This window comes from Lycium barbarum, chromosome 5 (genome assembly GCF_019175385.1).
Source record: "Lycium barbarum isolate Lr01 chromosome 5, ASM1917538v2, whole genome shotgun sequence".
In the NCBI taxonomy this organism is placed as follows: Eukaryota; Viridiplantae; Streptophyta; class Magnoliopsida; order Solanales; family Solanaceae; genus Lycium; species Lycium barbarum.
Window position 1 is genome coordinate 49,874,314 of NC_083341.1, and position 144,179 is coordinate 50,018,492.

Consider the following 144,179-nt stretch of genomic DNA (forward strand, 5'->3'; position numbering starts at 1 on the left):
CAGTAGCTGGATATCATCGAGGGGAGCAAATGCACCCCCTCCGGTTTGGCAGGAGTTCACTGAGGCGTTCCTGCGACATTTCCTACCGCCAGAGGTTCGACGGGCTCGAGCCGATATGTTCTTGAACCTGAGACAGGGAAATATAAGCGTTCGAGAATACAACCTCCGTTTTAATTCATTAGCCAGGTATGCCCCAGCCATGATAGCTGATAGGGGAGATCATGTGCACCGATTTGTGAGTGGGCTAGGGCCACATTTGGTTAAAGAATGTTTGACGGCTTCACTCCAGGACGGGATGACTATTACCCGCATCCAGGCCCACGCCCAAAATCTGGAAGAACAGTACCAGTCACGGAGAGAGGAGCGTTATTCAGATAGGGGTCCCAGAAAAAGGGGCAGATCTTCTGGGGCTAGAAGTGAGTATAGAGGGGGGCAGGCACAAGAGCAGTCATAGAAGATTTGACCGCTCCGCCTATTCGGGACCAGATCAGGGTACTAGAGCTTCAGGATCCCAGTACAGAGCTGATTTTAGCAGGACGGGGCTGCCCCCACCACGATGTGCTCGGTGTGGCAGGCCCCACTCTGGGCAGTGCTACCTAGACACCGGTGGTTGTTTTGCCTGTGGTCGAACTGACCATTTTGTACGTGACTGCCCACTAAAGGATGAAGGAGGCTGAACTCAGCCAGCCGGATCAGCAATCGGTTCATCGTCGACCGTGCGCCCTCGTGGACAGACTTCCCAGGCTCCAGCGGGCCGCGACCGAGGTAGAGGAGGGGCACCTAGTTCAGCCGGTCCTCCGCACCGCTTATATGCACTGACAGGACGACAGGACCCTGAACCTTCCGCCGACGCGGCCACAGGTACACTGCCGGCATCTTTTCTATAATATATGGATGTTAAATTGAACTGGATTTTACTTTCTCTTGCACCGTCCCGTGTGTTGCGGAACATATAAGAAATTCGGGAAAATTTAGAATAAGGGTAGCCGTGCACACAAGAAAAAGTGTGAATAGTAGTGACCACGAAGGCTAAAATAGTCATTAAAAGAGAAATATGTGCTATGAGCGCGTTCGAACATTGCCGAGACCCCAACTTGCCCCATATTATGTGATATAGGTAGTACGGGGAAGCGGAGGTAAAAATACTAACACCGAGACACTGAAATGCATTAAAGTTTCAAGGTTAAGCGTGCTCAGGTGGGAGTAATTCCATGATGGGTGACCCCCTGGGAAATATCCTGAAAATTTCGTAAATACGGAAATAAGAGACGAGTGTAAAAGTAGGTAGCCCAGAGTAAATTGGGGTGTGGAAAGTGGTTAGAAACCCCGTACGAGTCATATAGGCCGAGACGGACTAAACCAACAAAAAAAGGGAAGTCATGACAACAGAAAGCTTTGAGGATGACGGAGAAAAGTACAGGTGTCACAGGGTGAGACCGATATTGAGTCCACACTAGCTAAGGCAAGAAATACCTGATATGACGATATACGGGAACATGTCTAGTGAGAGGAGAGACGCAGCGGACGCCACGAAGAAGGAATTTCAACCGTAAAGATCGTAAAAAGGGCAACCTAAGCTTCTAAGATGAATATGCTAAGCGACATGAGGTATTTACAAAGGAGACCTCCCCGAAATATTATACTACGCTATGAGGCAAGTTTAACATTCGAGGACGAATGTTCTAAAAGGGGGGGGAGGATGTTATATCCCGCATTTTATGCAATCGGATAATTGAAAACAATCGCGGGAAAACAACAAGCAAGGAAATATTTTATTTTGTTTGGCACATGAGTTGCTTATGAAAAGTCTAGAAGTGGAAATATGGAGAACGTCGAAGGGCAAATTTGGATGTTGGAAAAATTGTTTCCATAAATTACAAGAACTAGCTAAGAATATAATTGGGCTTGAAATTTTTTTTTAAAAATATAGGCCCAACCGGCCATGGCATGGGCTAGGCCCATGTGGGAATTTAATTTTCAAGAATAAAAGATGACAAAGTCATCTTTATCACATAATATTCAAGAAGTTTCAAGAAATTGAAAGAACAAGAAAGAGAAGGAGGAAAGTTGAAGGCCATTTCGGCCAAGGGTAAACCAACAAGAAAAGTTGACAAAAATTCCTTCAAAAATCAATTTCTACTAATTAGAGGGTCCTTAACTGTCACGACCCAACCCCGTAGGCCGTGACTAGTGCCCGATCTGGGCATCCAAGCACACCTATCAAATGTTATCTCAAATATTTATTAAATGCATTCAAGTATGTAGCAGACGCTGACAAGGATATATTTCAATTTTTGATAATTTCCAGAAAAATTTCGGCAGAGTTTCCTTTGTTTTACGGACTATCCAATATAACCCTGCACACAAAAATACCAACAGGGGCCACACAGGGCCAACAAGGTAACATTTAAACATATGCGGACTAGCCGCGGCGGCGAATGGGATCGCCCACACACAACATATACACATATTCATACAGAAAAACCCCAACCCACAAACATGTCCACAGACCTCTAAACAGACCGACAGAATCATATGACGGGACAGGGCCCCGCCGTACCCCAGATAAACATATGTACAGAATATACAACAGCAAAAGATGTATACCAAAACTATAAGCTCCGGATCAAGGGGAGCAATTCCCAAGTAGCGGAACAGGTATCCTAAGCTGGCGGCGTATCAAAAGGTGCGTCTGTACCTGCGGGCATGTAGCGCAGCCCCCGAAGAACAGGGGGTCAGTACGAAAAATGTACCGAGTATGTAAAGCGGAAATGTAACAAATATAATCATAATCCAAACCCGAGATACAAAATAAAGTGGATAGAGTCGAACCCGAATCTGAATCAGAAATACAGAGTATAAATATATACAGAGTACCGGGTATAACAGACAGAGCCGTAATCTGAATCAGAGGTACAGAGTATGGCTGACCGGATCGTAACACGGATTAGGAGTACAGAGTATGGCTGACAAGGTCATAATATGAGTCAGAAGTACAAAGCGTGACTGACTAAGTCATAACCCGAAGCAGACGTACAATAGTAAAGCAGACAGAATCAGTATCCGAATCAGACTTTCAGAAGTGCAACAGACAGAGTCATAGTCCCGATCAGATATACAGATGTGTACCAGACAGAATCATGCATGCAGAGTCATAAGAATATACAGATACAAATAGCATATATATTAGATCCCGGCCCTCTAACGAGGGACGCGGTAACAGAACCCGGCCCTCTTAGTACGGGACGCGGTGGACAGACAGATCAGATCATATGCCATCCTGGCCGCCATCCCCATACTATCACATCATCAAATCATATACACATGTAAACAGAACCCGGCCCGCACACCGAGGGACGCGGTGAACAATGCAGTGGAATATGCACGAATAACAGAACCTGGCCCGGGCGCAGTGAAGGAAGCATTGAGACATCCACGAACAGATTAATGAGAGACCATACACATACCTATCATTATACAGACTCAATGAAACGGAAGTAAACCAAACGGTGGGTCAAATCAGAGTAATCGGACATTGTTCATAAAATACGCATATATGTCATTTGGGATGGCACGACAGACAACATCGGAATAAAATGTCCAGAACTGCTCCAGACGTCAAAATATATTATAAGACTCATAACTATAGTCATAACACTGGTCATATGGCAGACAGACTAACAATAAAAAATTACCTAAGATTTCCGGACAGAAATGAGCTATTTTGAGTCGTACAGAGAGTGTCAGAATTTTTGTGGGCCCACCTTGGCCGAGCTGAGGTGGCGTACGTAAATTATGGATTATAGGTCTTATGGAGTCACCCATGAGAGTTTTAGGGCATTCCGACTTCGTTTGTGAAAGTTGCATACATATTAGTTACTTTAACGACAAATTACAAGAAACTAGTTCAATCTTACTGAACGAAATGGAGCCAATTTCAATCTCGGATTTCGAAGGACAGAGTCGTATTTAAGACTCCCGTTCGAGCCTATCATACTTAGAACATGCCAAAAAATGAAGGGGAAGACTTTGCATACCTTGGCTGCGCCTTATGCTCGCTCAAATTTAATTCCCGTTTCGCCCAAAATCTACAAATGGTCATTTTTACCAATTGTAAGTTATAGTTTCTAAGAGTTCAACTTAAGGGCATATTTATCTACCGAAATTTCGGCAGCATTTCCCCTAAACATAAAACGTCCCCGAGACTTAGCTCGGCCTCATATAACAACAACAACAACCCAACAATCCAACAACATCAACAATTATCATAAAACGCACTTTATCACAAATAGTCCTCTTTATACATAAAACAACACTTTCCATTCCAACTTCATCATATCAAGCTAATATCATTATTCACATATTCATTCACTAACTCGAGATTATTCAAACGTATTCCAATAACATTCCGAACAATATTCACGAATTCAAGTATTTCCACTAACTCCATATTCCATCCGAACTTCAACAAATGCAACAACATTACCAACTCACATTGTTTTCTTCCAAATTCATTAACGACAACCATTATCCATATCTAGAATCTTACTTCCATAATTACATAAAAATCATACAAAAATCACATAATTTCCCATAATAACATACAACCCTTTTTAACACCAACCTAGCTTATTAAACCTTTATTTACATCACAAAGGTCACAACGACATAACTAACCAACTAAATGAAATTTTATCCAACACTTTCTACCACCACCATGGCACACGGCCATGCACCACCACACACACACACACACGACTTCACACACATATCACAACTCCACAATTCTCATCAAATTCCAATCATTACAACATACATACTTATTCTATAACATAAAAGAGTAGATTTCTTACCTTTCTTCCAACTTCAATCTTCCGCAAACGTCGCTCTCTCGCTAAACCAATTATATCACGTCGGAGAGCATCTTGAGCTTACTATAAATACAAGAAGAACAAGATTTTTGGACCAAAGATTGATGAACTAATTTTTTTTTCTCCCCTTTTTTGTTCTTGGCCGAAACCCTTGCCTTTTGCTCTCAATTCTTTTTTTTTTTTTTTTTTGTTTCTTGAATTCTCTAGAAATGAACAAGTTGGCCCCTTTATTTAATATCCCATTATTTAATAAACATGGGCTTGGGCTCTTGGCTCTACATGGCCGGCCACCCCTCAAAAAAAATTTGGGCCTCATTTGTTTTCTTTCCATTTTTTTTTGGCTCAACCCGGTTGGTCACGAGTTTGGCCTAGCCCACTGACCTTTCGACCTTAAAACGTTCATATCTACTTGTACCGATGTCACCTATAGGCCCACGACCTACCGTTGGAAAGCTATTTCAATTATCTACAACTTTTATTTCTGGGCGTTTTCCCAAATTCCAAACTTATACTGCCGATTGTTCCCCTCCAAGTTAGGTCATCCGGAAACGTCTTCTTAAAAATATCCGTTTGGAGGGCTTTCACTTTGATTTGGCCCCAGGGCCCTTCACGAGTTGTGTTTAACTTTACATATGCGATTCACATAACTTGTCACATGTCCCAAAAAAACATCTTGACGTGTGGGCCCCACCTCAACTTACAAATAATCTGACGTTCAAAAATACAGGATATAACATTAACAAGGTGGAGTTGTTGTTGAAGCAAGAAAAATTCCTAATCATACAAGTTGCCAAGTTGTAGTCAAGTGAGAGGTTGAAGAAGAAAGGTGAGTTTTAATCTTGTTTTATGTGTTATGAATGGTTTATATGTGTAGTATGCTAAAATGGATGAAATTCATGAAGGAAAGGAATATAGTATGTGGCCGTGCATGTGCATATATGTGTAAGAAACATGTTTCAATTATTTTGTCTAGTGTTTGGTTGTTATTGTTGTGAATGTTATGTGAAAAATGGAAGTTGAATGATTTTGGAGAGATTGTAGTTGTGAAGGCATGATGAAGTCGTGTGTGTGCATGGTGTATGTGACCGTGTATATTGGTGAATTATGAACGGATAGTGAGTAAGTTTTATTTAGCATGTTGGTCGTTGTGTTGTGGAGATTATATTACAAATGGAAGCCTAATGAGCTTAGTGGAATAGTAGTAATTGGAAGCTTATTTTGGAAGGTTATGTGAATTGAATGCTATGTTCTTGCATGTATGAAATGTAATGATATTAGAATGGTGTTGTTGGAATATGTTATAAGATTGTTATTGTGTTCATTGGAGTCCGAAGGTTTTGAAGAAAGTAGTAAATCGATATCATGTATCTTGAATCAAATATGTGAATCGCTAGTGTGGTTGTTGAATTTATATTGATAGTTTGGCCGGGTTTGAATTCCCGGATTGTGATTGATGAGAATTTGACTAAGTTGAATGTCGAGGATGGTATATTTACAGAGGAAGTGCTGCCGAAATTTCGGTAGCCAAGTATTACCTTAAGATTTCAACCCTAAGTACCCTAATAAGAGTTTTGGTAAATATGACCAATTTGCAGATTTTGACGAGATTGCAACGTGAAGTTGGAGTAGCAAAAGGAGCGGAAAGAGGTATGTAAGGCTTCACCCTTCTTTCTATGGCATGTGTTAGATGTAATAAGTCGGGTACGAGCCTCGGGGACAACCCTAGTCCCCGGAATCCGCACCTAAAGTTTTCCACTTTTTGTTCAATAGAATTGAACTAGAAAGTGTGCAAATGATGGAAAGACCTCTTAAACCCTTAGAACTTGCATAAGTGGGACCAGATTACCCTAGAACCCTCACAAGTAATGACATGACACGTAACATATGTAAATCATATACGCCACCCCATCCGGCCCGAGGTGGGCCCGTTACTCTCAGATTTTCCTTACAGTCTTGCTTGACTTACTTGAAGTGAATCCAAAGGGAACCTTTGATCCCGATTTCGTTACCAAATGATAAGTACTATGACTCCTCTAACGAGGGCACTTCCATGACGATAATGATACCAATGATGTTAGATAAGAGGATATGCCTATGATACGTACTACCGAAACGACTCTATGACTAAGATGACTAAGCTAAGTATCTTATGTAAACATGAAAATGATAAACTAATTTTTGAATCCTATTTATATTTCCTAGCTATGACTTTATTTTCTAAAGATTTTAAAGTCTATGAACTGTCATCTATGATGCCCACGATTTCATTCTACGTTTACTTTAATATTATTCTCCGTTGATAGTCTCACCTTAAAATACTCGTTCCTTCAAGGTGAGGCAAAGCGATCATGAGTATTCTATAATGTAATCGGAGGTTACCAACTTTATGTCACTCCGATAGACGTAACTTCTTTGGACTCCCGTGCATGCTGGTTATATGATACAGGGATATGTGTATGGACATGTATATGTATATAGGACAAGTATTTGTATATAAGACATGTATATGTATAATAAAGAAGTAAATGTACACGTATATGTATATGGGGAAAGGGGAAGGGCCACTGTTATATCACCACCTGATTCAGCTGGATTTCATCCTGGACGCGGGATGCCCGGACGCGGGATATGGGAGAGCCGTACGCGGCGTCTGTATATATATGATGTATGATATATATGATATGATGTGTTGGGACACCATTGGGGAGGGGGGTTGGGAGAGCTGATGTATTCGGCGTCTGTAAATGTGAGTAAAAGATACCGTTTACTGAATTGTACTGTTTTCTGTATACGAGAATAAGGGACACCGTGTTCTGAAAAAGGGGCAATGCTATGACATGATACGCTATGCCAAGATATACTATGATATGAGATGCTAAGACATGACGTGATACGACACGCTATGATAGAGCAGCACATAATATGATAAAAGATGATACGATATAAATCCTATTTTCTGTGTCTACGAGAAAGAAATGTCTCAAAGAGAAAAGGACAAGCTTACATGATAGCCGGCCTGAAACAGAGGCCTTCCCACGTACAGGTTACTTTCCTGCCCCGTTATATGTCCTATGACTCCATGATATTGTTAATCGTACTCTATGTTACTGTTTATATTATCTTTTATGCCTTACATACTCGGTACACTATTCGTACTGACGTCCCTTCTTGTGGACGCTGCGTTTCATGCCGCGCAGGTTAGCAGACAGGTGGACGTGGTCCTTAGAAGCTCTACCAGCCACACTTGATAGCGCTCCAGTTGTTTCAGAGCCTCACTCCAGCGGTACTATTTTGTGTATGTACATTCGGGCACGACAATACTCGGCCCTTTCTATGTACAAGTGTACTATGTCTAGAGGCTCGTAGACAGATATGCACAGTCAGCTATGTACAGTTAGATGTGTTGTATTTTGAATTGTTCGCGTCCCGGTATAACGCGATAGCGGAAAGCTTACTACTTTTGTTTATGGTGACGCTGCTAATGTTAATGTTCAGAAAGGAAAAAAAAATATGGCTCTGTTTACACGGCTTGCCATGAGGTAAAGGTAATATGATAGATAAGGGGTGCTCGGTACAAGTATCGGGTACTCGTCACGGCCCCTAGTTGGGTCGTGACAAAAATTGGGCAGCATTTCCTTTGTTTATACAACTTTTCCCATATTCTATATCAACTCCCAAATACTCATAACAGCATTCACAATATAATAGACAACAATCATCATTCATCTACATTATCCGCATTTCGCCATTTCACTCCAATTTCTCCGTAATCATGGTCATAGTTCATTATTAAATTTTCTCACATATAATACTTATTCCATGTTCTAAATGTCATTCATAACATATTTACAATCATAACACATCTATAATCACGACTCAATCCAAACCTTTACCCAACAATGTCACCATTCCCAGATTTATAACCCATTTTCTATATCTTTCTACAATTCAAGTGTCTTAGCCTTTCAATACCTTAAACAACATGGAATGATCATAAAAATCACCTTCGATTATGGATTAACAACCTTTGAGTTGGACTTCTCTTCTTGCACCAAAATCCTAACTTACTTCCCTTGAGTTTTCTTGGTGTAGATGAACTTTTGTTAGATTTCATACACTTGATTTTGTGGATTTGGTGTAGTTGATCATAGTTTTCCTTTTATTTCTTGTGGATGAATAATGGAGAGGGTTCTAGAGGTTTCTTGAAGAAAGGAGAGTGGAAATGAAATGAAATAAAATGAGAGAGGGGTCCTTATATTAAATCATGAAATCTGTCCCGACCGAGATATACGGACCAACATACAGTCCGTACATTTTATACGGGCCGTATGTAATGGCCGTATGTTTGGTCCAGTGAATGATTCCCTTCTTGGCTAAATATACGGCCTAACATACGGCCAGTATAATTTATACGACTAGTATGTTGGGCCGTATAATGCCCAGTTGTTCCGATTTCGTTCTCGTCGACTCGTTTGATCTCCAATCCTTATGGAACCTTCTTGACACTTTTTTAACCCCTCAATACCAACCTAAGGGACATTATCACTAGTCCATGAAACATCTTTAAGCCATCGTTAACTCGTCGCTCATAATTCTTACCCAACATGTAACATATCATTTACTTTCTTTGACAACCTTCTTCCCTTACGTTTAATGTCTTTGAATCTCGAGTAGGATCATCAAATTCTATTTCTTTCTTATCACAACATCGTATACGTCGTGCCCTTCGCTAGCCTATTCACTGTACGTTAATGGGGAGTTTTCCAAGGTGTAACAGGCTTATCATAACCTTATCACAAACTTATCATAATATATGCATAGGAACTCAAGACAACTATACTTTATCGGGGCGACATAAGGTCGTGAACCCCCGATTCCATTATGGAGTTTCACAAGTATTCTATCTCACCTTGATGTAATTAGCATATAAGGTGAGTGTGGTACAAAGAACAACATCAATAAATCATAATTTGGATCATTAGCTTTGTAGAAGCATCATATCATGAACCTTAGAATCTTTAGACTTAAGCTCCTCATCATCATTATTATGCTCGTAACGTATCTCTTACTTTATCTCATATGAGGCTCTTCATTGACATAGACTCATAATTTCCGGAATGTAAGAAGGTAATAGAGAATAAGGAAAAAACATGTCATAAGATTAATGCCTGAGAAAGGAGGGACTAGCTTTACATACCTTTTCGTTCAGTTATTCTATCGCTTGATCGTTCTCCTTCGATGCTCACGTTTCTACCTTCAAGAGAGTTCGTATTAAAATTAGCTAATCGATCATATGAACATGCTCAACTAAAGCTAGAGAAGATTGTGCAGCATTTCCTTTGTTTATACAACTTTCCCTATATCATGTATCAACTCCCAGACGTCTATAATAACCTTCACAATATTATAACCAACAATTTTCATTCACCTACTTTATCCACATTTCCCAATTTAGCTTCAATTCATCCAGAATCATGGTCATAGTACACTATTACGTTCTCTCATATATAATGGTTATCTCATGTTCTTAATAGCATTTATAACATATTCATACTCACAACATATCAAGAATCGTGACTCATTCTAAGCTACTACTCAAAATCTCATTATTCTCATCTTTGTAACCCATTTTCCATCTCCTTTCATAATCCAAGTCTTTCAACCTCTCAATACTTTAAACAATATGGAATGATCATAAAGCTTACCTTAGATAGTGTGGGAATGACCTTTGAGTGGAAATACTTCACTTGAGCAAAACCCTAGTTCCACTTCCAATGAGATTTCTTGTCTTGGATGAACCCTAACGAGTTTCTTACACTTGATTCTCTTTGTTTGATAAAGTTGATCATGAATTTCTGTTGAGTTCTTGTGGAAGAAGTGTGTGAAACTCTCTAGAAGCCTTGAGAGAGATGGAGAAGTGTGGGAAATGAAATCAGTGAAGTGAGATCATGTTATAGCCCGTATTTTGTACGTTCGGATAATTCGAGATAGTCGTGATAAGTTGGGGGCAAGACCATTTTAAAAAATTATTTTAATGTACAAGTTGTTATGAATATTATTTATGACTATTATTAGTATGGAAATATTGAGAAAGGCTAAGGGTAAAAAGGGAAATTCGCAAAGGGGTTCATGGTAATATTGTGGAAGGCTAGGGGCAAAATGGGGATTTCACAAAAACAACATTCAAGAAAATTCTTGAAAAAGGCCACTTTGGCCGTGTACCATAGATGGGGGCCCCACCCATGACCATGTGCCCATATTTTAATTGAGGGACTTAATTATAAATATAGACAAGTGGTGGAGAAAATAATAAGACATAATATTCCCTCACAAGCTCATGAAACTTCAAGAAGAAGAAAAATGGAGAAACATTCGGCCAGCATGGCCAAAATTGAAGCCATGGAAATTGATCAAGAAAAATTATTTTCTTCTAGCTTTTCTACTAATTGGAAGGTCCTCTTTAACGTGGAGTGATTGTTGGAGTAAGTAAAGCAATTATTGTGCATGTTGTGAACCTAGCCGAGCAAGAAGAGATAAGTGGAGAAAGGTATGTGTTTAATCTTCTTTTACATGTGTTATGGGTGATTTGTACATGTTGTAGTGTGTAGAAATGAATGAAAATCATGAATTTGGTGTGTTGGGGTGTTGGCCGTGTACATGCTATGTTGTAGGAATGATGAACTAATTTTTATTTAGTATTTGATTGTTGTACTTGTGAATTCCATGATGTGAAATAAGGATTTAATGGTTTGAAGTGAAGTTGTAATCGTTTGTGGATTATGGTAGAAGCTAATGTGATATTAGTATGGTTCCTTATAATTATAAGAATAGAGTTGCTAATGTGTAGGTTGTAAATATAACTCATGAATTTGGAAGTGAGACAGGTGTTTGGAATATTGTAAGTTGGGTTGTCGTGTTTGAATTTGAAAGAATGAAATGTGTCGTTATTATTCTTATTGAATTTGGAAGGTTTCGGTTGAAGTAATATGTTGATTGGGTTGTTTCGAAAATTATGAGAATTGTTTGAAGTATTCTTGAACCATGTTAGGATGATTTCGGATTAATACTTGGATGTGAGATCATTGATGTTAGCTTGACTATAAGTGATTGAATTGAATATGAGTGAAATGTCGTGGAATTTTGTGACAAGGGTTATAATGTTAGAATATATTTGGATTGATTGTTGAAGTTGTTAGTAAGGTTGTTGATAATTTGGCCGAGTTGAATTCTCGGGGATGGTGTAATTATAGGGGAAATGCTGCCGAAATTTCGGTAGGATGTAAATGAATTCATTTGAAAGACTAAGATAAGTATATGACGATGAGTCTAATGATTTTGTCGACTCTCTTGAATGTAGACTAGCGAGCTTGGACAATTAAGCGTAGCTAATAGGACGTGGAGCAGGTATGTAAGGCTTACCCTTTCTTTCTTTTGGCATGTCCTAGAGCTCAGTAAGGTATGACATGACACACACCTTGGGGTAACTCTACTCTTTGATTCCAAGCTTGGTTATGATGCTTATTCTCTTTTGTCATGAGCATGTTTTATATGGTTGAGTCTATTGTATGATTAATAAATGAATAAGCTACTTCATATGGTTTTGATATGTATCCATGATTCCGAAGCTCCGTTTGATATGTTTCCGAGTTTGTCTATGATTCTTATTCACTTTTGATATAAGTACGCTCGATATAGTTGAGCTTATTTTATGATTGAATAACAAGATGAGCATAAAGAATTCTGTTTCTAAATGAGTTCTGTAAGTTTTAATGTCCCTAACTTTCGTAAAAGATCTTGGATTTGCTTTGAAACGTTCGTAAAAGTTCTATAGTAAAAATGTCCGTAACTTTCGCATACTAAACCGGATTGATTTGAAACGTGTTTATGATCCTTCAAATGTCGGTAAGAGTACGTCTCTATCGAGTCTTGATTTATGTGCATATGGTTTCGCACTACTCTGTTCGTGCAAGTCTCAGTATGTCCTTCACTGCGTCCCGGGCCAGGGTATGTTCTCCTGCGTACTTCTCTGCATTGTTCACCGCCTCCCTCTCACTTGCGGGCCAGGGCATGTTATATATGATATGATGACATTATGATATGATGATGGGGTGGTGGCCAGGATGCCATATGATGACTCTATTCACCGCGTCCCGCAAAAGAGGGCCGGGGCACATTACATGCATATATGATACATGATATTGGCATACATGATTTCATTCACCCCGTCCCTCAATGGAGGGCCGGGGCACGTTATATGCAAATATGATATATAATGATGACATACATGATTCCATTCACCGCGTCCCTCAATGGAGGGTCGGGGCACGTTATATGCATATATGATATGTGGTGATGACATGCATGAATTTACTCACCGCGTCTCTCACTAGAGGTCCGGGGCACATTATATGATATATGACATACGATGATGGTATACATGATTTTCATTTGAAAAGGCAAGTGCTTTGATTATGAAAAGTTCATACACCCAGATGAGTAGAAGCCAATATAGAAGATGTTCCAACGGCGTTGGCAAGCTCCACTTGCTCCTAGAGTGTTACCGAGTCAGAGTATATGTGCTATGATTTCTAATTAGTGTTAGAGACTTTGCAGACAGAGTCGTGGGTATAGAATGTCAGTTTTGTAAGCGGCCCCATCAGCCGATGGGTCATTCTGTGTTATGTGATAAATTCCATATGATTACAGATTTTGTTTGATTTGAGAATAACGAAAGAGAATATTTCTGAAAGCTGTACTATGTATTTTATCCTTGTTTGATCTAAAAGTCCAAAAATATTTTGTGTGCACGAAGGGTCTGAGGGTTCGCTCGGCCCAAGTAAGGGTCGGGTGCCCATCACACCCTAGGGAGATTAGGGTGTGACAAAGTGGTATCAGAGCAGGTTGTCCTAGGGGTTGTCTGCAAAGTCGTGTCTAGTAGAGTCCTGTTTATGGTGTGAAGCTGGCCACATTTATAAATAGGAGGCTGCAGGGCATCTAGGAGTTGTTGACCTTCTTTCTGTCATAGATCGTGCGATAGAGCCAAGTCATAGGAAATGAGATTCCTTATGTAAGCCTTACATACAACGGAAAAAGGTAAGTGATGATATGGAAAAGTCATAAAGGTAAGTTTTGATATACTTGTTCTGTTATCCGAAACTGGAAGCTCTGGATGGTTGGGATGTGTCATATAGCTGTATGTTCTGTAAGGCATTGTTGGTATTTGCTGCATACAGATTTTGAATGGTAAGAATTTGTAATGGAGACCCGGGCAGAAATTTTCAAAAAATCAGGTTATTTGATCTGGAACACCTAACAGGAAGAGCGTGGAGAGGAAATATCGTAAATAGACAATAAGCGGGATGTAATATCTTAGAGGAGCTACGGATTTGGGCATGGCATGAAGAAAAATTTCGAGAAAGACGATTAGCAGTCCGAAGGATCAAAATGGATAACATTCGAGGTTTAGCAAGAGCAAGGTCTGTTAAAGGATTCAGAGAAAATCGACAATCAGTTTTTGCTGAAGATTATTATGTAAGGATAGTGAGTGCAAATCCGAATAGGCTAATACCCGAAGTATTCATAGGTAACGGCAAAGAAGGTATATTTGCTACCATCGGGAATCTGGGAATCTAGGACGGAAGGTAGTTATATACGGAAGCGAAAAGTGAATATTGAGGAGTGAAAAGAGTAAAATAGTAATTGTAAAGGAAAGGACGTGTTACGAGAATGTCTCGGAATCTGTACGACCTCGACTCGCTCCAAATCATGTAATAAAGGTCATGCGAGGAAGGGAACGCGATTATATCAGCATTAAGGCACTGAATTCCATCAAAGTTTCGAGGTTAAGCGTGCTAAGGTGGGAGAAATTGCAGGATGGGTGACCCCTTGGGAAGTGTGCAAGAAACCCTATAGATCTAGACATAAGAGGCAAATGGGAAGCTAGAGTGGCCTAAGGGAAACTAGAATATACGAGATGGTTGGAGACCATAAGAGGCCACATAGGACGAGACAAACTAGATCGGTGAAGAGAAAGAAAGTGCATCATAACTTTGGAATTAGGATAGGCTTGAATAGCGTTGGAGATATTTTGTGGGCAAGGTAGTAGCAATTATACATATACATACATACATATATATATATGAATGCGTAGGATATCCCACATGTGCTTGTATCGGTGGACATGTGAGTCCCAACAACCGGCGCTACGGTAAAGAAGGCATTAACCAAGTAAGGGTACCGAAGTTCGAGTGGCAGCAAAAATAAATGGTGCAAGTGTAATAAAATAAGTTGATGTTATTTTCGCTACAGGTTAAGAATGGAAAAGTCTTAACACAACGATATCTGGAAAAGAAGGAAAGACTGTAGATGGAAGATAAAGAGATCAAAGTGTCGGAAAAAGATGAAAGGTAAGAAACCTTAGTGTGGAAAAGCCCCGAGAGCAACTACCGGCAAAACATGAGACTATTTGGATAAAAATTCAAAGGTAGACACGTGAAAAGGATAAAGTATAGTAATATGGGACAAAAGAGTAGTGTATGAGGTTCGAGAACCAATTTCAATAAGTGGGGCTAAAGGAATAGTGACCATGACAAGGAATGTGAAGTAAGAGAAAGAATGCCTAGGCCTTGTGACGATGTTAGAAGATTTCGGCCCTTTGAGAAGTCTAGAAAAGGAATAAAATGTGCAGTCATATTAACGTGGTTGCCTCGGACATGGAAGAGCTTTCCTGAAAAGATGACTTAGAAATAGGATGGATTTGCACGTTAAGGTAAAATTTCACGAACTTCAGAGTCGATGCCACAGATAGCAAAGGGATAAAAGTGTTCGAGGAGGAAGGAACCCAAGGAAGGTTAAGGATGAAAGTAGAAAAGGGATACTAACGGATTAGTCGAAGGAAGAGGAGAAAATTTGGGAATAAAATATTACACCCCGCGTTTTCAGAGCAGGAGTATGACATTTACCTCACCGTAGTAAGGAAGTGTCGGAGACGTCCCATAATGTTTTGAAAAGCACAAGCCATGGAAAGTACGTAACAACGAAGAAAGAGGGTGAATTACGATCTCGTAAGTCGTAATCGGGAAAGAGTATTTTGAAACACGCGAACATGATCATTATTAGTATAATAAGTGATAAATATCATGTATGGAGAGTTTCGGAATATTTCGAGATCGAGCAAATTGAAGAAAATAAGTTCGATGAAAATTTGAGAAATGCTGGAAGGATTTTTAGTCAACTTTGGAGGGGTATATCTCCATGTATAGTTGTAGTTTTAAGGCGTTTCAAAAGCCTAAAATGCAGTTCGTCGAGTCTAGTTTATTATGTAACAAACCGCTCGTTGATAGGACATCGGAGGAGAGAATTATAGACGTTACAAACTGAACTGTCACGTAGAAACAGCACTGCTACAGCACTGCTACAGTACCGCTACAGTACTGCAGCAGTACTGTAGCTACAGTCACCGAACCAATTTATTATAAAAGGGGCTAAAACCCATTTTTTTCTTCATCAAAAATATGCTCCAACATTCCAGAAACTTCAGCAGAAAAAGGGGTCCAAAATCCCACTCAAAAATGAGAATTTTGAGTGAAAATTGAAGCTACGAAATACCAATTGAAGTCCGGGTAACGCGGAGACGCGATTATAGTTTAGATTGGTGTTGGATTTAGCTTGGGAACAAGTAAATGTTGAAGATTTGTCTACCTTCATAAAAATAAGGTATGAATCATTAAATCTCTTTCTTTATCAAGTTTGATTAAGGAATATTTGCAAGAAATAAAAGTTTTAGTTGTTGTGTTGATGTTTTTGATTTATAGATTGAGGGTTGAAGACAAATTTGGATGGAAATACTTATATTTATCTTGTAGGATGTTGGTATTGATGTTCTTAGTGTTAATTTCAACTTCCTTACGAAAGTAAAGATTATTAAATAGTTGTATCACAAGTGGGTTGGTTGAGAAATTTGGAAAATAGTGTGTGGGTTGTTTTATGGCATATGTTGGTGTTGGAAATGATATTACGACTATTGGTATTGTTGTTGATGTTGTTGGTTATTGAATTGGAATTTCGGGCGAGGCATATAAACAGAGGAAATGCTGCCGAAATTTCGGTAGCCAAGTGTTTCCTTAAGATTTCAACTCTAAGTATACTAATGAGAGTTTTGGTAAAAACGACCAATTTGTAGATTTTGACGAAATTCTGACGTGAATTTGGAATAGCAAAAGGAGCGGAAAGAGGTATGTAAGGCTTCACCCTTCTTTCTATGGCATGTCTTAGATGTAATAAGTCGGGTACGAGCCTCGGGGACAACTCTGTTCCCCGGAATCCGCACCTAAAGTTTTCTCCTTTTTGTTCAATAGAATTGAATTAGAAAGTGTGCCAATTGTGGGAAAAACCTCCTAAACCCTTAGCACTTGTATAAATGGGACCCGATTACCCTAAGATCCTCACAAGTAACGCTATGACATGTAATATATGTAAATCGTATACGCTACCTCATCCGGCCCGAGGTGGGCCCGTTACTCTCGGATTTTCCTTATAGTCTTGCTTGATTTACTTGAAGTGAATCTAAAGGGAAACTTTAATCCCGATTTCGTTACCAAATGATAAGTACTATGACTCCTCTAACGAGGATACTTCCATGACGATAATGATAACAATGATGTTAGATAAGAGGATATGCCTATGATACGTACTACCAGAACGACTCTATGACTAAGATGACTAAGCTAAGTATCTTATGTAAACATGAAAATGATAAACTAATTTTCGAATCCAATTTATATTCCCTAGCTATGACTTCACTTTCTAAAGACTTCCAAGCCTATGAACTGTCATCTATGACGCCCACGATTTCATTCTACGTTTACTTTAATACTATTCTCCGTTGACCATATCACCTTAAAATATTCGTCCCTTCGAGGTGAGACAAGAGCGATCATGAGTATTCCATATTGTACTCGGAGGTCACCGACCTTACGTCACTCCGATGGCTACATGATTTTCCCTTGGGCTCCCTTGTGTGCTTATATGATGTATATTTATATAAAATATGTATATGTATATAAGATAAGTAAATGTATATAAGACATGTATATGTATACAAGCTATGTATATGAATACAAAAATATGTGTACGTATATAAGATGTGTATATGCATACAAAGTACATATATGCAAGCTATGTATATGAACCTGGGCTGGGGGGAAGGGATACATGGGGGAATGGGAAGGGAAACATGTTTCATTGCTACCTGATCAGCTGGCTTATCATCCCGGACGCGGGGTGCCCGGACGCGGGATATATGGGTGAGCCGGTGTATATCGGCGCTATGTGGGTGAGCCGACATTGTTCGGCGCTATGATATGACCTACCATGTCATGACCAGACATGCTATGATAAGATATGCTATGGTAAGCTATACTATGACATGATATGCTTTGATCTACCACGACAGGACATGATATGACAAGCTATGCTATGCTATGATACGCTATGACATGCTATGCTATGGTAAGCTATACTATGACATGATATGCTATGATCTCCCACGACAGGACATGACATGACAAGCTATGCTATGCTATGATACGCTATGACATGCTATGCTATGGTGAGACATGCTATGACACGCTATGCTATGACACGACACGCTATAACATGCTATGCTATGATATGATGAACTATGATATGATATACTATAGCCTGACATACTATGACACGATATACTATAACGCGATATGCTACGACAAGACAAGATAAGATATGATACGATATGATAATACATGACATGGTATAAGTTCTATTTTCTATGTCCTATGACTCCATGACATTATTAATTATACACTATGTTATTGCTTGTGTTATCTTCCATGTCTTACATACTCGGTACACTATTCGTACTGACGTCCCTTCTTGTGGACGCTGCGTTTCATGTCGCGCAGGTCAGCAGACAGGTGGACTTGATCCTTAGGAGCCCTACCAGCGGTACTCTACAGCGCTCCAGTTGTTCCGGAGCCTCACTTCAGTGGTACTATTTTGTGTATGTATTCTTGGGCACGACAGTACTCGGCCCTTTCTATGTATAAGCGTACTATGTCTAGAGGCTCGTAGACAGATATGTACAGTCAGTCAGGTATAGATAGATATATGGTGTTTTAGCATGTTAATGTTGTTGTATAAAGTGATAACGAAGTTTACTAGTCTATGTTCATAATGACGCTGCTAATGTTAATGTTCAAAAAAAAAAATATGGCACCGTTCATACGGCTTGCTAAGAGGTAAAGGCAAAACGATAGACAAGGGGTGCTCGGTACAAGTATCGGGTACTCGTCACGGCCCCTAGTTGGGTCGTGACATAAAATAATTGGAAATCCTTAATCATATGAGTAAGAAGGATATTTTGACGAGTTAGCGGTAGGAGCCTGATTACGCATCAAGGAAATAATAAGGATAATGGGTCGACACCGTTGATTAGGAAATTAATGGTATGGAATGCGAATTCATGTGAGGTCTGAAAGATTTGATCTTAGAGGAAATGGAATGAAATGCAAAGAAGGTACATAGAAGACCGCTCGGTCATAACATCATAAATTTAGTTAAGGTTTCGATGAACGAGGACAAAGAGAGTATAAATTGTAAGGATTCCATGCTAAGGGCAAAAGTAGTAGGACGCTCGAAAAATATGGACCATTAATTGTACGGAATATGACAATATACGCTATGAAAGTATATGAATCATTGACGTGAAGCAATGCTCGATCATACTTGTAAAGAATCCACAACGGAGAGTCAACAAGGAATAACGATGGACGAAACGAGCGCCAGTACAAAGAAATCAAAGACAAGTACACTTGTGTCGAGAAATGTGAGGGAAGGAAGCAAAGAAAGAATTTGTAGTAAGAACTCAAAGATGTTGCGAGCTAAGAAGTTAAGTGAACTAGGATCATAAGTTACCATAGGTATAACTGGACTGCAATACTATAGATAAATGAGAGCAAGGGACAGCCTGTAGCCATATGGGATCGTTAAGTGAAGATTGCATACCAAAGGCATGGCTTCTATTACGGTATTGTAACGAAACAGTAACAGAGAAGAGATGACCTGGGAAGGACAAGGATAATGAATTAGCGCAATGGATTGGAAAACCCATGACACGAAATGAGGACTCATGTAAAGATAAGGAATGGGCATGAAGAAAAGAATAACTATGAGAGGGACCCTCCCGAAGTATTATGACACTCCATGAGGTCAGTTGAACATTCGAGGATGAATGTTCTAAAGGGGGGGGGGGGAGGATGTTATAGCCCGTATTTTGTATGTTCGGATAATTCGAGATAGTCGTGATAAGTTGGGGGCAAGACCATTTTCAAAAATTATTTTGATGTACAAGTTGTTATGAATATTATTTAAGAATATTATTAGTATGGAAATATTGAGAGAGGCTAAGGGTAAAAAGGGAAATTCGCAAAGGGGTTCATGGTAATATTGTGGAAGGCTAGGGGCAAAATGGGGATTTCACAAAAACAACATTCAAGAAAATTCTTGAAAAAGGCCACTTTGGCCGTGTACCATAGATGGGGGCCCCACCCATGACCATGTGCCCATATTTTATTTGAGGGACTTAATTATAAATATAGATAAGTGGTGGAGAAAATAATAAGACATAATATTCCCTCACAAGTTCATGAAACTTCAAGAAGAAGAAAAATGGAGAAGCATTCGGCCAGTATGGCCAAAATTGAAGCCATGGAAATTGATCAAGAAAAATTATTTTCTTCTAGCTTTTCTACTAATTCGAAGGTCCTCTTTAACGTGGAGTGATTGTTGGAGTAAGTAAAGCAATTGTTGTGCAAGTTGTGAACCTAGCCGAGCAAGAAGAGATAAGTGGAGAAAGGTATATGTTTAATCTTCTTTTACATGTGTTATGGGTGATTTGTACATGTTGTAGTGTGTAGAAATGAATGAAAATCATGAATTTGGTGTGTTGGGGTGTTGGCCGTGTACATGCTTATGTTGTAGGAATGATGAACTAATTTTTATTTAGTATTTGATTGTTGTAGTTGTGAATTCCATGATGTGAAATAAGGATTTAATGGTTTGAAGTGAAGTTGTAATCGCTTGTGGATTATGGAAGAAGCTAATGTGATATTAGTATGGTTCCTTATAATTATAAGAATAGAGTTTCTAATGTGTAGGTTGTAAATATAACTCATGAATTTGGAAGTGAGACAGGTGTTTGGAATATTGTAAGTTGGGTTGTTGTGTTTGAATTTGAAAGAATGAAATGTGTCGTTATTATTCTTATTGAATTTGGAAGGTTTCGGACGAAGTAATATGTTGATTGGGTTGTTTCGAAAATTATGAGAATTGTTTGAAGTATTCTTGAACCATGTTAGGATGATTTCGGATTAATACTTGGATTTGAGATCATTGATGTTAGCTTGACTATATGTGATTGAATTGAATATGAGTGAAATGTCGTGGAATTTTGTGACAAGGGTTATAATGTTAGAATATATTTGGATTGATTGTTGAAGTTGTTAGTAAGGTTGTTGTTAATGTTGTTGATAATTTGGCTGAGTTGAATTCTCGGGGATGGTGTAATTACAGGGGAAATGCTACCGAAATTTCGGTAGGATGTAAATGAATTCATTTGAAAGATTAAGATAAGTATATGACGATGAGTCTAATGATTTTGTCGACTCTCTTGAATGTAGACTAACGAGCTTGGTCAATTAAGCGTAGCTAATAGGACGTGGAGCAGGTATGTAAGGCTTACCCTTTCTTTCTTTTGGCATGTCCTAGAGCTCAGTAAGGTATGACATGACACGCACCTTGGGGTAACTCTACTCTTTGATTCCGAGCTTGGTTATGATGCTTATTCTCTTTTGTCAAGAGCATGTTTCATATGGTTGAGTCTATTGTATGATTAATAAATGAATAAGCTACTTCATATGGTTTTGATATGTATCCATGATTCCGAAGTTCCGTTTGATATATTTCCGAGTTTGTCTATGATTCTTATTCACTTTTGATATGAGTACGCTCGATATAGTTGAGCTTATTATATGATTGAATAACAAGATGAGCATAAAGAATTCTGTTTCTAAATGAGTTCTGTAAGTTTTAATGTCCCTAACTTTCGTAAAAGATCTTGGATTTGCTTTGAAACGTTCGTAAAAGTTCTATAGTAAAAATGTCCGTAACTTTCCCATACTAAACCGGATTGACTTGAAACGTGTTTATTATCCTTCAAATGTCGGTAAGAGTACGTCTCTATCGAGTCTTGATTTATGTGCATATGGTTTCGCACTACTCTGTTCGTGCAAGTCTCAGTATGTCCTTCACTGCGTCCCGGGCCAGGGTATGTTCTCGTGCGTACTTCTCTGCATTGTTCACCGCGTCCCTCTCACTTGCGGGCCGGGGCATGTTATATATGATATGATGACATTATGATATGATGACGGGGTGGTGGCCAGGATGCCATATGATGACTCTATTCACCGCGTCCCGCAAAAGAGGGTCGGGGCACGTTACATGCATATATGATACATGACATTGGCATACATGATTTCATTCACCGCATCCCTCAATGGATGGTCGGGGCACGTTATATGCAAATATGATATATAATGATGACATACATGATTCCATTCACCGCGTCTCTCAATGGAAGGCCGGGGCACGTTATATGCATATATGATATGTGGTGATGACATGCATGAATTTACTCACCTCGTCCCTCACTAGAGGGCCGGGGCACGTTATATGATATATGACATACGATGATGGTATACATGATTTTCATTTGAAAAGGCAAGTTCTTTGATGTTTAAAAGTTCAAACTTGATTCTGGTAAACCTCTGTTTCAGCTATGATTCTCTTTTACTGTGATTCTTACCTTACATGCTCAGTACATTTTCCGTACTGACCCCCTTTCTTCGGGGGCTGCGTTTCATGCCGCGCAGGTAAACCCAGATGAGTAGAAGCCAATATAGAAGATGTTCTAGCGGCGTTGGCAAGCTCCACTTGCTCCTGGAGTGCTGCCAAGTCAGAGTATATGTGCTATGATTTATGATTAATTTTAGAGACTTTGCAGACAGAGTTGTGGGTATAGAATGTCAGTTTTGTAAGCGGCCCCATCAGCCGATGTGTCATTCTGTGTTATGTGATAAATTCCATATGATTACAGATTTTGTTTGATTTGAGAATAACGAAAGAGAATATTTCTGAAAGTTGTACTATGTATTTCATCCTTGTTTGATCTAAAAGTCCAAAAAGATTATGTGTGCACGAAGGGTCTGAGGGTTCGCTAGGCCCTAAGTAAGGGTCGGGTGCGCATCACACCCTAGGGAGATTAGGGTGTGACAGATCACATTTAAATACTTGAACTTAATTCAGCCCCGTCGGGACTTCCACGGACACTCATACGGTCCACACAACATTATACGGTCCATATAAGTGACCGTACTTCAGCATCAGAGAAACAACATTTCTGTTGGATGCTATATGGACCCTTATACGGACCGTATAAGCGGTCGTATAACCCCATTTTCCTGAAATGATTTCCGTCGTTTCGTTTGATCTCCAATCCTTATGGAACCTTCTTGACACTTGTTTAACACTTCATTACAAATCTAAGGATCGTTATAACTCTTCCTTAAGACATCATTAAGTCCACATTAGCTTGGTACTTTACGGAACTTTCCCAAAACACAACATACGCTTTGCCTTCCTTGAGGGAATTTCTCCTCTTACTTCCAACGTCTTTGGAGTCTTAATTAGAACCGTTAAATAACCTTTCTTACTTATAGAAACATCCTATACTCCTTATCCTACGTTAGCCTATTAACTAGGCAATAACATGAAATTTTCTGAGGTGTAACATTCTTCCCCCCTTTTAGAACATTCGTCCTCGAATGTTTCGCGCTCGGGAATTCTACGAAAATTTCGCCACAGTTTCCCCTGTAATATAGGACTACCATCCTATCACAACAGCCTATAATAACAATGCCTAGCAGGGCTACAACATAATAGCAATAAAGTTTTGTCACACACGATCCAAATGCATAAAAAGGAAAACATACGTACCTCATAATCTTGATATCTCATCTTGGATCTCTTTCGGGGGTTGAAATAAGTGCTGGTACTTGGACTTTATATTTTCTTCTGCTTCCCAAGTCATCTCTTCTCGGTTATTATTTCTCCATAAGACCTTAACTGAGGCTACTTCTTTGTTTCTAAGTCTCCGTACTTTCCTATCTAGTATGGCAATGGGTACCTCTTCATAAGCCAACTTTCTGTCTCTTGAATATCATCTACTGGCACGATCCTAGCAGGATCTCCAACACACTTACGGAGCATTAAGGCATGGAGAATCGGATGGACTGATTCCAGTTCTGAGGGTAAGTCCAATTCATATGCTACTTGTCCCACCTTGCGACAATCTTATAAGGTCCAATATATTGAGGGCTTAACTTTCCCTTCTTACAAAATTTCATCACACCTTTCATTGGCGACACCTTTAAAAATACCCAATCACCAACCTAAAATTCTAAGGATCGCTGCCGGTAGTCCGCATAAGATTTCTGGCGACTTTGGGCTGTCACCAATCGATCTCGGATAACCATGACCTTTTCCACTCCCCGCTGAATCAACTCAGGACCTATTACTGTACTTCTCCTATTTCAAACCACCCAATTGGGGATCTACACTTCCTTCCATATAGAGCTTTATATGGAGCCATTTGGATACTGGAATGGTAGCTATTGTTCTATGCAAACTCAATAAGGGGTAAGTGGTCATCCCAACTACTACCGAAATCTAGAACACATGCTCTTAGCATATCCTCCAAGGTCTGGATAGTGCGTTCGGCTTGCTCGTCAGTTTGCCGGTGGAATGCCGTGCTAAGCTTTAATTAAGTACCCAAACCTTCTTGGAAAGATTTCCAGAACTTAGCTGTAAATTGTGCTCCACTGTCAGTAATAATGGACACCGGGACACCATGGAGTCGCACAATCTCCTTAAGATATAACCTTGCATAATTCTTTGCTGAGTATGTAGTTCTGACTGGAAGAAAATGAGCAGATTTCGTGAGTCTTTCCACGATCACCCATATGGAGTCATATTTACTTCAGGAATGAGGTAACCCCACAATTAAATCCATGTTGATCGCTTCCCATTTCCAAGTTGGAATCTCCATTGGTTGCAATAATCCTCCTGACTTTTGATGCTTGGTTTTCACTTGCTGACAGTTTGGACATTGAGCTACAAATTCTGCTATGTCTTTCTTCATTCTATCCCACCAATACATCGACTTGATATCATGATACATCTTTGTCACACCTGGGTGAATAGAATACCGAGAATAATGAGCTTCTTCTAGAATTCTACGACGACATAATTCTGCAACATTCGGAACGCATAGCCTGCCTCGGTATCTAAGAACTCCATCGGTAGAAGTTTCAAATGGATACTTCTCTTTCTCATGAAATGTATCTCTATAGTGGCTTAACTGAGGATCTTTATATTGATGTTCCCTCACCTCCATGTCTAAGTATGAAACAGTTGGATTATTGATATCAATTCCTGCACTGCCTGAATCGATTAGACGAACTCCAAGGTTAGCTAGCTGGTGGAGCTCCCGAATTAATCCCTTCTTCTCCTGAGGAGCTTCACATAGGCTACCCATCGATCTGCGGCTAAGTGCATCAGCTACTACATTTGCCTTTCTGAGGTGGTATAAAATACTCACATCATAATCTTTCAATAATTCTAACCACCGCCTCTGCTGTAGATTTAACTCCTTCTGTTTGAAAATATATTGAAGACTCTTATGATCTATGTAAATATCAAGGTGAACACCATACAAGTAATGTCTCCACATCTTGAGTGCATGAATAACTGCAGCCAATTCGAGATCATGAGTTGGGTAGTTCTTTTCATGTTTCCGTAACAGCCTTGAAGCATAAGTAATAAATTTACCGTGCTGCATTAACACACATCCTAACCCAACGCTAGAAGCATCACAATATACAACATAACCATCTGGCCCTTCTGGGAGTGTCAAGACTGGGGCTGAAGTTAGCCTATCTTTCATTTCCTGAAAACTGTGTTCACAAGCATCATTCCACTGAAATTTAACTGACTTCTGGGTTAGCTTCGTCAATGGGGATGAAATAGAGGAAAACCCTTCCACGAATCTCCTATAGTAACCTGCCAATCCCAGAAAACTATGGACTTCTGTAGGCGTTGTAGGCCTTGTCCAAGTCTTCACAGTTTCAATCATCTGAGTATCCACTCGGATGCCATCATCTGAAATAACATGACCCAAAAATGTCCCAGAATTCAGCCAAAACTCGCCCTTTTAAAATTTTGCATACAATTCTCGAGTTCGAAGAATTCCAAGAACGATACATAAATGGTCTACATGCTCTAACTTTGTCCGAGAATATACCAGAATATCATCAGTAAACACGATTACAAACAGATCCTAGAGAGGCCTCAATACATTATTTATCAAATTCATGAACACTGCCAGAGCATTAGTTAACCCAAATGACATCACCCGAAATTCATAAAGGCCATATCTCATTTGGAAGGCTGTTTTGGGAATATCTTCTTCTTTAACTCTCACTTGATGATAATCTAACCTTAGGTCTACTTTGGAAAACCACTTGGCACCCTGTAATTGATAAAACAAATCATCAATTCTCGGAAGCAGATATTTATTCTTTATCGTCACTTTATTCAACTGCCTGTAATCAATACACATCCGTAAAGATCCATCTTTCTTTCGCACAAATAGGACTGGTGCTCCCCAAGATGATGAACTAGGCATAATGAAATCCTTTTTAAGAAAATCCTTCAATTGTGCCTTTAGCTCTTTCAATTCTACAAGATCCATTCGGTAAGGAGGAATGGAAATAGGCTGGGTGTCTGGCAACACATCAATAGCAAAATCAATCTCTCTTTCCGGAGGAAGACCTGGAAGTTCATCTGGAAATACATCCGGAAACTCATTCACCACCGGAACGGATTGGAAAGTTGGTGACTTTACTTCGGCGTCATGAACTCAAACTAGATGATAAATATAGCCTTTAGCTATCATCATTCTTGCCTTAAGGTAGGAAATAAACCTACCTCTTAGAGATGTTGTATTACCATTCCATTCAAGCACGGGCTCTCTCGGAAATTGAAATCGAACTACTTTCATTTGGCAATCAACATTAGCATAACATGAGGCCAACCAATCCATACCCATAATCACATCAAAATCTAACATTTCTAGCTCGACTAAATCAACTTTAGTCTGGCGATCACATATCACCATCACACAATTCTTGTATACTTGTCTTGCTATCACGGGATCACCAACCGGAGTAGATACCTCGAAAGGTTTAATTGGCTCGGGTTTCACCCCAACACGGCCAACAATATATGGAGAGATATAAGATAACGTAGAACCCGGATCTATCAATGCATGGACATCATGAGAAAATACGGATAATATACCTGTAACCACATCCGGGGAGGATTTAAGATCCTGTTGTCTGGCTAAAGCATAGATGCGGGGCTGGATACCACCTAAACTAGATGCTCCCCCTCTGCATCTACCTCGGCCTGCTGAATCTGGGAAGTCTGCCATACCTGGCACACTGAAGAAGAACCAACTGCAGATTCTGTGGGTTGAACTCAAACTCTTCCACTCATCGACGAGCAATCTCGCATCATGTGCCTAACTTGACCAGAGGAATAGCAAGCATCTGAACCTCGGCGACATTGTCCGGGATGTAATCTACCGCACTGGCTACATCACGGTATTAGGGGTCTTCTATGGATATAATCACCCCCAAACTGGGAACCTGAAGCTCTCGAGCTCTGACCCTGCCCTGAATGAATGGAGCAATCAAATCTCCTACCTGCAAATCGTGGAGGTGCACTAGTCAACGACTGTCTTGAGTGTCTAGAATATAACTACCTCGATCCCCCTCTATAGCCACTACCAGCACCCACAGGTCTGGCCCTCTTACTCTGCCCTCTATCCGTATCACGCTCTCCCCTTTGCTGTTATTGTTGCTCTTCTAATTTCTGGGCATGGGCCTGAATGCGGGAAATATCCATCCCCTCTTGCAATGAGGCCCTTAAACAATCTTTAAATAAATGTGGTCCTAAGCCACTCACAAATATGTGCACTCTATCTCCCATGTCAGCCACCATGGTCGAAGCATATCCAACCAATGAATTAAACTGAAGGCTATACTCTCGGGCACTCATATTTTCGTGCTTTAAATTTAAGAATCTATCCACTCTAGCTCGACGAACCTCGGGTGGCAAATAGTGACGAATGAAGGCATCTACAAATTCTTGCCAAACTAGAGGAGGTGCATTCTCTTTTCTTGAGGATATCCAATTATTACACCATAAGACCGCCACATCCCGAAGTCTATAAGAGGCTAACTCCACAGACTCAGTTTTGGAGGCATGAATAATTTTTAATATTCTCAACATTTCATCAATAAAACCTTGCGAGTCTTCATCCGGCTTTGGCCCGAAAAACTCTGGAGGATTCAAACTCATGAAATCACGGGCTCTAGTACTAACTGCCTGGTCACTTAGACCAGAACTCTGCCGCTGTGCCTGGGCGGCAACTAACTGCGTCAATAAATGAATAGCTTCAGTCATTTGGTGAACTGAAGCAGCCGGTGGAGGAACTGTAGGCGTAGGAGCTGAAACCAAAGCCCCTCTTGTTCTTCTAGAGCAGGCGGAATGGGAGAGGTATTACATGGAGCCTCATTATGTGATTCACCCTCTTCTATATTCGTTGGCGACTCCCTTTCCACCCGCCTTTCTATCTTTGTCTTGCCCTTCTGGGCGGCTATAACTTTCCTCTTTAGCGGCATCTCTGAAATCATAGCGCACAATTAGGGAGGATAAAATCTTATAACACGGCTCTATCGCACGATCTCATAAGAAGAAGAATGGTCATTTTTCCTAAATACCCTGTAGCCTCCTGTTTATTAGTGTGGCGCGCAACACACAATAAACAAGACTCGAGTAGACACGGCTCGTAGACACTTCCTAGGATTGAACTGCTCTGATAACACTTTTGTCACGACCTGGCTAGAGGCCATAACGGGTACCCGGAGCTAACCACCGAGCACCACTCATTCTATTACTCATCATACTCCTCCTACGTTCATTCATTATTCTCATGCTTATACTCATAGGAAAACCATCTTCACTTTGATAAATATTTACCTTTATATACATAAGCCCTTCGGCCATCAAAATATTCATATATACAACGAGGAAATCGTGAGACCATACTACCTAAACATGCGTATCTACAAGCCTCTACTAGAGTGCTAGACATATAGACGGGACAGGGCCCCGTCGTGCCCAAAATATAAGTACACAGAATAATAATGCCATGGATCCTCCGGAACAATGGAGTGCTCTCAAAGTCCTCTGATAGCTCTTACGAATCTGGATGACCTCCCTGTCTACCTGTGGGCATGAACACAGCGTCTAAAAAAAGGGACGTCAGTACGAACATTGTACTGTGTATATAAGGCGTAAACAATAACAATACATTAATGAAATAAGGAGACATCAAGTAGAGAACAACCTGTAATTGACTGTCAATTTTAATAGAAATAATGCATGCTGACTTACTCCACAAACATTATCATATCATGTATGCATATCGACATAAGTTGCCCGACCATATAGGTACGGTGTGATCATCATTAGCCCGCGTCCAGGCCTCCCGTGTCCTGGGTAACCATCTCATGCTGTCCACTAGTGCTGTCTGCGCATGCCATCTAGATATGGTGTGTACGCTGCCTGCCTTAGCGGTGTCTGCCCGGTCATATAGGTGCGGTGTAATATGATCATCACATACATCTCATAGGCTTATCATAACCTTATCATAAACTTATCATAATGCATACATAGGTACTCAAGACAACTATACTTTATCAGGGTGACATAAGGTCGTGCACCCCCGATTCTATTATGGAGTTTCATAAGTATTCTGCCTCACCTTGATAGAATTAGCATATAAGGTAAGTGTGGCACAAAGAAAAACATCAATAAATCATAATTTGGATCATTAGCTTTGTAGAAGCATCATATCATGAACTTTAGAATTAAGCTCATCATCGTCATTATTATGCTCGTAACGTATCTCTTACTTTATCTCATATGAGGCTCTTCATGGACATAGAATCATAATTTCCGGAATGTAAGAAGGTCATGGAGAATATGGAAAAATCATGTCATAAGATTCATGCCTGAGAAAGGAGGGACTAGCCTTACATACCTATTCGCTTAGTTATTCTATCGCTTGATCGTTCTCCTTCGATGCTCACGTTTCTACCTTCAAGAGAGTTCGTATTAAAATTAGTTAATCGATCATATGAACATGCTCAACTAAAGCTAGAGAAAATTGTGCAGCATTTCCTTTGTTTATACAACTTTCCCCATATCATGTATCAACTCCCAGACGTCTATAATAACCTTCACAATATTATAACCAACAATCTTCATTCACCTACTTTATCCACATTTCCCAATTTAGCTTCAATTCCTCCAGAATCATGGTCATAGTACACTATTACATTCTCTCATATATAATGGTTATCTCATGTTCTTAATAGCATTTATAACATATTCATACTCACAACATATCAAGAATCATGACTCATTCTAAGCTACTACTCAAAATCTCATTATTCTCATCTTTGTAACCCATTTTCTATCTCCTTTCATAATCCAAGTCTTTCAACCTCTCAATACTTTAAACAATATGGAATGATCATAAAGCTTACCTTAGATAGTGTGGGAAAGACCTTTGAGTGGAAATACTTTACTTGAGCAAAACCCTAGTTCCACTTCCAATGAGATTTCATGTCTTGGATGAACCCTAACGAGTTTCTTAAACTTGATTCTCTTGGTTTGATAAAGTTGATCATGAATTTTTGTTGAGTTCTTGTGGAAGAAGTGTGTGGACCTCACTAGAAGCCTTGAGAGAGATGGAGAAGTGTGGGAAATGAAATCAGTGAAGTGAGATCACATTTAACTACTTGAACTTAAGTCAGCCCATCGGGACTTCCACGGACACTTATACGGTCCGCACAACATTATATGGTCCATATAAGAGACCGTACTTCACCATCAGAGAAACAACATTTCTGTTTGATGCTATGCGGACCCTTATACGGACAGTATAAGCGGCGTATAACCCCATTTTCCTAAAATGATTTTCGTCGTTTCGTTTGATTTCCAATCCTTATGGAACCTTCTTGACAATTGTTTAACACTTCATTACCAATCTAAGGATTGTTATAACTCTTCCTTAAGACATCATTAAGTCAACATTAGCTTGGTACTTTACGGAACTTTCCCAAAACCCAACATACGCTTTGCCTTCCTGAAAGGACTTTCTCCTCTTACTTCCAACGCCTTTGGAGTATTAATTAGAACCGTTAAATAACCTTGATTACTTATAGAAACATTGTATACTCTTTATCCTGCGTTACCCTATTCACTAGGCAACGACATGAAATTTTTCGAGGTGTAACGGTAAGGCTAACCCTTCTTTCACTAAGGCATGCTCCTTTGCTGTATGTATCCTTTCATGAATTCCATAGTGTCTTCTAAATGACTCTATCTCTAAGATTTCCAAAGGTTATGACTTTCGATATGTTCACGATGGTGTTGTATCCCATACATGATAGTTGATCCTCCCAGGATAGACGTAACGAAAATAATGATGGTAATGACGTTAATGATAATTATGAGCTCTTATGTATATGTGTCTATGTATATGTAACACCGAGCTTATATGGTCGGGTATGATATTTATTGCGCGCACACCACTGCAGATGGGTACGGTTAACACTGAGCCTTGGTAGGGCTAGCTATGTATTGCACCGAGCACTTTCATGACCGGGTACTTGAATCACTGAACCTTCATGGTCGGGTATGCTATGGTTATGAATATAGTTATGAAATATGGTTATGAATATGGATACGAAAATGTATATGAATACGGATACAAATACGGATATGGATATATGTATATGTATACGTGTGTGTACACAAGCACGCATTAGAAATAGAAGGTCCCTATGAAAGGCAAGTAAGTAATTGTTATGACGGCTCTACTATCTCCTGATTCTCCCATCTTATGTTTTTCTCATGTTGTCTCTTATGCTCCTATTATGATGTTAATTATGCTTTACATACTCAGTACATTATTCGTACTGATGTCCTTTTGTTTGTGGACGTTGCGTCATGCCCGCAGGTGGCAAGGGAGATAGGCTTGACCCATAGCTTCTTATTCAGGGACTACATAGAGGAGCTCTATTTCATCCGGAGCTACAACTTTTGGTATTATTCTTTTGTGTACATACATGGTAATGGCGGAGTCCTATCCCGCCTATATGATGCTACTTACTCTTCTTAGAGGCTCGTAGACTGTTGTGTATGATTTGATGTCTTTAGCCTTGTCGGCTTATATTTTGTATATTATCTTGATAGCCTCGTTGGCTAGTCTACATGGATATAGGCATTGTGTTGATGATGATATAAATGTATTGTTGCCAATGAGATTAGCATGAATGATGGATGGAAAGTATGACTAAGCCATGTGGCTCACCTAGATGTAAACATTAATATACGATAAGAGGTGCCGGGTGGGTTAGCACCGGGCACCTGTCGTGGCCCTCCGGTTGGGTCGTGACAAAAGTGGTATCAGAGCAGTTCTATCCTAGGGTGTGTCTACGAGCCGTGTCCAGTAGAGTCTTGTTTATGGGTGTGTTGTGCGCCACACTTATAAATAGGAGGCTGCGGGCATTTTAGGAATGAATGACCTTCTTTCTTCATAAGATCGTGCGATAGAGCCATGATATAAGGATTTCTCTTTCCTTAATTGTGTATTCTGTATTTCAGAGATGCCTGTAAAGAGAAAAGCTACGGCAGCCCAAAAAGGCAAGACAATGGCAGGAAAGCGGGCCAAAAGAGCACCGCTAATGGTTGTAGAGGAAAGTGAGTCCCAGAATGCGGCTCAATCTCAATCCTCCCACTCAGTGCCTATTTCTGGGGAGCATGAGGGAGCCTCAGCCCTAGCTCCAGCACCTCAAACTCCTCCACCGGATGCTTCAGGACAAGATTTAAAATAGGCCATTCATTTACTTACTCAGTTGGGCGGCAAGGTACAGGGCAAGGTGACAGGGCCGTTAGTGCAAGGGCCCGTGACTTCATTAGCTTTAACCCTCCGATATTCTTTGGGTCAAAGCCGGAAGAGGACCCTCAGAATTTCATTGATGGGATGTTGAGGACACTTCAGTTAATGCATGCTTCAGACGTTGAATCAGTGGAGTTAGCATCCTATAGATTGAGGGATGTCGCGGTTCATTGGTATACGGTTCGGATGGTTTCCCGGGGAGTCAATGTACCTCTCCCGGTATGGTAAGAATTTGTGGAGGCCTTTTTCCGATATTACTTGCCTACAGAGGTTCGGTGGGTTAGAGCCAATAAATTCCTGAATCTTAGGCAAGGGAGAATGAGTGCTTTAGAGTATAGTCTCCACATCAATTCGTTGGCTAGGTATGCTTCGGCCACGGTAGCGGATATGGGTGACCGAGTGCACCGATTTGTGAGTGGCCTAGGGCCACATTTGATTGATAGGTGCTTGACTGCATCCCTTTTGGACTACATGAATATTTCACGTATTCAAGCCCATGCCCAAAATTTAGAGAAAAGCCAACAACAGCAAATAAGTGAGCGTGAGCATGATAGAGGGTATAACAAGAGGGCTAGATCATCGGGTCCGACAAGTGAGTTTAAAGGCTGGCCGAGAAAACAGTTTTCTAGGCATTCAGGCCATGCTATGACTAGTGCACCTCCACGGTTTATAGGCCAGAGAATTGATAGATCTACTTATTCCGGGCAGAGTCAGAGTTTCAGGGTTTCAGGTTCTCAGTTCAGGGTTGATTCAGGTCAGGCAAGGCCACCCGTGCCACGATGTTCCCAGTGTGGGAAGTTACATTAGGGCTAGTGTTGACTAGGTTTAGAGTTTTGCTATGCCTGTGGTTGGCCAAGCCATATTATGCGCGATTACCCCTAGGTTGGTGGTAAGGGTAGGACCCAGCCTTCAGGATCGGTAGCCGGGTCCTCATCATCTATACGCCCTATGGAGCCAGGTTCACATGCACTAGTTAGCCATGGTAGAGGAAGTTAGAGAGTTCCCAGTTCTAGCAGTCCTCAGTACCAGGTATATTATCGGTATTTTCTCATGATATATATGCTTTGTTAGATCCAGGATCCACATTATCATATGTTACTCCATATATTGTGGGTTGGTTTGGGGTCAAACCGAAGTCAATCAAACCTTTTGAGGTATCTACACCAGTTGGTGAATCGATAATAGCTAGTCGAGTATATCGAAATTGCGTAGTTGTGATTTGTGACCATCGTACTATGGTTGACTTACATGAGTTAAAAATGGTGGATTTTGATGTTACCATGGGTATAGATTGGTTGGCTTCTTGCTATGCCAATGTTTATTGTAGAATGAATATGGTTCGCTTTCAATTTCCAGGAGAACTTGTTTTAGAATGGAAGGGAAATACCGCGTCACCAAAAGGTAGGTTTATTTCCTATTTAAAGGCAAGGGAAATGATCAAAAAAAGGTTGTATTTACCATCTTGTTCAGGTTCAAGATGTAGAAGCTGAACCGCCAACTCTTCAGTCTGTCCCCATGGTGAATGAGTTCCCGGATGTATTCCCGGAAGAGCTTCCAGGCTTCCCTCCAGAGTGGGAGATTGATTTTGCTATAGATGTACTACCGGATACAAAACTCACATCTATTCCTCCTTATAGAATGGCTCCCGCAGAGTTGAAAGAATTGAAGGAGCAATTGAAGGACTTTCTTGAGAAAGGCTTTATTAGGCCTAGTTCATCCCCGTAGGGAGCACCTGTGTTGTTTGTGCAAAAGAAAGATGGCTCCTTACGAATGTACATTGACTATCGGCAGCTAAATAAAGTGACAATTAAGAACAAATACCCTCTTCTGAGGATTGATGACTTATTTGATCAATTACAAGGAGCCAAATGGTTTTCAAAGATAGATTTGAGATCTTGGTATCATCAAGTGAGAGTTAGGGAGAAATATATCCCTAAGACAGAGCCTTCAGAACAAGATATGGCCATTTTGAGTTCCAGGTATTGTGTTTTGGGCTAACTAATGCACCGACAGTATTTATGGATTTGATGAACAATATATTCAGGCCTTTTCTAGATTTATTTGTGATTGCATTCATCGCTGATATCTTGGTATATTCTAGGTCCGAGGCAAAGCATGCAAATCATTTGCGCACTGTTCTTAGAGTTCTTCAAGCTTGGGAGTTATTTGCAAAATTTTCTAAGTGCGAGTTTTGGTTGAACTCGGTGACCTTTTTAGGGCATATTGTTTCAGCCGATGGTATTCGGGTAGATAACTAAAAGATTGAGGCCGTGAAGACTTGGCCAAGGCCCACAACCCCTACGGAAGTTCGTAGTTTTCTAGGCTTAGCAGGTTATTACAAGATGTTTGTAGAAGGCTTTTCTTCTATTTCTGCACCGCTCACAAAGCTGACCTAGAAATCAGCTAAGTTTCAATGGGCAGATGCCTGAGAACATAGTTTCCAAGAGCTAAAGGATATATTAACTTCTTCCCCAGTCCTGACACTTCCATAGGGATCGAAAGGTTATGTTGTTTATTGTGACGCTTCAGCCATTAGGCTAGGCTATTTGTTGATGCAACATGGTAAGGTCATTGCGTATGCTTCAAGGCAATTACGAAAACATGAGAAAAATTATCCAACCCGTGATCTTGAATTGGTTGCAGTGATTCATACATTGAAGATGTGGAGACATTATTTGTATGGTGTCCACGTTGATATTTATACAGATCATAAGAGCCTTCAGTATATTTTCAAGCAGAAAGAATTGAATTTACAGCAAAGGCGGTGGTTGGAATTGTTGAAAGATTATGATGTTGATGTCTTGTATCATCCCGGAAAGACGAATGTTGTAGCTGATGCTCTTAGCCGTAGATCCATGGGAAATTTATGCGATGTTCAGTCGGAGAAAAGAAATGTAGCTCGTGAGCTTCAGCAGTTAGCTAGCCTAGGAGTTCAAGTAGTGGACTCAGGTAGTATGGGAGCTATCATTCAAAATTCAGCGGTCTCTTCGCTAGTAGTGGAAGTAAAATAGCGACAATACGAAGATCCCATGCTAATTCATTACAAAAATACACTCCCTCTGAAGGAGAAGTCATCATTTGAGATTTCTGGGGATGGAGTTCTCTGATGCCGAGACAGCTTATGTGTTCCTGATGTTGCAGGATTGTGCCACCAAATATTGAGAGAAGCCCATTGTTCTCGTTATTCTGTCCACCCCAGAGCAACGAAAATGTATCATGATCTTAAATCGATGAATTGGTGGAATGGGATGAAGAAAGATATAGCGGAATTTGTAGCTCAATGTCCCAACTGTCAACAAGTGAAAATCAAGCACCAAAAGCCGAGCGGATTGTTGCAAGCTATAGAAATTCCAACTTGGAAATACGAAGTAGTTAATATGGACTTCATTACAGGCTTAACCCGTTCTTGATGTAAGTATGATTCTATATAGGTGGTTGTGGATAGACTCACGAAGTCAGCTCATTTCTTACCGGTTAGAACTACATATGTAGCAGAATATTATGCAAAGCTTTATGCTAAAGAGATAGTGTGGCTTCACGGTGTTCCAGTATCTATTATCTCTGATAGAGGAACTCAGTTTATAGCAAAATTTTGGAAATCTTTCCAAGAAGGTTTGGGGACTCAGGTGAGTCTTAGCACGGCATTTCACCCACAGACTGATGGATAAGCTGAACGTACCATTCAAACTCTTGAGGATATGCTACGGGCATGCATGTTGGATTTTGGAGGTAATTGGGATGATTACTTACCACTTATTGAATTTACTTATAACAATAGCTATCATTCTAGCATCCAGATGGCACCGTATGAGGCTTTGTATGGGAGAAAGGGCAGATCCCCAATTGGATGATTTGAAGTAGGAGAGACCAAATTGATAGGGCCAGACTTGGTTCAGCAAGCTATAGAGAAAGTTAAGCTTATACAAGATCGGCTATTAGTAGCTCAGAGTCGTCAAAAGTCCTATGCGGATAATCGTCGAAAGGACTTAGAGTTCAAAGTGAAAGATTGGGTATTCTTAAAAGTGTCGCCAATGAAATGCGTTATGAGATTTGGCTTAAAAGTGTCGCCAATGAAGGGCGTTATGAGATTTGGCGCAAGGTAGGCAAAGTGGCTTACGAATTAGATCTACCTCCTGCTTTGGAGTCAGTTCACCCAGTTTTCCATGTATCGATGCTTCGTAAGTGCATTGGAGATCCTTGTAGAATAGTTCCAATAGATGATGTCCAAGTTACTAAACGATTATCTTATGAAGAAGTCCCCATTTCCATCTTAGATAGGCAAGTACGAAAGCTCAGAACCAAAGAGGTAGCTTCAGTTAAAGTCTTATGGAAGAATAATAATAGAGAGGAAATGACTTGGGAAGCTGAAGAAGATATGAAATTATGGTACCCACATTTATTTTCAACTTCAGAACAGACTCAGGCAGAAACGCCAGTATCCTCAGATATGTAATGCTTTTCTTGATGTTTTCTTTGTCGTGTGTGGCCATGGTTATTGTCAGTGTTGTTGCAGCCCTCTGAGGCGATGTATTTTGGATTGCTGTGCAAGATGGTAGTGCCATATTATAGGGAATACTCTGGCGAAATTTTTATAGAATCCCCAAGCACCTAACATTCGAGGACGAATGTTCTTAAGGGGGGAAGAATGTTACACCTCGGAAAATTCCATACGTGTCACCTTGTGGATAGGCTAATGTGAGCTTAAAGTGATTATGAAATCCTTATTAGAATACGGGAAGTATTAGATAGCTTAAGGTTCGTACCATACGATTTCAAGGTTATACGAATATGTGAAGTTTAATATGTTGAAGGAAGTGAAGTGTAAGTCATGTCCGAAAAGGTTTCCGCTTCAATTAAGTTAATGTTTATTTAGTAATATCTTGAAGGTCTGATATAGGGCCTATTGTATGGTTAATGAAGTATTATATAAGTGTCAAGGAGGATCCATGAGGATGGGAAGTTAAACGAATCGACGAGAACAAAAGTCAGAATTTTTTCCAGTTATACGGCCATATGTACGGACTGTATAAATTATACGGCCCGTATAGTAAGCCGTATAAACCAGGTCGGGTCACATTTTATTTTATAAAGGACGGACGACCCTCACTTCATTTCATTTCCCACATTTCTTCTACACTCTCTAAAGCTCCAAAACCCTTCTCCCAATAAATTTTATCCAAACCCAAGAGATTATATAGATTAAATAGCAAGAATCAAGTGTTCATATGTTACAAGGTTCCCCAGGGTTAGTAGATTTCAAGAAAGCTTGTGCATTGTGGCTAGGGTTTTTGACACTGTTATGTCCCGTGATTTCGTATAATGGGAAACTGAGAAAACAATTACGACTTGTGTGTTATAAGGACATAATTTGATTTTAGTGAATATGACTATGTTGGTTATGGAATTATTAATGTTAAGACCCCGGGGAAGGCCGAGGATAAATTTGGAATTTCGGAAATTAGTTTCGGGAATTACAAAACGGGACTTTTCTCGAATTGGGCCAAGAAAATTCAATACAAAATAAGCCCAAGAGTTGTAGGGTGGCCGGCCCCTTGTCATTGGCCCAAACCCATTTTTAAAGGGTCATGCGCTATGCACATGACCCCTAAGTGGATATATATGAGAATACACTTAGTAATATTCAAGAAAAAAATCACAAATCAAGAACACCCCAAAGAAGGGCTTCGGCCGAACTCAAGGAGGAAGAGAAAGAAAAAATTCCAAGCTTGTGTGGTTATTCAAAAATCCTAGTTTCTACATATTTGTGGAGTACTCAAGACGCTCTCCGACGTGGTATAATTAGTTTGGCACGAGGACGACGTTTTCGACAAGTCGGGTTTTCAAGAGAAGGTGAGAATTCTTACCCTTTTATGTTATAGAATTGATGTGAATGTGTTAAGCATTGGAAGTAGATGGAGATCCCGTAATTTTTAACGTAAATAGAAAGTCGTGGGTGTGTGTGTATAGTGTGTTTGGCCGTGAGCCATAGAGAGGAAAAAATGATGTGAATTGATTTTGTTTAAGTTGGTATAATGTGTTGTTGTGACCCTTATGTCGTAAATGATTAATTGGTGAATGAAATTGGCGTTGAAAAGTGATTTTGGATATTATCGGAAAGCGTATACCCTTGGTATAATTATGTATATCATTGTATATTTAGGGTGCTAGATACTTTAGATATGAACTTATAATGATGTTAATGAATTCGGAATGAAACGACGTGAGTTAGAATGTTCGTCGTGAACTTTTGATTGTTTTGAAGAATTATGGAACATAATGGATTTTGGTGTAATTTCGGGTATGGCTTGAATTGTAGTTAGGTTGTGATTGTATAAGTTTGAATGTGGAAATGAATACAATTATGTAGATGTAGAATTGGAGTTTTGAAAGTTTGAATGGAAGTTGCCAACTTAGATAACAAAGTGGAATTTTGAAGATAGAATGGCTTGATTGTTGTTTGTGTTGTTTGTTGATGTGTGGGCTGTTGTTGTTGTTGTATTTTGAGCCGAGCTAAGTCTCGGGGATGTTAGATTTATAGGGGAAGTGCTGCCGAAATTTCGGTAGGCAAGAATTGGAGTTAAAGGCATTTTTTTAAGCCTAAGAATCTCAATTGGTAACTTTGACCATTTGCAGATTTTTGACGAAACGGGACTGGACTTTTGGAAGAGCATACGACGTCTGTGAGGTATGTAAAGCTTCCCGCTCCTTCATTTGGCATATCTTAGTGTGTCAGTCGGATATGAGACCTTCCGGAGCATTTCTGCTCCTCGAAACCCGATCCACAGAAACGTTACTATTCATTCAATTCAATTGAAGCCTAAAGGCTCCATTTTGGCTAGTATGCCACTATTCGTCCAAAACCTATCGAAATGTGGTCGGGTAACCTAGAAATGATTATGTATGACTCTTGGCATATAACTGCTCGTAAAAATATGTTCGTCACCTCACTTCGACTCGAGGTGGGTCCGCTACCCCAAAATGCCCGATTTGCCCTTCGGGCCATCTTTGAGAATAAAGTTGAAAGTACCACTTCTGATCTTTGGGACATCCTCCTACGGGGTATGTTTGGACAATTCGATGCGCTAATCTATGTTTTGAACTATATGGACCATTTTGGAAACGTTTTGCAAAAAAATGAAACTTTATGTCGGCCAAGTATGCGACTATTTTGTATCCTAATATGACTTATGAGTTTACCTTGTTTTGAAACACTATTTTGAAAGACGATTTGCATTTGTTTGCTCACGACTCCGCTCGTGCCTTAATATGACTTCGTTCACCGGTTCCCGGGCCGGTTTTGATTCGTGCGCCTTATGACAATTCGGCCGTATGCTGTGTTACGGTTCCCGAGGCTTCGCCATAGGGCCGGGTTCCGTTTGGAGTTATGCTGTGATATGGCTCGTGATGCGATACGCTCACCGATGATTATGATTATGTTCGGGGATGTACGGAGATTTGAAACCTTCTGGTGTTATGCTGTGTGTGGCGCCAGCGTCGGAGTGGCGACCACGTTCTTAAGCGTTTGCATGATTTTGTTTGCATAAAATACATGTATATTATTTCGATACAGATTTTGACATACCAGTTTGTACCCCACTTTGACATTTGATTTGCTTTCGGTTTTGATCTATAATTCTGTACTCCGTGCTTTACATACTCAGTACATATTTCGTACTGACCCCCTTTCTTCGGGGGCTGCGTTTTATGCCCGCAGGTGCAGATATCGGTGATCCTCCGCAGTAGGCTTCACTTCTTGCTATTCCGGAGTACTCTTATCCGATCCGGAGTCCACTTTTGGTACAGACTCTTTTGCTTTGTATATATTTGGTATATCTGACTATTTGGGTACGGCGGGGCCCTGTCTCGCCATATGTCTTTGTTTTGAGTTCGTAGAGGCCTGTAGTCATATATGTGGGGCGAGGGTCCTATGTATTGTTTGTCTGATTCCGTTTTCTGGTCTTAAGGCGGTTTGTTTGTTATGCCGGCCCCAAATGGCCCTTATGCTTATATTTGCACTTTTGACCGGCGATGTCCATTCCGCCGCTCAGTTTGTATTTAATACGACATTTTGATTTGGCACGACCGCTTAAGACATACTTGATATAAATTATGTTCGATATGATTTCGAAAAATTATGAAATAAGTTTGGATTTGAAAATGAACGTGCGATTCGGTTTGGGTACCCAGGTAGGGTGCCAGTCGTGGCCCACGGGGCTGGGTCGTGACAAAAGTGGTATCAGAGCAGTTTGTCCTCGGAATGTCTACAGGCCGTGTCTCGTAGAGTCTTGTTTATCGATGTGTTGTGCACCACATCTATAAACGGGAAGCTACAGGGCATTTAGGATGTCACTTTCTTTGGAATCTTAGATCGTGCGATAGAGCAGTGCTATTAGGATGATTTTGACCTGACTCGCCTTTGTGTTTGCAGTGATGCCTCCGAAGAAGGCAACGGCGACCCAGAAGGGCAAGGCGAGGATTGGAGAGACTAGCCAGGCACAGCGAGCTACCCGGGCTCGTGTCTATGATTTGCCTGAGGATGTGCCTCATTCTGAGGGGTCTGCTACACCCCCACTAGTACAGCCTGGAGCAGGACCTTCAGCAGCTCCAGGGGTCCGTGTACCCGCACCTGAGACTCCAGCTCCTCAGCCAGGGGCGGAGGATAGGACCCTGAGGGAGGCTGTACAGCTGTTGACTACACTGGTAGCAGGACAGGCTCGCAGGCGCGGGCGGAGGGACGACGATGATGATGACAGGCGGGACAGCCTGAGAGTTCGGGAGTTTTTGCTATGTGGCCCTCCAGAGTTCTTCGGGTCTAAGCCCGACGAGGACCCCCACGACTTTATTCGGGGGATGCGACGCTCACTGGACTTGGTCAGGGCTTCAGAGACTGAGTCAGTTGAGCTGGCTTCGCACCGGCTTCGAGATGTGGCTACCCACTGGTACGAGACTTGGGAGCTGTCTAGAGGAGAGGGTGCCCCTCCAGCCACTTGGGATCAGTTTGTGACAGCATTCACCCGCCACTTTTTGCCCCCAGAGTTACGGCGGGCACGGGCTGATCGATTCTTACGTCTGCAGCAGAGGGGTCGGAGTGTTCGCGAGTATAACCTTGAGTTTGATTCTCTGGCCCGATATGCACCGGCAGTGGTAGCAGATATGTCCGATCGGATGCACAGATATGTTATGGGATTGGACCGGTATTTGGTTGATAGTTGTATGGCAGTGTCATTGCAGGCAGACATGGACATTTCCCGACTTCAGGCCTATGCGATGGGTATGGAGGACCGTCGCAGGTCTGATCCGGCTGGCAGAGATCGAGATAGGAGGCCGCCCAAGAGGGCTAGGTCCGCAGGTTATGCGGGAGATTCTCGAGGCGGACAGCCTCAGCAGCAGCAGTCAGACAGGCATTTCCCTCCCTCCGGCCGGGGTACTCAGTCAGGCAGCCGGAGATTCGATAGTACAGGACCGTCCGGGGCCAGTCAGAGCTCCAGAGTGGCAGGTTCACAGGTACCCAGGGGTCCCAGCAAGGCCAGACCACCCAGAACCCGTTGTCCCCATTGCGGGAAGTCTCATCCCGGGGAGTGTTATCGAGCGACTGGAGCTTGCTTTTCGTGTGGTGGTCAGGGCCACTTTATGAGAGATTGTCCTTTGGCTAGCGGTTCTGGTAGTGCTGCTCAGCAGACAGGGTCAACCGCCGGTTCTTCTTCTGCTCCATCAGTTACACGCCCTGGAGGGCGAGGTATTTCAGCACCGGCAGGACGCGGTCGAGGCCACGGTGGCACTGCAGGTTCTAGCGGTCCCTCGAACCACATATATGCTTTGGCCAGCCGCCAGGATCAGGAGGCTTCGCCAAACGTCGTCACAGGTACATTGCTGGTTTTCTCCGGATCTGTATATGCATTGATTGACCCTGGCTCTACTTTATCATATATTTCCCCGCTCGTTGCTAGTAAGATTGGGATAGTGTCTGAGCCTATAGAGCCATTTGAGGTAGCTACGCCAGTTGGGGATTTTATTGTAGCGAGACAGATCTATAGGGATTGTTCTGTGACCATTTATGATCGTAGCACTAAGGCTGATTTGGTAGAGTTAGACATGCTCGAGTTTGACGTCATTATGGGTATGGACTGGTTGTCTTCCTGTTATGCTAATGTCGACTGCCAGAAAAAGGTAGTCCGTTTTCAGTTTCCAGGGGAACCAGTCATAGAGTGGTTCGGATCTACTGCATCGCCGAGGGGTAAGTTTATTTCATACCTCAAGGCTAAGAAGATGATCCAAAAGGGTTATATTTATCATTTGGTTCGTGTGCACGATACTGCCGCGGAGGTACCTACCCTTCAGTCTGTTCCGGTCGTCAGCGAGTTTCCAGATGTTTTTCCTGACGAGCTTCCTGGCCTTCCGCCTGAGCGGGAGATTGATTTTTCTATTGAGCTGATGCCGGATACGCAGCCTATATCTATTCCTCCGTACAGAATGGCACCAGCTGAGTTGAAGGAGCAGCTGAAAGATTTGCTGGATAAGGGCTTTATTAGATCCAGCACCTCACCCTGGGGAGCGCCGGTGCTGTTTGTCAGAAAGAAAGACGGGTCATTGCGGATGTGTATCGACTACCGGCAGCTGAATAAGGTGACTGTTAAGAATAAATATCCCCTCCCCCGGATTGATGACTTGTTTGACCAGCTGCAGGGTGCTAGACACTTTTCAAAGATAGATCTGCGTTCTGGTTATCATCAGGTGCGAGTACGGGAGTCAGATATCCCGAAGACTGCTTTCAGGACTCGGTACGGGCATTATGAGTTCAGAGTTATGTCTTTCGGGCTGACTAATGCTCCAGCAGTATTTATGGATCTGATGAACAGGGTATTTCGGCCTTTCCTGGATATGTTTGTTATTGTGTTTATTGATGATATCCTGATTTACTCGCGATCAGTCGAGGAGCATTCAGATCATTTGAGGACGGTACTTGGCATCCTCCGTCAGCAGAAGTTATATGCTAAATTCTCTAAGTGTGAGTTCTGGTTGACTTCTGTGGCATTCTTGGGCCATATTGTCGGCGCAGATGGTATTCGGGTTGACACGCAGAAGATTGAGGCTGTGCAGAATTGGCCCAGGCCTACTACACCGACAGAGGTGCGTAGTTTTCTTGGATTGGCTGGGTATTACCGCAGGTTCGTGGAGGATTTCTCTTCTATTTCAGCACCACTGAAGAGGCTTACCCAGAAAGCAGCAAAATTCCAGTGGACAGATGCTTGCGAGCGCAGCTTTCAGATGCTGAAGGAGAGATTGATTACAGCACCAGTTTTGGCTATTCCAGAGGGATCTGACGGGTATGTTGTCTATTGTGACGCCTCTGGTATTGGGATAGGATGTGTATTGATGCAGCACGGTCGAGTCATAGCCTATGCTTCCCGGCAGCTCAGACCGCACGAGAAAAACTATCCCACTCATGATCTTGAGTTGGCCGCGGTGATTCATGCTCTGAAGATTTGGCGGCATTATTTATATGGGGTCCATGTTGATATCTATACGGACCATAAGAGTCTCCAGTATATTTTCAGACAGAAGGAACTAAATTTGCGGCAGCGGAGATGGCTTGAGTTACTAAAGGATTACGACGTTGATATTTTGTACCATCCGGGGAAAGCCAATGTGGTAGCTGATGCGCTTAGCCGCAAGTCCGTGGGCAGTCTGGCTGATGTTCCATCTGATAAGAGAGATTTGGTTCGTGATATTCATCAGCTGGCCAGCCTCGGAGTTCGTTTGGTGGATTCTGGAGATTCTGGGATTTCTGTTCGTCCAGTTGCTGAGTCATCTATTATTCAGGAGGTAAAGCAGCGCCAGTTTGAGGATCCTCTTTTGATTCAGTACAGAGATGTGGCCCTTAGTAAATCAAAGACTCAGTTTGAGATCTCGCCTGACGGAGTATTATTATATGACGGCAGATTCTGTGTACCGGACGTTGCGGGCTTACGGCGGCAGATTATGGGCGAGGCCCATAATGCACGATATTCTGTCCATCCTGGTTCCACTAAAATGTACCGGGACCTCAGGTGTTTGTATTGGTGGGACGGCATGAAGAAAGATATTGCTGAGTTTGTTAGTCAGTGCCCGAACTGCCAGCAAGTTAAGATCGAGCATCAGAAGCCCGGTGGATTATTACAGGAGATGGAAACTCCGGCCTGGAAATGGGAGATGATTAATATGGATTTCGTTGTTGGACTACCGCGCACTCCACGCAGGTACGACTCTATCTGGGTTGTTGTTGACAGGCTAACGAAATCAGCCCATTTCCTTCCGGTTCGGACTACTTATTCGGCTGAGGACTATGCCAGATTGTATATCAGAGAGATAGTCAGACTTCACGGAGTCCCAATATCTATTATTACTGACCGAGGTACCCAGTTTACAGCAAATTTCTGGAGGTCATTTCAGGAGGGATTAGGGACTCAGGTGAGTCTCAGTACAGCTTTTCACCCTCAGTCCGACGGGCAGGCCGAGCGCACTATTCAGACGCTCGAAGATATGTTGCGGGCCTGCGTTATTGATTTCGGGGGCAGCTGGGACGATCATTTGCCGCTTATTGAGTTTGCCTATAATAACAGTTATCACTCCAGCATTCAGATGGCTCCGTACGAGGCCCTTTATGGCAGGAGATGCAGGTCTCCTATTGGCTGGTTTGACGTGGGCGAGACTAAGTTGATTGGGCCAGATGTGGTCCAGGAAGCTGTAGATAAGGTAAAGCTTATTCGAGAACGATTATTGGCTGCTCAGAGTCGACAGAAAGCTTATGCAGATAGACGACGTCGACCGTTAGAGTTCCGGATTGGCGACTGGGTATTCCTGAAGGTGTCGCCCATGAAGGGTGTCATGAGATTCGGTAAAAAGGGTAAGTTGAGCCCCCGGTACATTGGACCGTATCAGATCGTGCGAAAGATAGGCGAGGTCGCCTATGAGCTAGACTTACCATCCGACTTGGAGGTCGTACACCCGGTGTTTCATGTGTCTATGTTGCGGAAATGCATTGGTGATCCTGCCAGGATATTCCCAGTTGACGACATTCAGGTGACGGAGCAGTTATCTTATGACGAGCAGCCTATATCTATTCTGGATCGACAGGTGCGGAGACTACGCACTAAAGAGGTGCCCTCCGTCAAAGTCCTGTGGCGCAACAATAATCGGGAGGAGATGACTTGGGAGGCGGAGGACGAGATGAAGAAGAAATATCCCCACTTGTTTCCGACATCCGCAGGTAATCTAATTTCTTTTTCAGTTTGTTGTGTTGATTGATAAAATGAATTATGTATATCATCATTAAAAGGGGACACTCCTGCCTTGATCATAAGACCTTATAAGATTAGTTTAACATTCGGGGACGAATGTTCTTAAGGGGGGAAGAATGTTATGTCCCGTGATTTCGTATAATGGGAAACTGAGAAAACAATTACGACTTGTGTGTTATAAGGACATAATTTGATTTTAGTGAATATGACTATGTTGGTTATGGAATTATTAATGGTAAGACCCCGGGGAAGGCCGAGGATAAATTTGGAATTTCGGAAATTAGTTTCGGGAATTACAAAACGGGACTTTTCTCGAATTGGGCCAAGAAAATTCAATACAAAATAAGCCCAAGAGTTGTAGGGTGGCCGGCCCCTTGTCATTGGCCCAAACCCATTTTTAAAGGGTCATGCGCTATGCACATGACCCCTAAGTGGATATATATGAGAATACACTTAGTAATATTCAAGAAAAAAATCACAAATCAAGAACACCCCAAAGAAGGGCTTCGGCCGAACTCAAGGAGGAAGAGAAAGAAAAAATTCCAAGCTTGTGTGGTTATTCAAAAATCCTAGTTTCTACATATTTGTGGAGTACTCAAGACGCTCTCCGACGTGGTATAATTAGTTTGGCACGAGGACGACGTTTTCGACAAGTCGGGTTTTCAAGAGAAGGTGAGAATTCTTACCCTTTTATGTTATAGAATTGATGTGAATGTGTTAAGCATTGGAAGTAGATGGAGATCCCGTAATTTTTAACGTAAATAGAAAGTCGTGGGTGTGTGTGTATAGTGTGTTTGGCCGTGAGCCATAGAGAGGAAAAAATGATGTGAATTGATTTTGTTTAAGTTGGTATAATGTGTTGTTGTGACCCTTATGTCGTAAATGATTAATTGGTGAATGAAATTGGCGTTGAAAAATGATTTTGGATATTATCGGAAAGCGTATACCCTTGGTATCATTATGTATATCATTGTATATTTAGGGTGCTAGATACTTTAGATATGAACTTATAATGATGTTAATGAATTCGGAATGAAACGACGTGAGTTAGAATGTTCGTCGTGAACTTTTGATTGTTTTGAAGAATTATGGAACATAATGGATTTTGGTGTAATTTCGGGTATGGCTTGAATTGTAGTTAGGTTGTGATTGTATAAGTTTGAATGTGGAAATGAATACAATTATGTAGATGTAGAATTGGAGTTTTGAAAGTTTGAATGGAAGTTGCCAACTTAGACAACAAAGTGGAATTTTGAAGCTAGAATGGCTTGATTGTTGTTTGTGTTGTTTGTTGATGTCTGGGCTGTTGTTGTTGTTGTATTTTGAGCCGAGCTAAGTCTCGGGGATGTTAGATTTATAGGGGAAGTGCTGCCGAAATTTCGGTAGGCAAGAATTGGAGTTAAAGGCATTTTTTTAAGCCTAAGAATCTCAATTGGTAACTTTGACCATTTGCAGATTTTTGACGAAACGGGACTGGACTTTTGGAAGAGCATACGACGTCTGTGAGGTATGTAAAGCTTCCCGCTCCTTCATTTGGCATATCTTAGTGTGTCAGTCGGATATGAGACCTTCCGGAGCATTTCTGCTCCTCGAAACCCGATCCACAGAAACGTTACTATTCATTCAATTCAATTGAAGCCTAAAGGCTCCATTTTGGCTAGTATGCCACTATTCGTCCAAAACCTATCGAAATGTGGTCGGGTAACCTAGAAATGATTATGTATGACTCTTGGCATATAACTGCTCGTAAAAATATGTTCGTCACCTCACTTCGACTCGAGGTGGGTCCGCTACCCCAAAATGCCCGATTTGCCCTTCGGGCCATCTTTGAGAATAAAGTTGAAAGTACCACTTCTGATCTTTGGGACATCCTCCTACGGGGTATGTTTGGACAATTCGATGCGCTAATCTATGTTTTGAACTATATGGACCATTTTGGAAACGTTTTGCAAAAAAATGAAACTTTATGTCGGCCAAGTATGCGACTATTTTGTATCCTAATATGACTTATGAGTTTACCTTGTTTTGAAACACTATTTTGAAAGACGATTTGCATTTGTTTGCTCACGACTCCGCTCGTGCCTTAATATGACTTCGTTCACCGGTTCCCGGGCCGGTTTTGATTCGTGCGCCTTATGACAATTCGGCCGTATGCTGTGTTACGGTTCCCGAGGCTTCGCCATAGGGCCGGGTTCCGTTTGGAGTTATGCTGTGATATGGCTCGTGATGCGATACGCTCACCGATGATTATGATTATGTTCGGGGATGTACGGAGATTTGAAACCTTCTGGTGTTATGCTGTGTGTGGCGCCAGCGTCGGAGTGGCGACCACGTTCTTAAGCGTTTGCATGATTTTGTTTGCATAAAATACATGTATATTATTTCGATACAGATTTTGACATACCAGTTTGTACCCCACTTTGACATTTGATTTGCTTTCGGTTTTGATCTATAATTCTGTACTCCGTGCTTTACATACTCAGTACATATTTCGTACTGACCCCCTTTCTTCGGGGGCTGCGTTTTATGCCCGCAGGTGCAGATATCGGTGATCCTCCGCAGTAGGCTTCACTTCTTGCTATTCCGGAGTACTCTTATCCGATCCGGAGTCCACTTTTGGTACAGACTCTTTTGCTTTGTATATATTTGGTATATCTGACTATTTGGGTACGGCGGGGCCCTGTCTCGCCATATGTCTTTGTTTTGAGTTCGTAGAGGCCTGTAGTCATATATGTGGGGCGAGGGTCCTATGTATTGTTTGTCTGATTCCGTTTTCTGGTCTTAAGGCGGTTTGTTTGTTATGCCGGCCCCAAATGGCCCTTATGCTTATATTTGCACTTTTGACCGGCGATGTCCATTCCGCCGCTCAGTTTGTATTTAATACGACATTTTGATTTGGCACGACCGCTTAAGACATACTTGATATAAATTATGTTCGATATGATTTCGAAAAATTGTGAAATAAGTTTGGATTTGAAAATGAACGTGCGATTCGGTTTGGGTACCCAGGTAGGGTGCCAGTCGCGGCCCACGGGGCTGGGTCGTGACAGACACAAGTTGATATCTTCTCCAAAGTTTATTTATATGGGATAAAAAGGTTAGTCTACATGCTTATTTCATGCTAATGAGAATGTTTGGTTGTAGCAACACTTGGGTAGAAGAAGAAAGTAGAAAATGAAGTCTAAATGTAGCTTTTGTGATATTTATGAGTGGTAAACGAAAATGAGTCATGATTCTTAGTATGATACGGATATAATCATGTTATGGGAGGTAATAATCGTGATGAAGAAGCACTATATGAAAATGTGCTAAAATGGGTATGAAGTTACTAGCATAAGTTGAACATAAGGATGAAATTGGAAGGCTAATGTATTATGGTTACTTGATTATGATATTATGAGTGTATTATGGATGCTATTGTGGTTATTGGGAGTTGTTTTGTAAAATGGTGGAAGTTGATGAAATAGGGGAAATGCTGCACAATTTTCATTAGATCATGAATGATCCTAGTTTGAGTTTAATAATATCACTAAAGTTTAACCATGTTATACATTTTTCTAAATATAGATTATTCGAGCTTCGACGGTGAACGCTAGATAGTTAAGAAGTCGAAGAGGTATGTACGGCTAACCCTTCTTTCACTAAGGCATGCTCATTTGCTGTATGTATCCTTTCATGAATTCCATAGTATCTTCTAAATGACTTTATCTCTAAGATTTCCAAAGCTTATGACTTTCGATATGTTCACGATGGTATTGTATCCCTTACATGATAGTTGATCCTCCCAGGATAGACGTAACGAAAACAATGATGGTAATGACGTTGATGATACTTATGAGCTCTTATGCATATGTGTCTATGTCTGACTATTATGTATCGCCGAGCTTATATGGCCGGGTATGATATTTATTGTGCGCCCACCACAGCAGATGGGTACGGTTAACACTGAGCCTTGGTAGGGCCAGGTATGTATTGCACCGAGCACTATCATGGTCGGGTACGTGAATCAGCGAACCTTCATGGTCAGGTATGCTATGATTATGAATATAGTTATGAAATGAGGTTATGAATATGGATAAGAAAATGTATATCAATATGGATATGAATACGGATACGAATATGGATATATGTATATGTATATGTGTATGCACACAAGCACGCATTAGAAGGTCCTTATGAAGGCAAGTAAGTAATTGTGATGACGGCTCTACTATCTCTCGATTCTCCCATCTTATGTTGTTTCTCATTCTCTCTCTTATGCTCCTATTATGATGTTAATTATGCTTTACATACTTAATTATCCTTTTGTTTGTGGACGTTGCGTCATGCCCGCAGGTGGCCAAGGAGACAGGCTTGACCCATAGCTTCTTATTCGGGGACTACATACAGGAGCTCCATTTCATCCGGAGCTATAGCTTTTGGTATTATTCTTTTGTGTACATACATGGGCACAGCGGGGTCCTATCCCGCATATATGATGCTACCTACTCTTCTTAGAGGCTCGTAGACAGTTGTGTATTATTAGATGTTTTTAGCCTTGTTGGCTTATATTTTGTATATTATCTTGATAGCCTCGTCGGCTAGTGTACATGGATATGGGCATTGTGTTGATGATGATATAAATGTATTGTTGCCTAATGATATTAGCATGAATGATGGATAGAAAGTATGATTATGCCATTTGGCTCACCTAGATGTAAACGTCAATGTACGATAAGAGGTGCCGGGTGGGTTAGCACCGGGTACCCGTCATGGCCCTCCGGTTGGGTCGTGACATAAAAAGACGGAAAGGTATGTAAGGCTAATCCCTTTCTTTCTAAAGGCTTGATTCTCTTCGTACGAACCCATGCATGAATTCCATAAAATCCTCATTTCCAAGAACGTTAAAAGTTTATGATTTCAAAGTTTTTATGATGCTAAAGACGAATGTTTTCTATAATGACCATGATGATGATTATGATGATCCCATTTCTGGAGATTCCAAAGTTATGGGTTTAATGTCATTATGAGATGATTGATTATATTTGTTGATGTTAATCTCACCTTATGATTATGTTCTTTCAAGATGAGATATATGCATGATGATAATTCCATAATGAAAATCGTAGGTTACAAACCTTACGTCACTCCGATATGTTTATAGCTTTTGTCACGACCCAACCCCGTAGGCCGTGACTAGTGCCCGAGTTGGACACTCATATCACCTGTTAACTATAATCATCCACAACTAGCATATCGAGGTCCTATTCGTATACAAAGGCAAGACGTTATTTTTAAAGCTGTCACATATATGCATATCAAAGCCACCTGTCTCCTGAGGTGTTATAGCTTTGACAGTTTATATCGTACATAAGCCGGTAAGGCTATCACTATAAACAGCTCCCACAACAAATATATATATAGCTACGCAGGCCGACAAGGCCGCCACTACACACAACATCCCAAACATATGTATATACACGCAAGCCGACAAGGCTGCCACAACGAATGGGTACGCCCCAAACATAAGTCATATCCACACAACGAAACAACAACTATATACAGACCCACACATGTGTCCACAGACCTCTAAGAGTAATGACAGTATCATATGACGGGACAGGGCCCCGCCGTACCCCGAATAAACACATATATATACAACAAAAGGGAGTTATACCATAAGCTAGGCTCCGGAACAAAGGAGCACTCCAAATTAGCTGAATAGATATCCTAGGCTGGCGGATCTCCGAAACGAGCGTTTGTACCTGCGGGCATGAACGCAGCCCCCCGAAGAAAAGGGGGTTAGTACGGAATATGTACTGAGCATGTAAAGCATGAAATATAGTGATAGACTCATATTGAGACAAGGTGTGTAGGACCCAATGCAACAAACAGAATTTCATAAAACTTGCCTTTGAACATATATCATCTGTATCGTTCTCATATCAATATCAATATAGAGTTTTGTAACCAAGGCTGAATAATCATTCTGTATATAACATATATAACGTGTCCCGACCCTTTAGTGAGGGACTCGGTAATTATAATCATAGCATCATAACATAAACATATACGTGTCCCGACCCTCTAGTGAGGGACTCGGTAATAAGGAATATATGCCCTCCTGGCCGCCATCTCCATATCATCATGTCATCATATCATCATATCATCATCATATCATCATATCATCATATATATATAACGTGTCCTGGCCCTCTAGTGAGGGGCTCAGTGAGTAATATAGTTAATATGCGCATGAAAACGTGTCCTGGCCCGGGACTCAGTGAAGGATATTGCGGTAAGCACGAGCAGAATAATAAGCAACCACATATATGCAATTCATCTTTTGAGACTCAATAGATAAGTAACTAACCAGCTCTAAAGTGTCAGGATAATAATCATATTCAGTTCTTTTTAAATCTCATTACAAGTTATAGCAAGGAACGTTTCAGCTTTCATGTACATGTATCAATTTGACATGGTGTAACTTTTGATAGTAAAGTATGCCTCTAATTATGCAATTCTTTAAGAGTAGGAACTTCTATACATCATTCATTAGTCAATCATATAGTAGGCTCGTGACCATAACATTACGGAATGAATAGAATCATAAGTCATGCTTGGAACTAGAGAGTAGAATTTCCCCCAAGGTTCATATCATTCCTTACTTACGTCTAGGACATGCCAAAAGAAAGAAGGAATAGGCTTTACATACCTTTATCGTTTAGTCGTATTATAACTTGTACTTGCTGCCCAATAGTAGTTATCCTATATCAAGATATCAAGAGCTACAATTAGTCTACGAGCGAATTCAATATGTATTTTAACGTTAACAATCCCGTTCCAACATTTAGACGACGTTTCGTTCGCATTCAAACCAACTAGTACTACAAGCGAACATTGTTAGTCATTCTTTAATGTATCAATCCGAACTTGGTTAAACATGACTTAAGGGAACTTTGGACAGTCCGTACATCATTTAAAACAGGCCCTTATCCACGGCCAAACAGCACACACAACATCACCATTTTCGCTTCGCAATTTTCCAACTTCAACTACGACGACAACAACACGTTTACAACATTACTTATACGATTATTGGAACTGTTTTAGCATCATATTAACTCTTACAACAGCCCACAAACCATTTCAATTTCAACTTGAATCATTAAACTTCACTTTCACTATACGTTCATAACAATAATCAACATTCAACATACACTAATTCACTCCTAACATTAAAACAGTCCACGGTTTGGACTGTTTTCCCCCTTCAACATGATTCATTTCTTTAACACCTCAATTCACATATTCATAATGCATACAATACACCACAATGTCCATAACAATAACAATCAAAACATGACACAAAATAGTCCATAAATTCCTCTAAAACAGCCCCCTACATGGCTTCAACACAACTACAACAACTTCATGATTTTCATCCATTTATCCACACTACAACACATTCAATTCATTCCCAATACATGTACAATAAGATTAAGCCTGATTCCATCTAAGTCTACAACACACGGCCCACTTCAACTTCAAGAAAAACTGTCCAATACCAACATGCAACATCATAAACATTCAATTCACCACAACACACATGAGAAAGGATCAATTCTTACCTTGTAACTCAACACTTCAATCGGCTAGCCCTTCACTTTCACTTCTTGAATTTTAACACTTGTTCTTGCTACCCCAATGAATGCTACACGTTATTATGCACCTATAAGGGAGTTAAATTGCTTGAAAACTGATTTTTTTGGATCAACTTGGAGGTGGGTGTTCTCGGCCAGCTTGTAGCTGAGAGCCTCTCTCTCTCTATCACTATATTTTCTAAACTTTGTAAATGTTGAAATGAGCTAGTTAGTTGACAATGAATCAGAATTTTGCCTTATATATGAGTTGCAAGGGTTGGACAAGTGTCCCACTCAATATTTGGGTCAAATATTCTTTGACCATTCCACTATACTTACACGACCACTTTGGCTTGTTTAGTGGACTGATGTTTGTTTCCCAATTCCACTTAATAATCTAACCATGGTTAATTTAATACCAATTTTCCATTAATGCTTCTATACCAAACGAAATTTGTAGGTAACTTGTGACTTGAAACGAAACCGGAAGTTAAAGTCTCTACTTCGTATCTTAAAATAGTCTTGTCTTTAACTTGTCGCATTTAGATTAAAACGTCCCAATGTATGAAAATATGGGATATAACATCCTCCCCCCTTTAGAACATTCGTCCTCGAATGTCGATTTTATCCCGTCGGGTTCTATAAGAGTCTTGGGAAGGGTTTTCTTTATCGTTAACATATAGATTGAGCAGACAATTAACACAATCAAGCAAGGGGGTTTAGATTAGCTGTAGGCGTGGAAAACAAGTGAGGATATTTCTTTTTCATCTCCTCTTCAGCCTCCCAAGTCATCTCCTCCCTATTATTGTTCCGCCACAACACTTTAACCGAAGCCACGTCTTTAGTTCGCAGCCTCCTGATTTGTCAATCAAGTATGGCTATAGGCTGCTCTTCGTATGATAGCTCCTCTGTTACCTGGACATCATCTGCAGGAAACAACCTGGAAGGATCGCCTATGTACTTCTGATGCATTGACACATGGAAGACCGGATGTACTGCTTCTAGATCTTCTGGTAGATCTAACTCGTAGGCAACTTGGCCTACCTTACGGATAACTTGATAAGGTCCAATGTATCTCGGGCTCAACTTCCCTTTCTTGCCGAATCTCATAACACCCTTCATGGGTGACACCTTCAAGAACAACCAATTGCCAACCTGAAATTCCAAGTGTCGACGTCGATTATCTGCATATGACTTCTGCCGACTCTGGGCTGCCAGTAATCTTTCTTGAATAAGCTTCACCTTATCGACAGCCTGCTGAACCATATCTGGGCCTATTAGCTTAGTTTCACCCGCGTCAAACCAGCCTATAGGTGATCTGCACTTCCTACCATACAGAGCTTCATACAGTGCCATCTGAATGCTAGAATGGTAGCTTTTATTACAGGCAAACTCGATCAACGGCAAGTGATCATCCCAGCTGCCCCTAAAATCAATGACGCAGGCCCGTAACATATCTTGTAGCGTCTGAATGGTACGCTCGGCCTGTCCGTCAATCTGAGGGTGGAATGCTGTGCTGAGACTCACCTGTGTTCCCAATCCCTCCTGGAAGGATCTCCAGAAATTAGCTGTAAACTGGGCCCCTCTGTCAGAGATAATAGCTGTGGGAACCCCATGAAGTCTCACTATCTCCTTAAGATACAATCTGGCATAATCTTCAGCTGAATACGTAGTCCTGACTGGAAGAAAGTGGGCTGATTTTGTCAATCTATCAACAATAGCCCAGACATAGTCATATTTCCGTGGAGTGCGAGGTAGACCTGTGACGAAATCCATATTAATTACCTCCCATTTCCAGGTCGGAATCTCCATCTCCTGCAGTAGTCCTCCAGGCTTCTGGTGCTCTATCTTGACCTGTTGGCAATTCGAACACCGGGCCACGAATTCTGCTATGTCCTTTTTCATACCATTCCACCAATACAAACACCTAAGGTCATGATACATTTTTGTTGATCCTGGATGAACAGAATAACGAGCATAGTGTGCCTCCCCCATAACCTGTTGCGTTAATCCTCCAACCTCAGGTACACATAATCTGCCTCTGTATCGTAGTACTCCGTCAGAGTAAATCTTGAATGGGGTCTCGTCCTTCTGAAATGTTGTATCTCTGTAATGTACAAGAATAGGATCCTCATACTGACGTCTCTTCACCTCTTCTATAATAGAGGACTCAGCAACACCTCACACAAAAATGCTACCATTATCAGAATTAACCAAACAAACTCCAAGACTAGCTAGCTGATGAATCTCATGGACTATTTCTTTCCTTCCTGGCTATACACCTGCCAAACTACCCATAGATTTACGGCTGAGTGCATCTGCTACAACGTTAGCCTTTCCGGGGTGATATAGCATATCGACATCATAATCTTTCAGCAACTCTAGCCACCTCCTTTTCCGCAAATTCAGCTCCTTTTGCTTAAAGATATACTGGAGACTTTTATGATCTGTATAAATATCAACATGCACGTCATATAGATAATGTCTCCATATCTTCAAAGCATGTATCACCGCCGCCAACTCCAGGTCATGTGTAGGATAATTTCTTTCGTGCTTCCTTAGCTGTCGGGAGGCATAGGCTATAACTCTGCCGTGCTGCATCAACACGCAACCCAACCCAACACCGGAAGCATCACAATAAATAACATAGCCATCTGGCCCCTCGGGAAGAGTTAGAACTGGAGCTATAGTCAACTTATCTTTCAATAGTTGGAAACTCCGTTCACAAGCATCGGTCCACTGAAATTTAGCTCCTTTCTGTGTTAGCCTTGTTAAAGGCGCTGAAATCGAAGCAAACTTTTCTACAAATCTCCTGTAATACCCTACCAGCCCCAGAAAACTACGTACCTCAGTAGGCGTCGTAGGTCTAGGCCAAGTCTTCACTACCTCAATCTTCTGCGAGTCTACCCGAATACCATCTGCTCCAACAATATGCCCCAGAAATGCTACTGAAGTCAACCAGAATTCACACTTAGAGAACTTAGCATATAACTTCTGGTGCTGGAGTATCCTGAGTACTGTCCTCAAGTGATCTGCATGCTCTTCTTCCGATCGGGAATAGACCAGAATATCATCAATAAATACAATCACGAACAAGTCAAGAAATGGCTTAAACACTCTTTTCATTAAGTCCATAAACACGGCTGGAGCATTGGTCAACCCAAAACACATCACTTTAAACTCGTAATGTCCGTATCGGGTCTTGAATGCAGTCTTCGGAATGTCTGCTTCCTTTACCCGCACCTGGTGGTAACCTGACCGCAAGTCTATCTTTGATAAACACTTAGCACCCTGCAACTGGTCAAATAAATCATCAATCCTGGGGAGGGGATATCTGTTCTTTATTGTTACTTTGTCCAGCTGCCTATAATCAAGACATATCCGCAGCGACCCCTCCTTCTTTCTTACAAACAATACCGGTGTGCCCCAAGGTGATGTACTGGGCCTAATGAAGCCCTTCTCTAATAGGTCTCTCAGTTGCTCCTTCAATTCTTTCAATTCTGCAGGTTCCATTCTGTAAGGAGGAATAGATATGGGCTGAGTATCTGGCAATACATCTATAGTGAACTCTATCTCACGCTCAGGAGGAAGGCCTGGAAGTTCATCTGGGAATACATCTGGAAATTCATTAACCACTGGGACTGACTGAAGAGTCGGTACTTCTGCTTTCAAGTCATGCACACGAACCAGATGGTAAATATAGCCCTTCCTAACCATTTTCCTTGCCTTGAGGTATGAAATAAACTTACCTCTCGGCGATGCTGTATTCCCCCTCCATTCTATAATTGGTTCCCCTGGGAACTGAAATCGAACTACTTTGTCTCTGCAGTCAACATTATCATAACAAGAAGCCAACCAGTCCATCCCCATAATAACATCGAACTCAGTCATGTCTAGTTCTATCAAATCTGCCTTGGTGCAGCGATTACATATGACCGCCGAACAGTCTTTATACACTAGTCTTGCTAAAACAAAATCCCCTACTGGTGTAGCTACCTCGAATGGTTTTATAGATTCAGATTTTATCCCAATTTTACTAGCAACAAAAGGGGAAATATATGATAATGTGGATCCTGGGTCTATCAATGTATATACGTCTCGGGAAAAAATCGATAGTATACCTGTGACCACATTTGGCGACGCCTCCTGATCCTGTCTGCTGGCTAAAGCATATATGCGGTTTGAAGGACCGCCAGAACTGAAAGCCCCTCCACGTCCTCTGCCGTGGCCTGCTGGTGTCGGAATACCTTGCCCCATAGGGCGCATAGCCACTGAAGAGGAAGAACCAGCAACTAATCCCGTAGGCTGAGCTGCGCCACCTGCACCACCCCCAAATTGACACTCCCTCATAGTATGGCCCTGACGGCCACAAGAGAAACAAGCACCAGTAATGAAATGGCATTCCCCTGGATGGCGTCTGCCACATTGAGGACACGGAAGTATAGGTGGTCTCATCTGGCCTGTATTCCTATGCATCTAGGAACCTAAAGTCATGGAGCTTTGACCAGCTCCCGAATACCCCGTGCTATCAAACCTCCTACCAGTAAATTGTGGAGGTGCACTCCGTGCCGGCTGGGAACGATATCTACTATACTGCTGTTGGGGCTGCCTGCCCCGAAAATCACCAGAAAAGTACCCAGCTGATCTAACTCTCTTACGATGACCCCTGTCCTGCTCCCTATCAAATCGACGCCCCCTCTGTCGATCCTCAACCCCCTGGGCGTATGCCTGCACTCGAGCGATATCCATACCAGGTTGAGAAGCCATTGCCATACAACTATCAATCAAGTAATTATCCAGCCTCATTACGTAACGATGCACCCTATCCGCCATGTCAGCTACAATAGTGGGCGCGTACCTAGCCAGTGAATCAAACTAGAGGCTATAATCTCGAACACTTCTACCATTCTGCCTCAGGTGTAGAAATCTATCAACTCTGGCTCGCCTCATCTCCGGAGGCAGAAAGTGACCCAGAAAAGCCTCCACGAACTCGTCCCATACTGCTGGTGGGGCATCCTCACCCCTGGACAACTCCCAGGACTCATACCAATTAATCGCTAGGTCACGCAACCGATATAAAGCCAATTCAACCGACTCAGTCTCGGAGGATTTAGTCACCCGCAAGGTACGCAGCATCTGTCGAATAAACTCCTGTGGATCCTCCGTGGGCTTCGACCCATAAAATTCTGGGGGGTTACAAGTCAAGAAATCACGGACCCTCAAACTATCGTGTCTGTCCGCATAATCACCTCCTAACCCGCGTCTGCGAGCTTGTCCTGATACCAAACTGGTCAATAACTGTACTGCGTCACGCATAGCCCTATCATCCGCCCCTGGCTGGGGAGTTGGAGGCTCAGGTGCTGGAACCTCAGGAGCTGGTGGTAAATCTGTCTCCTGACCTGCAGCTACTGCTGCCCTAGGCTCCTCTGATAATGGTGGTGTAGCGGAGCTCGCTGACTGAAGCCTAATCTCAGGCACATAATGGGAATAAGCCCTAGTAACCCTTCGAGTCTGACTGGTCTCTCCAACTACCGACTTGCCCTTCTGGGCGGCTGTCGCCTTCTTTGGAGGCATCGCTGTAAACATAACAATCTATTAGGGAAAGATTATCCTGATAATACAGCTCTATCGCACGATCTAGAATGAGAAAGAAAGATGACACCCTAAATGTCCTATAGCTTCCTGTTTATAAATGTGTTGCACAACACATCTATAAATAAGACTCTACTCGACACGGTCTGTAGACACTCCGAGGATTGAACCGCTCTGATACCCCTTTTGTCACGACCCAACCCCGTAGGTCGTGACTAGTGCCCGAGTTGGACACTCATATCACCTATTAACTATAATCATCCACAACTAGCATATCGAGGTCCTATTCATATACAAAGGCAAGACGTTATTTTTAAAGCTGTCACATATATGCATATCAAAGCCACCTGTCTCCTGAGGTGTTACAGCTTTCACAGTTTATATCGCACATAAGCCGGTAAGGCTATCACTATACACAGCTCCCACAACAAATATATATATAGCTACGCAGGCCGACAAGGCCGCCACTACACACAACATCCCAAACATATGTATATACACGCAAGCCGACAAGGCTGCCACTACGAACGGGTACGCCCCAAACATAAGTCATATCCACACAACGAAACAGCAACTATATACAGACCCACACATGTGTCCACAGACCTCTAAGAGTAATGACAATATCATATGACGGGACAGGGCCCCGCCTTACCCCGAATAAACACATATATATTCAACAAAAGGGAGTTATACCACAAGCTAGGCTCCGGAACAAAGGAGCACTCCAAAGTAGCTGAATAGATATCCTAGGCTGGCGGAAATCCGAAACGAGCATTTGTACCTGCGGGCATGAACGCAGCCCCCCGAAGAAAAGGGGGTTAGTACGGAATATGTACTGAGCATGTAAAGCATGAAATATAGTGATAGACTCATATTGAGACAAGGTGTGTAGGACCCAATGCAACAAACAACATTTCATAAAACTTGCCTTTGAACATATTTCATCTGTATCGTTCTCATATCAATATCAATATAGAGTTTTGTAACCAAGGCTGAATAATCATTCTGTATATAACATATATAACGTGTCCTGGCCCTTTAGTGAGGGACTCGGTAATTATAATCATAGCATCATAACATAAACATATACGTGTCCCGGCCCTCTAGTGAGGGACTCGGTAATAAGGAATATATGCCCTCCTGGCCGCCATCTCCATATCATCATGTCATCATATCATCATATCATCATATATATATAACGTGTCCCGGCCCTCTAGTGAGGGGCTCGGTGAGTAATATAGTAAATATGCGCACGAAAACGTGTCCTGGCGCGGGACTCAGTGAAGGATATAGCGGTAAGCACGAGCTGAATAATAAGCAACCACATATATGCAATTCATCTTTTGAGACTCCATAGATAAGTAACTAACCAGCACTAAAGTGTCAGGATAATAATCATATTCAGTTCTTTTTAAATCTCATTACAAGTTATAGCAAGAAACGTTTCAGATTTCATGTACATGTATCAATTTGACATGGTGTAACTTTTGATAGTCAAGTATGCCTCTAATTATGCAATTCTTTAAGAGTAGGAACTTCTATAAATCATTCATTAGTCAATCATATAGTAGGCTCGTGACCATAACATTACGGAATGAATAGAATCATAAGTCATGCTTGGAACTAGAGAGTAGAATTTCCCCCAAGGTTCATATTATTTCTTACTTACGTCTAGGACATGCCAAAAGAAAGAAGGAATAGGCTTTACATACCTTTAGCGTTTAGTCGTATTATAACTTGTACTTGCTGCCCAATAGTAGTTATCCTATATCAAGATATCAAGAGCTACAATTAGTCTACGAGGGAATTCAATATGTATTTTAACGTTAACAATCCCTTTCCAACATTTAGACGACGTTTCGTTCGCATTCAAACCAACTAGTACTACAAGCTAATATTGTTAGTCATTCTTTCATGTATCAATCCAAACTTGTTTAAACATGACTTAAGGGAACTTTGGACAGTCCGTACATCATTTAAAACAGTCCCTTATCCACGGCCAAACAGCACACACAACATCACCATTTTCGCTTCGCAATTTTCCAACTTCAACTACGACGACAACAACACGTTTACAACATTACTTATACGATTATTGAAACTGTTTTACCATCATATTAACTCTTACAACAGCCCACAAACCATTTCAATTTCAACTTGAATCATTAAACTTCACTTTCACTATACGTTCATAACAATAATCAACATTCAATATACACTAATTCACTCCTAACATTAAAACAGTCCACGGTTTGGACTGTTTTCCCCCTTCAACATGATTCATTTCTTTAACACCTCAATTCACATATTCATAATGCATACAATACACCACAATGTCCATAACAACAACAATCAAAACATGACACAAAACAGTCCATAAATTCCTCTAAAACAGCCCCCTACATGGCTTCAACACAACTACAACAACTTCATGATTTTCATCCATTTATCCACACTACAACACATTCAATTCATTCCCAATACATGTACAAGAAGATTAAGCATGATTCCATCTAAGTCTACAACACACGGCCCACTTCAACTCCAAGAAAAACAGTCCATTACTAACATGCAACATCATAAACATTCAATTCACCACAAAACACATGAGAAGGGATCAATTCTTACCTTGTAACTCAACACTTCAATCGGCTAGCCCTTCACTTTCACTTCTTGAATTTTAACACTTGTTCTTGCTACCCCAATGAATGCTACACGTTATTATGCACCTATAAGGGAGTTGAATTGCTTGAAAACTGATTTTTTTGGATCAACTTGGAGTTGGGTGTTCTCGGCCAGCTTGTAGCTGAGAGCCTCTCTCTCTATCACTATATTTTCTACACTTTGTAAATGTTAAAATGAGCTAGTTAGTTGATAATGAATCAGAATTTTTCCTTATATATGAGTTACAAGGGTTGGACAAGTGTCCCACTCAATATTTGGGTCAAATATTCTTTGACCATTCCACTATACTTACACGGCCACTTTGGCTTGTTTAGTGGACTGATTTTTGTTTCCCAATCCCACTTAATAATCTAACCATGGTTAATTTAATCCAAATTTTCCATTAATGCTTCTATACCAAACGAAATTTGTAGGTAACTTGTGACTTGAAACGAAACCGGAAGTTAAAGTCTCTACTTCGTATCTTAAAATAGTCTTGTCTTTAACTTGTCGCATTTAGTTTAAAACGTCCCAATGTATGAAAATATGGGATACAACATCCTCCCCCCCTTTAGAACATTCGTCTTCGAATGTCGGTTTTATCCCGTCGAGTTCTATAAGAGTCTTGGGAAGGGTTTTCCTTATCGTTAACATATAGATTGAGCAGACAATTAACACAATCAAGCAAGGGGGTTTAGATTACCTGTAGGCGTGAAAAACAAGTGAGGATATTTCTTTTTCATCTCCTCTTCAGCCTCCCAAGTCATCTCCTCCCTATTATTGTTCCGCCACAACACTTTAGCCGAAGCCACGTCTTTAGTTCGCAGCCTCCTGATTTGTCGATCAAGTATGGCTATAGGCTGCTCTTCGTATGATAGCTCCTCTGTTAACTGGACATCATCTGCAGGAAACACCCTGGAAAGATCGCCTATGTACTTCCGAAGCATTGACGCATGGAAGACCGGATGTACTGCTTCTAGATCCGCTGGTAGATCTAACTCGTAGGCAACTTGGCCTACCTTACGGATAACTTGATAAGGTCCAATGTATCTCGGGCTCAGCTTCCCTTTCTTGAAGAATCTCATAACACCCTTCATGGGTGACACCTTCAAGAACACCCAATTGCCAACCTGAAATTCCAAGTGTCGACGTCGATTATCTGCATATGACTTCTGCCGACTCTGGGCTGCCAGTAATCTTTCCTGAATAAGCTTCACCTTATCGAAAGCCTGCTGAACCATATCTGGGCCTATTAGCTTATTTTCGCCCGCGTCAAACCAGCCTATAGGTGATCTGCACTTCCTGCCATACAGAGCTTCGTACGGTGCCATCTGAATGCTAGAATGGTAGCTGTTATTATAGGCAAACTCGATCAGCGGCAAGTGATCATCCCAGCTGCCCCTAAAATCAATGACGCAGGCCCGTAACATATCATGTAGCGTCTAAATGGTACGCTCGGCCTGTCCGTCAGTCTGAGGGTGGAATACTGTGCTGAGACTCACCTATGTCCCCAATCCCTCCTGGAAGGATCTCCAGAAATTAGCTGTAAACTGGGCCCCTCTGTCAGAGATAATAGCTGTGGGAACCCCATGAAGTCTCACTATCTCCTTAAGATACAATCTGGCATAATCTTCAGCTGAATACGTAGTCCTGACTGGAAGAAAGTGGGCTGCTTTTGTCAATCTATCAACAATAACCCAGACAGAGTCATATTTCCGTGGAGTGCGTGGTAGACCTGTGACGAAATCCATATTAATTACCTCCCATTTCCAGGTCGGAATCTCCATCTCCTGCAGTAGTCCTCCAGGCTTCTGGTGCTCTATCTTGACCTGTTGGCAATTCGGACACCGGGCCACGAATTCTGCTATGTCCTTTTTCATACCATTCCACCCATACAAACACCTAAGGTCATGATACATTTTTGTTGATCCTGGATGAACAGAATAACGAGCATAGTGTGCCTCCCCCATAACCTGTTGCCTTAATCCTGCAACCTCAAGTACACATAATCTGCCTCTGTATCGTAGTACTCCGTCAGATGAAATCTTGAATGGGGTCTCGTCCTTCTGAAATGCTGTATCTCTGTAATGTACATGAATAGGATCCTCATACTGATGTCTCTTCACCTCTTCTATAATAGAGGACTCAGCAACACCTCACACAAAAATGCTACCGTTATCAGAATCAACCAAACGAACTCCAAGACTAGCTAGCTGATGAATCTCATGGACTATTTCTTTCCTTCCTGGATTTACACCTGCCAAACTACCCATAGATTTACGGCTGAGTGCATCTGCTACAACGTTAGCCTTTCCTGGGTGATATAGAATATCGACATCATAATCTTTCAGCAACTCTAGCCACCTCCTTTGCCGCAAATTCAGCTCCTTCTGTTTAAAGATATACTGGAGACTTTAATGATCTGTATAAATATCAACATGCACGCCATATAGATAATGTCTCCATATCTTCAAAGCATGTATCACCGTCGCCAACTCCAGGTCATGTGTAGGATAATTTCTTTTGTGCTTCCTGAGCTGTCGGGAGGCATAGGCTATAACTTTGCCGTGCTGCATCAACACGCAACCCAACCCAACACCGGAAGCATCACAATAAATAACATAGCCATCTGGCCCCTCGGGAAGAGTTAGAATTGGAGCTATAGTCAACTTATCTTTCAATAGTTGGAAAATCCGTTCACAAGCATCGGTCCACTGAAATTTAGCTGCTTTCTGTGTTAGCCTTGTTAAAGGCGCTGAAATCGAAGCAAACTTTTCTACAAATCTCCTGTAATACCCTGCCAGCCCCAGAAAACTACGTACCTCAGTAGGCGTTATAGGTCTAGGCCAAGTCTTCACTGCCTCAATCTTCTGCGAGTCTACCCGAATACCGTCTGCTCCAACAATATGCCCCAGAAACGCTACTGAAGTCAACCAGAATTCACACTTAGAGAACTTAGCATATAACTTCTGGTGCTGGAGTATCCTGAGTACTGTCCTCAAGTGATCTGCATGCTCTTCTTCCGATCGGGAATAGACCCGAATATCATCAATAAATACAATCACGAACAAGTCAAGAAATGGCTTAAACACTCCGTTCATTTGTTACAGCTCGAAAATTTCTCCGTACTTGTATGATGAGTGGAATGATGAAAAGTTGAGTGAATGATGTTTTATTAAGTCGGGAATGGCTAATTAAGAATTTTTGGAAAATAAGAAAGTCGCGGAAAATTTTTCAGCCCAGTGGTCGTATATGGCACTATACGGACCGTAAAGTGGTTTACGAACCGTATAGTGCAATCGTCCTCCAGCTTGTCAAAAATCCCAACTTTCTGTAAATGTTGAATATGGTTAAATACAACCCAGTTTACGGCCCGTAAACTGGTTTACGGACCGTAAACCAGGTCGTAAACTACCATGTCCATCAGCCAAAACTTTCTGTCTTTGAAATGGTTAAATACGACCACAGTGGACGAACCGTAAATCAAAATACGGTCCGTATATGGTGGTTTACGACCACTGTTCACCCCGACAAGAATTCATTGAAGATCAGATTTTGTGATTTTTAAAAGAGACTTAAGCCTCATTTCACTTCATTTTCATCCATACACCTCAAGAGACATTCTAGAACTCTCCAAATAATTCCTCCACAAGAATTAAAGGGAATATCAAGACCAACAACACTAATTTCATGGAATCAAGTGTAAGAACACAATAAATTATCATCTAAGTGAAGAAATTTCAAGAAGGTGGGACTAGGGTTTTGGCTAAGTGAAGTATTTCAACTTAAGGATTGTTCAACGATCATCCAAGGTAAGTTTCATGACTATTCCATGTTGTTTGAAGTATTGGAAAGCTTAGACACTTGAAAGGTAGAAGAACATAGAAATGAGTCATTATTGAGTGAATAGTGACATAAATGAATGATAGTGGAATAGAACTATGAATATTGAAGTGTTGTGAGTACTAATACGTTATAAATGATGTTTATATCATGAAACAAGCATTAAATGCATGAAAACACAAGGATGAGCTAGAAGTAGAAATAAGGTAAAATTGGAGGAAAATGGTGGATTTTGCCAAACGCACGTAAATGACGATTGTCTATTATGATATTGCGAATAATATTATGAATATTGGGAATTGATATAGAACGTGAGAAAAGTAGTATGAGCGAAGGAAGCGTTGCCCGACTTCTCCTAGAATTAGCGACACGTTCTTATAGTCAGTTACTAATGATGATACGAATTCTCTTATGAAGGTAACGACGTGATATCGACGGAGAACAAGTGAGCGATATCTTAGCTAAACGATCAAGGTATGTGAGGCTAGTCCTTCTTTCTAATGGCATGAATCTTTTAACTTGAATCCCTATTCCTTTTATGAGTTCTTACATTCTAAGAAGTTAAAAGCTTATACTTATGAATGTCTATATGAGATAAGTTATACGATATGCTGACACTAGAATGATGATGATGTTATTCCTTGCCTACACTCACCTTATGTACTAGTCCTTTCAAGGTGGGGCAGAATGTCCATGATGGTTCCATAATGTAATCGGGGGATCACGACCTTACTTCACCCCGATAGAGTAAGGTTGATCATGAGTCATATATACGCATTATGATAAGATAAGTATTTTATGATAAGCGTATTACTATGAGTATTTACGTTAAGCATGTCATGATTGCATTCACACTGGGCCTAGTTGGCCGGGCAGACACCGCTTCGGCGGGCGGCGATACGGATACACCACGACCTACGGGCGTGGGCAGACACCACTAGTGGACGGCATGAGATGGTACCCCGGACGCGGGAGGCCTGGACGCGGGCTAATATTATTGATTATCACACCGTTCCGACATGGACGGGCAGCTTGCATATGATGCATACATGTCATGATGATGAGTATGAGTAAGATAGCATTCATTACTTCATTTATGATTATCAATCAGATCCAGATGTCTCATGTTGATGTTATTGTCACGACCCAGCCCCGTAGGCCGTGACTAGTGCCCGATCTGGGCACCCAAACCCATTTATCAAATGCATTCATGTATATAACAGAAGCCGACAAGGCTATATTCTAAATTTAGATAATTTCCAGAAACATTTCGGCAGAGTTTCCTTTGTTTTACAAGCTATCCAAAATAACCCTGCGCACAGAAAGTACCAACAAAGGCCACGCCGGCCAACAAGGCAACATGTAAACATATGCGGACCGGCCGCCGCGGCGAATGGGATCGCCCAAACACATCATCTACACACATCCGAACAAAAATACCCAAACCCACAAACATGTCCACAGACCTCTAAACAGACCGACAGAATCATATGATGGGACAGGGCCCCGCCGTACCCAAATAGTCAGATATACAGAAATATATACATAACAAAAGATGTATGTACCAAAAGTAGACTCCGGATCAAAAGGGAGTACTCCGAAAATAGCAGGAAGTGGAGCCTACAATGGTGGATCACCTGTGCCTGTACCTGCGGGCATGAAACGCAGCCCCCGAAGAAAGGGGGTCAGTATGGAAAATGTACCAAGTATGTAAGGCATGAAGTATAGAACGAAGAAACATAGTAAGAAATGGAAACTTTACAGAACCGGTAAAACTGTATAAAAGCATCATTACGTTTTCTCTTAGGTAACGGAGTAATATCTCTCAAGTCATGAATCATAAACATATACATATACATACCTGCATATATACGACGTGTTCCGGCCCTTTAGTAAGGGACTCGGTGAATAAGGTCAGACATATCACCATCACATACCATACATTCGTATAACGTGTCCCGGCCCTTTTGTGAGGGACTCGGTGCATAGGATCATGTATGGCAGAGTCATATATCATATGTATACATAACGTGTCCCTGCCCTTTTCTAAGGGACTCGGTAGATAGAATCAAGCATGGTAGAGTCATATGTCATATATATGTACATAACGTGTCCCGGCCCTCTATTGCGGGTCTCGGTGGATAAAGTCATCACGTGCCATCCTGGCCACCACCCCTGTATCATCATATCATCACATGCATATACATATAACGTGTCCCGGCCCGCAAGTGAGAGGGACTCGGTGAATAATGCAAAGAAGTACGCACGATAACATGTCCTGGCCCGGGCTCAATGAATAGACATATCAACCTTGCACGAACAGAATAGTACGAAACCATATACTCGTAAATCAAGACCCGAGATACAACATACTTATCGACATATGAAGGTCCAAAACAAGTTTCGGGTCAATCGGAATTAGTATACAAAAGTTACGAGCGTTTGAAGTACAGAATGCTCTACCATCGTTTCAGAAGCTCTTCTTGGAAAAATCAAAGTTGTAATCAGGTTAACTACCTTTTAGACATGGATATGGGTCACACCAAATAGAACTCATGGAATCATACGTACGAATCGAAGTATGTCAAAGCCTCGGTGGAATAATCGAACATGCTAGCATTCAATAATCAAACTTTAGTCATATCAACATACCGATATCATATATCATATACGTGTATATATAATAGATTCATACATGCATACTCATAGGATATCATACAGTGTGTCGCTGCGGTACGTGCAGCCCGATCCACAGATTTAACGTATTAGTGCCGAAATTGTATAGAAGGTTAAAGACATTAATACTTACAAAATTATCTTAAAGTCATGAATTCTTATACTTAGTTTATTACTCAATTATGCCATAATCCTAACCATACTACGTATGTTCGTGTGCCTATGCTAATAGAGATCGTTGACAATCTCGGGACTTACTAAATAGAACCTTTGAAGTACGGGGCCTCCTAATGACATCTCGTAAGCCGTGTTTGGAAATTCAGGTAACAAACATATTAGGTAACTTTCTGATATCATTATGGGTCAAACCAAATGGAGACTTTAATACCATACGTACCTATCGAATTGTTTATCAAAGACTTGAGTCATATCGCTTTGTTTTCGAACCTCGTTCGGGAATATACCAACTGAATGCTTCGAACATCGTATATATATACATATCAAACCATATGAAACACTTATGAAAGTCAAAGACGATGGCCATCCTAGTGTCTCTAAGAATAGAATTTTCTTTAGGGACATACATATACGTAAGTTGTTCATTACGAGGATCATGCCGAAGGAAAGAAAGGTAAGCCTTACATACCTTGCCCGCTTCCTACACAAAATTCGAATTCAGGCCCTTGGCTCCACAAAATCTACAACAACATTAATGCGCACCAAACATTAGTTACAAACGCTTAAAAATTCAATTCTAACCAACACCTTATTTCTACAGAAATTTCGAGAATTCAACTCGGCCAGAACGAGAATTTAACTCGGCCAAAATATCAACAACAATACCAACGATTACTCCAATAATATCAACAATTAATTTAAGACACATTCTAACATTAGTAACCTTCTTCTTTACATAATTCTTCAACACTCAATTCAACTACATACATTTTCAAGTCACTTCCAATGCTCACATATTCATTGCTTGCTCAAAATTGTTCAAACACAATTCAAAAACATTTAAACAATTTACAAAATATTCAAACAATTCCATCAACATCACATTCCACCCGAACTTCCCCCCATGAATACAACAAAACTACAACATCACATTTTCTCCTTCCAAATTCATCCATAACAACAATAATTCAATTTTAGCAACTACACTTCCATAATTACATAAACTATGATGAATTCACATAATTTCCTACAATTACCCCACTTCAAGTTTCCATACCACTAGAACCATAAGCCTTCCATTTACATCACAAAGGCCACAACAACACAACTAATACACTAAATAAAATAAACTCATCTTCCCTTCACCAATTACACCACACGGCCACACACTCAATACACACACACGGCCACACACTTCATCACACAACACTTCTATGATTTCCATTTATTTCTACATACGCAACACATATATAACCTTCCATAACATATGAAGAACATGAAATTCTTACCTTTTCTTCAAACTTCCACTTGCCACAAACGGAGCTTTCTTGCTAAAAGAATTATACCACGTTGAAGAGGGTCTTGAGCTTAGTGGGAATATGAGAAAATTACAATTTTTGGACCCAAGATTGATGGCATAAAATTTTTTCTTTCTTTCTTGCCCTAGCCGAATTGCCCTTCTATACTTTTTGTTCTTTCTCTTCTTTTACGTTTCTTGAACTTTCTTGAACAATGAATAAATGGTGGCCTTTTCCCTTATTTAACACATGAAAAAAAATCCTACATGGGCTTGGGACATGGCCCCTATGGCCGGCCACTCCCATTAATTTTGGCCTCTTTTTCATTTTTTTTTCTAGCCCAATTTGTTGGCTACTTCTTATAATTCATGAAACTAGTTCCCAAAATTTCCAATTTCGCCCTTAACCTTTCTCCACATTTCCACATCAACACTTTTCATAAACAACACACACACACACACACATATATATATATGTATAAAATAAAATCAAAATATGGCCTTATCTCTTACAAGTCGCAATTTTTTCGAATTTTCCGAATGTGCGAAATTACGGGACATAACATCCTCCCCCCCCCCCCCCCCTTTTAAAACATTCGTCCTCGAATGTTCAATTGACCTTAGGGAGTCTCGTGATACTTCGGGGAGGTTTCTTTCTTTCCTTCAAAATTTTCCAAACGTTACAATTGCTATCTTCTTGTCTTCCGTTTACTTACTTTTCTTTTCTTTCCAAATACCATTGTATCAGAATCCCCTAACCTTATTGTGGTGGGATCAGTATCAGTTTAGTTCATAACATCTGTAGCACACCCTTTACTTGTCTCTTGAATTTCGTTTAGCTAATGTCCTTCACACATCGCAACACTGACTGCTGAGGCCCACCGTCAATTGGTACAGTCATAAATGGGATGTCATACGCATACACATACATTTACTACCATTTTGCTCATAAAATATTTCCAAACACTTATTCAAACTTACTCTGATTCCAAAACTGTATTGCGCTCCCTTCTCCTTCACTGGCCGAGTCTGCCTTAGCCTACCCGACCTATTCATGGTTTCTAACCGTTCGGTACATTCTGATTTCCTTTAGGTTACCCCTGTTTTCCCCATCTGTCCTTTATATTTACATTTATAAAAATTTTGGTGTACTTCCCAGGAGGTCACCCATCCCAAATTTTCTCTAGCCCTAGCACGCTTAACCTTGGAACCCTGGTGAGTTTTGGTACGTTAATGCTAATATAATTGCATCCACTACCCCGCACGACCTTTTCCACATAATTCAGGACAAGTCGGGGTCTTAACAATTTCCGGAAAGTTCTCGTAGCGGGTCCCACCACGATCTAGAGAGGGGGCCCTTTTATTTTTCTAATCATGTAATTACCGAGTTAGTCTTTTCAAATTCTCAACATTCACTTTTTACCTGCATACACGACTACCTCAGACAGTCTTATCAATTTGGGTCTTATTCCAATTCTATTAGCAACCAGAGGAAAATTTTATCCATTCGTGCATGTACATTTCATAAGAAAGCAAGTAATATACCTGTAACTGCATCTGGTGGCGTCTCCTGATCCTGTCAGTTGGCCAACGCATACAAGCGGTTCGAAGGACCGCTGGAACTGGGAGCTCCACCTCGACCTCTACCGCGACCTGCCGGTGCCGGCCGCATAGCTACAGAAGGAGAAGATGATCCAGCAACTGATCCGGTGAGCTGGGCTAAACCACCTGGACCACCTCTAAATGGGCACTCCCTCATAATATGGCCCTGGCGGCCACACGAAAAACAGGCACCAGTGACGAGACTACACTCCCCCGGGTGACGCTTGCTGCACCGAGGACACTGCGGCATAGACAACCTCGTCTGACCAAACTCTCTGCTCTGCTGTGAATCCGGGGCCCTGGAGCTCTGGCCCGCTCCTGAATATCCCACACTATCAAATCTCTCCGCCGGCGTCTGTGAGCCTGCCCCGCTACCAGTGTGGTCAATAACTGCACAGCCTCCCTCAGCGTCCTGTCCTCCGCCCCTGGCTGAGGAGCTGGAGGCTCGGGTGCGGATACTCGGGCCCCTGGAGCTGCTGATGGACCTGCTCCAGGCTCCGCCCGATCTGGGCACCCAAACCCATCTATCAAATGCATTCAAGTATATAACAGAAGCCGAGAAGGCTATATTCTAAATTTAGATAATTTCCAGAAAAATTTCGGCAGAGTTTCCTTTGTTTTACAGGCTATCCAAAATAACTCTGCGCACAGAAAATACCAACAAAGGCCACGCCGGCCAACAAGGCAACATGTAAACATATGCGGACCGGCCGCCGCGGCGAATGGGATAGCCCAAACACATCATCTACACACATCCGAACAGAAAGACCCAAACCCACAAACATGTCCACAGACCTCTAAACAGACCGACAGAATCATATGACGGGACAGGGCCCCGCCGTACCCAAATAGTCAGATATACAGAAATATATACATAACAAAAGATGTATGTACCAAAAGTAGACTCCGAATCAAAAGGGAGTACTCCGAAAATAGCAGGAAGTGGAGCCTACAGTGGTGGATCACCTGTGCCTGTACCTACGGGCATGAAACGCAGCCCCCGAAGAAAGGGGGTCAGTACGGAAAATGTACCAAGTATGTAAGGCATGAAGTATAGAACGAAGAAACATAGTCAGAAATGGAAACTTTACAGAACCGGTAAACTGTATAAAAGCATCATCACGTTTTCTCTTAGGTAACGGAGTAATCTCTCTCAAGTCATGAATCATATACATATACATATACATACCTGCATATATACGACGTGTTTCGGCCTTTTAGTAAGGGACTCGGTGAATAAGGTCCGACATATCAACATCACATACCATACATTCGTATATCGTGTCCCGGCCCTTTTGTGAGGGACTCGGTGCATAGGATCATGTATGTAGAGTCATTTATCTTATGTATACATAACGTGTCCCGGCTCTTTTCTAAGGGACTCGGTAGATAGAATCATGCATGGTAGAGTCATATGTCATATATATGTACATAACGTGTCCCGGCCCTCTATTGCGGGTCTCGGTGGATAAAGTCATCACGTGCCATCCTGGCCACCACCCCTGTATCATCATATCATCACATGCATATACATATAACGTGTCCCGACCTGCAAGTGAGAGGGACTCGGTGAATAATGCAAAGAAGTACGCACGATAACATGTCCTGGCCCGGGCTCAGTGAATAGACATATCAAGGTTTCACGAACAGAATAGTACGAAACCATATACTCGTAAATCAAGACCCGAGATACAACATACTTATCGACATATGAAGGTCCAAAACAAGTTTCGGGTCAATCGGAATTAGTATACAAAAGTTACGAGCGTTTGAAGTACCGAACGCTCTACCATCGTTTCAAAAGCTCTTCTTGGAAAAATCAAAGTTGTAATCAGGTTAACTACCTTTTAGACATGGATATGGGTCACACCAAATAGAACTCATGGAATCATACGTACGAATCGAAGTATGTCAAAGCCTCGGTGGAATAATCGAACATGCTAGCATTCAATAATCAAACTTTAGCCCACAGGTAGACAGGGAGGAGAGCTTGGCCCAGGTCCTCAGTAGCTGTCAGCTGTTAGATAGCAGTCCATTGTTCGGAGGTGCTTATGGCTATCCTTTTGATGTACATTCATATATGCATATTTTGGGCATGACGGAGTCTTGTTCCGTCTATGTATTCATTATGTTAGTAGAGGCTCGTAGATACGCGGTGTGGGTTAGATGGTCTCACAAGATGTTTTCATATGTATGTATATTGTTTGATGGCCGAGAGGCAAATGTATATAAAGTACTTATGTTTTGATAAAATATGATTTTCCTACAATTGGTATGTAAAATTGATAAAAGAGTATTAAATGAGCAAGATAAGTAATAGAGTGAGCGGTGCTCGGTAACTAGCTCCGGGTACCCGTCGCGGCCCCTAGCTGGGTCGTGACTGTTGACACCCAATTTTGTCCCGTTTCTCCTCCGAAATACCCATTTACGCTTCTAATATTTTTAGAAAATTAAAATATATATATAATTATTTTTGCTGAATTATTAGCCTCTTATCAACACCGCACTTTATTATTCTATTACAATTATTATTATTATTATTGCCATTTATTATTATTATTTTGGCATTTTACTAGCTTACGCACACACATCGCATTTATCTTTGTAGAATTAAATAATAGTATTTATTTCAGTACGAATTTTCTAAATATTATTGCACGACTATTACAACGCCAATTTTTATCCGAGGATTGATGATTGCACATTTTATATTGAACAATATTTAACACAAATTGTTCAAACATGTCTTTTATTTAAATTTAGAAGCCAAACTATTTTTTGCACTTAGTCCGTATTTTGACTTACCGGACCCCAAATCAAAGTCCGATTAACTCCTAAATATTTTTGGACTAGCCCATATCTCTTATCTCAATTTTTAGAATAATTAGTGTTTTAATTTATTAGCCTATTCTCTTAATACTCGGTCTAAAAATTGACCCAGTCCGTTTATGGACCGGGTCCGATCCATTTTCAAAAGAAATAAGGGAAACCCTAAAAAGGGTTCCCCTTCATTTCTTCTTCGGATCTTCCGCCTCTTTCTCCTTTTTCTTCACATCGTCGCCTCTCCACCTCCATCTCCGCCGCGCTCACCTCTCCACCACCTCCTTTTCGCCATCCTCTCATCTTCCTCCCCTTTACCCCTAAACCCTAGCCGCCACCCCATCCTCTTTTGTTCCCACGTTACCCCTGTCACACCCACGCTACCTTCACCTTACCCCTGTCCCTCACACCTCTGACTTCGCCCATACCCCACCACTTCACCCGACATCTCTGACACTCCACCACCGTCCGACACCTCCACTCACCCGACATCTCTGCCACACACACTCCCCCCCCCCCATTTGCTCTGACACCCCACTACCGCCATCACTACCTCCACCACACCTTGTCCCCCCCTCCTATTTTATTGTATCCTCCATCCACTGAACTCCCTTCGTCTCCCACTTCCCACGTTACCTCACCACCCACGCGTCTGACACCCCCACACCCGCCTGTCGCCACGTTACTTCTCCCTCTGTTCCTTTCGTCATTTTGGTCTTGAACCCAAAACCCTATAAAATGGGGTGGATTCATCGAAACAGGGGATGGGTTTTTTGGATTGAGAAAAACTCCCTAAGATCCGAGTTTCTCGAGTCGCACAAAAAAATCGTCCTAAGAAAACATAAGTCTCCTAGGATTCCCTAAACATCAGTCCTTTAGGGGTCATTTCTACCAAGTCAAAAATATTAAATCAATTTTATTTCGTTTACTCTCGATATCAGTTCGAATCCGCACATATGCGAGCTGAATTTGATAAGCGTTCGGAGGTAGATTGAAGATTTAGAATCCCGTTCGCTGCACGACAAAAAGGTAAACCTTAATACATCTCTTGTTTTTGGTCTTTAGCATTTGCTTTAGTTAGTCAAATGTGTAGTTTGTCCCTATCGTCGTTTGTTTGTTGATATTTAGATGCTGTTAGAACAAGGTGTTTTGATTACTAAGATGAGTTGTGAAAGATGAACATTGTAATTTTGGGGCTTTAGACTGAATTCTCGAGAGTTAGAATCTGTTCAAAGATAAATATACATAGAATATACAGTGGATATCAAGCCAAAAAGGGAAGTATGTGTTCGATATACATCTAATATACATAGCACTGTGTGTATGACTTAGGTATATTGGCATGTGAATAAAACAGTTCAGTGTTGCCTCTCTCTCACTCTGTTTATTCGAGTAATATACTCTGACATGAACGAAATCTGTTTGTTTTAAATATGATAGAATGATTATACGTCAATGTTGGTCGCTGATTCGATTTGGTCTCTAATCTGACACAATCAGGTTTGTTTGAGCCTGTTTAGAATAGCTCATTCATTTGCCGAAGATGATTTTGACATTTCAAAGTCAGCGTATTGTTCAATCCAAACTTATATTTACACAACTCCTGATGTAGGTTAAGTCTGTTGTAGGTTAAGTCTGTATGTTCAATCAAAATTTGATTGCTTAAGTCTGTGGTAGTTTAACATAGTCCTGCAGATTCAGTGGTACTTGTTTATGCTCAATATTAGTTGATTTCAGTCATCTATGATTTGTTGAAAGATGAAATCAGTATGATTAAATATGCTTTAGTATAGTCTGTAGATTTTGTTTGATATGGAAGTAACCTGGGATGCTGTGTTGGGTTCTGTTAACTGAATCAGGATTCTATGGAATTGTTGATTCATAATTTATGAAAAACATGGTCAGTTTAAACTTTAATAATGTGGGGGAATTTGCCTAATCCAGTCCAGTTTGCACATGTCATTCTAAACTGGTCCTTGTGTCCTAATTCATATGCAGAATCACCATCAATCTAGTGGTATATCTAATTTAGACCTCCTGCTTAATACTTGAGACTCTAGTTGTTTTTATTCTTATCATGTACACTTTCCCCTTCTTCCCTGATATTTCCCTCTGTTTATAAGTAGTTAGTTCATGCCTCCGATAAGTGTGAATCCAATGTGCAAATCTTTTGTTCGTCTGCTGTGTGTTGTCTCTTTTGAGTGCTTGTTGCAATATCTGTTATGTTTGTTATGTCTGAGAGAACTATATTTTTGTAAAAAATATCTTGACTTGGTTCGTATTGCTTGCATATTGATAATCCGAAATACTTTTGTATCCTGTTCGTTTGTCTTTGCAAGTGATTAAACTGGTAATTAGTTCAACGCCTCGAGTCTGTTATTGATTGAAACATGGGACATATCTCACATATACCCGGAATATACACAACTTACTGATCTTTTTTTCGATGTATATTTTTATGTTTGGCTTATCCATTGGTTAGATACTAATTCTTTTCCTTTGATTCTTGTGCATGACCATCGTGTACGAGTCCAAGAGACTCGCCATTCCTGCATTCGCTGTTGGGCTAAAAGCCCAACTCAGCTCTCGAGTCAACCCACCTGCAAAAGAAGAAGAAATTGGGTCGAGGCCCAATAACAACTGCAGATCGCAAACAGCCCCAAAAATGGGCTGAATCCATTCTCGATTGTAGCAGTCCTAAATGGGCTGAGCCCGTTTAAACTATATCTACTTTTTTTTTATGCATTTAATTTGTATTGCGTGACTAACACCTGTTAATTTAGATGAACTTTAGTGAAGTTACTTAATAACGGGTAATAAACCAATAATTAATAGGTTCATTCTTGTTTTATTTTACGTTAAAATTATTTATAATACTTATAATGTTTATTTTTCACTGGAATAATTGAACTACAAAATGGCACGACTATATATTTTAAGTAAAAAGGGAATCATATTTTTATCCTAAACATTTCAAAACGTCATTAATGTGCCAATATAAATTTCAGTATATTTTAAATTCTTCAAGTCGAATTAACCACACATATTTGGCTAAGTATTTAATAAGGAACAATAAAAGGGATAAAGTAAATTCATTAGCGATTTTGTATTTCATTTATCTTTCTAAAATGCAAAGTCAATTCATACCTCATCGTTTGGTTTGTTTCAAATATATATTAAAACGTTGCCCCGCATCTTCTTCTATTTCATATGCAAATTATCATAATTCGTAAAACTAATTTTCAATAGCATTATTCCACTTCCATTTAAACCATTAGTAACACTCATAACTTTATAGCATTTTAGAATATCCTTTTATACAAATTGTTAGTCTCGTTTTGAGTAGTGTCATTATTTGAAATCTTTTACAAGTCCTATTATAAATAGCATTTGAAACCCCTCTTTACGCAAAACATTATACTTCGTAAGTCTTATTTTCAGATAACATTACTATTTTCATTCAAAGTTTCAACAGTATTTATAAGTCTCATTTTAAAAAGAAACATTCCCGTTATGCAAGTTATTATATCTTCCTACAAGTTAGTTCAAATGGCACTACTATATTTTACAAGTTATTTCTTAAAATTCAAACACTATATTTAAAACTTAATTAATTAACCTAAGTTAGTCGGATAACCGTAAGTTAACGGATTCTAAAGGATGCATAACCCCTTCCCTTTAGGATAATATAGAGCCCTTACCTAGAATCACACTGGTTAAGCAGACTATTAATTGAGGTTTAGTTTTAACTTTGCCTTAGTTAGCATCTAGGTGTCCTAATTCACCGTTAAATTAATTAGGTGGAGACTCCTCAAATAAAATAAATATGAATCACCAATACGTCATACTCCTTAAATCAACCCGGTTAAAATGGGGTATGACAGCTTGGCGACTCCGATGGGGACTTTAGGCTCTAACCATAACAACTTAGGTTAATAAATAATCTGTGGGACATTTTGTTTGTTTTGCTTTATTTTCCCTATATTGTTGCTTTATATGCTTTTAAATGTTTGTATTTCATTCCTTATGTGCATTTTTTCTATGTAATATGTACATTACTGCTTTCCTTAAACTGTCATTCCGTTCATATTTCTTCCACTTCTGGAAACTCACACTATCACACGTACACGCGAGGTGTGTTTTGCGCACCCGCAAATTTCTTTCGTAGAATCCAAATTTTAGGAGAGTTGGCGTATGCGCGGGGTGCCCGAGTAACGGGGACCGCGTAGCCTTCTCACTCGAGCAGTCCGCTTGGGAACCTTGCGTCTAGTAAACCCATTCTTAGTCTACTTAGGGTAGAGCGAAGCCAAAACCCTGTAAGGACATGCATCATTTTAAACCTAGGAGGCTTAATACCCTTGGTGTATTAAGTTCATTAGTCAACCTTACCAAATGTCCAAATGAGTCTATGACTCTAAGTGACACTCTCATTATTTATGTGCATTATTTGAAGGACAAATATGTAGAATATGTGGACCTAGTACGCTATAGACAAATATTTCGAGGAAACTAACCTTTTGTCGCAGGTTGCGTGGAGCATTCAATTAATGCCGGAGGTCGAAGACAACCAAAGAAATTAGTGGAGTTGAAGTATTATATATCTTAGACTAATTTTGAGATGTATTATCAATTTGGCATGTAATATTTTTTTTTTATTTTCTATAAATTACCGTTAGGAGGAGTTGCGGATGATACATAAAAACATGTTTGTCCTTCAAATATTCGTTAGGCCTACCTCTGGCATAAAGAGGTCCCTTGCATTATAAAACGCGATGTATTATGTGCAATAATGTGTTTATATGCAATAATATGTCCTTACCGTATACTGACTCATTTTCTTTTTTCTTTTTCTTGTTTTATCTTTTTTCTTTTTAAAATTTATTTTCAAAAAAAGGTTGACTTGTGCTAAAGGGGAACTGGCGGAGCATCCATATTTCACACGGTCTAGAGCCAAGAAATCAGACTCTGACTCATCACTAATCATCTGGTTAACTAAAAAGACTCGTTCTAAAATGGAGCAAAGTTTGATCAATGCAACCACTTCATCTGAGTCATCTCTTAGTTTACCGATCACGAGTGATCCCACATCTTCTAATGAACCAGAAACACATTTGGAGACCATTGCTCGTCTGGAGCGACGAGTTGCTGAACTAAGTCATATGGTACTTCATAACCGGTCATTTTCTCAAACACCGCCACATATGACTCCGTCCCAGGGAGTTCGTCAAACTTTGCCTGTGCCACATCCATTCCCAAATTTGGACGAATTTAACCAAGCAAATTATTTCACCACTTCTCAGCCAGTTCGTTCCGAACACCTCACTCAAAATGCTCCCTTTTTATTTACAACCACCTCTTCAAAAGCTCAATTCATATCGCCAGCACATGACACACATCAAGTTCCGCCGGTGTATACTTATACCACAGCTCCACCCATGACACAGATTCAAGGACAATGTCGCACAGATGTTGACCATTATGTCGAAGTTGAAAATGAGGCACGGTCAGTTAATGATGAAATGATAAATAGAAAGCTCAAAAGTTTGGAAGATGCCATGAGAAGTTTGCGTGGACTTGGTAGTAACCAAAGCGTGAGATATGAAGAATTATGTGCATTTCCTGAGGTAGAATTGCCACCAGGTTACAAGATTCCAAAATTTGAGAAGTTTGATGGGTCGGGGAACCCTTTCTTCCATTTGAAGGTCTATTGTGAAAAGTTGATTGGTGTGGGGAAGAATGAAGGGATAAGAGTCAAACTATTCAATCAGAGTTTGAGTGGAAAAGCCTTGGAGTGGTATTCTAAGCAAGATACAACCAAATGGCGTACTTGGGATGACTTGGCAAATGCTTTTGTGGATCATTACAAGTTTCATGTTGAGATCGCTCCTGATAGAATCTCAATTACAAAGTTGCAGAAGAAGTCGATCGAATCATTTCGAGAATATGCTATACGGTGGAGAGAAGAAGCATCTAGGGTACACCCACCCATGGAGGAGACAGAAATGGTTATTTTCTTCATTCAAGCACTAGAACCGGACTACTATGAACGTTTGGTGACAATGGGTGGAAAAACTTTTGCAGAAGTGATCAAAGCTGGGGACATGATCGAAGATGGCATTAAGACAGGGAGAATAACAAGTCTTGCGGCTTTGCAGTCTACTAGTAGGGCTATACAAACAGGTACTCTCGGAAACGGAAAGAAAAAAGAAAAGGAAGCAGCCTCGGTAATGGCTTTGGGAAACACCTCATACCGCCATCAACAACCACCACGATACCAGCCTAACGCTCCCCACTCACAGTATTTCCAATATTCTCCATATCCATACGACCAAACTTTGTCATCTTACCAACCTCAATCACCACAAATATCTTACCCCGTTTACAACACACAACCAGCATATCGAGCTCCACGACCACCAACATATCCAGCTCCACCATCACAACCTCATCATCCAAACAATGCATCCGCACCTCGCCCAAATAAACCGTTTCGCAATTTCACACCATTGGGAGAACCACTGAGCGTTGTTTTCGAAAGGCTGCAAGCTTCAGGCTTAGTATATCCTGTGGAAGGTAGAATTCCAGATCCATTACCCAGAAGCTTTGATCCCACTAAGACATGTGCATATCATTCGGGGGTAAAAGGCCATTCCACTGATCGTTGTTACGCATTGAAGCATAAGGTTGAGGATCTTATTGAAGCAAAACAGATCACGGTCAAACCACCAACACCAAATGTGGTTAACAATCCACTCCCGACCCATGATGGGGCCACGATAAATATGATTGGAATAGATGAAAATGTTGATGACCCAGCCGAATTTATAGTGCCTGTGGATCGTGTGGAGGATCATGATCTTGTAGCCGTTGCTTCTCCGGCTGTAGTGATAAGGGGTTGTGTGCCTGTCGAGATATTAGGAGCTTCATCAACGCCTGTGGAAGTAGTTCAAGCACCAAATCAGTTACCAGTGCTCGATACAAAAGCCGTACCATGGAATTATCAACAAACTGTGATGGAATGTCGAGGAAAGGACACGATCACTGACAAGGTTAAGACATCAGGAATGACAAGGTCTGGAAGATGCTATTCTCCAGAAGAGCTAGTTAGATTGGGGCAAGTTAAGGAAACCAATGTACCTCCCAAAAGGGTCGTGACTGAATTCGAAGCAGAAGAATTTTTGAGGAAGATTAAGGCTAGTGAGTATTCAGTTGTGGATCAGTTGAAAAAGACCAATGCTCAAATTCCTATTCTCTCTTTGCTTTTGAGTTCAGATATGCACAGAAATGCACTGTTGAAGATCTTGAATGAAGCATATGTCCCAAGCGAAACAACTAGTGAGGCGTTAGCTGGGATGATTGAGCGCGTACTTGACAGCCATCGAATCAGCTTCGATAATGAAGAACTGCCGCCAGAAGGATGTATGCATAACAAAGCGCTCTATATAACTGTCAAGTGTCGTAACATGTTTGTGGATAAAGTATTGATTGATGGGGGTTCTGGACTCAACATCTGTCCATTAGCAAGTCTGAAGAAGATCGGATATAATGTTAGTGAGCTCAAGACCAGTGATATGAATATTCGAGCATTTGATGGGGCTCAAAGGCGCCCTATTGGGGAAATAGAGTTGAAAGTGTTGATTGGCCCTGTTGAATTCATCATGGATTTTCAAGTACTCGATATTTCCACGACATACAACATGCTGTTAGGTAGACCGTGGATCCACCTGGCTGGGGCTGTACCATCCACTTTACACCAAACTGTCAAATTCGAATGGGATCAGCAACAAATATGTATACACGGAGAAGGAGACACGTCTTTCTATCTAGAGCAATCCACCCCATTCGTCGAGGCAGAAGGAGGGTTCGACGGAGCAGCTTACCACGCTTGGGAGGTTGTGAATGTCACTAAGGAGAGTGAAGTATGTCAAACTCAAGAGTTCAAAAGATCATGTGCCGCAATTATGGTTGCAAAAGAAATGGTGAGAAATGGGTACCAACCTGGATTTGGGCTAGGGAAAACACTAAATGGGCGGGTTGAGCCAGTCGTTCTCCCTACGCAACAGTTTACATTCGGTTTGGGATATGAGCCAACTGAGGAAGAAGTGAAGAAAGCACGAAAAAATAAAATGAAGGAGATTGCATTGCCAAAACCTATTCCTACCATTGATAAAACTTTCTCAAAACCTTCAGATCTGATTGATGAAGTTGCCTATGATGATATCGTGGAGGGAGTCAAGAACCTGTTCGTGGAAGATGAAGATGATCATGCTGCGATAATCAAAGACTTTGCTGAAATATTGACTTTATAGGCTGCTGAGCCAGGACCTGAGTTGCAAAATTGAACTTCTATCTTAGCCCCGGTTCGTCGGGAGTTTCAGTTTTTCAGTTTAAATTTTCTTTTGTAGTAGGCCGGAGGCATCAACTAGAACATTTAGTTCCTTTTGTCATGTTGCCTCTATGTTTTGTTACGGCCTTTTTAAATTAAGATTCTGTCATTTTGTTTGTAACGAACTACGTACGGCCTGACTTCCTGTTGGATACGTAGGCAGCCCATATCGGGTTCGGCCACTCTTTTCAAAATATTTTAGTGTCTTCGTTTTTGGGTGGAACTACGTGTGGCCTGATTTCCTTTTGGATACGTAGGCAACCCACATCGGGTTCGGCCCTCCCTTTTATTAAAAACAAAAACTCAAAAGTCTTTATTTTTATCACGAACTACGTCTGGCCTGATTCCTTTGGGATACGTAGGCAACCCGAGGCGGGTTCGGCCCTTCTATCTTAAAATTTTTATCTTCAGTTTGTCCAAACATTTTGGTTCCTATAAAATACATAAGGATTTTTATACAAGACTTGGTCTTCCCACCGTTTAAATTCATGTGTTTTAGTATCTTGAAACCGGGACAAATTTTTGGAATCGGTCAAATCACTTTCAAAATTTTTTCATTACAACTTTCTCACTTTTCGATCGTTTAGAACCAAGCGTTTCCAGGACTTGAAACTGGGACAAATTTCGAAGTCGGTCAAATCACTTTCGAAAACTTTCATTATAAGTTCTTATTTTTCAATTGTCCAGAATCAAGCATCTCTAAAACTGAAACTGGGACAAATTTTTAGAAGTAGCATAAAAGTGGTTTTAAACAAAAGTCCATCCATATTTCTAAAATGTGAGTAAATTCAAAAATCGAGTCTTCTTAATCATGTTACATATTAGAGCCACTAAGTATTTCCTTTCAAAGTCATCCAAATCTCATTACTTTTATTTTCAAAGTACATTTTTTTATAACTGAAACTCCCCGGCAAAGCAAGATATGTGGTGAGACATCGAAGAACGTGGACGCGACCGAGACAAAAGTCAATTCAAGGGCCAAGTTCCCCGATATGCACAAGTCAACCAATTTTCTTTTAAACTCACAATTTTTCTTTGTTGAGACAGGTCCAATTAACATGAACACGGTGCATGTATTAAATTATGGGCGTGATCAAAAAGTTAACTTTCTTCAAAATGCAAATACTCTTCAGCGTGGATGCAAAGGTAGCTTATGCCGAACGGTGGGCGTCATTCCACTCATCACGAAATTTCAATTGCAACAGTGGACACAAGTTCATCTTCTCAACCAAGGGCTGTAAGTATAATTCTTTTAGACCCAGCTATTGATTCTTATCACTAACAGTTGTTTTAGCTCGTGACATTCGTCGATGGATCGAATACATATAATCATGGACACTGACCTTGATCACCTGTTATTGGTTAGAATTCCTCAATTTCGTCATCACTTCATACATGTTCAAATCATTATCAAATTCTTTTAGAATGAAGTATGTTAATAAGATAACAAGATCGAAATATTGCATCGTATATCAAATTGTGGGGGTTAATTATATATTTAACTTCCGTCACAACGGGACGTGGATTAAGATGTGGACATCTTTTTACAATACTATTTCTAAAGTGGACGTGGATTTACATTTACATTGTGGATGCGAGCATGGAAGTGGAAATAGAATTATATTACAAAAAAAAAATATACATATAATTGTAGAAAGTGGATACAGATTTATGTTTTTGAAAGTAAAAGTGAATTTATTTTTGCGCCGTATAATGCAGACGTGAAAGTAGATGTAAATTTACTGTTGTACCGTATAATACGGACGTCAAAGTCGACGTGGATTTATATTTTGTACCGTGAAATGCGGACGTACATTTATATTTTGAACTGTGAAAGTGAACTTGGATTTATTTTTCTGCACCCTGAAAGTGGATGTGGATTTACATTTTTTGCACCATGGGAAGTGGACATGATATAGGCACCCACCTTAAAATGCGGGTATTTCAAAGTTCAAATTAGGCACCCACCTTAGAATGCGGGTATTTCAATGTTCAAATTAGGCACCCACCTTAGGATGCGGGTATTTCAAAATTTAATTTAGGCACCCACCTTAGAATGCGGGTATGTCAATTTCAATCCAGGCACCCACCATAGAATGCGAGTATTTCAATGTTCAATTCAGGCACCCACCTTAGAATGCAGGTATTTCAATGTTCAAATTAGGCACCCACCTTAGAATGCGGGTATGTCAATTTCCAATTTAGGCACCCACCTTAGAATGCGGGTATTTCAATGTTCAGTTCAGGCACCCACCTCCGAATGCGGGTATCTTATATTTCAAGTTCAGGCACCCACCTCCGAATGCGGGTATCTTATATTTCAGTTCAGGCGCCCACCTCCGAATGCGGGTATCTTATATTTCAAGTTCAGGCACCCACCTCCGAATGCGGGTATCTTATATTTCAAGTTCAGGCACCCACCTCCGAATGCGGGTATCTTATATTTCAAGTTCAGGCACCCACCTCCGAATGCGGGTATCTTATATTTCAAGTTCAGGCACCCACCTCCGAATGCGGGTATCTTATATTTCAAGTTCAGGCACCCACCTCCGAATGCGGGTATCTTATATTTCAGTTCAGGCGCCCACCTCCGAATGCGGGTATCTTATATTTCAAGTTCAGGCACCCACCTCCGAATGCGGGTATCTTATATTTCAAGTTCAGGCACCCACCTCCGAATGCGGGTATCTTATATTTCAAGTTCAGGCACCCACCTCCGAATGCGGGTATCTTATATTTCAAGTTCAGGCACCCACCTCCGAATGCGGGTATCTTATATTTCAGTTCAAGCATCCACCTCCGAATGTGGATTCAACTTTTGAAACAGGGGTTGCAAGTGTAACTTCTCCAACCCTGGCTTATTTACATATATTTCTTTATTGTTAACAATTGTTTTTAGCTGATGGCTTTTGACAATATCAAAGTTGGCGTCACACATCAAATCGTGGAACTTTTTCTTCGGCAGCGAACTGGGGCAATTCGTCGGGAAAGACAATCAGACTTCCCGACACGGGTCAAAGATCTACCTCGAACACTCGTCTCTAATCACAAGTATTCTTTTGCAATTCAATCTTCAGAATTCTCAAGTTTCTATCACAATACCTAGTGTTATCATAATTCAGCACTGAGACAATATTTTGCAAGTTTCGCGCCGATTGGGGTTCAAGTGTCATAATTGTCCGAGAACTACACTCGACCTGATTCTCGTATAGCCCGAGATATGTAGGCAACTCAGAGACCGGAGTCCGGTCATAATCCTCTCAAGTTTCCTTTAGCCGGGACAAAATAGGCTACTAAGTCAACGTCTTTGCCCGACAACTCTTTTCATCATTACCGGGCAAAGAGGGACAAGTTGTTGACACCCAATTTTGTCCCGTTTCTCCTCCGAAATACCCATTTACGCTTCTAATATTTTTAGAAAATTAAAATATATATATAATTATTTTTACTGAATTATTAGCCTCTTATCAACACCGCACTTTATTATTCTATTACAATTATTATTATTATTATTGCCATTTATTATTATTATTTTGGCATTTTACTAGCTTACGCACACACATCGCATTTATATTTGCAGAATTAAATAATAGTATTTATTTCAGTACGAATTTTCTAAAGATTATTGCACGACTATTACAACGCCAATTTTTATCCGAGGATTGATGATTGCACATTTTATATTGAACAATATTTAACACAAATTGTTCAAACATGTCTTTTATTTAAATTTAGAAGCCAAACTATTTTTTGCACTTAGTCCGTATTTTGACTTACCGGACCCCAAATCAAAGTCCGATTAACTCCTAAATATTTTTGGACTAGCCCATATCTCTTATCTCAATTTTTAGAATAATTAGTGTTTTAATTTATTAGCCTATTCTCTTAATACTCGGTCTAAAAATTGACCCAGTCCGTTTATGGACCGGGTCCGATCCATTTTCGAAAGAAATAAGGGAAACCCTAAAAAGGGTTCCCCTTCATTTCTTCTTCGGATCTTCCGCCTCTTTCTCCTTCTTCTTCACATCGTCGCCTCTCCACCTCCATCTCCGCCGCGCTCACCTCTCCACCACCTCCTTTTCGCCATCCTCTCATCTTCCTCCCCTTTACCCCTAAACCCTAGCCGCCACCCCATCCTCTTTTGTTCCCACGTTACCCCTGTCACACCCACGCTACCTTCACCTTACCCCTGTCCCTCACACCTCTGACTTCGCCCATACCCCACCACTTCACCCGACATCTCTGACACTCCACCACCGTCCGACACCTCCACTCACCCGACATCTCTGCCACACACACTCCCCCCCCCATTTGCTCTGACACCCCACTACCGCCATCACTACCTCCACCACACCTTGTCCCCCCCTCCTATTTTAATGTATCCTCCATCCACTGAACTCCCTTCGTCTCCCACTTCCCACGTTACCTCACCACCCACGCGTCTGACACCCCCACACCCGCCTGTCGCCACGTTACTTCTCCCTCTGTTTCTTTCGTCATTTTGGTCTTGAACCCAAAACCCTATAAAATGGGGTGGATTCATCGAAACAGGGGATGGGTTTTTTGGATTGAGAAAAACTCCCTAAGATCCGAGTTTCTCGAGTCGCACAAAAAAATCGTCCTAAGAAAACATAAGTCTCCTAGGATTCCCTAAACATCAGTCCTTTAGGGGTCATTTCTACCAAGTCAAAAATATTAAATCAATTTTATTTCGTTTACCCTCGATATCAGTTCGAATCCGCACATATGCGAGCTGAATTTGATAAGCGTTCGGAGGTAGATTGAAGATTTAGAATCCCGTTCGCTGCACGACAAAAAGGTAAACCTTAATACATCTCTTATTTTTGGTCTTTAGCATTTGCTTTAGTTAGTCAAATGTGTAGTTTGTCCCTATCGTCGTTTGTTTGTTGATATTTAGATGCTGTTAGAACAAGGTGTTTTGATTACTAAGATGAGTTGTGAAAGATGAACATTGTAATTTTGGGGCTTTAGACTGAATTCTCGAGAGTTAGAATCTGTTCAAAGATAAATATACATAGAATATACAGTGGATATCAAGGCAAAAAGGTAAGTATGTGTTCGATATACATCTAATATACATAGCACTGTGTGTATGACTTAGGTATATTGGCATGTGAATAAAACAGTTCAGTGTTGCCTCTGTCTCACTCTGTTTATTCGAGTAATATACTCTGACATGAACGAAATCTGTTTGTTTTAAATATGATAGAATGATTATACGTCAATGTTGGTCGCTGATTCGATTTGGTCTCTAATCTGACACAATCAGGTTTGTTTGAGCCTGTTTAGAATAGCTCATTCATTTGCCGAAGATGATTTTGACATTTCAAAGTCAGCGTATTGTTCAATCCAAACTTATGTTTACACAACTCCTGATGTAGGTTAAGTCTGTTGTAGGTTAAGTCTGTATGTTCAATCAAAATTTGATTGCTTAAGTCTGTGGTAGTTTAACATAGTCCTGCAGATTCAGTGGTACTTGTTTATGCTCAATATTAGTTGGTTTCAGTCATCTATGATTTGTTGAAAGATGAAATCAGTATGATTAAATATGCTTTAGTATAGTCTGTAGATTTTGTTTGATATGGAAGTAACATGGGATGCTGTGTTGGGTTCTGTTAACTGAATCAGGATTCTATGGAATTGTTGATTCATAATTTATGAAAAACATGGTCAGTTTAAACTTTAATAATGTGGGGGAATTTGCCTAATCCAGTCCAGTTTGCACATGTCATTCTAAACTGGTCCTTGTGTCCTAATTCATATGCAGAATCACCATCAATCTAGTGGTATATCTAATTTAGACCTCCTGCTTAATACTTGAGACTCTAGTTGTTTTTATTCTTATCATGTACACTTTCCCCTTCTTCCCTGATATTTCCCTCTGTTTATAAGTAGTTAGTTCATGCCTCCGATAAGTGTGAATCCAATGTGCAAATCTTTTGTTCGTCTGCTGTGTGTTGTCTCTTTTGAGTGCTTGTTGCAATATCTGTTATGTTTGTTATGTCTGAGAGAACTATATTTTTGTAAAAAATATCTTGATTTGGTTCGTATTGCTTGCATATTGATAATCCGAAATACTTTTGTATCCTGTTCGTTTGTCTTTGCAAGTGATTAAACTGGTAATTAGTTCAACGCCTCGAGTCTGTTATTGATTGAAACATGGGACATATCTCACATATACCCGGAATATACACAACTTACTGATCTTTTTTTCGATGTATATTTTTATGTTTGGCTTATCCATTGGTTATATACTAATTCTTTTCCTTTGATTCTTGTGCATGACCATCGTGTACGAGTCCAAGAGACTCGCCATTCCTGCATTCGCTGTTGGGCTAAAAGCCCAACTCAGCTCTCGAGTCAACCCACCTGCAAAAGAAGAAGAAATTGGGTCGAGGCCCAATAACAACTGCAGATCGCAAACAGCCCCAAAAATGGGCTGAATCCATTCTCGATTGTAGCAGTCCTAAATGGGCTGAGCCCGTTTAAACTATATCTACTTTTTTTTATGCATTTAATTTGTATTGCGTGACTAACACCTGTTAATTTAGATGAACTTTAGTGAAGTTACTTAATAACGGGTAATAAACCAATAATTAATAGGTTCATTCTTGTTTTATTTTACGTTAAAATTATTTATAATACTTATAATGTTTATTTTTCACTGGAATAATTGAACTACAAAATGGCACGACTATATATTTTAAGTAAAAAGGGAATCATATTTTTATCCTAAACATTTCAAAACGTCATTAATGTGCCAATATAAATTTCAGTATATTTTAAATTCTTCAAGTCGAATTAACCACACATATTTGGCTAAGTATTTAATAAGGAACAATAAAAGGGATAAAGTAAATTCATTAGCGATTTTGTATTTCATTTATCTTTCTAAAATGCAAAGTCAATTCATACCTCATCGTTTGGTTTGTTTCAAATATATATTAAAACGTTGCCCCGCATCTTCTTCTATTTCATATGCAAATTATCATATTTCGTAAAACTAATTTTGAATAGCATTATTCCACTTCCATTTAAACCATTAGTAACACTCATAACTTTATAGCATTTTAGAATATCCTTTTATACAAATTGATAGTCTCGTTTTGAGTAGTGTCATTATTTGAAATCTTTTACAAGTCCTATTATAAATAGCATTTGAAACCCCTCTTTACGCAAAACATTATACTTCGTAAGTCTTATTTTCAGATAACATTACTATTTTCATTCAAAGTTTCAACAGTATTTATAAGTCTCATTTTAAAAAGAAACATTCCCGTTATGCAAGTTATTATATCTTCCTACAAGTTAGTTCAAATGGCACTACTATATTTTACAAGTTATTTCTTAAAATTCAAACACTATATTTAAAACTTAATTAATTAACCTAAGTTAGTCGGATAACCGTAAGTTAACGGATTCTAAAGGATGCATAACCCCTTCCCTTTAGGATAATATAGAGCCCTTACCTAGAATCACACTGGTTAAGCAGACTATTAATTGAGGTTTAGTTTTAACTTTGCCTTAGTTAGCATCTAGGTGTCCTAATTCACCGTTAAATTAATTAGGTGGCGACTCCTCAAATAAAATAAATAGGAATCACCAATACGTCATACTCCTTAAATCAACCCGGTTAAAATGGGGTATGACAGTGACAGAAGTGGTATCAGAGCAGTTCGCCCTAGAAAGTGTCTATGAGCCGTGTCTAGTAGAGTCTTGTTTATGGTGTGTTGCGCGCCACACTAATAAACAAGAGGCTACAGGGCATTTAGGAAAATGACCATCCTTCTTCTCATGAGATCGTGCGATAGAGCCTTGCCTAGGATTATATTATTCCTAAAAGTGCGTTATGGTTTCAGAAAAATGCCGCCGAAAGGAAAAGCTACAGCTGCCCAGAAAGGCAAAGCTACGAAGAAGAAGCGGGCAGAAAGGGAGACTCCGGCGGATGTAGAGGAAAGTGAATCGCAATGTGAGGCCGCGCCCAATGTAGAAGAGCAGGGAGGAGCCTCAGCTCCGATTCCTCCACCGGGTGCTTCGGGTCAACAAGTGTCTGAGGCCATACATTTATTGACGCAGTTGGTTGCCGCTCTGGCACAACGACAGAATGCGGGCCCAAGTGATCGTTCAGCTAGCACAAGAGCCCGTGATTTCCTTACTCTAAATCCTCCAGAATTTTTCGGGTCGAAGCCGCACGAGGACCCACAAGGTTTTATCGATGAGATGTTGCGGACGCTGAAACTTATGCATGCTTCTGAGACTGAATCTGTAGAGTTGGCCTCATATAGACTTCGCGACGTGGCGGTGCTATGGTATAAGAATTGGGTGATAACAAGAGGAGAGAATGCACCACCTCCCGTGTGGCAAGAGTTTGCAGATGCCTTTATTCGTCACTATTTGCCACCTGAAGTCCGCCGAACTAGAGCGGACAGGTTCTTGAATTTGAAACAAGGAAGCATGAGTGCCCGAGAGTATAGTATGTAATTCAACTCATTGGCCCGGTATGCTCCGACTATGGTGGCTGACATGGGAGACCGAGTCTATAGATTTGTGAGTGGTTTAGGACCACACTTGTTTAGAGATTGTCTGACAGCCTCTTTCCAAGACGGGATGGATATTTCCTGGATACAGGGCCATGCTCAGAACCTCGAGGAATGACAACGACAGCAGAGAAGTGATCGTGAGGCTGACAGAAGACAAGGTAAGAGGGCTAGATCTATGGGGGAGAGCAGTGAGTAACGAGGGGGACAGAGACAGACATATTCTAGGCACTCAGGTCAGTCAGTGACTAGTGCACCTCCTAGATTCTCAGATAGGAGGGTTGATCGTTCTACTCAGTCAGGCCAGGGGCAGAGTTCGAGGGCTTCAGATTCGCAGCCTAGGGGAGACTTTAGCCAGAGGAGACCTTCAGTACCGCGGTGTAGCCAGTGCGGTAAATTGCATTCCGGACAGTGTCGTCAGGGTTCAGATGCTTATTATGCTTGCGGGCAGGTTGGTCATATGATGAGAGATTTCCCTTCAGCGAGAGATAGAGCTGGGACTCAGCCCACGCCCGACAGCACAGACTCCTCAGACTACAACAGGCAGAGGCAGAGGTAGAAGGGGAGCATCCACTTTAGGTGCTGTTCAGCCCCGTGTGTATGCTTTAGCTGGGTGACAGGATCTTGAGTCTTCCCCAGATGTTTTCACAGGTACCTTGACTATATTTTCCCGTGACGTATATGCTCTGATTGATCCAGGTTCTACCTTCTCATATATTACTCTGTATATCGCTGATTGTGTTGGGTTAAGATCTGAGCCAATTAAACCTTTCGAGGTATTCACTCCGGTTAGTGATCCTGTAATAGCGAGGGAAGTATATCAGAACTGTGTAGTCATTATATGTGATCTCCAGACAAGGGCTGATTTGATTGAACTTGAGATGATAGATTTTGACGTAATTATGGGTATGGACTGGTTGGCATCATGCTATGCTAATGTTTGTTGCCGGACAAAGGTAGTTCGATTCCAATTTCCGGGAGAGCCCATACTCGAGTGGAAGGGTAATACAGCTTCCCCAAAGGGTAGGTTTATTTCCTACCTTAAGGCGAGAAAGATGATAGTCAAAGGGTATATTTGTCATCTAGTTCGGGTTCATGACACGGAAGCGGAAGTGCCAACTTTCCAGTCTGTCCCGGTAGTGAATGAATTCCCAGATGTGTTTCCCGACGAGTTACCAGGCCTTCCTCCAGAAAGGGAGATCGACTTTGCTATTGATGTACTACCAGACACTGAGCCTATTTCTATTCCTCCATATCGAATGGCTCTAGCAGAACTGAAAGAGCTAAAAGCACAGCTAAAAGATTTACTTGAGAAGGGGCTTATAAGGCCTATTTCCTCGCCATGGGGAGCACTAGTCCTGTTCGTAAGGAAGAAAGACGGATCTCTACGAATGTACATCGACTACAGGCAGTTGAACAAGGTGACAATAAAGAATAAATACCCTCTTCCTAGAATTGACGACTTGTTCGATCAGTTGCAAGGTGCTAAATGGTTCTCCAAGATAGATCTGAGATCGGGTTATCATCAGGTGAGAATTAGGGAAGCAGATATTCCCAAGACCGCCTTCAGGACAAGATATGGTCACTACGAGTTTCGAGTAATGTCGTTCGGGTTGCCGAATGCCCCGGCGGTGTTCATGAATTTAATGAATAATGTGTTCAGGCCGTTTTTGGATCTTTTTGTGATAGTGTTTGTCGACGATATCCTGGTATATTCTCGCACAGAGTCAGAACATGCAGATCATCTAAGAATTGTTCTTGGCGTTCTTCGAGATCAGGAATTGTATGCAAAGTTTTTGAAGTGCGAGTTTTGGCTGAACTCAGTGGCATTTCTAGGCCATGTTATTTCAGATGATGGTATCCGAGTCGACACTCAGAAAATAGAAGCTGTGAAGACTTGGCCAAGACCTACGACGCCTACAGAAGTTCGTAGTTTCCTTGGGTTAGCAGGATACTATAGAAGATTTGTAGAGGGCTTCTCATCTATTTCAGCCCCATTGACAAAGTTAACCCAGAAGTCGGCTAAATTCCAGTAGAGTGATGCCTGTGAGCATAGCTTCCAAGAGCTGAAAAACTGGTTGACCTCAGCGCCAGTGCTAACACTTCCAGAAGGATCTGATGGCTATGTGGTATATTGTGACGCCTCCGGCGTGGGATTAGGATGTGTATTAATGTAGAATGGGAAAGTTATTGCATATGCTTCGAGACAGTTGCGAAAACATGAACAGAATTATCCCACTCATGATCTTGAGCTAGCTGCGATCATTCATGCATTGAAAATATGGAGACACTACTTATATGGTGTACACGTGGACATCTATCCGTATCACAAAAGCCTTCAATATATTTTCAAACAGAAGGAGTTGAACCTGCGGCAAAGGAGATGGTTAGAATTACTGAAGGATTATGATGTTAACATTCTATATCATCCAGGGAAGGCGAATGTAGTAGCAGATGCACTTAGCCGCCGATCGATGGGTAGTTTATGTGGAGTTCCTTCGGAAAAGCGAGAAATGGTTTGTGAAGTCCATCGATTAGCAAGTCTCGGTGTACGGCCTATTGATTCAGGAGATGCAAGTATTAGCATCAATGACCCCACAGTTTCATCATTTAATCTAGAAGTGAAGGAACGGCAATATGAAGATCTTCAGTTACGCCACTATCGAGATCTATCTCAGGAAAAGGAAAAGTCTCCATTCGAAGTTTCCATAGAAGGGGTTCTTAGATATCGAAGTCGGCTATGTGTACCGAATGTGGCGAACTTGCGCCAACGGATTTTAGAAGAAGTACATTATTCCCGGTATTCTATTCATCCAGGTGCAACCAAGATGTACCACGATCTCAAATTGGTATATTGGTGGGATGGCATGAAGCAAGACATATCAGAATTTGTAGCACAGTGTCCGAATTGCCAGCAAGTGAAGGCCGACCATCAAAAGCCAGGAGGGTTATTGCAAGCAATGGAAATTCCTACGTGGAAATGGGAAGAAATTAATATGGATTTTGTGGTAGGGTTACCCCGTACGCGAGGGAAGTATGATTCTATATGGGTGACCGTGGATAGACTCACGAAAGCAGCTCATTTTCTCCCTGTTAGAACCACATATTCAGCGGACGATTATGCTAAATTGTATCTCAAGGAGATTGTACGACTTCACGGTATTCCTTTGGCCATTATCACAGACAGAGGGGCACAGTTCACAGCCAAGTTCAGGAAGTCCTTTCAAGAAGGTCTAGGTACCCAAGTTAAGCTCAGCACGGCGTTCCATCCGCAGACTGACGGACAAGCCGAGCGCAGTATTCAGACCTTAGAGGATATGCTACGGGCATGTGTATTGGACTTTGGCGGTAGTTGGGATGAGCATTTGCCTCTTATTGAATTTGCCTATAATAACAGCTATCATTCCAGCATTCAAATGGCGTATGAAGCCTTATATGGAAGAAAATGCAGATCTCCAATTGGATGGTTTGAAACCGGAGAGGTACAATTGATAGGCCCCGACTTGATCCAACAAGCAGTTGAAAAGGTGAAAGTGATTCGAGACCGACTGTTAATAGCTCAAAGTCGCCAAAAGTCTTATGCAGACAACCGCCGACGGGATTTAGAAATTCAGGAAAATGACTGGGTATTTCTAAAGGTATCGCCAATGAAAGGGGTGATGAGATTTGGCAAAAGAGCGAAATTGAGTCCAAGATACATCAGACCTTATGAAATTGTCCGTAAGGTGGGACAAGTAGCATGTGAATTGGATTTACCTTCGGGGTTTGAATCAGTTCACCCGGTATTTCATGTTTCGATGCTCCGCAAGTGTGTTGGGGATACTACACGAATAGTTCCGGTTGATGATGTGCAAGTAACAGACAAGCTAACATACGAGGAAATGCCCATTGCCATTTTGGATAGACAAGTACGAAGGCTTCGGAATAAAGAGGTTGCTTCAGTCAAAGTTCTATGGCGAAACAATAATCGAGAAGAAAGGACTTGGGAAGCATAGGAGAAGATGAAATCTATGTACCCCCATTTGTTCCAATCCCCAGAAGAGATTCAAGATGAGGCGTCGATTGTGTAAGGTATGTATGTTTTAGTTTTATGTTTTTGGTCGTGTGTGGCCATAAATGCGTTGATATTGTGATATAGCCCTGTGAGGCGAAGATATTGTTGGTTGTTGTAGTGGAAAGGTAGTGTCCGAATTACAAAGGAAAGTCTGTCAAAATTTTTCCAGAATCCCCGAGTGTCGAACATTCGAGGACGAATGTTCCAAAAGGGGGGAAGAATGTTACAGCTCGGAAATGTCTCCGTACTTGTATGATGAGTGGAATGTTGAAAAGTTGAGTGAATGATGTTTTATTAAGTCGGGAATGGCTAATTAGGAATTTTTGGAAAATAAGAAAGTCGCGAAATTTTTTTCAGCCCAGTGGTCGTATATGGCACTATACGGACCGTAAAGTGGTTTACGAACCGTATAGTGCAATCGTCCTCCAGCTTGTCAAAAATCCCAACTTTCTGTAAATGTTGAATATGGTTAAATACAACCCAGTTTACGGCCCGTAAACTGGTTTACGGACCGTAAACCAGGTCGTAAACTACCACGTCCATCAGCCAAAACTTTCTGTCTTTGAAATGGTTAAATACGACCACAGTGGACGGACCGTAAATCAAAATACGGTCCGTATATGGTGGTTTACGACCACTGTTCACCCCGACAAGAATTCATTAAAGATCAGATTTTGTGATTTTAAAAAAGAGACTTAAGCCTCATTTCACTTCATTTTCATCCATACACCTCAAGAGACATTCTAGAACTCTCCAAATAATTCCTCCCCAAGAATTAAAGGGGATATCAATACCAACAACACTAATTTCATGGAATCAAGTGTAAGAACACAATAAATGATCATCTAAGTGAAGAAATTTCAAGAAGGTGGGACTAGGGTTTTGGCTAAGTGAAGTATTTCAACTTAAGGATTGTTCAACCATCATCCAAGGTAAGTTTCATGACTATTCCATGTTGTTTGAAGTATTGGAAAACTTAGACACTTGAAAGGTAGAAGAACATAGAAATGAGTCATTATTGAGTGAATAGTGACATAAATGAATGATAGTGGAATAGAACTATGAATATTGAAGTGTTGTGAGTACTAATACGTTATAAATGATGTTTATATCATGAAAACACAAGGATGAGCTAGAAGTAGAAATAAGGGAAAATTGGAGGAAAATGGTGGATTTTGCCAAACGCACGTAAATGACGATTGTCGATTATGATATTGCGAATAATATTATGAATATTGAGAGTTGATATTGAACGTGAGAAAAGTAGTATGAGCGAAGGAAGCTTTGCCCGACTTCTCCTAGAATTAGCGACACGTTCTTATAGTCAGTTACTAATGATGATACGAATTCTCTTATGAAGATAACGACGTGATATCGACGGAGAACAAGTGAGCGATATCTTAGTTAAACGATCAAGGTATGTGAGGATAGTCCTTCTTTCTAATGGCATGAATCTTTTAACTTGAATCCCTATTCCTTTTATGATTTCTTACATACTAAGAAGTTAAAAGCTTATACTTATGAATGTCTATATGAGATAAGTTATACGATATGATGACACTAGAATGATGATGATGTTATTCCTTGCCTACACTCACCTTATGTACTAGTCCTTTCAAGGTGGGGCAGAATGTCCATGATGGTTCCATAATGTAATCGGGGGATCACGACCTTACGTCACCCCGATAGAGTAAGGTTGATCATGAGTCATATATACGCATTATGATAAGATACGTATTTTATGATAAGCATATTACTATGAGTATTTACATTAACCATGTCATGATTGCATTCACACCGGGCATAGTTGGCCGGGCAGACACCGCTTCGGCGGGCGGCGATACGGATACACCACGACCTACGGGCGTGGGCAGACACCACTAGTGGGCGGCATGAGATGGTACCCCGGACGCGGGTTAATATTATTGATTATCACACCGTTCCGACATGGACAGGCAGCTTGCATATGATGCATACATGTCATGATGATGAGTATGAGTAAGATAGCATTCATTACTTCATTTATGATTATCAATCAGAACCAGATGTCTCATGTTGATGTTATCCTCATATTATTGATGTTTCCTTTCATTATGTATGCCTCTCATACTCGATACAACATTCGTACTGACGTCCTTTCTTCGGACGCTGTGTTCATGCCCACAGGTAGACAGGGAGGAGAGCTTGGCCCAGGTCCTCAGTAGCTGTCAGCTGTTAGATAGCACTCCATTGTTCGGCGGTGCTTATGGATATCCTTTTGATGTACATTCATATATGCATATTTTGGGCATGACGGAGTCTTGTTCCGTCTATGTATTCATTATGTTAGTAGAGGCTCGTAGATACGCGGTGTAGGTTAGATGGTCTCACAAGATGTTTTCATATGTATGTATATTGTTTGATGGCCGAGAGGCAAATGTATATAAAGTACTTATGTTTTGATAAAATATGATTTTCCTACAATTGGTATGTAAAATTGATAAAAGAGTATTAAATGAGCAAGATAAGTAATAGAGTGAGCGGTGCTCGGTAACTACCTCCGGGTACCCGTCGCGGCCCCTAGCTGGGTCGTGACATCATTAAGTCCATAAACACGGCTGGAGCATTGGTCAACCCAAAAGACATCACTTTAAACTCGTAATGTCTGTATCGGGTCCTGAATGCAGTCTTCGGAATGTCTGCTTCCTTTACCCGCACCTGGTGGTTACCTGACCGCAAGTCTATCTTTGATAAACACTTAGCACCCTGCAACTGGTCAAATAAATCATCAATCCTGGGGAGGGGATATCTGTTCTTTATTGTTACTTTGTCGAGCTGCCTATAATCAATACACATCCGCAGCGACCCATCATTCTTTCTTACAAATAATACCGGTGCGCCCCAAGGTGATGTACTGGGCCTAATGAAGCCCTTCTCTAATAGGTCTCTCAGTTGCTCCTTCAATTCTTTCAATTCTGTAGGTTCCATTCTGTAAGGAGGAATAGATATGGGCTGAGTATCTGGCAATACATCTATAGTGAACTCTATCTCACGCTCAGGAGGAAGGCCTGGAAGTTTATCTGGGAATACATCTGGAAATTCCTTGCCTTGAGGTATGAAATAAACTTACCTCTCGGCGATGCTGTATTCCCCCTCCATTCTATAATTGGTTCCCCTGGGAACTGAAATCGAACTACTTTGCCTCTGCAGTCAACATTATCATAACAAGAAGCCAACCAGTCCATCCCCATAATAGCATCGAACTCAGTCATGTCTAGTTCTATCAAATCTGCCTTGGTGCAGTGATTACATATGACCACCGAACAGTCTTTATACACTAGTCCTGCTAAAACAAAATCCCCTACTGGTGTAGCTACCTCGAATGGTTTTATAGATTCAGATTTTATCCGAATTTTACTAGCAACAAAAGGGGAAATATATGATAATGTGAAGCCTTGGTCTATCAATGCATATACGTCTCGGGAAAAAATCGATAGTATACCTGTGACCACATTTGGCGACGCCTCCTGATCCTGTCTGCTGGCTAAAGCATATATGCGGTTTGAAGGACCGCCAGAACTGGAAGCCCCTCCACGGCCTCTGCCGCGGCCTGCTGGTGTCGGAATACCTTGCCCCATAGGGCGCATAGCCACTGAAGAGGAAGAACCAACAACTAATCCCGTAGGCTGAGCTGCGCCACCTGCACCACCCATAAATCGACACTCCCTCATAGTATGGCCCTGACGGCCACAAGAGAAACAAGCACCAGTAATGAAACGGCATTCCCCTGGATGGCGTCTGCCACATCGAGGACACGGAGGTATAGGTGGTCTCATCTGGCCTGTATTCCTGTGCATCTAGGAACCTGAAGTCATGGAGCTTTGACCAGCTCCCGAATACCCCGTGCTATCAAACCTCCTACCAGTAAATTGTGGAGGTGCACTCCGTGCCGGCTGGGAAGGATATCTACTATACTACTGTTGGGGCTGCCTGCCCCGAAAATCACCATAAAAGTACCCAGCTGATCTAACTCTCTTACGCTGACCCCTGTCCTGCTCCATATCAAATCGACGCCCCCTCTGTCGATCCTGAACCCCCTGGGTGTATGCCTGCACTCGAGCGATATCCATACCGGGCTGAGAAGCCATTGCCATACAACTATCAATCAAGTAATTATCCAGCCCCATTACGTAACGATGCACCCTATCCGCCATGTCAGCTACAATAGTGGGCGCGTACCTAGCCAGTGAAACAAACTCGAGGCTATAATCTCGAACACTTCTACCATTCTGCCTCAGGTGTAGAAATCTGTCAACTCTGGCTCGCCTCATCTCCGGAGGCAGAAAGTGACCCAGAAAAGCCTCCACGAACTCGTCCCATACTGCTGGTGGGGCATCCTCACCCCTGGACAACTCCCAGGACTCATACCAATTAATCGCTAGGTCACGCAACCGATATGAAGCCAATTTAACCGACTCAGTCTCGGAGGATTTAGTCACCCGCAAGGTACGCAGCATCTGTCGAATAAACTCCTGTGGATCCTCCGTGGGCTTCGACCCATAAAATTCTGGGGGGTTACAAGTCAAGAAATCACGGACCCTCAAACTATCGTGTCTGTCCGCATAATCACCTCATAACCCGCGTCTGCGAGCCTGTCCCGATACCAACCTGGTCAATAACTGTACTGCGTCACGCATAGCCCTATCCTCCGCCCCTGGCTGGGGAGTTGGAGGCACAGGTGCTGGAACCTCAGGAGCTGGTGGTAAATCTGTCTCCTAACCTGCAACTACTGCTGCCCTAGGCTCCTCTGATAATGGTGGTGTAGCGGAGCTCGCTGACTAAAGCCTAATCTCAGGCACATAATGGGAATAAGCCCCAGTAACCCTCCGAGTCTGACTGGTCTCTCCAACTACCGACTTGGCCTTCTGGGTGGCTGTCGTCTTCTTTGGAGGCATCGCTGTAAACATAACAATCTGTTAGGGAAAGATTATCCTGATAATACAGCTCTATCGCCCGATCTAGAATGAGAAAGAAAGATGACACCCTAAATGTCCTGTAGCTTCCTGTTTATAAATGTGGTGCACAACACATCTATAAATAAGACTCTACTCGAAACGGTCTGTAGACACTCCGAGGATTGAACCGCTCTGATACCACTTTTGTCACGACCCAACCCCGTAGGTCGTGACTAGTGCCCGAGTTGGACACTCATATCACCTATTAACTATAATCATCCACAACTAGCATATCGAGGTCCTATTCGTATACAAAGGCAAGACGTTATTTTTAAAGCTGTCACATATATGCATATCAAAGCCACCTGTCTCCTGAGGTGTTACAGCTTTCACAGTTTATATCACACATAAGCCGGTAAGGCTATCACTATACACAGCTCTCACAACAAATATATATATAGCTACGCAGGCCAACAAGGCTGCCACTACACACAACATCCCAAACATATGTATATACACGCAAGCCGACAAGGCTGCCACTACGAATGGGTACGCCACAAACATAAGTCATATCCACACAATGAAACAACAACTATATACAGACCCACACATGTGTCCACAGACCTCTAAGAGTAATGACAGAATCATATGACGGGACAGGGCCCCGCCGTACCCCGAATAAACACATATATACACAACAAAAGGGAGTTATACCACAAGCTAGGCTCCGGAACAAAGGAGCACTCCAAAGTAGCTGAATAGATATCCTAGGCTGGCGGATCTCTGAAACAAGCGTTTGTACCTGCGGGCATGAATGCAGCCCCCCGAAAAAAAGGGGGTCAGTACGGAATATGTAGTGAGCATGTAAAGCATGAAATATAGTGATAGACTCATAATGAGACAAGGTGTGTAGGACCCAATGCAACAAACAGAATTTCATAAAACTTGCCTTTGAACATATTTCATCTGTATCGTTCTCATATCAATATCAATATAGAGTTTTGTAACCAAGGTTGAATAATCATTCAGTATATAACATATATAACGTGTCCCCGCCCTTTAGTGAGGGACTCGGTAATTATAATCATAGCATCATAACATAAACATATACGTGTCCCGGCCCTCTAGTGAGGGACTCGGTAATAAGGAATATATGCCCTCCTGACCGCCATCTCCATATCATCATGTCATCATATCATCATATCATATATATATATAACGTGTCCCGGCCCTCTAGTGAGGGGCTCGGTGAGTAATATAGTAAATATGCGCATGAAAACGTGTCCTGGCCCGGGACTCAGTGAAGGATATGGCGGTAAGCACGAGCAGAATAATAAGCAACAACATATATGCAATTCATCCTTTGATACTCAATAGATAAGTAACTAACCAGCTCTAAAGTGTCAGGATAATAATCTTATTCAGTTCTTTTTAAATCTCATTACAAGTTATAGCAAGGAACGTTTCAGATTTCATGTACATGTATCAATTTGACATGGTGTAACTTTTGATAGTCAAGTATGCCTCTAATTATGCAATTCTTTAAGAGTAGGAACTTCTATACATCATTCATTAGTCAATCATATAGTAGGCTCGTGACCATAACATTACGGAATGAATAGAATCATAAGTCATGCTTGGAACTAGAGAGTAGAATTTCCCCCAAGGTTCATATCATTTCTTACTTACGTCTAGGACATGCCAAAAGAAAGAAGGAATAGGCTTTACATACCTTTAGCGTTTAGTCGTATTATAACTTGTACTTGCTGCCCAATAGTACTTATCCTATATATCAACATATCAAGAGCTACAATTAGTCTACGAGGGAATTCAATATGTATTTTAACGTTAACAATCCCTTTCCAACATTTAGACGGCGTTTCGTTCGCATTCAAACCAACTAGTACTACAAGCTAATATTGTTAGTCATTCTTTCATGTATCAATCCGAACTTGTTTAAACATGACTTAAGGGAACTTTGGACAGTCCGTACATCATTTAAAACAGGCCCTTATCCACGGCCAAACAGCACACACAACATCACCATTTTTGCTTCGCAATTTTCCAACTTCAACTACGACGACAACAACACGTTTACAACATTACTTATACGATTATTGGAACTGTTTTAGCATCATATTAACTCTTACAACAGCCCACAAACCATTTTAATTTCAACTTGAATCATTAAACTTCACTTTCACTATACGTTCATAAACATAATCAACATTCAACATACACTAATTCACTCATAACATTAAAACAGTCCACGGTTTGGACTGTTTTCCCCCTTCAACATGATTCATTTCTTTAACACCTCAATTCAGATATTCATAATGCATGCAATACACCACAGTGTCCATAACAACAACAATCAAAACATGACACAAAACAGTCCATAAATTCCTCTAAAACAGCCCCCTACACGGCTTCAACACAACTACAACTTCATGATTTTCATCCATTTATCCACACTACAACACATTCAATTCATTCCCAATACAAGTACAAGAAGATTAAGCATGATTCCATCTAAGTCTACAACACACGACCCACTTCAACTTCAAGAAAAATAGTCCAATACCAACATGCAACATCATAAACATTCAATTCACCACAAAACACATGAGAAGAGATCAATTCTTACCTTGTAACTCAACACTTCAATTGGCTAGCCCTTCACTTTCACTTCTTGAATTTTAACACTTGTTCATGCTACCCCAATGAATGCTACACGTTATTATGCACCTATAAGGGAGTTGAATTGCTTGAAAACTGATTTTTTTGGATCAACTTGAAGGAGGGTGTTCTCGGCCAGCTTGTAGCCGAGAGCCTCTCTCTATCACTATATTTTCTACACTTTGTAAATGTTGAAATGAGCTAGTTAGTTGATAATGAATCAGAATTTTGCCTTATATATGAGTTGCAAGGGTTGGACAAGTGTCCCACTCAATATTTGGGTCAAATATTCTTTGACCATTCCACTATACTTACACGGCCACTTTGGCTTGTTTAGTGGACTGATTTTTATTTCCCAATCCCACTTAATAATCTAACCATGGTCAATTTAATCCCAATTTTCCCTTAATGCTTTTATACCAACCGAAATTTGTAGGTAACTTGTGACTTGAAACGAAATCGGAAGTTAAAGTCTCTACTTCGTATCTTAAAATAGTCTTGTCTTTAACTTGTCGCGTTTAGTTTAAAACGTCCCAATGTATGAAAATATGGGATATAACAGCTTTTATTTGGGTCTCATGCATGCTTTATATATATATATATATGTGTGTGTGTGTGTGTGTGTGTATGTGTGTGTGTGTGTGTGTGTGTGTGTGTGTATATGTGTGTGTATGTATTTTGTCACACCGAGCCGCGCTATAGTCGGCCGGGTACGACACCTATTGTGCAACCACTGATCTGTTGGTATTACACACCGAGTCCCGAAAAGGCCGGGTACGTTACACACCGAGTCCCGAAAGGGTCGGGTATGTTACACACCGAGTCCCGAAAGGGCTGGGTATGTTACACATCGAGTCCCAAAAGGGCCAGATACATTACACACCGAGTTCCGAAAGGGCCGGGCATGCTGCACACCGAGTCCTGAAAAGGCCGGGTATGTTAGGATGATGATATTATATATACATATGTATTAAAAAAAATAAAAGCCAAGCTTGCATGACATCCGCCTTATGAAGCACCCAGATGTACAAGTTATATCTCTTATTCCATGTTACCTTTCATATCTATATTATATTGTTATTCATGCCTTACATACTCAGTACATTGCTCGTATTGACGTCCTTTTGTTATGGACGCTGTGTTCATGCCCGCAGGTTCGGGTAGTCAGGCCAGCAGCCTAGCGCAGTAAGATATCCACTCAGCTGCAGTTAGAGTGCTCCACTTGGTTCGGAGCTACAGTTTCTTTTGGTATGACGAGGCCTTGTCCCGTCCCCTCTACAGTTTTTGTTCCATAGGGGTTTGTTGTCACGACCCAACCCCGTAGGCCGTGACTAGTGCCCGACTTGGACACTCATATTGCCGGTTAACTGTAATCATTTATAACTAGTATGTCATGAACTTATTTGTATAAAAAGGTATGGTGTTGTTTTAAAACTGTCATTTTTTTTTATGTCATTGGCACCTGTCTCCTGAGGAGTTACAATTTTTAAACAACAGCATATATCTTTCTACGCAAGCCGACAAGGCTGCCACGATATGCAACATACCAAACATACATATATATGCAAGCCGACAAGGCTGCCATTACGAATGGGTACGCCCCAAACATAAGTCATAGTCATACAACGCATCAACAACTACATACAGACCCACAAAGATGTCCACAAACCTCTAAGAGTAATGACTGTATCATATGGCGGAACAGGGCCCCGCCGTACCCAATTTAACACATATGAATACAACACAAGAGAGTTATACCACAAGCTAGCTCCGGAACAAAGGAGCGGTCCAAAATAGCTGAATAGGTACCCTAAGCTGACGGATCTCCAAAATAAGCGTCTGTACCTGCGAGCATGAACGCAGCCCCCCGAAGAAAGGGGGTCAGTATGGAGTATGTACTGAGTATGTAAAGCATGAAATATAGTAAATAGAAACATATCTGAAGTGAGTAGCATAAGATTCAGTACAAAGACCAAAAATCCCAAGACTTACTTGTCACATAATTCATCATAAGTTCTAGTAATCATAACAAGGTAGTCATATCATATGTAAGTACATATGTATCGTGTCCCGCCCCTTTTGTAAGGGACTCGGTAAGTAAAATCATAGCCTCATAAGCATAAACATATACAAATATACACATATACACATATACACTACCGCGGCCAAGTATCCAGCGGTCAATATCACACATATACACATATACACCTACCGCGGCCAAGTATCCAACGATCAATATCACACATACCGCGGTCAAGTATCCAGCGGCAACATCACACATACAAATACCGCGGCCAATAATCCAGCGGCGATACCACACATATGCAATTCATCTTCGGTTCTTTTTTTTTTTTTGAAATCTCATTACTAACTATAGCAAGGAACATCTCAGATTTTATGTACATGCGTACTTTAATCATGGTGTAACTTTGAGATCAAGTATGTCTCTAGTTGTGCAAATATTCAAGAGTAGGAACTTCTATGCATCATTCATTAGTCAATCATATAATAAACTCATGACAATAACATTACAGAATGAAAAGGATCACAAATCATGCTTGGAACTAGAGAGTAGAATTTACCCCAAGGTTCATATCATTTCATACTTACGTCTAGGACATGCCAAGAAAAGAAAGGAATAGGCCTTACATACCTTTAGCGTTTAGTCGTATAATAACTTGTACTTGCTGCCCAATGGTACTTATCCTATATCAAGATATCACAAGCTATTATTAGTTTACGAGGGAATTCGATACGTATTTTGACACTCACAATCCCTTTCTAACATTTAGACGACGTTTCGTTCGCATTCAAACCAACTAGTGCTACAAGCTAATATTGCTAGTCATTCTTTCATGTATCAATCCAAACTTGTATAAAGATGATTTAAGGGACTTTGGACAGTCCATACATCATTCAAAACTGTCCCATACTCACGGCCAAACAGCACACACAACACTACAATTTCTATTTCGCAATTTTCCAACTTCAATTACAACGACAACAACACGTTTACAACATTACTTATGCGATTATCGGAACTGTTTCAGCATCATATTTATTCTTATAACAGCCCACAAACCATTTCAATTTCAACTTGAATCATTAAGCTTCACTTTCACTACACGTTCATAGCAACAATCAATATTCAACATTCACTAATTTGCTTCTAACCTTAAAACAGTCCACTGTTTTGGACTGCTTGCGTACTTCAATTTGATTTGTTTCTTTAACACCTAAATTCACATATTCAACATACATACAATATACCACAATGTTCATAACAACAACAATCAAAACTTGGCACAAAACAGTCCATAATTTCCCCTAAAACAGCCCCTTTACACGGCTTCAACACAACTATAACAACTTCATGATTTTCATCCATTCATCCAAACCACAACACATTCAATCCATTTCCAATACATGTACAAGGAGATTAAACATGATTCCATTAAAGCCTACAACACATGGCTCATTTAAACTTTTTAGAAAACAGTCCATTACCACAACATGTCCAAAACAGTCCAATAACATGTCCAAAACAGTCCCTAAACAATGTTCGGAATTCTTGCAAACATTTACGAACATACTAAGCAAACCACCTATGATTCTTACACATTATTTCGTGCCTTATTTTCATATATTTTCAGTAGGTTATGACCAGCTATCCACACGACAAATACAACATCAATTCATACACAACTAAACTACATCGTCATTTCTATAATCCATACAACAACTCACAAACGATTTTAGTTTCAACTCCAACCATTAAACACCTTCATTTCCATCATGAAATTCATGATAATAACAATCAAAATATCAAGTAAAAACAGTTCACTAACTCCCTCACAAAACAGTCCAATACCAACATACAACATCATAAACCAACTTCTACAATCTTTGTTCCTTTACATATGTTGACACCCATTCAATTCACCAACAATACATACAAAATGAAACCAACCATGGCTTCATCAACACTCACGGCTCACTCACTACTTCAACCACAACAACAATCCAACAACAACATGCATGAACTATACATTCAAATCATTATGGAACACAAGAACAATAAGCATTCTTACCTTGTAACTAATTCCTTCAATCGGCTAGCCCCTCAAACTCTCTTCTTGAAATTTAACACTTGTTCTTGCTACCCCAATGAATTCTACATGTTATTATGCATCTATAATGGAGTTTAATTGCTTGGAAAACTGATTTTTGGAGCAATTTGTAGCAGCTCATTCTCGGCCAACTTGTAGCCGAGACCCTCTCTTTCTATGACTAAGTTTTCTAACTTTGTAAAATGAAGAAATGAGTTGCTTAGTGGTGTATGAATCAGAATTTTGCCTTATATATTCCTTCCATGATTTGGACATGTGTCCCACTCAAGTTTTTGGGTCAATAATCTTTGACCATTTAACAATACGCACGGCTGAACATCTAAGAATTGTTCTTGGCGTTCTTCGAGATCAGGAATTGTATGCAAAGTTTTTGAAGTGCGAGTTTTGGCTGAACTCAGTGGCATTTCTAGGCCATGTTATTTCAGATGATGGTATCCGAGTCGACACTCAGAAAATAGAAGCTGTGAAGACTTGGCCAAGACCTACGACGCCTACAGAAGTTCGTAGTTTCCTTGGGTTAGCAGGATACTATAGAAGATTTGTAGAGGGCTTCTCATCTATTTCAGCCCCATTGACAAAGTTAACCCAGAAGTCGGCTAAATTCCAGTAGAGTGATGCCTGTGAGCATAGCTTCCAAGAGCTGAAAAACTGGTTGACCTCAGCGCCAGTGCTAACACTTCCAGAAGGATCTGATGGCTATGTGGTATATTGTGACGCCTCCGGCGTGGGATTAGGATGTGTATTAATGTAGAATGGGAAAGTTATTGCATATGCTTCGAGACAGTTGCGAAAACATGAACAGAATTATCCCACTCATGATCTTGAGCTAGCTGCGATCATTCATGCATTGAAAATATGGAGACACTACTTATATGGTGTGCACGTGGACATCTATCCGTATCACAAAAGCCTTCAATATATTTTCAAACAGAAGGAGTTGAACCTGCGGCAAAGGAGATGGTTAGAATTACTGAAGGATTATGATGTTAACATTCTATATCATCCAGGGAAGGCGAATGTAGTAGCAGATGCACTTAGCCGCCGATCGATGGGTAGTTTATGTGGAGTTCCTTCGGAAAAGCGAGAAATGGTTTGTGAAGTCCATCGATTAGCAAGTCTCGGTGTACGGCCTATTGATTCAGGAGATGCAAGTATTAGCATCAATGACCCCACAGTTTCATCATTTAATCTAGAAGTGAAGGAACGGCAATATGAAGATCCTCAGTTACGCCACTATCGAGATCTATCTCAGGAAAAGGAAAAGTCTCCATTCGAAGTTTCCATAGAAGGGGTTCTTAGATATCGAAGTCGGCTATGTGTACCGAATGTGGCGAACTTGCGCCAACGGATTTTAGAAGAAGTACATTATTCCCGGTATTCTATTCATCCAGGTGCAACCAAGATGTACCACGATCTCAAATTGGTATATTGGTGGGATGGCATGAAGCAAGACATATCAGAATTTGTAGCACAGTGTCCGAATTGCCAGCAAGTGAAGGCCGACCATCAAAAGCCAGGAGGGTTATTGCAAGCAATGGAAATTCCTACGTGGAAATGGGAAGAAATTAATATGGATTTTGTGGTAGGGTTACCCCGTACGCGAGGGAAGTATGATTCTATATGGGTGACCGTGGATAGACTCACGAAAGCAGCTCATTTTCTCCCTGTTAGAACCACATATTCAGCGGACGATTATGCTAAATTGTATCTCAAGGAGATTGTACGACTTCACGGTATTCCTTTGGCCATTATCACAGACAGAGGGGCACAGTTCACAGCCAAGTTCAGGAAGTCCTTTCAAGAAGGTCTAGGTACCCAAGTTAAGCTCAGCACGGCGTTCCATCCGCAGACTGACGGACAAGCCGAGTGCAGTATTCAGACCTTAGAGGATATGCTACGGGCATGTGTATTGGACTTTGGCGGTAGTTGGGATGAGCATTTGCCTCTTATTGAATTTGCCTATAATAACAGCTATCATTCCAGCATTCAAATGGCGTATGAAGCCTTATATGGAAGAAAATGCAGATCTCCAATTGGATGGTTTGAAACCGGAGAGGTACAATTGATAGGCCCCGACTTGATCCAACAAGCAGTTGAAAAGGTGAAAGTGATTCGAGACCGACTGTTAATAGCTCAAAGTCGCCAAAAGTCTTATGCAGACAACCGCCGACGGGATTTAGAAATTCAGGAAAATGACTGGGTATTTCTAAAGGTATCGCCAATGAAAGGGGTGATGAGATTTGGCAAAAGAGCGAAATTGAGTCCAAGATACATCAGACCTTATGAAATTGTCCGTAAGGTGGGACAAGTAGCATGTGAATTGGATTTACCTTCGGGGTTTGAATCAGTTCACCCGGTATTTCATGTTTCGATGCTCCGCAAGTGTGTTGGGGATACTACACGAATAGTTCCGGTTGATGATGTGCAAGTAACAGACAAGCTAACATACGAGGAAATGCCCATTGCCATTTTGGATAGACAAGTACGAAGGCTTCGGAATAAAGAGGTTGCTTCAGTCAAAGTTCTATGGCGAAACAATAATCGAGAAGAAAGGACTTGGGAAGCATAGGAGAAGATGAAATCTATGTACCCCCATTTGTTCCAATCCCCAGAAGAGATTCAAGATGAGGCGTCGATTGTGTAAGGTATGTATGTTTTAGTTTTATGTTTTTGGTCGTGTGTGGCCATAAATGCGTTGATATTGTGATATAGCCCTGTGAGGCGAAGATATTGTTGGTTGTTGTAGTGGAAAGGTAGTGTCCGAATTACAAAGGAAAGTCTGTCAAAATTTTTCCAGAATCCCCGAGTGTCGAACATTCGAGGACGAATGTTCCAAAAGGGGGGAAGAATGTTACAGCTCGGAAATGTCTCCGTACTTGTATGATGAGTGGAATGTTGAAAAGTTGAGTGAATGATGTTTTATTAAGTCGGGAATGGCTAATTAGGAATTTTTGGAAAATAAGAAAGTCGCGAAATTTTTTTCAGCCCAGTGGTCGTATATGGCACTATACGGACCGTAAAGTGGTTTACGAACCGTATAGTGCAATCGTCCTCCAGCTTGTCAAAAATCCCAACTTTCTGTAAATGTTGAATATGGTTAAATACAACCCAGTTTACGGCCCGTAAACTGGTTTACGGACCGTAAACCAGGTCGTAAACTACCACGTCCATCAGCCAAAACTTTCTGTCTTTGAAATGGTTAAATACGACCACAGTGGACGGACCGTAAATCAAAATACGGTCCGTATATGGTGGTTTACGACCACTGTTCACCCCGACAAGAATTCATTAAAGATCAGATTTTGTGATTTTAAAAAAGAGACTTAAGCCTCATTTCACTTCATTTTCATCCATACACCTCAAGAGACATTCTAGAACTCTCCAAATAATTCCTCCCCAAGAATTAAAGGGAATATCAATACCAACAACACTAATTTCATGGAATCAAGTGTAAGAACACAATAAATGATCATCTAAGTGAAGAAATTTCAAGAAGGTGGGACTAGGGTTTTGGCTAAGTGAAGTATTTCAACTTAAGGATTGTTCAACCATCATCCAAGGTAAGTTTCATGACTATTCCATGTTGTTTGAAGTATTGGAAAACTTAGACACTTGAAAGGTAGAAGAACATAGAAATGAGTCATTATTGAGTGAATAGTGACATAAATGAATGATAGTGGAATAGAACTATGAATATTGAAGTGTTGTGAGTACTAATACGTTATAAATGATGTTTATATCATGAAACAAGCATTAAATGCATGAAAACACAAGGATGAGCTAGAAGTAGAAATAAGGGAAAATTGGAGGAAAATGGTGGATTTTGCCAAACGCACGTAAATGACGATTGTCGATTATGATATTGCGAATAATATTATGAATATTGAGAGTTGATATTGAACGTGAGAAAAGTAGTATGAGCGAAGGAAGCTTTGCCCGACTTCTCCTAGAATTAGCGACACGTTCTTATAGTCAGTTACTAATGATGATACGAATTCTCTTATGAAGATAACGACGTGATATCGACGGAGAACAAGTGAGCGATATCTTAGTTAAACGATCAAGGTATGTGAGGATAGTCCTTCTTTCTAATGGCATGAATCTTTTAACTTGAATCCCTATTCCTTTTATGATTTCTTACATACTAAGAAGTTAAAAGCTTATACTTATGAATGTCTATATGAGATAAGTTATACGATATGATGACACTAGAATGATGATGATGTTATTCCTTGCCTACACTCACCTTATGTACTAGTCCTTTCAAGGTGGGGCAGAATGTCCATGATGGTTCCATAATGTAATCGGGGGATCACGACCTTACGTCACCCCGATAGAGTTAGGTTGATCATGAGTCATATATACGCATTATGATAAGATACGTATTTTATGATAAGCATATTACTATTAGTATTTACATTAAGCATGTCATGATTGCATTCACACCGGGCATAGTTGGCCGGGCAGACACCGCTTCGGCGGGCGGCGATACGGATACACCACGACCTACGGGCGTGGGCAGACACCACTAGTGGGCGGCATGAGATGGTACCCCGGACGCGGGTTAATATTATTGATTATCACACCGTTCCGACATGGACAGGCAGCTTGCATATGATGCATACATGTCATGATGATGAGTATGAGTAAGATAGCATTCATTACTTCATTTATGATTATCAATCAGAACCAGATGTCTCATGTTGATGTTATCCTCATATTATTGATGTTTCCTTTCATTATGTATGCCTCTCATACTCGATACAACATTCGTACTGACGTCCTTTCTTCGGACGCTGTGTTCATGCCCACAGGTAGACAGGGAGGAGAGCTTGGCCCAGGTCCTCAGTAGCTGTCAGCTGTTAGATAGCACTCCATTGTTCGGAGGTGCTTATGGATATCCTTTTGATGTACATTCATATATGCATATTTTGGGCATGACGGAGTCTTGTTCCGTCTATGTATTCATTATGTTAGTAGAGGCTCGTAGATACGCGGTGTAGGTTAGAAGGTCTCACAAGATGTTTTCATATGTATGTATATTGTTTGATGGCCAAGAGGCAAATGTATATAAAGTACTTATGTTTTGATAAAATATGATTTTCCTACAATTGGTATGTAAAATTGATAAAAGAGTATTAAATGAGCAAGATAAGTAATAGAGTGAGCGGTGCTCGGTAACTACCTCCGGGTACCCGTCGCGGCCCCTAGCTGGGTCGTGACATCATTAAGTCCATAAACACGGCTGGAGCATTGGTCAACCCAAAAGACATCACTTTAAACTCGTAATGTCTGTATCGGGTCCTGAATGCAGTCTTCGGAATGTCTGCTTCCTTTACCCGCACCTGGTGGTTACCTGACCGCAAGTCTATCTTTGATAAACACTTAGCACCCTGCAACTGGTCAAATAAATCATCAATCCTGGGGAGGGGATATCTGTTCTTTATTGTTACTTTGTCGAGCTGCCTATAATCAATACACATCCGCAGCGACCCATCCTTCTTTCTTACAAATAATACCGGTGCGCCCCAAGGTGATGTACTGGGCCTAATGAAGCCCTTCTCTAATAGGTCTCTCAGTTGCTCCTTCAATTCTTTCAATTCTGTAGGTTCCATTCTGTAAGGAGGAATAGATATGGGCTGAGTATCTGGCAATACATCTATAGTGAACTCTATCTCACGCTCAGGAGGAAGGCCTGGAAGTTTATCTGGGAATACATCTGGAAATTCCTTGCCTTGAGGTATGAAATAAACTTACCTCTCGGCGATGCTGTATTCCCCCTCCATTCTATAATTGGTTCCCCTGGGAACTGAAATCGAACTACTTTGCCTCTGCAGTCAACATTATCATAACAAGAAGCCAACCAGTCCATCCCCATAATAGCATCGAACTCAGTCATGTCTAGTTCTATCAAATCTGCCTTGGTGCAGTGATTACATATGACCACCGAACAGTCTTTATACACTAGTCCTGCTAAAACAAAATCCCCTACTGGTGTAGCTACCTCGAATGGTTTTATAGATTCAGATTTTATCCGAATTTTACTAGCAACAAAAGGGGAAATATATGATAATGTGAAGCCTTGGTCTATCAATGCATATACGTCTCGGGAAAAAATCGATAGTATACCTGTGACCACATTTGGCGACGCCTCCTGATCCTGTCTGCTGGCTAAAGCATATATGCGGTTTGAAGGACCGCCAGAACTGGAAGCCCCTCCACGGCCTCTGCCGCGGCCTGCTGGTGTCGGAATACCTTGCCCCATAGGGCGCATAGCCACTGAAGAGGAAGAACCAACAACTAATCCCGTAGGCTGAGCTGCGCCACCTGCACCACCCATAAATCGATACTCCCTCATAGTATGGCCCTGACGGCCACAAGAGAAACAAGCACCAGTAATGAAACGGCATTCCCCTGGATGGCGTCTGCCACATCGAGGACACGGAGGTATAGGTGGTCTCATCTGGCCTGTATTCCTGTGCATCTAGGAACCTGAAGTCATGGAGCTTTGACCAGCTCCCGAATACCCCGTGCTATCAAACCTCCTACCAGTAAATTGTGGAGGTGCACTCCGTGCCGGCTGGGAAGGATATCTACTATACTACTGTTGGGGCTGCCTGCCCCGAAAATCACCATAAAAGTACCCAGCTGATCTAACTCTTTTACGCTGACCCCTGTCCTGCTCCATATCAAATCGACGCCCCCTCTGTCGATCCTGAACCCCCTGGGTGTATGCCTGCACTCGAGCGATATCCATACCGGGCTGAGAAGCCATTGCCATACAACTATCAATCAAGTAATTATCCAGCCCCATTACGTAACGATGCACCCTATCCGCCATGTCAGCTACAATAGTGGGCGCGTACCTAGCCAGTGAAACAAACTCGAGGCTATAATCTCGAACACTTCTACCATTCTGCCTCAGGTGTAGAAATCTGTCAACTCTGGCTCGCCTCATCTCCGGAGGCAGAAAGTGACCCAGAAAAGCCTCCACGAACTCGTCCCATACTGCTGGTGGGGCATCCTCACCCCTGGACAACTCCCAGGACTCATACCAATTAATCGCTAGGTCACGCAACCGATATGAAGCCAATTTAACCGACTCAGTCTCGGAGGATTTAGTCACCCGCAAGGTACGCAGCATCTGTCGAATAAACTCCTGTGGATCCTCCGTGGGCTTCGACCCATAAAATTCTGGGGGGTTACAAGTCAAGAAATCACGGACCCTCAAACTATCGTGTCTGTCCGCATAATCACCTCATAACCCGCGTCTGCGAGCCTGTCCCGATACCAACCTGGTCAATAACTGTACTGCGTCACGCATAGCCCTATCCTCCGCCCCTGGCTGGGGAGTTGGAGGCACAGGTGCTGGAACCTCAGGAGCTGGTGGTAAATCTGTCTCGTAACCTGCAACTACTGCTGCCCTAGGCTCCTCTGATAATGGTGGTGTAGCGGAGCTCGCTGACTAAAGCCTAATCTCAGGCACATAATGGGAATAAGCCCCAGTAACCCTCCGAGTCTGACTGGTCTCTCCAACTACCGACTTGGCCTTCTGGGTGGCTGTCGTCTTCTTTGGAGGCATCGCTGTAAACATAACAATCTGTTAGGGAAAGATTATCCTGATAATACAGCTCTATCGCCCGATCTAGAATGAGAAAGAAAGATGACACCCTAAATGTCCTGTAGCTTCCTGTTTATAAATGTGGTGCACAACACATCTATAAATAAGACTCTACTCGAAACGGTCTGTAGACACTCCGAGGATTGAACCGCTCTGATACCACTTTTGTCACGACCCAACCCCGTAGGTCGTGACTAGTGCCCGAGTTGGACACTCATATCACCTATTAACTATAATCATCCACAACTAGCATATCGAGGTCCTATTCGTATACAAAGGCAAGACGTTATTTTTAAAGCTGTCACATATATGCATATCAAAGCCAACTGTCTCCTGAGGTGTTACAGCTTTCACAGTTTATATCGCACATAAGCCGGTAAGGCTATCACTATACACAGCTCTCACAACAAATATATATATAGCTACGCAGGCCGACAAGGCTGCCACTACACACAACATCCCAAACATATGTATATACACGCAAGCCGACAAGGCTGCCACTACGAATGGGTACGCCACAAACATAAGTCATATCCACACAATGAAACAACAACTATATACAGACCCACACATGTGTCCACAGACCTCTAAGAGTAATGACAGAATCATATGACGGGACAGGGCCCCGCCGTACCCCGAATAAACACATATATACACAACAAAAGGGAGTTATACCACAAGCTAGGCTCCGGAACAAAGGAGCACTCCAAAGTAGCTGAATAGATATCCTAGGCTGGCGGATCTCTGAAACAAGCGTTTGTACCTGCGGGCATGAATGCAGCCCCCCGAAAAAAAGGGGGTCAGTACGGAATATGTAGTGAGCATGTAAAGCATGAAATATAGTGATAGACTCATAATGAGACAAGGTGTGTAGGACCCAATGCAACAAACAGAATTTCATAAAACTTGCCTTTGAACATATTTCATCTGTATCGTTCTCATATCAATATCAATATAGAGTTTTGTAACCAAGGTTGAATAATCATTCAGTATATAACATATATAACGTGTCCCCGCCCTTTAGTGAGGGACTCGGTAATTATAATCATAGCATCATAACATAAACATATACGTGTCCCGGCCCTCTAGTGAGGGACTCGGTAATAAGGAATATATGCCCTCCTGACCGCCATCTCCATATCATCATGTCATCATATCATCATATCATATATATATATAACGTGTCCCGGCCCTCTAGTGAGGGGCTCGGTGAGTAATATAGTAAATATGCGCATGAAAACGTGTCCTGGCCCGGGACTCAGTGAAGGATATGGCGGTAAGCACGAGCAGAATAATAAGCAACAACATATATGCAATTCATCCTTTGATACTCAATAGATAAGTAACTAACCAGCTCTAAAGTGTCAGGATAATAATCTTATTCAGTTCTTTTTAAATCTCATTACAAGTTATAGCAAGGAACGTTTCAGATTTCATGTACATGTATCAATTTGACATGGTGTAACTTTTGATAGTCAAGTATGCCTCTAATTATGCAATTCTTTAAGAGTAGGAACTTCTATACATCATTCATTAGTCAATCATATAGTAGGCTCGTGACCATAACATTACGGAATGAATAGAATCATAAGTCATGCTTGGAACTAGAGAGTAGAATTTCCCCCAAGGTTCATATCATTTCTTACTTACGTCTAGGACATGCCAAAAGAAAGAAGGAATAGGCTTTACATACCTTTAGCGTTTAGTCGTATTATAACTTGTACTTGCTGCCCAATAGTACTTATCCTATATATCAACATATCAAGAGCTACAATTAGTCTACGAGGGAATTCAATATGTATTTTAACGTTAACAATCCCTTTCCAACATTTAGACGGCGTTTCGTTCGCATTCAAACCAACTAGTACTACAAGCTAATATTGTTAGTCATTCTTTCATGTATCAATCCGAACTTGTTTAAACATGACTTAAGGGAACTTTGGACAGTCCGTACATCATTTAAAACAGGCCCTTATCCACGGCCAAACAGCACACACAACATCACCATTTTTGCTTCGCAATTTTCCAACTTCAACTACGACGACAACAACACGTTTACAACATTACTTATACGATTATTGGAACTGTTTTAGCATCATATTAACTCTTACAACAGCCCACAAACCATTTTAATTTCAACTTGAATCATTAAACTTCACTTTCACTATACGTTCATAAACATAATCAACATTCAACATACACTAATTCACTCATAACATTAAAACAGTCCACGGTTTGGACTGTTTTCCCCCTTCAACATGATTCATTTCTTTAACACCTCAATTCAGATATTCATAATGCATACAATACACCACAGTGTCCATAACAACAACAATCAAAACATGACACAAAACAGTCCATAAATTCCTCTAAAACAGCCCCCTACACGGCTTCAACACAACTACAACTTCATGATTTTCATCCATTTATCCACACTACAACACATTCAATTCATTCCCAATACAAGTACAAGAAGATTAAGCATGATTCCATCTAAGTCTACAACACACGACCCACTTCAACTTCAAGAAAAATAGTCCAATACCAACATGCAACATCATAAACATTCAATTCACCACAAAACACATGAGAAGAGATCAATTCTTACCTTGTAACTCAACACTTCAATTGGCTAGCCCTTCACTTTCACTTCTTGAATTTTAACACTTGTTCATGCTACCCCAATGAATGCTACACGTTATTATGCACCTATAAGGGAGTTGAATTGCTTGAAAACTGATTTTTTTGGATCAACTTGAAGGAGGGTGTTCTCGGCCAGCTTGTAGCCGAGAGCCTCTCTCTATCACTATATTTTCTACACTTTGTAAATGTTGAAATGAGCTAGTTAGTTGATAATGAATCAGAATTTTGCCTTATATATGAGTTGCAAGGGTTGGACAAGTGTCCCACTCAATATTTGGGTCAAATATTCTTTGACCATTCCACTATACTTACACGGCCACTTTGGCTTGTTTAGTGGACTGATTTTTATTTCCCAATCCCACTTAATAATCTAACCATGGTCAATTTAATCCCAATTTTCCCTTAATGCTTTTATACCAACCGAAATTTGTAGGTAACTTGTGACTTGAAACGAAATCGGAAGTTAAAGTCTCTACTTCGTATCTTAAAATAGTCTTGTCTTTAACTTGTCGCGTTTAGTTTAAAACGTCCCAATGTATGAAAATATGGGATATAACAGCTTTTATTTGGGTCTCATGCATGCTTTATATATATATATATATGTGTGTGTGTGTGTGTGTGTGTATGTGTGTGTGTGTGTGTGTGTGTGTGTGTATATGTGTGTGTATGTATTTTGTCACACCGAGCCGCGCTATAGTCGGCCGGGTACGACACCTATTGTGCAACCACTGATCTGTTGGTATTACACACCGAGTCCCGAAAAGGCCGGGTACGTTACACACCGAGTCCCGAAAGGGTCGGGTATGTTACACACCGAGTCCCGAAAGGGCTGGGTATGTTACACATCGAGTCCCAAAAGGGCCAGATACATTACACACCGAGTTCCGAAAGGGCCGGGCATGCTGCACACCGAGTCCTGAAAAGGCCGGGTATGTTAGGATGATGATATTATATATACATATGTATTAAAAAAAATAAAAGCCAAGCTTGCATGACATCCGCCTTATGAAGCACCCAGATGTACAAGTTATATCTCTTATTCCATGTTACCTTTCATATCTATATTATATTGTTATTCATGCCTTACATACTCAGTACATTGCTCGTATTGACGTCCTTTTGTTATGGACGCTGTGTTCATGCCCGCAGGTTCGGGTAGTCAGGCCAGCAGCCTAGCGCAGTAAGATATCCACTCAGCTGCAGTTAGAGTGCTCCACTTGGTTCGGAGCTACAGTTTCTTTTGGTATGACGAGGCCTTGTCCCGTCCCCTCTACAGTTTTTGTTCCATAGGGGTTTGTTGTCACGACCCAACCCCGTAGGCCGTGACTAGTGCCCGACTTGGACACTCATATTGCCGGTTAACTGTAATCATTTATAACTAGTATGTCATGAACTTATTTGTATAAAAAGGTATGGTGTTGTTTTAAAACTGTCATTTTTTTTTATGTCATTGGCACCTGTCTCCTGAGGAGTTACAATTTTTAAACAACAGCATATATCTTTCTACGCAAGCCGACAAGGCTGCCACGATATGCAACATACCAAACATACATATATATGCAAGCCGACAAGGCTGCCATTACGAATGGGTACGCCCCAAACATAAGTCATAGTCATACAACGCATCAACAACTACATACAGACCCACAAAGATGTCCACAAACCTCTAAGAGTAATGACTGTATCATATGGCGGAACAGGGCCCCGCCGTACCCAATTTAACACATATGAATACAACACAAGAGAGTTATACCACAAGCTAGCTCCGGAACAAAGGAGCGGTCCAAAATAGCTGAATAGGTACCCTAAGCTGACGGATCTCCAAAATAAGCGTCTGTACCTGCGAGCATGAACGCAGCCCCCCGAAGAAAGGGGGTCAGTATGGAGTATGTACTGAGTATGTAAAGCATGAAATATAGTAAATAGAAACATATCTGAAGTGAGTAGCATAAGATTCAGTACAAAGACCAAAAATCCCAAGACTTACTTGTCACATAATTCATCATAAGTTCTAGTAATCATAACAAGGTAGTCATATCATATGTAAGTACATATGTATCGTGTCCCGCCCCTTTTGTAAGGGACTCGGTAAGTAAAATCATAGCCTCATAAGCATAAACATATACAAATATACACATATACACATATACACTACCGCGGCCAAGTATCCAGCGGTCAATATCACACATATACACATATACACCTACCGCGGCCAAGTATCCAACGATCAATATCACACATACCGCGGTCAAGTATCCAGCGGCAACATCACACATACAAATACCGCGGCCAATAATCCAGCGGCGATACCACACATATGCAATTCATCTTCGGTTCTTTTTTTTTTTTTGAAATCTCATTACTAACTATAGCAAGGAACATCTCAGATTTTATGTACATGCGTACTTTAATCATGGTGTAACTTTGAGATCAAGTATGTCTCTAGTTGTGCAAATATTCAAGAGTAGGAACTTCTATGCATCATTCATTAGTCAATCATATAATAAACTCATGACAATAACATTACAGAATGAAAAGGATCACAAATCATGCTTGGAACTAGAGAGTAGAATTTACCCCAAGGTTCATATCATTTCATACTTACGTCTAGGACATGCCAAGAAAAGAAAGGAATAGGCCTTACATACCTTTAGCGTTTAGTCGTATAATAACTTGTACTTGCTGCCCAATGGTACTTATCCTATATCAAGATATCACAAGCTATTATTAGTTTACGAGGGAATTCGATACGTATTTTGACACTCACAATCCCTTTCTAACATTTAGACGACGTTTCGTTCGCATTCAAACCAACTAGTGCTACAAGCTAATATTGCTAGTCATTCTTTCATGTATCAATCCAAACTTGTATAAAGATGATTTAAGGGACTTTGGACAGTCCATACATCATTCAAAACTGTCCCATACTCACGGCCAAACAGCACACACAACACTACAATTTCTATTTCGCAATTTTCCAACTTCAATTACAACGACAACAACACGTTTACAACATTACTTATGCGATTATCGGAACTGTTTCAGCATCATATTTATTCTTATAACAGCCCACAAACCATTTCAATTTCAACTTGAATCATTAAGCTTCACTTTCACTACACGTTCATAGCAACAATCAATATTCAACATTCACTAATTTGCTTCTAACCTTAAAACAGTCCACTGTTTTGGACTGCTTGCGTACTTCAATTTGATTTGTTTCTTTAACACCTAAATTCACATATTCAACATACATACAATATACCACAATGTTCATAACAACAACAATCAAAACTTGGCACAAAACAGTCCATAATTTCCCCTAAAACAGCCCCTTTACACGGCTTCAACACAACTATAACAACTTCATGATTTTCATCCATTCATCCAAACCACAACACATTCAATCCATTTCCAATACATGTACAAGGAGATTAAACATGATTCCATTAAAGCCTACAACACATGGCTCATTTAAACTTTTTAGAAAACAGTCCATTACCACAACATGTCCAAAACAGTCCAATAACATGTCCAAAACAGTCCCTAAACAATGTTCGGAATTCTTGCAAACATTTACGAACATACTAAGCAAACCACCTATGATTCTTACACATTATTTCGTGCCTTATTTTCATATATTTTCAGTAGGTTATGACCAGCTATCCACACGACAAATACAACATCAATTCATACACAACTAAACTACATCGTCATTTCTATAATCCATACAACAACTCACAAACGATTTTAGTTTCAACTCCAACCATTAAACACCTTCATTTCCATCATGAAATTCATGATAATAACAATCAAAATATCAAGTAAAAACAGTTCACTAACTCCCTCACAAAACAGTCCAATACCAACATACAACATCATAAACCAACTTCTACAATCTTTGTTCCTTTACATATGTTGACACCCATTCAATTCACCAACAATACATACAAAATGAAACCAACCATGGCTTCATCAACACTCACGGCTCACTCACTACTTCAACCACAACAACAATCCAACAACAACATGCATGAACTATACATTCAAATCATTATGGAACACAAGAACAATAAGCATTCTTACCTTGTAACTAATTCCTTCAATCGGCTAGCCCCTCAAACTCTCTTCTTGAAATTTAACACTTGTTCTTGCTACCCCAATGAATTCTACATGCTATTATGCATCTATAATGGAGTTTAATTGCTTGGAAAACTGATTTTTGGAGCAATTTGTAGCAGCTCATTCTCGGCCAACTTGTAGCCGAGACCCTCTCTTTCTATGACTAAGTTTTCTAACTTTGTAAAATGAAGAAATGAGTTGCTTAGTGGTGTATGAATCAGAATTTTGCCTTATATATTCCTTCCATGATTTGGACATGTGTCCCACTCAAGTTTTTGGGTCAATAATCTTTGACCATTTAACAATATGCACGGCTGAACATGGCTAAGAAAAGATGGGCAGATTTTTGTTCCCAATCCCACTTAGTACTCCATTTATCATTAGTTTAATCCCACTTTTCTATTAATTCTTCCATGCCAAACGAAATTTGTAGATAATTTGTAACTTGAAACAAAATTGGAAGTTAAAATCTCCACTTTGTACCCTAAACTAATCTTGTCTTAACTTGTCGCATTTATTTTAAAACGTCCAATGTATGAAAATTACGGGATGTAACATTTGTAGACAGCTGTATGTAGTTTGGAAGTTATGTAGTCATGTTGGCTCTTATTTTTGTCATAAAACATATGTAGCGGCCTAGTCGGCGTGCACTGTTATCTTCTGCACAGATATATAGATATATATATGTTACTTATGACTTCTTGGTGCAGAGTCGGTTATATTGTTAGTACAGAAAGGTATAATTCAATTAAAAGTCTGATATGGGCCACCATGTTATTCAGTGAGTTTCAGGTATGAATGTAAGGGTGCTTGATCAGAAGAGGTCGAGCACTCGTCACGACTCCTCAGTTTGGGGCGTGACAATGACTCTAACCAATCCATGCCCATGGTTACATTAAAGTCTACCATCTCTGGTTCTGCTAAGTCTGCTATAGTTCTGTGGTGATAGACCATAACTGGACAACCCCTATCAATACGTATAGCTATAACTAACTCTCCAACTGGAGTGGAGAAGGGTTCATGCAACTTTTCTACCTCCATCCCGAGTTTCTTGACAATAAAAGGGGTTACATATGATGGGGTAGGTCCGGTATCCATGAGAGCATAAACATCATGAGTGAAGAAGGTTAGCATACCTATGACCATATCACCACGGGCCTCTGCATCTTGACAACCTGCCAGCACATACAAACAGTTCTGACCACCGCTCGTATTGCCAGACTTTGTTGCTCCACACCCCTACTAGGCCTGATTATTACGAGGAGCTACTGAATTTGTGGACTGAGCCACGTTTCCTCTGGTACCTTTCCTAGATGACGGATAATCCTTTAGAATATGGCCCCTCTGGCCATAACAATAGCATACATCCATACCCATACGATAATCACCTGGGTGTCTCTTACCACACTTGCTACAAACCGGATTAGTATAGGCCTGCTAACCAACACTAGCCTGAGAGTAGGAACCTGCTGGTCAGAACTTTTATTTATTTTGATCGTTCCTGAACTTTGGGGCTGGGGCACTGACTGCGAATGGAGCGGGTTCTTCTGACCTATTCATAAAGAACTTTCCACCTCTACCCTGATTAAAGTTACTTGAAGACTTGGCCCTCTTTCTGAATTCCCTATCCTTCTATTTCTGTAGTGCTTCTTCTTCCTTCAGCTTCTTCTCATTATCTTGCACAAATCCCAACAACTTGGAAATAGTCATCTTGTCATTTTGAGTAGCCGTATTAGAATCTCTGTGCAATTTAGGTATAAGCCCGAGCACAAACCTTCTAACCACGGCCCTCATATTGGGAATTATGTAGGGAGGATCTCTGGATAATGACAAAAATTTGAGATAATATTCCTGAATAAGTCATGTTATTCAGCCTTAGCCTGTCGAACTCCCTAGATTTTGCTTCCCTAGCCTTAACTAGCATGAAGTGGTCAATGAAGGCATCAACAAATACATCCCAAGTAGTGGGAAGCGCATTCTTCCCTTGAGACTGCTCCCAAGTCTCATACCAAATGTGAGCCATATCCTGCAACTGATAGGCTCCAAACTCTGCTGCCTCTATTTCTGTGACATGCAAAACACAGAACACCTTCTGTAGCCCATTAAAGAAATTATGCGGATCCTCCTCCTTTTTAAACTTCCTGAACACTGGAGGCTTCATGTGAAGAAACTCTTAGGTTCTAGAACTGGTTGACCCATCACTAGCACTTGAGCTAGGAGCCTTTTCCTGTCATTACGCCTGGTTGGAAATGATCTGAATGAGCAAATAAATAGCTCCTCTAACATCTATGTCTGAAGCATTAGGAGGTGTAGTTGTAGGAGCGAATAGGGCTGCTGGGTCTGAAGCATCTATCTGAGTCTGAACGTCTTCTTCCTGAGCTGCATCAGCGACAGCCCTTTGGCTGGTAGCTGAAGTCCTCTTCATGAACATTTATTTCAGAGCCATTTTCTGAAATATGTAATTCACACGAGTTAGAAGAATTCCTGAAAGTGTTGCTCTAATTGCACGATCTAGAGTATGAAAGAAGTAAGACAATCCGGAATGTCTTGGTGGTCAACTGTTTATATGTGTGGGGCCCTCACACATATATAAGTGACCCCACTGAACATGGTTTCATAGACACTCTAAGACATTTGAACCTAGGCTCTGATACCAAACTTTTTCACACCCCGAACCATGGCCGGGGTGTAACACAACACTCGGTGCCTGACTCAATGTGACCGAGCAAATCACATGGCTTGCTGAATCAACATGGAGCATAAACATGAGCGGAATGTAACATGAAACATGATGATCCTTAACAAAACATGAGAAGTCACAATATTTAATAAAATAATTGTATAAAACTTGAAAGAGGAAATATCATAAACTGAGCCAAAGATGGCTACACAACCCTGAGTATCTGACATAACTGACTGACCAGTTTATGAAACCTCTGTCATGAATCTGAACTATAAAACATACTTGCTGGGACAAGGGCCCCATCATACCTTAACTTGCTAAACATGACATGAAAATAAATAAGTAATGCCCCGAATGAGATGGGGCTCACCAACAAGCTGATAAGAGCAAATCTTACTAAACGGATGAGTCATCCTATAAATTTGTACCTGCATCATGAAATGCTGGCCCCCAGGCAATAGAAAAAGGGATGTCAGTGTCACACCCTAGTCTTACTAGGGTGTGATGGGCACCCGACCCCATAATCGGAGCCGAGCGAACCCGCTGACCCTTATTACACACATAGTCTCTTTGAACTTCTTAAATCAAATAAAATGAAATACATAGTAAAGCTTTCAGAAATACTCTTTTTCGTTGTTCTCAAATCAAACAAAATCTGTACTTATATGGAATTTATACCATAACACAGAATGACACATCGGCTGATGGAGCCGCTTACAAGACTGACATCACATACCCACGACTCTGTCTGCAAAGTCTCTAACATCAATCAGAAATCATAACGTATAAACTCTGACTCGGCAACACTGCAGGAGCAAATGGAGCTTGCCAACTCCGCTGGAACATCTTCCACAATGGCTTCCACTCATCTGGGTGTACTTGCGCGGCATGAAACGCAGCCCTCGAAGAGAGGGGGTCAGTACGGAATATGTACTGAGTATGTAAGGCATGGAATACACAAAACAGAACCATAATCGGAACAACGGTACAAAGAGTAAGTACATTAACCAGAATACCAAGGTGCTTATTTTCCGAACGCAAATCTTGCATACCAATGTCATATGTCAGAAGAAGTACAAAATATGGGTAAATCATCCAGAGTACCAAAATACTTACTTTCCAAACACAGATCATGCGTGCCGACATCATATGTCATCATATAAATATACATATAACAGATCCCGGCCCTCTAGTGAGGGACGCGGTGGATGGAGTCATCATGTATGCTGACATCATATACCATATACACATATAACAGATCCCGGCCCTCTAGTGAGGGACGCGGTGAATGGAGTCATCATATATGACGACATCATATATCATATATGCGTATAACAGATCCCGGCCCTTTAGCGAGGGACGCGGTGAACAGAATCATCACTGCATGTCAAAATCGTATATCATATATGCATATAACAGATCCCGACCCTCTATTGCGGGACACAGTGAACAGAATCATCACATGCCATCCTGGCCGCCATCCCCATATCATCATGTCATCATATACAGATGTACATATAACAGAACCCGCCCCGCAAGGGAGAGGGACGCGGTGAACAATGCAGAGGAAGACGCACGATAACAGAACCTGGCCCGGGACGCAGTGAAGAACATACCGAGTCTTGAACGAGAAGAGTAATGCGAAACCATAAGCACATAAATCAAGACTCGACAGATACGTACTCTTACCGACATTTGAAGGATCATAAACACGTTTCAAGTCAATCCGGTTTAGTATGAGAAAGTTACGGACATTTTACCACAGAACTTTTACGAACATTTCAAAGCAAATCCGAGATCCTTTTACGAAAGTTAGGGACATTAAAACTTACAGAACTCTTTTAGAAACAAAATTCTTTATGCTCATCTCGTTGTTCAATCATATAATAACCCGATCATATTGAGAATACTCATATCAAGAAGTGAATGAGAATCATAGATAGACTCGGAAACATATCAAACAGAGCTTCAGAAGTCATAGATACGTATCAAAACCATATGAAGTAGCTTATGGAACTCAAGAATATTAGCCATCCTAGTGGCTCTAGGAATAGGAATTTCTTTGAATTCGTATATATACATCATTCGCTTGTTTCATAAGGATCATGCCAAAAGAAAGAAAGGGTAAGCCTTACATACCTGTTCCACGTCCTATTAGCTACGCTTATTTATCCAAGCTTGCTAGTCTACATTCAAAAGAATTCACACAGTCATTAGATTCGTCGTCATACACTTGTCTTAGTATTTCAAATGAATTCACTTATAATCTACCGAAATTTCGGCAGCATCTCCCCTGCAAATACACCATGCCCGAGAATCTAACTCGGCCAAATTATCAACAACAAACCTGAGAATGCAACTCGGCCAATTTATCAACAACATTCCGAGAATTCCACTTGGCCACATTATCAACAATAATCCGAAACCTTCCAAACTTAATAAGGACAATAACAACACATTGCTTTCTTCCAAATTCATGAACTACACCGACAATCTACACATTAACAACTTCATCAATCAATTCAAAATACATTCTAACATTAGTAACTTCTTTTACATAATTCGACAACATTTTTCTTATATTCAATTCAATCACAACAACCAACTTACAATCTTCCAAACTCAATAAAATCAACACATTTCTCACCTCCAAATTCATGCATTATATCTACAACCACACGTTAACAACATAATCTTCACAACACAAGAAACCATGCTAGTGTCATATTAATTTCTTCAACAATCCCACAATGATTACAACTTCATTTCAATTCACCAAACTTTCATTCTCATCATGGAATCCACAACTACAACAATCAAAATACTAAATAAAATCAATTCATCACATCTACACAACACCACCTCTTATTCGGCCACAACCAAGACACACCTTTTTCATGAATTCCATCCATTTCTACATACCACAACATGCATAAATCATCCCTAACACATGTAAAAGAAGATTGAATACATACCTTTCTCACTCCACTTCTCAACTTAGCTAGGGTTGAAATTGCACAAATAAATGGTTTGCTTGCTTCAACAACCACCCCGTGTTAATTAGGGCCTTCAAATTAGTTGGAATACTAGAAGAAAATAATTTTCTTGATCAATTTCTCTAAGGCTCTTGTTTGGTTGCCTTGGCCGAATGGCCTCTATATTTTTGTTCTTGAAATTTCTTGAATTGTAAAGATGAATAATTGTCTTGCTTTAGTCATCTCTATACATATATATATATATATATATATATATATATATATATATATATATATATATATATATATATATATATATATATATATATATATATCTCCTTCCAATACCATGTGGACACATGCCCTCTTTCTTGAAGTTTCTTAAGTTAACACAAGGATGAATAATGTCTTGCCATGTAAGCTTTGGTCCATATACATAATTTAGCTCCATCAAATAAAAAAAAATGTGGACACATACTCCCTCACATGCCACACGGCCATAGTGACTTCATGACCTTTTTTTTTTGAAATTCCCATTTTGCCCCTAGCCTTTCACAATATTTCCACGAACCATTTTCTGAATTTCCCTTTTTACCCTTAACCTTTCTCAATATTTCCATACTAATAACCAACTTGTACATTAAAATAATTTGGAAAATAGTCTTGCCCTTAACTTACCACGACGACTTTGAAATATCCGAACATACAAAATACGGGCTATAACAGTCAACACATTGAATGTACTTGTATATAAAGCAACTGAATGAAATAGACATAGCACATGAAATAACATGACAAGAGCTGCAACTGAAACTGAAACCTGATCATGAGCATGAACGTAAATACATATATATAATATGAGAAAACTATCAGTGAGAGAGCATTAGTATAACTGACATGTAACCACCACGTTAGTACGTGACCTCTAATCTCTGTCCGACCAGATAAGCCATCCTATACCTTGCTGGAGTACAAGACATGAACATGAATGGATCGAAAATCCCTCAATGGGGAAAACATGAAAGAATTGTCCTAACTGGGCAGAGCGATCCTTATCCTACAGTGGAAAACATAGTTTCAGATTATTTGAGCCTTCTCGGTAATCTGTGAAACTCTTAAAAACATGAACATGAATATATATGGCATCTAAGCCCATGGTTTTTTTATAAACATGACTGGTAAACATGGATTGTATGTATAATATAACATGAATATAATTACATAATATAACTTGCATGAAAACATGGGGACATGTAGGATTTCGATGAAAATAAACATAATATCTCATAACTTGTATGTAAGAACACATGAAGTGCAAAGTATGGGTTTTCATGGATTACGGACCGATTTCCAATAACCAATATGGAAGATTAGGAATACAATAACGAATTTTTAATTCTAACATGGTAAATCATGGTACATGAACTTAGGGTTATCATGAACGTGTCTAAAACCCTAGTTTTTGGTGAACTTTTGTATAATCATGAAAGAATGTGGTGTGGGAAAGAACAAAGATGTTCCCACCCTTAGATAGAAGCCCTACATACCTGTAATCTCTTCAATCCAAAAAACTAAACTGCTTCTCTGACGAAGGACACCAAAAATCTATCTTTGAATCGCTTGAGAAGGATTTACCATTATATCCCGCATTTGTGGGTGCTCGGACAATTCAAGGTAACTGCGGGAAGATGACAAGTGAGGCTTTATTTTTATTTTGTTAAGCACATGAGTTGGTTATGAAAATTTTGAAGTGGGAATATTAAGAAAGGTTAAGGGCATAAAGGGGAATTCGCAATATGACTCGTGGAATTATGGAGGAAGACGAAGGGAAAATTTGGAAATTGGAAAAAATTAAAATTTGTCATGAAGTGCAAAAATAAAACAAAAAAATGGGCTTGTGTTGAATTGGGCCATGTTGGCCATCCAACCCTTTCTTAACGGGCAAAGGCCCATGTGGGAAATGAATAAATAAGACAAATTAGTCATGTTCTTCATTTTGCTCTCTAGAAGTTTCAAGACTTGGAAAAAAAAAAGAGAGAAAGAAGAAGCTTCAAGGGCTATTTCGGCCAAGTGCAAAAATCAACAAGAAAATTGACAAAAATTCCTTCAAAAATCATTTTCTACCAAGTGGAGGGTCCTTAACAAAGTAGAGTTGTTATTGAAGCAAGAAAAACACAAATTCATAAGTTGGAAATTCAAGCAAGTTGGAGAATCAAAGAAGAAGGTAAGGATTCATCCTTTTCTTATATGTTATGGATGTTGTGCATGTTGTAGTGTGTAAAAATGAGTGAAATTCCTGAAGAACAAGAATATAGGTGTGTGGCCGTGCATGCCTATGTGTGTGTATGAATCATGTTTTAATTATTCTATCTAGTGTTTGGTTGTTATTGTTGTGGATGCTATGTTGATAATGGAAGTTGAATGATTTTGGAGAGGTTATAGTTGTGTATGCATGATGTTGGTCGTGTAGTTGTGGTGTGGTGTGGAGGAAAATGAGTTAATTTTATTTAGTGTATTGGTTGTTGTTATGTGGATTCTATATTGCTAATAAAAAGCTTAATGATGTTAGAGAAATTATGGAAATTGGAGACTTGTGGTTGAAGTTTATGTAAATTGAATATTATGTTCTTACATGTATGGATGACAATGATATTAGTATGCTATTGTTGGAACATATATTATAAGGTTGTTATTGTTTTTATTGGAGTTGGAAGGTTTTGAAGGAAGTAGTATATTGATTGAGTTATTATAATGTATCTTGGATTGAATATGGAAATTTTTAGTATGGTTGTTGACATTATGTTGATAGTTTGGCCGGGTTGAATTCCCGGATTGTGGTTGATTAAAAATTGGCTAAGTTGAATTTTGAGGATGTTGTATTTATAGGGGAAATGCTGCCGAAATTTCGGTAGCCAAGTGTCACTTTAAGAATTCAATTCTTAATGCTCTAATCAAAGTTTGGTAAATGTGACCAATTTGTAGATTTCGGCAGATTTGCAACTTGAATTTGGAATAGCATAACGAGCGGAAAGAGGTATGTAAGGCATTACTCTTCCTTCTATAGCATGTCTTATACGTAATATGTTGGATATGAACCTCGGGGACGACTCTATTTTTTCCGGAATCCGCACCTAAAGTTTCCCCTCTTTCATTCAGTAGAATTGAATTAGAAAGTGTGCGAAGCGTTGGAAAAACTTTCGAAACCTCTAGAACATGCACAAATAGGACCCGACTACCTTGAAACCCTCACAAGTAACGCCATGACATGTAATATATGTAAATTGTGCACGCTACCTCATTCGGCCCGAGGTGGGCCCATTGTTCCCGGATTTTCCTTATTGTTCCGTTTGACTTATTTTGAAGCAGAATTCAAAGGAAACTTTTGATCCTTGTCCCGATTATCAAACGATAAGTACCGTACCATTCTAATGGAAATATGTCTATGATGACCATGATAACGATGATGCTAAGGAAGAGAATACGTCTATGAAAAGTATGACAAGAATGATTCCATGACTAAGAGTCTTAAGCTAAGGACCCAATGTGAATACGAAAGTATCAAACTAGTTCTTGATTTTTAATTCTATTCCTTGGTTATGACACTATTTTCTAAAGATTTCAAAACATGAATTGATGTCTATGATGCCCCTGGTTTCATACTATGTTTACTTCTGATGCTATTCCTTGTTGATAGTCTCGCCTTAAAATACTTGTTCCTTCAAGGCGAGACGAAGCGATCACGGTTGTTCCATAATGTAATCGGAGGTTACCGACCTTACGTCACTCCGATGGATACATGATTTTCCTTGGGCTCTCCTGCATGCATATATGATATATGTATATGAGATATGTATATGTACATGGGGTGGGGGAATGGGATATATGGGGGATTGGAAGGGAAACATGTTTCATTGCCACCTGGTCAGCTGGCTTATCATCCCGGACGCGGGATGCCCGGACGCGGGATATATGGGCGAGCCGATGTATTTCGGTGCTATGTGGTCGAGCCGACATTGTTCGGTGCTATGCTATGACCTGATATGATATGACATGATATGATATGACACGATATGATATGACAGGATCTCATATGATATGATACGATATGATATGGTATGATAAGAAATGACATGATATAAGTTCTATTTTCTATGCCTATGAAAAAGAAATGTTTTTTTAAAAAATGGGAAAGACAAGCATGCATGGTATCCGGCCTGAAAAGGGTATTCCTATGTACAGGTTACTTTCTAGTATCACTATATGTCCTATGATCCCATGATATTGTTAATCATACCTTATGTTTCTGTTTGTATTATCTTCCATGCCTTACATACTCGGTACACTATTCGTACTGACGTCCCTTCTTGTGGACGCTGCGTTCCATGCCGCGCAGGTCAGCAGGTAGACAGACTTGACTCCTAGGAGCTTCATCAGCAGTATTGTAGCAGCGCTCTAGTTGTTCCGGAGCCTCAGTTCCTTGGTACTATTTTGTGTATATATGTTCGGGCACGGCAGTACTCGGCCCTTCCTATGTATATATGTACTATGTTTAGAGGCTCGTAGACAGATATGTACAGTTAGATGTTTTGTACTTTTGATGTTCCTCGTCGCTGTGTAATGTGCTAGTAAAGTTTGCTAGCCTATATTTATAATTATGCTACTAATGTTAATGTTAAGCAGAAAAAAAAAGTACGGTGATGTTCATACGGCCCACTTAGTAATAAGAATACGATACGAGATAAGAGGTGCTCGGTACAAGTATCGGGTACCCGTCACGGCCCCTAGTTGGGTCGTGACATTTACCTTGGAAATCCTATGTTTTGGTTGAAGAATCATGTTACTAATGATGAATTAATTTTATAATTACTTCGGAATTGTTAGAGTGACCTTACAATGACGTGGGAGGATGGGGAGAGGAGGAAAACGGCTGCTTAGGGCTATAGAACGAAGTTGGAATGTCTGATAAATGAAATTTCAAGTTAAGTGTTGAATATATAGCATGGGGAATTTTGGTCACCCGAGCTCGCCGAGCGTGGTCTAAAGCGAGCCCTTTTCGCCCGTTGGGGCAAGCTCGGCAAGCTCCCCTTTCATTTTGGACTTAGACGTTTTCTCATTTTTTTTCACTTTTTGGACCCCTACCCCACTGAGCGCGGTCTATGGCTTTCCCCTACCTCACATTGGGGTGAGCTCAGCGAGCTCAACAAGCTCCCCTATCAATTTTACACTTAGTCGAAATTTCATTTTTTTCTTCTCGTAAACATCGTTCAGTAAAATAAGCATAACTCCTAGAACCGAGCTCCGTTTGAGCTCCACCTTATATGGACGGAAAGGTATGTCCACGTACTACAACTTTCATTCAGGAATATTTTTCAAATCCTCAATTAATCAAGGGGTTATGGGTGCCCGAAGTAGGCCTATCAACCATTTTCGCAATACGCACAAACTTTAAAATTTTCCGCTAAAACTCTAATGTTACACCTATTCCTAGACTTGATGATATGTTGGATGAGCTATGTGGCTCCAATGTGTTTCCAAAGATTGATCTTAGAAGTGGCTATCACCAAATTCATATGGATCCGGGTGATGAGTGGATACAGCCTTAAAAACAAAGTTTGGTCTCTACAAGTGGCTTGTTCTGCCATTCGGCCTAACCAATGCACCTAGCACTTTTATGAGGTTGATGAATCATGTCTTGAAGCCCTTTATCAATAAATTTGTGGTTGTCTATTTCGATGACATTCTTGTATATAGTAAAATAATGGGAGCGGCATGTAGTCAATTTGAAACAAGTTTTTGATGTCTTATTTCGTGAAAAGTTAATTGCTAATCTCAAGAAGTTTTCCTTTGGGGTTGATAAATTGGTATTCTTAGGTTTTCTTGTGAGTGTGAATGGTGCGGATGTTGATGAAGAAAAGGTGAGGTGTATTAGAACTTGGTCCACTCTTAAAAATGCAATCGATGTAAGGAGTTTCCATGGGTTGGAAAGTTTCTATAGGCCGTTTGTGAAGGGATTTAATACTATTGCCTCTCCTTTAACTAAATTGATCAAAAAGGAAGTTCCTTTTGTTTGGGGAGATGAGCAAGAGAAGCCTCTTCAAGAGTTGGAAGTCCATGTTGATTTCGTCACCATTGTTGCAATTGCCCAATTTTGAGAATACATTTGAAGTTGAGTGTGATGCTTCCGGGGTTGGTATAGGTGGAGTTTTGACGCAAGAGGGCAAGCCATTGGCTTACTTTAGTGAAAACCTAAAAGGGGCTTTTTTGAATTACTCTACTTATGACAAGGAGATGTATGCACTTGTGAGGGTATTGACTCATTGGCAACATTATTTGTGGCACAAAGAATTTGTCGGATCATGAGTCCTTGTAGCATTTAAAGAGCTAATCCAAACGCAACAAGAGACATGTAAAATGGGTTGGACTTATTGAAGCATTTCCTTATGTGATCCATTACAAGAACGGTAAGGAAAATGTGGTGGTAGATGCTTTGTCTAGAAGGTATGTTTCGCTAAATACTATGACTTCTAAAATGACGGGATTTGAAAGACTCAAAGGGTTCTATTCTCAAGATCTCAATTTCAAAGAACTTTGTGAGGAGTTGACTCAAGAGTTGACCGACGCCAACATGTTGTTGGGTTCTTGTTCAAGAATGGTAGGGTGTGTGTTCCTATGCATTCATAGAGAGAGATTTTTTTCAAAGAAGCTTATAGTGGTAGAATGATAGGACACCTTGGAATTTCCAAAACACTTGACATCCTCAATGAAAAATTTTATTAGCCCAAAATGAAGCATGATGTGGAGAAGCTTTGTGGAAAATTCTTGGAGTGCAAGCAAGCAAAATGAAAGACTAATCCTCAAGTTATGTATACTCCCCTTCCCATTCCTATTGGTCCTTGGATTGACATTTCTATAGATTTTGTGTTGGGTCTTCCAAGAACCAAAAGGAGGAATTATAGCATCATTGTTGTGGTAGATAGGTTCTTAAAAATGTCTCATTTTACACCATGCCATAAACGTGATGATGCATATCATGTTGCTTCTTTGTTTGTGAACCATGTGCTTAAATTGCATGGAGTACCTTGCATTATTGTTAGTGATAAGGACTCCATGTTTCTTAGCCATTTTTGGAAGAGTCTATGGGGTACACTTGGTACCAAGCTCATGTTCCCTACTCCTTGCCACCCTCAACTGGATACTCAAACTGAAGAAGTGAATAGGACTCTTGGCAGCATTCTTAGGTGTATGATTAGAGGAAACCCACTTCATGGGAGGATCGTTTGCCTTTGATTGAATTTGTTTATAATCGGCATGATTCCATTTGAAGTTTGTTGTGGTTTTAACCCCTTGGTTCCTTTAACCATAACCCCCTTGTCTAGTGATGTTATTGTGAATTTAGATGCAAAACAAAGGGCGTCTGCAATGGTGAAAGTTCATGCTAAAGGGAAGGAAAGCATAGAGAAGAATAATATCAGGGTGGAAAAGAGGCAAAATCATGGAAGGAAGAAATTGGAATTCCAACCCAATGATTGGATTTGATGGACTTCTAGAAAGAAAGATTCCCTCAATTGAGAAAAAAAAAAGTTGAGCCCAAGAGGAGATGGTCCTCTCAAAGTTCTTGAAATGATCAATGACAATGCCTATAAGATCGACTTGCCAAGTGAGTATAATGTCCATAATATTTTCAATGTAAGTGATCTATATTCTTGTGTTGTAGGTGAGCCTTTAGATTTGAGGACAAATCTTCTCCTTTAAGGCCTTTCACACGTAGCCAACCCAAGGAGCTCCAAGACTTTCTAGTGATGTTCATGAAGAGAGAGGCATTGGAGGCGCTTAAAGAACATCTCTCAAGAGTGTACAACGTGCGAATGATTTCTTGAGACGATGTTGAAGATAAAGTCATAAGAATGGAAGACAAAAAAAGAGGCTAGAAGTACAAAGGGACAATGAAGAGCCAATGTTGGCTATTTTGGACCAACTTGTGGCTAATTTTTCAAAAGGTCACTTTTAGGCCTTAGTTGTAAAATGCAAGACTATATATAGTTTCTTTAGTCATTTCATTAGTTTTTAGCTTGATTATTGTAGAAAAAACTCTTATGAGTGATAGATTGTTTAGTTAGTTAATTAGAAATTATCTTAGTGATTAGTTATGTGGATCTTTGGTTGGTAATCAAAAACTCTTGTCCTTGCTTTTCTACATTGAATTTCTCATTTGTGGATACATCTGTTATATCCCGTGTTTTCACACGTTTGGAAAGAATTGGAAATATCTTTGACTTGTAAGAAATAAGGTCATAGTTGATTTTATTTAACATAAGAGTTGTGCATGAAAGAATATTAATGTGGAAGTGTCGAGGAAGACTAAGGGAAAATTTGGAATTTCGGAAAATAAGTTTTGGGAATTACAAAAGGTGAGCCATAAGTCATTAGGCCCAAAATGAATGAAGAAAATATGGGCCCAACACAAAGGGGGGTGGCCGGCCAATATACTTGGCCCAAACCCAAGTCACATGGTAATCATGTGACAATTAATTAAGGGGGTATATACATGTGTTCACCCCTTAGATGGTTCAAGAAACTTAGAAGAGAAAGAACAAAAATAAAGAGAGAGCAAGAAGAGAGGGTCTCGGGTTTGGCCATAGAAAATTGACCATCAAAAATCTTGTTCTAAAAATTTTTATCTTGTGGTTTTCCTACCAATTTGTGTGCGCTTTTCAACTTGGTGTAGTTGTTTTGGAGGAAGGAGCACTTGGTTCCTCAAAGTGATCACATATCCATGTAAAGAAGACTAGAGAATAAGGTAAGAATTCATCCCTTATTATTGTGTTATGAGGTCTTGTTTATGTTGTAGTATGTATAATTGAGTTGAAAGTAAGGAAATATGGAAGTTTACCAAGTGGGTATGTATATATACATGTGGCCGTGTGTATATGTATGTGTATACCTATAATGTTCTGAATTTATGTCATATTCTAGTTGTGGTTGTGGTGAAATGCATAATGGAAATGAAAGTTGAATGAATTTGATAGAAGTTGGAAAATAGTGATGTAGCCGTGTGGTGCCTTTAGTGGAATGAGAATGAATCAATTTTGTTCAACAAGTTAGTAGTGTTGTTGTGATGTTTGCAAGATATATGAAAGTAAAATGGTATAAGCTTGCATTGAAATGGAATGTAGAAGCTTATGTCGTTTTAGTACGATTTTATGACATTATGAAAATGAGGTTGTTAGGTTGCAAGTTATGATGATTATCGATGAATTTGGAAGGTGGAAACATGTTATGAATATATATGCCAAAGATTAGAAGCTTTGGATGAATTATGACTTTAGTGGAAGGTTTGTATATTATGTATATCCTATGAATATTTTGTGGAAATGATATGAAATGCTTCTAAACTATATGGTGATGATCTTGATTAATGATGAATATGAAAACATTGAACTTAGTTTGGAAGTGTGAAGTCGGAATGGAAATTATCGTACTATGTCGCAAAGTAGAACTAGTTATGTCATATTGCGTTTTATATCGATTGTTGTTGTTGTCGATGTTGTTGTTGGGTTGTTGTTGATTGTTTTGGCCGAGTTGAATTCTCGGGGATGCTATATGTATAGGGGAGGTGCTGCCGAAATTTCGGTAGACAAATATGAGTTAAGTTGAATTCGTAGAATCCATAACTCACAATTGGTTTGTGACCATTTGCAGATTTTGGACGAAACGGGGAGTGATCTTGGATAGGTGTGCAAAGCCCAAAAGGTATGTAAAGCTATCCCGATTCTTCTTTTGGCATGTCCTAGAAGTACTAGGATCGGATTCACGCCTCGGAGAATATTCTGCTCATTGGAATCCGCATCTGAAATTGTCACATTTTCGTTCAATAGAATTGAACCCTTTTTGTATGCTTTCTTGAAAATTATGCAAACTTTCCCCAAACTATTTGAAAGGTTATAGAATGTCCGTAGAACCTTCGTAGGTGACAACATAAGCTTAAAATGCGTAATCTAAGCCCACCGCCTTTCTTGTCCCGAGGTGGGCCCACTATTCCCGGTTTTACCCTTATTGTACTTTTTTGTTTTTTAATAAAAGTCCACTAGGCTTTTGGCCTAGGGCTAATTTTATAAATTTTATCAAAAAATCCAGAAGTTTGTACAACTCTAGCCAAAAGGCTAATGAAAATACAAAATTTAAACTAATGATCAAATTAAGAATTATAACTTGTCTTAATTTGATATTACAAATTGTTAAAAAAATACTAATAGAATGAAATTTGAAATAATTGCTCCATAAAGAACTTCTGTTTCTATATCTCACATGTTCTATATTTGGCCCTCTATATGCACCAAGGCAGTACATTTTCTAACTAATGACCAGTTCTCAATAGGATGAGCATCCCGGGGTGCTAATACCACCAACTAAGAAACAACCACTAAATAGAAATTGTATGCCCATGTGTACTCAAGAGGTCTGTTGTGTTCCATGTGCTCAATCATTTGGAGCAGTAATTCCACTTCATGTCATTTGTCAAAAGTGCCTCCAACCAGTTGCAATTTATGCTGGTAAAACTTCTCAACATCCTGATTACACTGTGTTTCGCTGCTTGTTGGTATTCCTTCAGTGTGGTTGTTCTGTGGTACCTGTTGAATTAAAATCCTCCATTTATGTTAGTTTGTGTACCTGCAACCATTAGCAAACAGTTAGTGTAAACCAAATCCTTCACATTCTCCTCCCAAAGGATTTGAGTGTGAGGACCTCCTTTTCTCCCACATTCCCCCTATGTTCAGTCTCCTTAACATGATCTAATTCTTAGACAGGGCAGCTGTAATTTGTCACTGTTCACAATTCTTTTATAGTGGCTCTCCATGTCATGAAAGGAATTGAATTGTATGTCCCCTGTGTCCAAAGCTAAATTAGCCAAGTGATCTGCTAATTTGTTTCCTTCCCTATAAATATGCTCTATCACCACCACTTTTTCCTCACTTATTCTCCAAATTTCTTCCACCATAGTAATGATTTGCCAAGGAATTTCCCATGTCCTTTGAATAGAGTTCTTCAGCAAAAGTGAATCTGTCTCTATCCTTGTTTGATCCCATTGACTGTCTTTTAAATACCTGAGAGCCTGTAAAATGGCTAGGGCCTCTGCCTCAGTGTTGGTGCTTTGAAGATCCTCTATTTCTCTGGCCTGTGCTTGTATCACATCTCCCCTTTCATCCCTTACACAAAAGGCCCATGAACTCCTACCCGGGTTTCCTCTTGAAGCTCCATCAGTATTGACTTTTATCCATCCAATATCAGGAGTTCTCCAAGTCACTGGTGTTACTCTTATCTTTGGAGAATATCTCTGTAATGCCTCAACAATCACACTCCAATTATATGGTGCATACCTAAAATTTCTCCTTCTCACCTTCATGAATTGAATCAAAGTATGCATCACCTAGTAAATGAGTTTTGTGATTGACACCTTCCCTTCATGTCTCATAGTGTTTCTCCTCTTCCAGAGTTCCCAAATAATAATAGCAGGGACAGCTTGGTTGATGCATTTGGCATGTAGTCTACTAGGCATATCCCACCATCTGTTAATTATTTGGGTAACTTGCAAATTCTCAGTATTTATTCCCACTGGTCCACAAAAATACTTCCAGATGGCTTGAGCTGTTGGTGAGTGTAAAAAGACATGGGAGGTATCTTCCACTTTTGGATGTTGACAACAATAGCATCTGGAAGGGAATTGGTGTCCCCATTTCTTCAACTTATCATCCAATGGTAGCTTGAACTTCCAAAATCTCCACATAAAAAAAGATATCTTTATTGGTAGTCCTTTGATCCACATCTGCTTATACAAATTACTGGGGTCTTTTCTTTGTCTGAGTAATTGAAATGCAGACCCAACTGTGAATTTCCCCCTCGAATCTAATTTCCAGAAAGCCTTATCTGCTTGGCCATTTTCATTTGGTGGATTAATGTGCTGCACAATATGGTCTGCTAGATCCTCAGGAAGGATTCTTCTTAGCAACTGTTCATCCCATTGCCCCACTTCTGCAGTTTCTTTTACAAGGATGATTGTGGGATCACACTCAAAATCTGGTGGAGTAATATGGTATAGGGCTCCCAGTCCTGTCCAATTATCAAACCAAAAATAAGAATTACCTTGTTGAAGCTTCCACCATATCTCATGTTCCATCTCGTCTCGGTATTTAATCATCTTCTTCCACACATAAGTACTTGATCCGCTAGGGGCTATCACAGTATGAAACTTCTTTAAGTACTTATTACTCATGAAAGTTCTCCATAAGGATTGTTTGGTTCTCATGCTCCACCACAGTTTAGCAAAGAGGGCTTTAGATATATCTTGTAGGCTTCTAAACCCCATGCCACCTTCTTCTTGTGGGTGACATAAGGTTGTCCAAGTTGCCCAGTGCTTACTTGAATTTCCCACAGAGTTGCTCCAAAAGAACTTAGCAAACAATCTATGAATCTGAGCAAGTATAGCACTAGGAGGGTCACAAGCGGATAGTAGGTGTATAGGCATGCTCTGTAAAACATGTTTAATCAGTGTTGTCCTTCCTCCAATAGATAACAGCTTACCAGTCCATGAGCTCAGTCTATTCTGAATCTTTTCTATTATCTCCTTGTAGTGAATGTTCCTTCTTCTCCCATATTAGATTGGTACACCCAAATATGTGAATGGAAAATCCTTTTTAGGAATCTGGGTGACAGAAAATACCAGCTCCTTAATGTTATGAGATGTCAAATGATGCATATAAACAACACTTTTCTGCTTGTTGATCTTCTGACCACTCACCTTCTCATAATTACTCAAAGTCTTCATCACTAATCTCATAGACTGTTCATTAGCAGAGGTGAAAATGATAGTATCATCTGCATATGCCAAATGATTGACATATGGAATCCATTTTGGCATCCCATATTCCTTGTACTCATCCTCAGTATGCAGTGTATTGAGAGCCCTAGACAAACATTCTGCAGCCAAAATGAATAAAGTAGGGGACAGTGGATCTCCTTGCTTTACTTCTCTAGATGATTTGAAGAATCCATGAGGTTGCCCATTAATCAGAATGGCATACCAATTATTTGAGATAACTCTAAACACCAGATCAATAGTAAATTCACCGAACCCCATTCTCCTCAGGACTTTAGTTAGAAATAACCATGATACTCTGTCATAAGCCTTTTCCATGTCAAGCTTAATGACAACATTTGTAGGCTTTCCTCTAATCCTAATATCATGTACAATTTCCTGAGCCAACAGAATGTTTTCTACAATACTCCTGCCTTTAACAAATCCTGATTGCTGAGGTGAAATGATCTCAGGCAGCAGATATATCAGTCTTTCATGAATGATTCTTGAAATAACTTTGCTAGTGATGTTACTCAAGCTGATTGGCCTCATATCAGAAAATGTATTAATTTCTTTCTTCTTTGGTATCAAAACCAAATTGGTACAAGTTACATACCTTGGGAGTTCATGCCCACAGAAGAATGATCTCACCATGGTCACCAAGTCATTTGCAATAATTTCCCAACAAGCTTGGAAAAATCTTCCTGTGAAACCATCAGGACCCCCTGCACTGTCTCCATTTAAACCAAAAACTGCTCTTTTCACCTCTGCTTCATCTGGCATTTCATAGAGTTGTTGATTTTGTTCTTCTGCAACCATTTTAGGAATCTTATCAAGCATAGAGAAATCTGTAGGGATATTTTCCTCTTTGAATTGGTCTGAGAAAAATCTGATTGCTTCCTGCACAATCTCCTCTTCAGTGTCCAGCCATGTACCTGTATGATCTTGAATTCTCTGTAATTGTAGCTTTCTTCTCTTTCCATTGACATGAGCATGAAAGAATTTTGTGTTCCTATCTCCATCCTGAAACCACTGCATCCCTGCTTTTTGTCTCCAAAATTTTTCTTCAATAGCATAAAACCTGATCAGATCAGCTTGTACCCTTTGTAGCCTTTCCCTGTTAAGCCCTGTAGGATTCTGTTCAAATTCTTGCTCATGCACCTGCACCACTTCCTCCAGAGTTTCAATTTGCTTGAAGATATCACCATAAGTGTCCCTACTCCACTTAGAGAGAGCTCTTCCCACCTTTTTTAACTTATTATGAAAGTTAAAGAAGGGGTCTGAGCCATAAGATTCCACCCAATTTTCTTTGATTACATCTAGAAAAGATTGATGCTCCACCCAAAAATTAAGAAACCTGAAAGATTTCCTAATTGGTCTACTATCTGCTCTCATATTTACCAGCACGGGGGAGTGGTCAGAACCTTGTTTAATGAGATGCTCTACCTCCAAATTAGGAAAACAATTCTGCAGAGCCTGATTTCCCAAACATCTGTCCAGTCTTTTAAATATACAAGCCTCATCCGATCTCCCATTCCACCATGTGAACATACTTCCAATAAAACCAAGATCTATCAGTTGGCAAATGTCTATACATTGTCTAAAATCCTCTGTTTCTGCAAACTGTACAGGAAGACCCCCAAATTTCTCAATGTCATCTGTAATGACATTAAAATCCCCACCCACAAGCCATGGGATGGTGATGTGTGAAGACATGTCATATAGATCCTCCCATAGAGCTATTCTCCCACTTTTATCAGTACTCGCATAAACAACTGTAAGCACCAACTCTTGCCCATCACCCAAATGAGTGAATCTACAAGATAACAGTTGTTTTGTATCTCTCATTATTTCTACTTGAATTTCTGCATCCACAAAAATCTAAATCTTCCCATTCACATTATGCCATGATGTCCCCATATTTAACCACAATTTGTACATGTCAATATGTCTAACATGCTGGAAAGGCTCTAGTAAGGCAACATAATTAAAATGTTTCTGTCTATGCAATAGTACTACCCTCTCAAAGGCCTGTTGAGTGTTTACAGACCTTATATTCCATATTAATGAGCTATTCATTGAGAAACTCCTTTAGAACATGCCATTCTTGTTTGTACTCCTCCCACTGTCTTGGGAGGAACACTTTTATCTCTTGGCTTGTGACCTTTTTTAGTTTTTGTCAAGTGTTTAGGGGAAATATCTCCTTTATTGTTGCCCTCCATTAAATCAGAACTAATAGTTTCACCTGCTTCCTCCTCTCCAATATCTATTTTATTCTGATTCACTTCTTCTTGTGTTGTGTTTTCATGATCTTTGGCTACCAGTTGATACTTATGATTTCCTGAAATTGCCTGCATTTCTATGGCTGTATCTTTGTTGTTTTGATCTCTCTGATCCCTTGCTTGTGTTTCCCTTTCATTATTTTGTTCCTTATTTGCAGATGATGTTGTATCTCCTTCACCCATATTGTTTGTATCAGGAGCCTCTTCCGGTAAGTCCTTCATTTGATCCACTTGTTGTCTAGCTGATTCCACTTGCTGATATGAGCTTGAATTAACACTGTCATGTACTTCTATGGGTTGAAGTATGTCTTGGCCTTGAGTAATCTGTTTGTTATCATCTTCTTTTTTGTTATCATTTTCCACGATATTTGTAATTGTTCTTTCTGAATCTTGTATAGCTATCTCCTCTGACTGATTATCCCCTACCCCTTTCTCCTTCTTATTATCTTGCTCTTGTCTGCTATCTATCTTTCCCTGCTCTTTCATAACTTTGTTATTTTCTGTTTGTTTCCCAAAGGCAGCATCCACCCATGGCCTAGCTGTCTCTTTAACAGGATTACTACTATGTGTGCTTCCTTCTTCTGTTTCATTTTGTTTTTCTTGTTCCTCCTCCAAGTCCACCAAAGTGTTAAATTTGTTGCATGTAGCAGTGACTGTTGTCTCTTTCTGTTAGCTATGATTTGCACTTCCCTTCTCAGCATTGAAGTTTCTATTGTCTTTGATGGGATTCCAATTTCCCGAATTTCCTAACACTCTTCCACCTGCCAACACTCTAGCAGAATAATTGTACAAATTATTCTATCCTCTATAATTGTATTTTCCATAATTCCTTTTCCCTTCATATCCTTGTTGGTTTCCATTCTTTTGCTTTTGTTTGCCTTTGTCATTAGTCTGCTTTTTATTATGTTGTTCCTCTGCTTGTAATCTCTTGGCCTTTTTTGCTTCAATTTCTTTATCCTCTTGGAGATCTTTATTGCTTTCATTACTATTGTGCACTTCATCGGAGCTTTTATGAGGTTTTGTCTTGCCATTCTCCTTTGGCATTTCCTCCCTTTCATTGTCATACTGAACACGCTCTGGATTTATAATTCTACAATCATATTCATCTTGTCCCTGTAATTTACATTCCTTGGAATACTTAGGGAGGTAATCATAATGAATCTGAACATTAACAGTCATTATTGCTCCTGTTTTTTCATTTTCAATATCCATCCTCACCGTTTTGGGTAAATCCGCTACCAGATCTACTAAAACCTTGACCCTAGCACAACTAGGTCTAGTCTTGTTAATCGTAGCCATATCCAATTGTATAGGAATACCCACTGCAGATGCAATTGAAAAAAGAGTTTCCTTCACAAAGTATGTAGGCAATAACTTTGGGAAGGAAATCCATGCCATTGTCTTTGATGCTTCTTCATGAACCTTGAAATTCGAATCATAGATCAGTGTTCTCGTTTGGTACGAGTATCCCTCTCTATCTTAAATGTAGTATACATGCTTTGATGTGAAATTCACAAAGTCTTCAAAAATACTTAATCTGATAAGCACATGGCGGTTTCTTAGAAA